Raw genomic sequence first — 143,202 nt, 5'->3', positions numbered from 1 at the left:
GTGAAACATCTGCTCATTGCCTTAAATCAGGTAGTGGGGGCCCAGATAAATTTAAGAAGAACCAGCCAGACTTGGGAAAGGATCTTTTGTTTGGTTTTAACAACTGCAGTGTCAACACTGAAGCCGATTTTAAACATTTCCCTGTACCTTCAAAAATGCACGTAAAGCTTTGAGTGGCGGAAGTTATGTCCCGTGACACAGACTATGATGTCAGTGTGCAGAATCGCCTCCTTCCCCTGGTGGAGCCAAGAAGAATGGTATGAGATTGTAGGGTTTTTCTCTCCTCTCCTCTTTTAAAACAATAGTATCTCTCTTTCTTTTACTTTGTGGGCAAAAGGACAAGGAATCTACCCTTTAATTTTGCTTAGAAAGGGGATGGGGAGACAAAAAACCAAAACCCCATCAAAGTGTTTCCTTTGCAGTTGACTTTCTAAAGCAGCAGCCCAGGTAGGCTTGGGGGAAAAAAAACACAACAATGACAGCAAACAGCTCCAGGGCTGCGGGAGATTTATCATTATCTGTCTCTCTCCTCCCGCCCCTGCTTCCCACTTTGCAGGGCGTAGCAGGTGATGCAGCTTGTGAGGAAGGAAATGGGGATTTCCCTCCTCTCACTCTTGGCTTCTCTGTCCTGGGCTCAAGTTTGAATGTGCCACGTACGATGAACCTTCTCTGCCTTTTCCTTGTCATCCTATTACTTTTTTCCAACGGGAAAAAACCATGCAATGCCTTCCACCCATATCCCTATTTCCCGTGCCTCCCTCACTACTGGTCAGAAGGGTTTTATCTGAAACATGCATCTGGGGGTGGTTTACACCTGCTTACCCATTACCCATTATGCTCCATTACCTAGAGTAGGGGTCTCACACTTAAGCGCTTAAAGGGGCAAGGCAAGTGACCCAAAAGATGAAGGAGGCCGCAGGGCCTTTGTACTCGATGTTCCTTTTTCTGGGTTGACCTTTCATCTTATATGGGCATGGTTCACTCACTACATTTAGATCTGCACAACTGTCTCGTCCTCACAGAGGCCTTCCCAGCCATCCCATCTAAAATTGCACCCTTTAGTCCTGTAACTTTCTTTTCCTTCCCAGCTCTCTGTACTGCCTGACCTTATGTCATGTTCTTGTTTATTGCCTTTCTCTCCCACCAATATGTAAGTACCATGAGGGCTATGACTATGCCTGTCTTATTCTTCATTGTATCCTCAGGAACTGGCTCATTGCCCGACACGTAGTAGTTGCTGAATAAATATTTGTGGGCAAAGGGAGTGAAATGGGCCTGGGGGACAAAGTTGAACCAGAGAGTTAGACTTTATAGGAGCCCTGGCTCAGCCCACCAGATCTTCTGATTTTTTTCTAGAGAAGCTAAAAAACCAGAGTTTGACGTGCTACCTCCCAACTTTAAAATGCTGGACACCAATTCAGACGCACTCAGAGGGGTCCAACGACACTCGCTTTGAAGCTGGAGACCTCTGATATTCAAAGCCCTCTGGGATCTGGCTGCAGTAACCTTTCTTTCCTCCTTAATTGTGCACAGACCTTGCTCTGCCCTGGACCTCTGAGCCTTTGCTCAGGCTGCTGCCTCTGCCTGGAGTGCCTCTCCCCTACCGTCTCCTTCACCCAGCAAATTATCGTTTCCTCTAGTTCCGATCTGAGACCAGGCCAAGGTGCAGCTTCCTGTTGCCCCCTCCCCCTGTCTCCCACCATGTTTTTGTCCGGCCCCTCTCCCGTTGGAGGATAACTGTGTGTTTGTTCATCTGTCTCCTCCGCTAGATTCAGAGCTCCATGGGGCAGAAACCCCATCCCATCCATCTGTGGGTCTGCAGTATCCAGCCCAGGGACGCCAACCTGGGAGCAGGCCAGCACAGGCCTGAGTGTGGAGGCGGCAGGGACCCCGCTCACGGGGAGCTGCATTTGTACGGCAGTTTATGCTTTGCAAAGCATCCTTATTTGTATTATTTAAGTAATAATTTATTCAACTGGCAGACACTTTTTGAGCACCTATTGTATGCCAGACGTGAGCACACAGTACTGAAGGTCAAGAAGGCCTCTGATCTCACAGAGCCTACAGATGTGGGGCTGAGCCCTGTGGGCTGCTGCCTCTTGCTGTGCTTCCCAAACACCAGCGGCTTGGATGTGCCCACTCTTCTTCCTTTGGCTGGTCTGCCTCAGTTTACACTCCAGGGACTCAGTCTTCTGCAGTCCTTGGCTTGAATAGCTCCTCAGAGTGCATGCCACTGAGGGCTGGGTGGTCCACGGCCTTCTCTGAAATCAGGAGATGGCAATAAAGGGCAGGCACAGGACTTTAGATAACCCCCAGGCTCCATTCCGGAAAATTAGCTAACTTTTCCATGTGCTGAGTTCAGAGCATTCTGAGGAAATATTTGTTCGTTTTTTTTTAAAAATATGGAACGCTTCACGAATTTGTGTGTCATCCTTGTGCAGGGGCCATGCTAATCTTCTCTGTATTGTTCCAATTTTAGTATACGTGCTGCCGAAGCGAACACTGTTTGTTCGTTTTTAAAGTTTATTCTTTCATTCCGCAAACTATTATTAAGTCCCTACTATGTGCTGTGTCATTCTCTTATACCGTTTTATTTTCTCTTCCCAGAAACCCAACCACGTATAGGGCTCGTTATCTCTGTCTCACAGTTGGGCGCCTGAAGCACAGAGAGGTTAAGTCACTTGCCCAAGAATGCACTGCTGGGACGTGGCAGAGCAGGAATTTCATCCCAGGAATGTCTTTCTCCCGAGCCAGGGCTCTTTCTGTGACCCCAGGTTGCTTCCTTTGGAATTCCAGTCCCAAGAGTCACGAGTGATGGGGTGCTCAAGGAAGGAGCATGGAATTTTGTCTGGGTTGGGGAATTGAAGTTGACACCTGACTTGAGTTTCAAAGAGCAGTGTTTCAAAGAGCAATGATGAGTTGTCCAGGAAGGAAAGGAGCAGGGAAGGGCATTTCAGGCCAAGAGATCAGCATGTGCAAAACAGAGTTCAAAAACACATGCTGTGTCCACAGCTGTGCAGGGTGGCTTGCATGTCAGCTGCGTGAGGTATGTGTACCTGCGGGGAGTGGGGCACAATTCGGGAACGGTGGGTTGGGGCTAGATTGTGAGGGTAGAGATGGCCACATCCAACTCGTAAATAGACCTCGCTTGACGCTGGCAGTGGCTTAAAAAAATTAGCTGCCATTAAATTTTAAGTGTGTGTGGGAGAAGGCAGGGGGAGATTTCACATAGGAAAAACAGATGTGTAGCTTTCTTCAGATGATCTGACAACCCTGGACTTGCGTTTCTGCTGTTCCTTGTGGAGCGTGGTCACCACAGCCCCCATCCAACCGATGACACGTTCACGCACTTGCCCAGTGCGTGAGACCTTGAACTCACCAGCTAAAGGAGTTTAAGCATCATTTCTTTAGGTAGCTGAAAGGTTTCAAGCAGGACAGTGATTATTTTCAAAAAGCTCCTGCTGGCTGTGAGGGGGCTGGGAGGCAGGGTGAGGCAGGGAGACCCCCCCCAAATGACTCTCCTTGTCATTTGCTCAGCATTGCTGGATGCCTTATTCACTCCTTGTATCAACCCTGCAAGGCCAGGTGAGCAGATGAGGAGATAGAAGCTCGAAAAGCAGATGCCATGAAAGGAAGAATGGAGAGATTGGACCACATAAAAATGTAAAACTTTTATATGACCAGGGAAACCATTCACAAGGTTCAAAGACAAGCCACAGACCAGGAGGAAAAGTCTTTAAAACATACACCCCTGATAAAGAATAGTATCCAGAGTGCAAGGAGGTCTGCAAATCAGTAAGAAAAGATAAGCAGTCTAGGAGGCTGTAATGGATGCAAGCAGGAAGTTACTAGATGAAGAAACACAAATGGCCAGAAAGTGAATGAAAAGATGGTCAACCTCACCATCTCAGGGGATGATTCTGTTAGCATTAGGAAAAGGCTCATAGAAACCACAGTACAATATCAATGTTGAGGGGAAATGAAAAAATGAGTAGTGTCTACTGTTGGTGGGACCATGGGGGAGCGGAGACTGACGTATGCAACAAGCGCGTAGGGTCATTTTGGGGGCCAGTTTGACAGTTACCTGTCAATATGGAAAGTGCTCATAGCCTTTGAGCCAGCCATCCCTTTTCTAAGTATTCTCGAGACAAATCAAACATAGATGCATAAAGCAAAGTGGATAAGGATGTTCACTGCAGTGTTAATGAAGAAAACCAAAGGGCATAAACCAGCTGTCCGTCAACAGGGGACTGGCGTGAGAACTCAAGGGTCCCATGGTTCAGATAAAAAGAAACCAAAAAACACCTCAAAACACCAGCCAAGAGTCATTCTCCAGCATCTGTCTTCTGTTTGCCAAGTCCCCGCCTCTCTCACAGGAGGTAACCACCATCATCTGTTTCTAGCGTATTCCTCTAGAAGTTTCTTCTATGCATAATAAGCAGCTGTACATTCCTATTCTTTCCCCTTGTTTTACACAAGTGGTGGCCTGCTACCATGGATTTCTGCACTCTGCTCTTTTATTAGGAGATATATTGGACACAAAGAAGAGTGATTCAAACATTGGTACTTTTAAAAGATCAACATAAAGTGATCACTGATACATCCGACTGGGGATGAGAAATAGATCACTCCCAGCCCCGAGGCCACGAGGCTTTCCAAAATGGCTGTTCTGACTTACACTCCCTTAGGGAATTTGTGTGATTTTACAAAAAAGATAAAGATTTGAGGTGGTTTTACTTGTTCGAGTTCCCCCAAGCTAGATAGGTAGTGGCTTTGGTTTGGCCTCAGGCCTGTCTGTCCAGCTGGGTGGAGGCTGAAGCCCCAAGCAGAGGGAAGCAGGCAGCGGAATAGGCCAGACATGGCAGAGGACCATGCCGGGGACCTGGCCGACCTGGTGACACTCAGGGTTTCCTGACAGGGATTCCTCAGGGCCTGGGGGGTTACGCCGGTATCTTTCACTGCGCTGGGGGATGTGCAGGAATGCGTTTTAGGGCGCTGAGTGAGAGGGGCCTGCCGAGAGACCCCAGTCCTGGAGGCATCTGGCTGCGTAGCCCTGGGAGCTGGCAGCCCCGTTGGGGAGCCCCACGGGGGTGCCCTTCAAACAACCATTTTTTCAACCGACTAAACAAATTCTTCACCTCTCCCCTCCAGCAAGGGTAATTTATCCTAGGGTGAAAAATGAATTCTCCCAGGAGGGTCTGCTGCCAGAGGCCCTGGAACCATGAATTTAGTCTGCCTTCTGTCCTGACGGAACTGGGTCTCGAGATTTACGTCTGGGGTTTATGGCCAGCTGGCTCTGGGTTGGCAGGAGTCCTGGAGGGCAGCTGTATTTTATAGTGAGGCTGGGCCCTAGGAGGGTGTAAATCACTGTGGCCTCCCGGCCTCCCAAGAGAGGCCACCTCCCTCAAGTGGGTGGGGAGGGGCTGGGGGAGGGGTGATGCCTGGGGACAGCAGGAAGGACCCCCCTCAGAGATTACCTGGTCCAGCTCTCTCGGGTTCTCAGTGGAGGGGTCAGATTCTGGTTTGAGTGATTTTCTTTTTGCGGTTGTTTTGTTTCTTTCAAATGTAAACCATCCTGAACCTCCCTCCAAACTGCTCCCCAGTGAGCATCAACAACTTGATGGGACGATTTGCTGCCTGAGCCCTCGGTGACCTCTGCCCTGCAGGAGCTCACAGATTCAGCTAGTGGTCCCCATAGCGGGGTGTGGCTGCCACACGCGGGACATTGCTTGAGGAGGAAGATGGAGAAAATATTAAGAGTTTTGCTTTACGTTTATGTTTTGTCACAGTTTAATTTTTTCTATGTCTGTGTGTATCGTATGATGTGATACATAGATATAGTGAAACATGGGTATTACATACATAGTATGCATATGTTACTGCAGAGGAATGTACATTTTCTGTAGATGGGAGTGCAAGATCAAAAGGGTTTGGAGACCACTCCCTGCCTACCTGATGGGAGTGTAGCAGTAGGAAGGACCCTGGCTGGGGTCTCCCTTGCTTGGAGGGCAGAGGGCACCAGCATTTACTGAGCATCTGCTAAGTGCTGGACATGGGCACACCACTTCTCTAGAGGCCTGGATCCTATAGCAACAATGGGAGGCAAAGATGGTTAAGCCCATTCTACAGACCAGGAGACTGAGGCCCAGAAGGGAGAAGGCCCCACTTGGTCCCTGAGCTGGGACTGGCCTCCTGTTGACCAGTTTCCTGGTTCTTCCTTTGTCTATATTTCCAAAAAAGAAATCTTGTAAAATGTTTTTTGGGCATTCAAACTATTTAAAATAATTAAATACAGCGATATCAATTTAAAAAAAGATATTGCAGAGCCCCCCACCCCGTGCAGCACTGGTAAGGGCACACTCCTCTGGCCTCTTGCTATCATTAAAAAAAAAATAATAAGAGTATCGTTTTAAATTAAGTTACTTTCTCCCTGATTAAGCATGCAGTTATTGTTAAATGTAGACCATTTTGAAAAGAAGGATAAAGACCAAGAAGAAAACTAAGATCATCCTCCATTAGCTCACTATCCAGGGACGCTTTGGTACATTTCCTTCCAGTCTTTTTTCCACTGTCTTATTTTTGTTTAGATCATATGACATATACCATCTTATGTTTTGCTTTTTCTTCACTTAGCTTTATAGGGTCAGCGTCTCCCTGGATTATTCTAGCTGCAGAATGCCCCGTCAAGTGGCTGTATGGGGCATAGTTTATTTACCTGCTCCTCTCCCCTGCAAGTTGGATAACAAAGTTGTTTGCAGCATTTTGCTGAGGTGCCGTGAAACTCAGCTTACTTGTGGTTGTCATCAGCCTGTAAGGCAGTTCCGCTTGGGCTTTTTCCTCTGCAGATGTTATTTCTCACGCTTGTCACTTTTAATGGCTACCTAATCTCCTGGAGTGTTGCTATTCCTCGTGTTCTAGACCATTTCTCCCTCTCTGTATCCCATGAGGTCTCCCTGCTCCCTCTGGGAAGCCACCCCCTCCCCTGAGCACCTTGGATTCAGGGAACTAACCTTGGGGGGGGGGTGGGGGCAGGGAAGGGGCTGTCGTCATCTTTCAGGACCCCAGGCATTTGCTGCCTCCCTCCTGCCTGTGTCCTGGCCCCAGCACCAGACCCCGTGTGGGCTGATTCCTTCCTTCCCTGCTTTCATTCATTTTTCAGTTGTTTAACCACAACCTGTTAGGTGCTAGTCACTGCTCTAAGTGCTGGGGCTACAGCAGCGAACGAGACAGTCTTCGTCCTTACGGAGTAGGGGCGCTGGGCCATGAATAGGTGAGCAAATAAATAAGAGTTCACAGAAGCAAAGGAAGACAAGGAAATGGGATGAGCTGATAAAGGGTGACGAGGTGGTCAAGGAGGGCCTTCTGGAGGAGATGACATTTGTGCTGGGACCAGCCAAGGGAAGACCTGGGAGAGAAGCTCTGCAGGCAGAGGGAAGAGCAGGGAGAGGCCCTGAGGCAGGAATGTGCCTGGTGTGTTGAGGAATGGAGGCCAGCGTGCAGGAGAGTGGAGCAGGGTGAGGCCGGGAGGACTCAGAAGGGCCCCGCAGGCCGAGGGGAGGAGTCTGGATTTCTTCAGAGAGTCCTGGGAAGCCTTTGCAGGGCCGGGCCCACATTATGTGCCCAGTTGAACAACTGCTGTTACTGTTGTTCCCTCCTCGTGAAGGAGTCGGAGGGCTGAGACTTGCTCAATGCACAGTGCACCAGGGTTGCCGTCTGGCCTCCTTCGAGTCTGACCTGTTTCCTTCCTGCTGCATCTCACACCTGTTCTCTCTGACAGTGGCCCTAGGACAAGCTGGCTCTGTGCGTCTGCAGCGCCCCACCCCCTAACTCCCTCGGCCCAGGAACTGGTGACCCTGTGGGCCTGTGTTTGCTCTGAACTGTCCCTCTGTGTGAACTGGGCTGATTCTGCCTCCTGGGGCTTTCAGGGGGCTGTGCTTGCACCTAGTGGGGGCTCACTAACGTCAGCTGTGAAGATACTAAATCAAACATCTTAAAAAATTATTTTTTAGGGCTTCCCTGGTGGCGCAGTGGTTGAGAGTCCGCCTGCCGATGCAGGGGACGCGGGTTCGAGCCCCGGTCCGGGAAGATCCCACATGCCGCGGAGCGGCTGGGCCCATGAGCCATGGCTGCTGAGCCTGCGCGTCCGGAGCCTGTGCTCCGCAACGGGAGAGGCCACAGCAGTGAGAGGCCCGCGTACCACAAAAAAAAAAAAAATTTTTATCTAGAAATCTCTATAGTGTCTGTGAGGGTATGTGTGAGCGCCCTGCAGCAGCCCTGGCCCTGCGGGCACCCTGGAGGGAGGTGGCAGGTGGCCGCTTGGGGAAAATAAAAAGCAATTGCATTGGATTCTGCACTTAATTTAATGAAAAGGACCTGCAGGCAGGCAGAGGCAGAGGCAGTAAGGCAGAGCTTGCGGGTTGCAGGCTGGAGTGTTTCTGGAGAGATTCATGGCGCTTCATAAAACATTCAGATCCAGGCTGAGCTTGGATGGTGCTGCGCTCAGTGCCCTGGACTGTCTCCGCAGCCTGGGAGGCAGATGGTCTGAGACTCCCCATGGCTGTGATTGCTGTGTGGCCCTGGGCAAGTCACAGCCCGTCTCTGGGCTCTGGAGCACCATCAGGCATTCTGGGTTCCCTCCTGCCCCTCTGTCCTTGGCCCCAGCCTGCTGCCTGCCTCCACCAGGCCTACGAGGCTTTCCATATCCATGAGATCCTCTTCCCCACAGCCTGTGCCCTCCCCAACCCAGTTGTTTTTCCATTTTACAGAGGAGAACACTGAGGCTCTGAGAGGTTCACTGATGTGCCCAGAGCTGTACAGCAAGTCTGGGGCAGGTGTGGGGGGTTGTCTGGCCCCTTTAAGTGTGGGAAGTCAGGAACCTCCGTGGTGTGCTTGAAGGCCACTCAGGTTTTCAACGGGGGTGGGGGGCGATTTGCCTTTCCCCCATGTGAAGTCTGTCCTATTGTGTTTCATTTTCCCATTCAACAGAGAAGGGCCAGGAGAGTTAAGGGATCAGGCTGGACCCCACAGCAACTAGCAACAGAACTAGAATATAATTGCCTCCTGGTCCAGCTTTTCTCCCCAGTACAATGCGGAAGTCCTTCAGCCTCCCCTGACTTGAGCTCAGCTCCTCCACTCATTTGCTGTGTCACCCTGGGCAAGTGACCTGACCTCTCTGAGCCTCCATGTCTTCATCTTTAAAATGAGGATTACAGTATGCCCACCTCCCAGGCTTGATGGGAGGATCAGCTATTGGCAAATGGCCTAGAATAGTACCCGATATCAATTTCTTTTCAGAAAAATTGTAATTCTAGGGCTGTTCAAACTCTGGAGAAAAATCTTACTAGAAAGGAGCCCCTTCTTTTTTTTTTTTTTTTTTTTTTTTTTTTTTGCGGTACGCGGGCCTCTCACTGTTGTGGCCTCTCCCGCTGTGGAGCGCAGGCTCAGCGGCCATGGCTCACGGGTCCAGCCGCTCCGCGGCATGTGGGATCTTCCCAGACCGGGGCACGAACCCGCGTCCCCTGCATCGGCAGGCGGACTCTCAACCACTGCGCCACCAGGGAAGCCCAGGAGCCCCTTCTTTACAGGACCTGGGCTTTGCTGGTGTGGCCCCTCCCAAGGCGGAGGAGGAGGGAGGGAACTTAATGTGGGCTGGTGGTTGCAGATGGCAAGCAGCTAATTTATTTACTTCTTCCTAATAAATATGCATGACACATACATAAAATATCTCACTTGTACCGTTCCACCCAGATCCCGGCAGACAGCGACAGTAGGCAGCGTCGCTCTGAGGCAGGCTCTGTGTGTGTGTGGAGTCTAGCAAGGGGGCTAATGAGCTGATTGTTCCTGCTTTAACCTAATTTCTTGCCATGTGTCCAGCAGCGCTTAGAATTCCCAGTTCAGGAAGTGCTGGGCATCCCCTCCAGGCTTCCCAGCTAAGCTCAGGTTAAGGAAGGCCCCAACACCTCTTGCTCCCCTCTGAACTGGGCCAGACTGCCCTGGGAGGGGGTGAGCTCCCCGTCAAGGCTGGTGGGGTTTGGGCTGGGGGACTCCCGGGGCATCTCTGGAGATGCTTTGGCCACTCTGGTGGGCCGAGTTTTTGCATACTTGACCTGTTTCTGGTTCGTGCACTGGCGTCTTGGCAGGGGCCCCAGCCTCACACTCTCCCCACTGCATTCAGTTCTTCTGTTCCCCTCACCCAGCTCATCTGGGAGCCAGGAAGTCCAGTTATAAGACAGGATAACAGTTCAGGGAACTGCCACCCCCAGAGCTGAAAGAAACATGGAGAGGGGCAGGGGGCAGGGGCAGCCTGCAGACTCAGAAGGACTGGGATTCCCCTCACTCCTTCTGAGACCTTGGACAAATTACCCGACTCCTCTGAGTCTCAGTGTCTTCACCTGTGAAATGGGCAGTGTTGGTATTTACCTGACAGGTTTGTCATGAGACTTGTTCATTTGTTTGTTCGACAAATGTTTGCTGAGCAGCTGATATGTGAAGACACTGCCTCAGGCCCTGCGGGTACAGTGTGAATAAGACAGGACCTTGGCCAATGGATCTTATGTCCTAGTGTGCGAGCCAGCCAAGCGCCTTGTCAACAAATGGATGTCCACTCTAGTGACAGGCCGTGAAATGAGAATGTAGCCAAGGCAGGGTGTTCAGGGAGTGGAGACCCCCCTCAGCTGTGGTCCTCAGGAAGGCTGCTCTGAGGAGGTGATGGTCAAGCACACAGTTGGATGATGAGAAGGAGCCCACTCTGCAGGGAATTGCACAGGCAGAGGGAATAGCCAGTGCAGTGGTCCTGAGGTGCGGACAGGTCTGCATGTTCTGGGAAGGCCAGGGCTGCACAGGCACATGAGGCGAAGCAAGTGACACCTCTGGCATAGGGCCTGGCACAGGGCAAATACTTGTTGGTCCTCTTCCTCCTTCCCCGGCCCTCCTGCTTTCTTGCTCTCCCTGGCCTGTGCTTGAGTCCTTCATGTAATCAAGGTGTGAGGGTCAGAGATTCCTAAAATATCTAAGCTTTGCAACTTGACCTCTTTTAGACTCATCCTGAATAAGCCTGAGTCTCTTGAATGGCCTGTGGTCTCTCTCTGTGCCCACCTTGCAGTCATATGTATCATGTATTGCCAGCAGACAAAGGACTCATCCAGAATATATAAAGAGCTCTTATAAATCAATAAGAAAAGGACAGACAACCTAATAGCAAATTGGCCCAGAGACCTGAACAGGCACTTCACAAAGGAGATCCAAATGCTCAGTAAATGTGTGAAAAGGTGCTCAGCAGCATCTCACAGCGGGAAATGGGGATTAAACCACAGAGAGGTACCCATCAGAGGGCCCATGCTGAAAAGGCTGAAACTGCTGAGTGTCTGTGTGGAGGTGGAGCAGTGGGACCATCATGCACTGAGGGTGGGAGTGGAAACGTCACTTTACTGCAGGCTCCCTGGAGAGAGGAAGTGCAGGTGTATCACACCCACAGCCACACGGGATAGATTCACCAACTGCTGTCTCCTGTCTCCCAGCCTGTCCCCCTGGCAGCCCGGTGCTGGGTCTCTTTGCCCACTCCTCCCTCCTCAGCCTTCCCTTGGCCGCTCTGCTCATCAGCTCTGCTTCAGGCTTGCACACACCAGGGTCCGAACCAAACCAGGCCCTGTCAGCTGAGCCATGGCCACCTGCTCACTCTCAAGCCTGTAGAGGAGGCAGTATCAGGCAGGAAACTTTGGGTTATGAGTGACAGAAACCCAACCCCAACTGGCACAAGCAAGAAAGAGAACTTACATGCTCATAACAGCTTCAGAAGGGGCTGAATCCAGGGGCTCAAAGGATGACATCAGAGCTCTGTCTCTCTACTCCCTGTCTTTCTTTCTCTGTGCTGATGGCTTCGCTCCAGACTCATACCATTCTCCAGTCCGGTGGAAAAAGAATGCACAGATGGCTCCAGCAAAAGTTCTGGGGCCGTCCCCCACTGGACAGTGTTGGGTCACATGTCTTTTCCTCAGCCAGTCACTGTGGCCTGGAGAATGAACTGCTCTGACCGGCTACACCTGGCTATGCCCGCCTTGGAGGCAAGATCAGCCCCATGAACTGCATGGACAGAGGGTGGGGGAGGGCATCTCCCCAGAGCAAAATTAGAGTGTTGTTACCAGAAGACCAGAATCTAGATGTTGGATGAACAGAAACAACTGACATCCACGGTGGAGGCCTCAGTTCATTTGGATGAGAGTGGGCTCGGAGTGTATTAGTTCCAGAGAAACAGAATGGATAAGAGATCTATCTATTTATATATTTATCAGAAAAGCAATTTATTGTAAAGAATTGGCTGACATGATGGTGGAGTTGGCATACAGAAATCCATAGGGCAGCTCAGGCAGGCTGGAGACTCGGGCAGGGTTTCTACGCTGTACTCTTTAGGGAGAATTCTTCTGGGGGGAACCTCGGTCTTTGTTTTTAAGATGTTCAATTGATGGGGTGAGGCCCACCCACATAATGGAGGGTCATCTGCTTCACTCAGAGTCAGGTGATTGTAAACGTCAATCACATCTACAAAATATCTTGACAGCAATGTCTAGACTGGGGTTTGACCAAATGGCTGGGTACCATAGCCCAGTCAAGTTGACACAAAAAGTGAACCACCACAGAGCAACAAAGGTGCTTATTTAAATAAGCACCATGTGGCAATGTGAAGATGTATTTGTCCCCTTCTCACCTGAGGCTGGGAGAAACCACTGAGGGAAGGTCAGGAGAGGCCACATGACCTCAGCAGAAGGAGAAGGGAGGAGAACCTTTTGGGACCACTGGGAACTGCGTGTGGTTTTCATTCCCTACTCATTAACAGGTGTTGGTTCACATCTGCTCTGGGTTCTGGGGTGCAGGGGTGGCCAGACCAGCTCTGTCCTGCAGGGTCCTCCAGCTGGCAGGGGACGCAGTTCACCCTATGAAGTCCCCCAGGCTGCTGGGGAAGCAGCTCCTGCATCGGCATGAAGTCCCATGGTGGGGTCAGCGGCTCTCTGAGTGCCCTGACGTGAGGTGGTTTAGCCATCAGCCGCTATGCTGGAGGAAAGGGGCATGCTGTGACACTGACAGGAGAATTACGGTAATTAGTGGCAGAGGAGACCATTATGCATGCGATGGACAGGCCTGCCTCACTGCCCAGAGGAATGGTGTGGAAGAGCTTCTGGCCACCTCTGCCACTGTGGAGCTGGGAGCCTCTGGGGAGGTGCTCCCTCTCTGTGCTGGTCTCCCGGTTTAGATGAGGGCTGACTGCATGCCTGGTGTTCAGCCCAGAGCCAGGAGCTCTGTTCACCTTGACCCAGAGGAATGTTCCAGAAACTGAGACTCAGGACGAGAAACTACTTTGCCCCAGGTGGCATAGCAGGTTGGTGAAGGCGGGAGGCTGGATTCCAGTCCATGTCAGCCTGATCCCAGAGCTGTGGCATTGTCACCTTCATGGGGGAATCCCAACGCAGCCACCACCCTGGGCTCCTTTTCTGGTACCACCCAAAGAAATGCCCCCAGTTCCTCCCACCTGTAGAGTTGATTGCAGGGTGACGAAGTGCAGCCTGTCCACTGTCACGTGATATCCGATCACAGACCGGCCCAGGAAAGTTTGCAAGAAGGTTGTCTCGGGAACCTTCTTAAAATTAACTGTATTGAGGTATAACTTACATACAGTAAAATGTACTCATTTTCAGTGTACAGTTTGAAAGTTTTGACAGTTGTATACACCTGCATAAGCACTGCCCCAGTCCATGCATAATTAGAGTGTTCTCATCACCCACCAACGCTATCTTGTGCCCCTCCTTTTCCTGCCTCTCCCTGGCAAGCACCCATTTGCTGTTCATCAGTATAAATTTGATTTGTCTTTAAAAAAAATTTATTTATTTAGGCTGCACCGGGTCTTAGTTGCAGCACATGGACTCTTCGTTGTGTATGCGGACTTCTAGTTGCGGCATGCATGCGGGCTCTAGTTCCCCAATCAGGGATTGAACCCCGGCCCCCTGCATTGGGAGCACGGAGTCTTATCCACTGGACCACCAGGGAAGTCCCGATTTGTCTTTTTTAGAGTTTCATAGAAATGGGATCATACGTGTATAGTTTTTGCACGTTCAGCATGTCTTGAGATCCCCACATGCTGCTTTGTCTCAGTATCTCGTTCTTTTTCTTGCCGAGTGTATCCAAGGACTGTCTTTATTCAGTCTCTTTTTCATGGGCATTTGGGTGGTTCCTGGTCTTGGGTTGCTGTGACTTAAGCTGCCAGGTGCCCTTATAGAAAAGGGTTTGTGTGAACACACGTTTCCGTCTCTGTTGGCTAAATACGCACGAGTGGGATTACGGGGTTGCAGGCCAAGTGTATGTTTAACTTATAAGAAGCAGACCCATTTTATGGATGAAGAAATCGAGGGTCAGAGAGAGAAAGCAGCTGACGTGGCTCACCCAATGCGAGACAATCCAGCCCAGGGCTCGCTCTCTTACCTCCTCATTGACTCACCCAATAAATAAGAAAACCCTTTCATTCATAATGTTTATTAGCACCTATGTATACACCATTTATTTCACTTAATGCTCACAACAGTTCCCATGAGACCAATCATAGTATTATGCCCATTTCCCAGATGAAGAATGGAGGCCCAGAGAGGTGACGGTGTGGCTGAGACTCAAACTCAGATCTCTAGGCCCTTGGTCTTTCATTGCACCAACTAGAGAAGCAGAGAACACAAGACCCCACTGTCCAGCCCATTGCCAGTTGATCGCTGCAGTCTTTCCTGCTGACTCAGCCTCGGAGGCTTTTTTAACACAGCTCCACGCAGCCACTCATGCTGGATCGGGAAGGCAGGCAAGACAAGAGCTACCACAACCAGCCCTGGCCCTGGCCCATCTCAGAGTCCAGGTCTGCCCGGCAGAAGGGCCCTCCCCAGCCAAAGGCTGAGCCACAAAGGACTCCAAGCTCAGAACCTCTTCGCCCCACAGCCTGGGGCGAGGAGGGGGCTGTTGCTCTGAAGCCAGAGATGTGCGGGTCTGCACCTTCCCAGCCAGGCCAACTGGTGGGAGCTGGAGAGGGCGTCCAGGCAGAGGGGCCTGTTACGTGCTTCACATGAGGCCCAGGTCTGACATGCACCCTGCAAGCTGGATGTTTATCTCCCGTTCTCAGATGAGGCAGCTGAGATCTGAGGCCTAGAAACCGAGAAGAGACAGACTCAAAGCCAGGCCTGCCTGGCCCAGCACCCAAGCTCCCTCTGCCACATCCACAGTCCTCCTTTTGCTGGGACTTCCCTGGCTCCAGGCCAAGGGCTGGACCTGGTTTTATTTATTTATTATTTATTTATTTATTTATTATTAATTAATTTTATTTTTGGCTGCGTCGGGGCTTCGCTGCTGCACGCGGGCTCTCTCCAGTTGCGGTGAGCGAGGGCTACTCTTTGTCGTCGTGCGTGGGCTTCTCATTGCGGTGGCTTCTCCCGTTGCAGAGCATGGGCTCCAGGTGCGCACGCTTCAGCAGCTGTGGCTCGCGGGCTCCAGAGCGCAGGCTCAGTAGTTGTGGTGCCCGGGCTTAGTTGCTCTGCGGCATGTGGGATCTTCCCGGACCAGGGCTCGAACCCATGTTCCCTGCGTGGCAGGCAGGTTCTTAACCACTGCGCCACCAGGGAAGCCGTGGACCTGGTTTTACTTGGACCTGGGATGTTGTTAGCTGGTCAGTATCTGCCCAGAGGTCCTACCTGCTGGGATACAATCCGAATGACCTTGATTCTTACTTTGATAAAACTTTACTGAGAAGTGGGATGAGCAGACCCTGAGCTGAGTGTCAAGAAGGGAAGGGCCTCCCAGGCAGGACCACAGCCTGGAGGTGGGGCTGTTCAGACTGGGGCTAGAGAGGAAGCAGGGCAGTGTGGGCTGCCGGTTTGGACTCTGCTGAGCTGTCAGGAGCTAAACTGTCATTTCACGGGTCTCCCTCCCCCTCTTTGTCTCTGTCTCTGTGTCTTTCTCTCTCTTCCTGTCAGCCTCTACCTGTGGTCTCTGTCTGGGTCTGGACCTCTCTCTCTGTCTTCAGAGTCCTTTTCTTTTTCTGGTTTGCGAGCATGTTTCCACTTATCACAGATTCCCTAAGAAGGAATCACGGACCATTTGTCTCCAATCCAATCTGTCATGAACATCACCAGTAGAAATAACCAACACAAAATAAAACTGACATCGGCTAAAACCATGCACAGTAAAAATAGTTATTGATCTAGAAATTAACAGAAGATTCAAGTCTCCATGCCAACATTAAGATCTGCAAAAATCTGATCCGAGAGAATTGAAATTGATAGAAATCACGGCTGGAACAGGGAATCCATGGTGGCAGAAGTTGCTGCAATTGGTGGTGTGTGTGCTGTGGGCAAAGGAACTGATTGATGAGTCAAATCTTCATTGCAAATTTTAATTAGGAAAGACTCCATTTCAGTGAAATCGACCTCAATAAAACAAAAACGGCAGCGGAAACCGTGGAAGTGGCTTAACTGCACTTTGTAGAGGATTAAACAATGGCTTAAATGGGGTCTTTGGGGCTCGTGCCAGAAAGTGCTTCCTCGCGTTCATCAAGTTGTAAAATTTGTGCATTTGTATTCAAGATGTCTTTGCCACCTAACAGGGGTCAATATAGACCATGACATCTGTAGGAAAGACCATGGTGCCTTCAAGTGCTCAGTTAATGCAGAACGAGAGAGGAGGTGTTTGTGAACGGTCCAGCGTTGCTCGACTTTGGCTGTACCCTGGCTGTACACCTTTAAAACCTTCACTTCCTCCTATCTTCAGTGACTCCTCACTGCTGCCAGGATCAAAGTCAGCATCCTCCCATGTGGCCCACCACTACCACCCTCTCCACCCTCCCTCTCACTGCTTCCCTCTGCCATCTCTGGGCTCCAGCCACACTGGCCTCCTGTCCATTCTTGCAGGAAAACAGCCAAATGAGAGGCAGCGTAACACGGGGGGTTCAAATTCATTCTCTGCTCCTTATGAGCTGTGTGACCTTGTGCAGTTTACCTAACCTCTCTGTGTTTCTTCATCTGTAAAATGGGAATAGTAGTGCCTGCCTGAGAGTGTCATCATGCAATAAGCGGCGTTAATGCAGGAAAGCCATAGAGCCACGCCTGCCTCAGGGGAGCACTCAGGGGTGTTCATTCTTACTCCCATCCCAGGACCTTGCCCACGCTGTTCTCTCTGCATCGGGGGCTGGTGGGGGCTTCTCTGGTTACTCCCCACTAATCCTGCGGACCTCAGCCCAGCATCCTCTCTGTAGGAAAGCCTCCCATTGCTCCCTGTTACACCCTCTCACGCCCTGAGCCCTACAGCTGCTGGCTGGTTCTGCCATCCTTCTATCCCCAGCATTGCCCCAGAGCCTGGCACTTAGCAGGCGATCAGCAATTCAGGGTCTGCTGGGCGGTAGCCCACTCCCTCTGGTGGTAACGGGGGTGGGTTTGAGACTCGCCAGCGCCACCCGTGGCTGATAGGATTCATAGCATCCATGCAGCTCTGTCTTCCGTGGCCTCTCACACAGAGGGTGGGCCTGAAGCTTCCCCGGTATCGTCCCCCCCACCCCACCCCTCTGCCACCTGGGCTCTGAAGAGACAGAATGAGTCTCGGCAGATGCCTGAGCAGATGCCAGCTGCCTCCCTGATGACAGCCTCTTAATTGCTTCCGCCCCATCCTTTTTGTTTTCCTTAAAGGGCTGTCGCCCAGCACGGCCCCCAGAGTGGACACAGTAGGCTGCTAGCCCCTCTGCCAGCCCCTCAGTGACTCATCAGCTGTGTCCCGCCCTCCCTTCCAGTATCACCCGCATCCAGAGTGGCACCCACCAGTAGGAATTCCTTCGTTAAGCCCACAAGGCCATTCTTTAGGGCACCGGCATGAAATGGACCTGCTGTGGGCCGGCCATGGTGCTGGCGGTCCTCTGGGTTCTTACCAGCAATGGTCCAGCTTGCCAACTGGAGGCTGGCTTTCTGGACTCCTCATCCCGACACATGCTCAGTGGCTGTTTTAGACCCTGGTGTAGCCACAGGGCCTTGGGAATCAGAATCTCTGGGGGGGTGGGGGGATGTTTAAAATGCTCATCCCCAGGCCCCAACCCAAGCCTCAGGAATCAGCATTGCTGGGAGTGGGACGGCAACACTTTAGTTTCCCTTCAACTTAAAATCGTAAAATCGGTACTTCCCGGGTGGCGCAGTGGTTAAGTATCTGCCTGCCAGTGCAGGGGATACGGGTTCGAGCCCTGGTCCGGGAAGATGCCACATGCCGTGGAGCAACTAAGCCCGTGTGTCACAACTACTGAGCCTGCACTTTAGAGCCTGTGAGCCACAACTACTGAAGCCCATGCACCTAGAGCCCATGCTCCACAACAAGAGAAGCCACCACAATGAGAAACCTGCACACCGCAACGAAGAGTAGCCCCCACTCGCCGCAACTAGAGAAAGCCCGCGCGCAGCAACTTAGACCCAACGCAGCCATAAATAAATAAATAAAATGGTAAAATAAACATCTGGTTATAACACAGAGGAGGAGTATAAAGATAAAGAAAAGTGAACACCCTTGTAACTACGCTGGTTAAGAAATAGAACACTGCCAGCCCCTTAGAAGTTCCCTGGGGTTCATCTCAAACGGCATTCCCTTACTCCTCCACCCAGGGGTTCATCTCAAACGGCATCCCCCTTACTCCTCCACCCAGAGGTACCCACGGTCCTGACTTTTTGGATGATCATTCTCTCCGTTTTCTTTATGGTGTCACCCCCTTGTATCAACATATATCACTACACGACAACGTTTGTTTTTGCCTGTTCTTGAACTTCACATAAATGGAATCTCATAGTGTGTAGTCTTCTCTGTCCAGCTCTTTCCCCTCACCACCATGTTTTTGAGCTCCATCCATTGTGTTGTGTGTAACAGCAACGTGTTCTTTTTCACCGCTCAGTAGTATTCCATTGCATGAATGCACCACCATTTCTTTTTTTAAAAATAAGTTTATTTATTTATTTTATTTTTGGCTGCGCTGGGTCTTCGTTGCTGCGCTCGGGCTTTCTCTAGTTGTGGTGAGCAGGGGCTACTCTTCGTTGTGGTGCACGGGCTCCTCATTGCGGTGGCTTCTCTTGCTGCAGAGCACAGACTCCAGGCACGCGGGCTTCAGTAGTTGTGGCACATGGGCTCAGCAGTTGTGGCTCACAGGCTCTAGAGCTCAGGCTCAGTAGTTGTGGTGCACGGGCTTAGTTGCTCTGCGGCATGTGGGATCTTCCCAGATCAGGGCTCAAACCCCTGTCCCCTGCATTGGCAGGCAGATTCTTAACCACTGCACCGCCACGGAAGTGCCTGCACCACCATTTTTATTCATCTATTCTACTATTGATGGACTTCTAGATTGTTTCCAATTTTTGACTTTTATGAAAAATGCTGCTCTGAATATTCTTGAACCTGCCTCCTGGTAGCCAGATGCACACATTTCTGTTGTGTGCATACCTTCAAGTGCAGTTGCCAGCCCGTAGGGTAAGCATTTTTTTAAAATAAATATATTTATTTTATTTTATTTATTTTTGGCTGTGTTGGGTCTTTGTTGCTGCATGCGGGCTTTCTCTAGTTGCAGCGAGCAGGGGCTACTTTTCATTGTGGTGCGAGGGCTTCTCATTGCAGTGGCTTCTTTTGTTGCAGAGCACAGGCTCTAGGCACGTGGGCTTCAGTAGTTGTGGCTCGCCGGCTCTAGAGCGCAGGCTCAGTAGTTGTGGTGCATGGGTTTACTTGCTCCGCAGTATGTGGGACCTTCCTGGACCAGGGCTCGAACCCATATCCCCTGCATTGGCAGGTGGATTCTTTTTTTTTAATTATTTTTTTTTGAAATTTTGAATTTTATTTTATTTATTTTTTATACAGCAGGTTCTTATTAGTTATCTTTTTTATACATATTAGTGAATAAATGTCAATCCCGATCTCCCAATTCATCCCACCACCACCACCATCCCCCTGCCACTTTCCCCCTTGGTGTCCATACGTTTGTTCCCTACATCTGTGTCTCTATTTCTGCCCTGCAGACCAGTTCATCTGTAGCATTTTTCTAGGTTCCACATATATGAGTTAATATACGATATTTGTTTTTCTCTTTCTGACTTACTTCACTCCGTATGACAGTCTCTAGATCCATCCACGTCTCTACAAATGACCCAATTTCGTTCCTTTTTATGGATGAGTAATATTCCATTGTATATACATACCATATCTTCTATATCCATTCGTCTAAATATCCTAAATGTCGATGGGCATTTAGGTTACTTCCATGACCTGGCTATTGTAAATAGTGCTGCAATGAACGTTGGGATGCGTGTGTCTTTTTGAGTTATGGTTTTCTCTGGGTATATGCCCAGTAGTGGGATTGCTGGGTCATATGGTAGTTCTATTTGTAGTTTTTTAAGGAACCTCCATACTGTTCCCCATAGTGGCTGTATCAATTTACATTCCCACCAACAGTGCAAGAGGGTTTCTTTTCTCCACACCCTCTCCAGCATTTGTTGTTTGTAGATTTTCTGATGATGCCCATTCTAACTGGTGTGAGGTGATACCTCATTGTAGTTTTGATTTGCATTTCTCTAATAATTAGTGATGTTGAGCAGCTTTTCATGTGCTTCTTGGCCATCTGTATGTTGTCTTTGGAGAAATGTCAATTTAGGTCTTCTGCCCATTTTTGGATTGGGTTGTTTGTGTTTCTAATATTGAGCTGCATGAGCTGTTTATATATTTTGGAGATTAATCCTTTGTCTGTTGATTTGTTTGCAAATATTCTCCCATTCTGAGGGTTGTCTTTTCACCTTGTTTATAGTTTCCTTTGCTTTGCAAAAGCTTTGAAGTTTCATTAGGTCCCATTTGTTTATTTTTGTTTTTATTTCCATTACTCTAGGAGGTGGATCAAAAAGGTCTTGCTGTGATTTATGTCAAAGAGTGTTCTTCCTATGTTTTCCTTTAAGAGTTTTATAGTATCCGGTCTTACATTTAGGTCTCTAATCCATTTTGAGTTTTATTTTTGTGTATGGTGTTAGGGAGTGTCCTAATTTCATTCTTTTACATGGAGCTGTCCAGTTTTCCCAGCACTACTTATTGAAGAGACTGTCTTTTCTCCATTATATATTTTTGCCTCCTTTGTTGTAGATTAGGTGACCATAGGTGTGTGGGTTTATCTCTGGGCTTTCTATCCTGTTCCATTGATCTGTATTTCTGTTTTTGTGCCAGTACCATGCTGTCCTGATTATTGTAGCTTTGTAGTATAGTCTGAAGTCAGGCAGCCTGATTCCTCCAGCTCCATTTTTCTTTCTCAAGATTGCTTTGCATATTCAGGGTCTTTTGTGTTTCCATACAAGTTGTAAAATTTTTTGTTCTAATTCTGTGAAAAATGAGGTTGGTGATTTGATAGGGGTTGCATTGAATCTGTAGATTGCTTTGGGTAGTATAGTCATTTTCACAATATTGATTATTCCAATCCAAGGACATGGTATATCTCTCCATCTGTTTGTGTCATCTTTGATTTCTTTCATCAGTGTCTTATAGTTTTCTGAGTACAGGTCTTTTGTCTCCTTATGTAGGTTTATTCCTAGGTATTTTATTCTTTTTGCTGCAATGGTGAGTGGGATTGTTTCCTTAGTTTCTCTTTCTGATCTTTTGTTGTTAGTGTATAGCAATGCAAGAGATTTCTGTGCATTAACTTTGTATCCTGCAACTTTACCAAATTCATTGATTAGCTCTAGTAGTTTTCTGGTGGCATCTTTAGGATTCTCTATGTATAATATCATGTCATGGCAGGTAGATTCTTAATCACTGTGCCACCAGGGAAGTCCAGGGTTAGCATATTCTTAACAGCTTTATTGAATTATGTTTTAGGATATGCATATTTGGAGATACTGCCAAACTTCTTTCTAAAGTTGTTGTACCATTTTATATTGCCCCAAGCTGTGTATGAGTTCCAGTTGCTCCACATCCTCACCAATACTTGTTGTTAGACTTTTTCTTTCTTCTCCTTCCCTCCCTCTCTACCTGCTTTTTCTTTCCCTCCTTCCTTCCTTCCCTCCTTCCTCCTTCCTTCCTTCCTTCCTTCCTTTCTTCCTTTCTTTCTTCCTTCCTCCCTCCTTTCCTCCCTTCCCTCCCTCTACCCCTCCCTTCCCTCCATCCCTCTTTCCCTCCCTTCCCTTCTTCCTTTCTTTCATTTTTATCAACCTTCCCAAGGGATTCTGATGCCCTCAGAGGGAGGTCTCAACTCTTGCTGTGCATCTAAATCACCTGGTGGGCTTTAAAAATGCAGACCCTGAGGCCCTGCCAGGTCACTGTGAATCAGAGACCCCCAGGTTAGAGCACACACACCCAGGTCACTCTGAATCAGAGACCCCAGGCTGGAGCACAGACACCTGTGGTTTGAAAGCTGTGTTCCCCGATGTATCCTTACGAGTTTCTACTCCACCAGCCCCCTTGTCAGGCTGCCATCCAGCTTCTTGTTGACCAGTGGTTCCCAAAGACCACTTCTCTCGGTCTCAATCTCTGGCTGAAGGCGATGGTTTCTGTCCAGCTGCTGATCTATTGCCCCTGGGCTCTGGGAGCTGAGGTGGTATAGGAAGCATTAAAGGCAGCTTTACTCCTGTGTGGACTGCAGCTCTGAGGTTCCCATGGCAACCTTCTCAGACTGGTCCTCAGTGGTAGCCATGCCCCATCCATGGGCCAACTTTAGGGAGGGGAGATCCGACAGGCAGCCCTTAGAGTAATGGGTGACACTAGGGGTTGCAGGCTATAGGGGCCAGGCAGGCTGGCCCTGTGAGTGAGGAAGGGGTGCCAGGGGTAAGCACACACACACACACACACACACACACACACACACACACATACATGTGTACACAGAAGCACAGCTACACATACAAACATTCACCTAGATGCGTTCATGTGCGCACACACACACACAGAATCAGAACATCTAAGCCAGCATTTCTCAACTGGGGACGATTTTGCCTCCTTGGGGACATTTGGTGATGGCTGGAGACATTTTTGGTTGTCATAACCGGGGAGGGGTGTGCTGACGTCCAGTGGGTAGAGGCCATGGATGCTGCTAAACATCCTAGGATGCATAGGACAGCCCCACCACAAAGAATTATCCAGTCCAAAACGTCAGTAGTGCCAGAGGTTGAGAAACCCTGATCTGACAAAGCTACTTCCGTTTCAGCACACATAAAAGTTTTGTGTCATTTCAAAACCTAAACTTTTATTTTGCAACTTGACTTTATGTTGAATTACACATCAGGCTAGGTGTCAGCTTCTCGTCACTGGTTAATTCCTCCAAAGCACTGCTTCTCGGACTGTCTGGTGAAGGGCCAGTATTTTATTTTTCTTTTTTATCTACTGGAGACTGATACACTTGAAAAGTACACTAGCAATGAATTCTTGAAAAACGAAGTAAAACAAAAAGACATGAAGAATACGAGCCACTGATCAGGAGCTTGGCTATTGTGGCAATGTCGAATTGCTAACTGTTTATTGTTTCTGAACTTTTCTGTTGCTGTCCAGCAGCAAGAGATAGTGCAAGGGCAGGCCTGTGTCCTCAGGCTGCACTTTGCATAGCTCCACTCTCGATCTGGCTGAGGCTGAAATTGCCTCAACGTCTCCAATCCCAGCCCCACGTGGCCCAAATACCCTCCAAGATTTCTGTGCACCCAGGGCAGCCTCCCTCCACAGCCCCTGGCTCTGTCCTCGTGCTATTGCTGCTTCAGTGTAAGAGTCACATCCCTGCCCACTTGGTTGGTCTCTGCCCACACAATGCCCATCTGGGTTCAGGCTGAGACACAGTAAGCCTTAGAGAGTGACATGGAACAGCAGACTTGACTAAGATGCTGGCCAGGAGGAAGCAATGGAGGGGGTTTCACTGCACAAACTCACATATCTTCTAATTGAATGTCAGACACCTTTGTCCTTAAAGTCTTCTCCCCACCTTCACCCCATTGCCACAGCCCCTGTTCCTCTGCTCAGCGCCCTCCCGTGGCCCACACCTCCCTCAGAGGGAAAGCCACAGTCCTCCCTGCAGCCACCCCAGCCTTCTGCAGTCTGCTGTATAACCTCTGATGTCCTGAGACATCTACTCCCTTGCTCACTCATCTTCCAGCCACATTGGCTTCCTTCCTGATCCTCAGACACACCAGGTGCAGTCCTGCCTCAGGGCCTTTGCACTGGCTGCAGCCTCTGCCTCACTCAGAGATCTGCATGGCTGGGTCCCCCACTTCCTTCATTTGTGTGAAGATTTGCTCAGAGAAGCCTCCTCCCCCACACAATCCTCTCATGCTACTCTTTTTTTCTTCAGTGTGCTTATTTCCAGCTACATTATATTGTTTCTTTGTTCTGCTTTTATTGTTTTAATAAATTTATTTTCTTTATCTTTTGGCTGTGTTGGGTCTTTGTTGCCGTGCGTGGATTTCTCTAGTTGCAAAGAGTGGGGGCTGCTCTTCATTGCGGTGCGCGGGCTTCACACTGCGGTGGCTTCTCTTGTTGTGGAGCACGGGCTCTAGGTACGTGGGCTTCAGTAGTTGTGGTGCTCAGGCTCAGTAGTTGTGGCTTGCAGGGTCTAGAGCGCAGGCTCTGTAGTTGTGGCGCACGGGCTTAGTTGCTCCGTGGCATGTGGGATCTTCCCGGAACAGGGATCGAACCCGTGTCCCCGGCATTGGCCACCACTGCGCCACCAGGGAAGCCCTGTTCTGCTTATTGTCTTTGTCTCCTAGTGGAATATAAGGGCTACAAGTTTTATTCCTTGCTGGCGCATAAGAGCTGCTCAGCATCTCTTCAGTGAGTGAATGACTGCTGGGGTATGACCGAACGCATGGGGTCTGGGCATAAATGGTACTGGGTTATCACTGTTGTTGTCCTCATTATTTTTTCTCTCGTTGCCTCTGCTGCCCAAGCCTCAGGCAGAGAAGAGGCCCCGGGCAGCTCCAGGAGTATGGTGACTTCACTCTGACTCCAGGTGTTCCTTATGTCATCCCTAACCTCTTGCTGTCTCTCCTGGTTCCCAGGACACATGTGACACCTCAGCCCAGAGGCTCGCCTGTCCCCAGGGAAGGGTCTGGCGCTTAAGAGCCTCACTGTGGCTGACTGCCTCCCAGATGGAACCCAGCTGAATCACTGAATCACGGGGAGGTGATTTTTGAATGAGGACCTAAAGGGAAGAGGGAGGGAGGGAGCTGTGCAGACAGCAGGAGTGGAAGGTAGGGATGAGGTGTGTTCCAGGCAGAGGGCACAGCAGGTGCAAAGGCCCTGTGGTTGAGAAACAGTGTTGCGGGGGGGAGGCCAGTGTGAAGGGAGTGGCAAGAGATGAGGCCAGAGGTCACGGAGGACCAATCACATGGGACCCTGTAGGGCTTTTCAGGAATCTGGGTTTTATCTAGTGTCCTGGGAGCCATGGGAGGGTATAAGCAGGGGAAAGATGAGATCTGATTTCTGACTGCCATGAGGAGTGTGGGTTAGGGAAGGTGGGGGTGGAGGCAGGGGGTGGAGGCAGGGAGATCTTTTTTTTTTTTTTTTTTTTTTTTTTGTGGTACGCAGGCCTCTCACTGTTGTGGCCTCTCCCGTTGCGGAGCACAGGCTCCGGATGCGCAGGCTCAGCGGCCATGGCTCACGGGCCCAGCCGCTCCGCGGCACGTGGGATCCTCCCGGACCGGGGCACGAACCCGTGTCCCCTGCATCAGCAGGCGGACTCTCAACCACTGCGCCACCAGGGAAGCCCCAGGGAGATCTTTGAGGAGGCTGCTGTTGCTCTCCAGGAGAGCGAAGCTGACGGCTGGACACCGGTGGGGGAGGGAGCTGTGGGGTCCCAAGGAGTGTTCAGTTGTTCCAGCAGTGCGGGTAGAGAAGTTAGCCAGGGCCAGAGGAGTCAGGGAGGGCTTCCTGGGGGAGGTGACCCATGAATAGGCCGGCAGAGTCTAGGGGATTTAGGAAGGTGGAGAGGAGGCCTTCCAAGGAGGTGGCTGTGCAGTAAATGAAGGAGAAAAGCAGAAGGATGTGGTTTATCTAGGGGACAGACAGTAGAGGCTGAGATCCAGGGGCATGGGAGGTGATCCCAGATAAGCGCAGTGGTCATACTTCAGGAGGGTGCCTTGTCCATTCATTCATTCACTCATTCATTCATTCATATGAGGTCCTTTGGGAACCACAGAAGCTTATCCAAAGGGAGAGAAGAGTGATGATCATTTCATAGATTACTGGTGGTGAACTGACCCTCAGAGAGGACCAACTCCCTAATTTTACAGTGGGGGAAATGGCCCAGAGCAGACAGGAACTTGTCCCAGGTCACACAGTGGCCATGTGGCTGCCTCTCTCACCCAAAGCCCTGGGAAGAGGAGTTTGGTGGGACTGAGGGCAAGGTTGGAGGGGTCAGGGACTGTGGAAAGGAACTTTTGGGAGATTATAGTCTGCTTGGCAAGAAACCAATAACTCATGCTGTCCCTTTGGACATGGCCTGGGGTCCCACGATGCCATCCTCTACCCTGTCCCCACCCTAAATCTGATGACTTGTAGCTTGGGTTCACTCACCTCCGTGGCTTCTGTGTCTGTAACTCTGACACTGTCTGCCGCTGTTCCAGGGGCCTGTGGTCAGGTCCCCGTGTGGTGTGGTCCCATGATAAGTGCTCTGTGGTTCTGGACCCACCATCCTGGAGCTCCGTGAGACTAACATTCTGGGGCTCCAGGGTTTCAATCTAGTGTGCCTTCATGGACGATTATCCAGTCTCCTGTGGTTGTGTGGCTTTGTGTCCCCATCCTTGGGAGCTCTGTGCCCTCGTGGACTATCACCCAGTTACCTACCGGCCTGGGCTCTGATTCCCACACTGTGGTGGCTCGTTTGAATGGCCAGCACCCCAAGACTTAGTCTAGATCACTGACACTGCTGCCCTGAGGACAAGTGGACAGATAGAGGCCATCCTGCAGCTGGGCCAGTCTCTCTGAGGAGAGCCCAGAGGGCTCCCTTGGGACACATTCTCCCTTCCTTTATCTGGGGCCCCCGGCACGGCCACCTCTGGGTGCTGAAGCGTGTGGGTGCTGCCTGCAGGGGTTGGGGCGGGGTAACAGGCATTGGTATTTCTGGCCCCACTTGTGCCGCTCTTAGTTCATTCCGACTGCTGTTAACAGAATACCCTGACTGGGTAGCTTATGAACACCAGAAATGTGTTTCTCACAGTTCTAGAGGCTGAAGGTCCAAGATCAAGGCACCACTGTGGTCAGGTTCTGGTGAGGGCCCACTTCCATAGCTGGCGCCGTCTTGCTGTGTCCTCACGCAGGGGGAGCGATAAGGGACCTCTCTGGGGTCTCTTTTATAAGAGCACTAATCCCATTCATGACAGTCGTCTCCTGAAGGCCCCACCTCCTGATAAGAATTTGGGGGGACACAAGCATTCAGTCTGTAGCTGCCACTAACGAGCTATGCAGCCTTGGGCCTCCTCCTTTTCCTGTGCTTGACGTTGGGGATTTGGGGTGAAATGCACAGCGGGACGGGGACTGTGCCGGTGATGAGGTGGATGGGTACAAGCCCCTGTGCTTGTACCCAGCAGTGTTGTGAGGGCTCCTGGTCTTCTCTGTGCCCGGCTGGGGGATACAGGCCTGCAGGCCACCCCAGGAAGGGTGATGCTCAGACATGGCTCCCTCCGGGGGCCTCCCACTGGCTCCGCCAGGCTGTGGTGTTGTCCGCCCTGCAGCCTTGTGTCCACTTAAGGAAGACGGGCAGACCCAGGCAAGCTTTCCGAACCTCCCGAAATGCCGGGTGATAGCCCCATGATGGCCGAGGGGAGGTGGAGCTGAGGGTCACATGGCTGGTCAGAGCCCTGGACGGCCCGGCCCTGGTCTGCCTCTAAGCGCAGGCCCCGGAGCTGCCCGCCTGCAGGGATGGCCACATGGTAGAAAACAAGGTGGGAAGGGCACAGAGGCTGGAAGCTCGCCCAGGCCCTGGTGTGGGCTGTGCCCCTGATCCTCATTTTCCCACATTTGCTGTATTTAATCACACGCACCCACACACTCTCACAGGGACCACAACAGAGGCATCTGTGTTTGGAAGGAACAGCGGAGTGGGTGTGAGGGTGGGCCTGGAGCCTAGCTGTGGGCTTCAGGCTCAGAGCCATGCACCCCTGGCCCTCCGCCCTGCTCCACACGCCTAGGTCTATACCAGGTACATGGGATTAATCATAGCCCCACGTCATGGGGTTATGGGGCGGGGGTTGCTGTATGCAAAAGCTGGGGAGTGTCTACCACAGAGGAAAACTCAAACTTTAGTTATTTTTATCCCAATTTTTCAGACAAGGAAACTGTAGTATGAGAGCAAATGCCTGGCATGTAATAATAAGGCAGGTCCCTTTCACAGAGCCCTGGCCAGCCCCAGACCTGCGTTATTTCGTGAAGCTGTTACAACCGTGGGATGCTCGGGCGATGTCATACCCACTTCACGGATGAGGGAAGTGCAGGATTTGAACGCAGTGCTGTTGGACTCTAAACCTCCCTGCTCCAGGCCGTCCCCTCCTGGGGACTCAGTGGGCAAGAGGCCTGGGGGTCAGAGTGGGGAAGGCGTGGGTGCAGGCGTGCCTAGTGGGGAGCCCCTGTGGCACATGGGCCCTACTATAATTGCAGCATTTCCGTCACCTCCACCCAAGGGCCCCACGACTTAATCTGCATACTCAGTGTGCCTGCCCAGGCATTTGCTCCTAATTATTGTGCCGTGAAGGCAGTGCCAGGACTATTAACAGGCATATGCCCCCTGTTTCCTGGCAGGTGGCCCTGTTGGTGCACCTGTCGGGCAGCCATCCTGGCCCACTCGGAAAATGCTTGGTGGCATTTTGTTTCTGGCTCAGGAAAGTTTCAGAACCATCAGATGGATAAGCTGCTCGCCTGGTGGCCTTTGAGCCTCCCGTGGGGCTGCTTCTGCTCAGAACAGCTCTGATGAGGGTGGACGGCAGGGGATGGGCAGAGAGGGTAGTAGGCTGGGTTGTGTTGGAAATCCCTCCTCTGCCACTTGGAAGCTGTGTGATGCTGGAGCAGTCACTTTCCCTGTCTGAAAATCCGTGCCCTGACTTTGTTACAGGGTGGCAATGAGACAGCGGCTCTCCATCCTGGCACCCGAAATGTTTCTGATTCAGCCATAGTTGTTTTAAGCTCCCCAGGTGATAACACTTGTCATAAGGTGACACTTGATGCCTTCGGAGCCCTGAACTCTGTGCCTGGCGCCTTGTAGGTGCCCAATAAAGGCTGTTTGCCTCTCGGCAACGCATGCCCAGCCCTTACCAGCTTGCAGGACATTTTCACCTCGTTTATCTCCACAGAGCAGCTTAATGTTTGTCTGAGTTCTTAATCCTCCTCCCCATTATACTGATGGGGAAACTGAGGACCAGAGTGGGGAAGCAACCACGCGAGAGTAGGGGGAGAGCTGGCCTCTGAGCCAGGCCTTTTGGACCCCAGAGCTCACACTCCTAAGACTGTTTCCCATTCTGCAAATGTTTAACCCTGGCAGACAAAGGCTTTGTGACTTTCAAAAGAAACCAGATGCCACCCATCTCTTCACTTCCTCTGTCCCCACCTGGGGCCAGGGACCCTTGACCCTCCCCCAACGTGTGCAGAGACCCCCTCCCTGGCCTCCCTACCTACCCCCTAGCCACCTGGTGTCCCTTCTCCCTCCAGCAGCTAGAGGATGCTGTTAAATCACAGGTCAGGCCACATCCCTCCTCTGCTCGGTGCACTACAGTGGCTCCTACCTTCCCCAGAGGAAAAGTCAGAGTCCTTAGGAGGCCCCGCTTTACACCCCCTCTACCCCCCGGTGCACCCCCTCCTCCTTGGTTATTCCAGGCTGTCTCTGGCCCCTCCCTGCTGGAGAACCCCCCATGATCCCCTCCTTCTTTTCAGCCTTTCTTCAAGTGCTCCCCACTAAGTGAGGCCTTTTAGGACCCCCCTATTTCTTTTTATTTTATATTTCAATGTTTCATTTACTTCTAAATGGCACATATAACCCAGGAATATCCCTGAGGCGTTTTAAGGGCAAATCGTGAACTTTTTTCTTTCATCTGTATCTCCAACAGATAAAGACTTTTTATATATATATAATTAAAATAACAGCGTCAACCCAACAGAATTCACCATATTTTTAAATCTTGCCTCCTATTCAGTTCTTGTGCAGTTTCCCCCGTTGTCTCCCAAAATGTCTTTTCACACTTGGTTTTGTCAAATCAGGATCCAGCCAAGGTCCTAGAACTGCATTTGGTTGATCGGTCTCTCAAATCTCTCTTAATCTGTAACAGTGCCTTCTCCCTCTTTTTTTCTTTTTTTCCACTCTAATTATTTGTTGGCAAAACCCGTCATTTGTCCTGTGGAATGGCCTCACGGTGTCATTAATACATTCTTCTGTCCCCTGTACTTTCTGTCCACTAGGATTTGGATCTAGAGCTGGATTTAATTCAGGTCCGATTTTGCAGGCAAGGCTATGTCACAGGTGGTGCTCTGGGCTTCCTTCCACATCCTAGCAAGACGCACATGTGCCAGAATGTTGCACTTTTGGTGATGCTAAGATCAGTCCAGGGGTTCAAGTGCGGTCTGCCTGGTCCCTGTGTCATATAGTTCTGTTCAACATTCCATTGATGTCCATTGCTGGATCCTTTATTTCATTAGGATTTCCATTCTGTTATTTCTTCTGCACCTATTTGCAGTGGTTCTTCTATAAAGGATGACTTTCCCTTATTAGGTTCCCCTAAAATACTGTTCATACAGGATGACAGGATAAATGCTTCATTCTTTACCTGCCTTTTCTGCTTATAGAATACTCACTTGGTGCCTGGACTACCTGCAAAGGAACCAAGGAGGTTTTTCTTTCAATTAGCAATAATCGCGCCTCGGATAAACCTCATTGGCTACGATACTGCCACTGCGCAAAGCTGAGGTTTTTCTTTCTTTTGAGAATTTTGAACACATGGATTTTTACAGTTTTGTAGTCATTATTCTTTCTGATGCTCAACTTGGCCCACATGTGGCCAGTGGGAGCCCTTCAAGCTGGCTTCTGTGTCCTTTCAATCCTCCCCATCAGCCTTCAAGCATGTCCTTACTTTATGGGAACACAAGTTGTGCCAGGCTCATCTTGAATGTTCCCTGCACCAGTCCTGGAATCAGCCTCTTCTCGGAGGAGCCCTGGGGACCCTTTTAGTGGGAAGAGGTATTTAGAGACCACCGCCTGGGTCCTGAGGAGACCACCCCCTTTAGAATTGGCAACATCTCCCTCTGTGCTCAGATACCCCTCACTCCGCTCCATTTATTTCTAGCATATTTCACCTTCTAACATCCTGTGACATTTACTTGATTCTTACATTGGTCATCTACTCTCTGTCTTCCCACTAGAATATCAGCACTGTGAAGGCTTGGTTGTTTGTGGCTGTACCTTCCAGCCTGGCATACAGAAGGCACTTAATAAAACATTTGTTGAGGGGCTTCCCTGGTGGTGCAGTGGTTAGGAATCCGCCTGCTAATGCAGGGGACATGGGTTCGAGCCCTGGTCCAGGAAGATCCCACATGCCGCAGAGCAACTAAGACCATGCGCCACAACTACTGAAGCCCGCGGCCCTAGAGCCTGTGCAACAAGAGAAGCCCCCACCGTGAGGCGCCTGCACACCACAACGAAGGGCAGACCCCGCTCGACACAGCTAGAGAAACCTGCACGCAGCAACGAAGACCCAACGCAGCCAAAAATAAATAAAATAATTTTTAAAAAAACCAACCAGGGCTTCCCTGGTGGCGCAGTGGTTGAGAGTCCGCCTGCCGATGCAGGGGACGCGGGTTCGTGCCCCGGTCCGGGAAGATCCCACATGCCGCGGAGCGGCTGGGCCCGTGAGCCATGGCCGCTGAGCCTGCGCGTCCGGAGCCTGTGCTCCGCAACGGGAGAGGACACAACAGTGAGAGGCCCGCGTACCGCAAAAAAAAAAAAAAAAAAAAAAAACCAACCAAACAAAAAAACCATTTGTTGAAAGAGTGAATGGATGGATGGATGGATGGATGGCCATTGTCCTCTCCCTCATGAAGCCTGGAGAAGTGGTTAAGAGAGGTCTGCCCCCACCCCCTCTACTCCACCTGTAGAGCCTGGGGGCCTCTGTCTTATTCAGATCAGCAGAGCTGGGCGGCAGAAATGTCACACCACTTGGCCCCTGGGGAAGAAAGGGCCAGGCTGAGAAGATGAAAGATATGTCTGATGAGATGTAAATTTGTTTCAGGAAGCAGGTGGGGGTGGCAACAACCCGTGGCCTCTGGGGCTTTGTGAGGCTGAGGCAGGGATGGAAAAGCAGAATCCAGGGTGGAGCCCGGCCTGGATCCCTCTGTGATTGGTTTCCTTCTCTTAGCCCATCTCCTGGGCTCTGTCACCTCATTTTGGAGGGAAGTCAGTTGGCCCTGTGTTTGAATCCTGACCTGGCTGCCTCAGTGGCTGTGTGACCTTAGGTGATGGGAGGAACATCTCCGGGCCTTGGGGCAGAGGAAGTGAGACTCACAGGGAGGGTGAACCCAGGGAAGACCATGGACTATAGCCCATGAGGCCAGAGAACAGCAGAGACTTGCTTGGGGCTACCCTGTAGCCCAGGGCTGGCTGGGACCTGGACTCAGGCCTCCTGGCTCCCTGCCTGGGCTGATCTGCTCTTTCATCCCTGGTCTCATCTCCTTGAGGGGGTCGTGTGCTCTCCCACACTCTCCCTGAAGCTACCATTTCTGCAGAAGGAGCCCTGTGAAAATCTGGGGACCATGGAGTGGAGCACCTGGCAGGTACAGCTCAGATAACAGGCAAGCTCTCGATGGCTGGAAACCAGAACCCCCAATCTCCCTTCTCAAGCCCTGCCGATCCGGACTCCTGTGCCAGCAAGGAACCCATCATCCAGCTGTGGCCTCCTTCAACTCAAGTCCAGGGTTTGGGACCACCACTAAAGGCAGAGTTTGAGGAGCATATCAATCTATGTTCTGTTTACTTGTGTTCATTCATTCATTCATTCTGCATTTGCTGAGCCCCTGTTCTGCACTGGAACCTGAGATGAGGAAGACTCTTTGGGGGTCCACATTACCAAAAACCCAGCCCAACTGGCTTAAAGCAAAGAAGGGAATTTATTGGCTCCAGTAACAGAAAAGGGATATTACTGACATCAGGCACGGTGGGCTCCAGGTGCTAAGGTGACCTCATCATCAGGATGTGATCATTCTCACCACTCCCCTTCTGTTTTGGTGTCACAGTGGCCACTAGCAGCTCCAGCATGATGCCACTTCCCTGCACCCCGCAGTGGACAGAATTCCCCTTCCCAGGCGTTTGGTTAAGTCCCGGGATCGTCTCTCACTGGGTTGACTTGGGTTGTGTGCTTGTCCCATCACCGTGGCCGGGCTGGGAGTGTGCTGGTTTGCAGGCTCTGGGTCAAGGGCCCTCCCGGAGCTGGGGGTGCTGAGCTCCACCCAGCCTGAGTGCAGGGGAGGAGCGGCTCCCCCAGGAAAGTGGGATGATGCTGCCCGAAGAAGAGGGAACAGGAGGCAGAAAGAGCAGGGGTCCACGCAGATGCCAGTTCTCGGAGAGCTCATGGTCTAGAGGAGAAGCTGGACTGCGCATGGGGAGAGGAGGTGAGCGTTGAGCACCTACTGTATACAGATGCTCCAATATGTAAAACCATCGTGCAGTGCAGATCCTTGTCCCCAGGGTGCTCAGCTGGGAGCTCTTAGAGGACAGGGACCACGTCCTCCTCGCTCCTCCTCGCTCTGCTCCTTGGGTAGCACCTGACACAGTCCCAGGGAGCGTCTTGGTAGGACCTGGGTCTTCTGGCACCCAGGGAGCCACCTCCCAAATCAGTTCCGAGTGGCTGGACTTGAGTGACTTCTGAGTGGATTCTGTGCCCCTTTAGATGGAGACAACCCACGGCACTTTGAACTTGGGAAGAGTTGGGAAACAAGTCAACTGAAGCTCAGTGGGGCACACTGAGTCAGGATTCAAACTCAGGCCTGCCCATCCTCGCAGGCTTGTGTTCTCTGATTTCTCCCCTCACTCTGCACAGCTCTCTTGGAGATTTGCTGTTCAGCGAGACGCCGGGCCTCCCTTCCCTTGGGAGGGCTTGCAGTGGAGTGGGTAGGTTTGGGATGGGGGTGGCCCATACCCTGTCTCGCGTCTCGGGAAGGAGCTGTGTGATCTCTCTCAGGTGCCCGCTTCCATCTTTCTGGGCTGCCCCCTAGTGGCCTCTGCCACCCTCGCCGTAAGGATGAAGGGACAGAATTCCCCACTGGAGTCAGTAGAAAGGACCCAGGAATGCTGGCCTCACTGAGTCGCCCCAGCAGGGCTTTCCCAAGCCCGACCTCTGCCAGCAAGAGTCTCCCGATGCATATGGCTGGAATCCACGCTGGGGAGGCCCTCTGAGCCTAGGGCCTGCTCTCTTTGTTAAAACAGGTTGATCTGCAAACTTCAGGGTGGCATTATGACGTGACAGAACCAAATGGAGACTCCTGGGTGGACTCAGAAGGACTGGGAGATCAGTGAGGAGGGAATCAGTGTCTCACTGTGTAATTCATTTCTAGTAACTGCTGGATCTGTTTACTTGAAATTGCCCTGCACTCCATCCATAGTAGGGATCCTGCACCTTGGTGAACACGGGGCCAAGGCCTGGAGGTGGGATTATTGCAGAGTGACAGGGATTGGCAGGAAGTCTGTGTGCGGGAGAAACCTCCGACTTTCTGAATGGAGGCCCAGCTGCTGGTTCAAGCACGAACTCTGATTTGTGTGGTGCTGTGATTCCCGAGAGGGTATCTGGCCCTCCCCGTGAAGGTGTTCTGTGGCCTGATCCATTGTTGGGGCCTCAGTGGTTTGGAGAAAGGACGAGGAAGCATGAGCTGCCCTGGTGGGGAGGGACCAGAGCCTAGCATCCAGTCCACCTCTGCCACGCACCTGCTCCGTGACCCTGAGCCCCCTGCCGCCCCTGCGTGTCTCTGAGTGTAATGCTTCTTGTCCTGCCCACCTCAGGGGCTAGGCGGGGGGGTGGGGGGTAGGGGGGGGAATCAGAAAGGAGGCTAGCTGTGTGTGAGACAGGAAGGGACGCCAGATACATTTATTGAGCACTTGCTGGCTGCCTGGAGCACTCATAGGTATCCATCGACTCCACCCACCCAGCCACTTGGGTGGGGATTCTCTCATTATCCTGTGTTACAAACCGGGGTAAGTGTGGCAATTGGTGTTGAAGCAGGAGGGCCTCGGACTCAGCATTCTACACTGATGGCCCCTGAGATGCCTGTGCTGACCTCCTTGTCTGCAGTGGCTTCCAGGCTTGGAGGGGGTCAATCTCAACCTCGTATGAAAAGCATTACTGAGACCCAGCAGGCGAGGACTCCAGCAGGCAGGGATGTCTGAAGGCTGAGCAAGCCTCCTTGTGCAGAGAAATTCGAGGCATCAAGCCGGAGAGGAGGAGCATTCCTGGGGGAGGGCCTGCAGTGCAAAGGCCTGGGGGCATCAAACAGCCCAGCCTAGGGAGGAGGGAGGGGGATTGGCAGATTTTTGGCAAAAGAAGGGGTGGGCGAGGCAAGCACTCCGGGAGTAAGAGGACCAGGTCGGGCGGTGGAGGCTTACCACCGGGTCTGGTACAGCCGGGAGCCGGGAACCGCACTCCCCAGGCCGGGGCTGTGGGGGAGGAAGGGCCCTACTGATGCCACCTCTGCTGGCTCCGGGGAGGATTATCTATTTTAGCAACTGGGGAGGGCGGAGCAGGGAGTGCCCAGCCTCTAGCAGTAGCGCAGGCAGCTCCGAGGAACGCGGCGCAGCGCCGGGGCGGCTCAGGCAGCCGGGCCCTGGGCCCCAAGGGCAGGCAGCGTGATGCTGGCTGTGTCGCTCAAGTGGCGGCTGGGCGTGGTGAGGCGACGGCCCAAAGGTACGGGGCCCCGGGGACTGGGGCTGGACCCGGGTCTGGATGGGGGGCGGTGGCCGAGGGGCCTTGGGGAGTCCCGGCTTCCCCTCCCCGCCCTGTTACCCCTTGCTCCGCCTCGACCCTATCTGCCTGTGTGCCGCTGGGTTCTGGGTCTCTGTCCCTGAATCTGTGCGTGTGACTCCTTTCTCTGCCCTGGCCGTTTCCCCATGTCTCCATCTCTTTGTCTGTCTGAGTCTCTCTAACTCCGTCTCTTCATCTTTCCCTCCACCTCTATCTCTTTCTGTCTCTCTTTGTCTGGTTCCCTCTCTCCTCCCTCCACCTCTCTGCCTCTGAGCCGACCTCTCTGCTACTTGTCTTCTCTCCTGCTCTGTCTTGCTCTTTTTGTCCCTGTCTCTGTCCTCTCCTGCTCTCTCTGTGACTGTCTCCCTTGCTCTCTACTTTTCTTTGCCACCGTCTCCTTCATCGCCCCCTCACATGGCATGTCCCTGGCGGCCTTTCCTTTTCTCCTGATTCAGGGCATGGGGCTGTCCGGGTGGAGCTAGTGTGTGTGTGGGGGGGGGGGGGGGCGAGGTGGGGAGCTGGGGCAGGGGGCCGTGAGCAAATGCAGGACTTGGACCTGGGTGCCTGAGCCCCAGAAGGGGGCTCCTGAAGGAGGCGAGGCTGTGGTGGGAGTCGGGGGAGGGAGGAGTGTCTAGAGCAGGGAGTCCAGGCCTCCAGGCCCTGTGACCCCAGGTCTCAGCTGTGGCCTCCCTGTGTTGCGGTCTCATCTGCATCATGGGGTGGCAGGAGATGGTGGATTCGCAGCCTCTATGCTTCAGGCCTCAGAACTAAGAATAATTGTGCTGTTCATAAGAACAAGAGTAACTGACATTAATTCAGTGCTACTGTGTGCCAGGCATTCTGCTAACTCACTATTCCTCACAACAGCCCTGCAAGGTTGGCCCTGTCCTTATCCTGAATGTACACGGGGGAAACTGAGGCACAGAGAGGTTAAGTAACTTGCCCATGGTCACACAGCTGACATCCAGAGGTTTTCTCAAGCCGATTCTTATAACTGCCATGAGCATTTTCTAGACACTGAGAGACCTACATGGGGGGAAGGGCTGCTTCAGGAGAGGTCAAGAGGTAGCAGGGTCTGTGGGATGACAGAGGGCTCTAGACCCTGCACTGGCCACGGACAACTGGTGGTCTGACATCCCAGAGGTCCCTGGAAGCCCCTTCCCTGGGGACAGAGTAGCTGGTGCCTGGAGAGCATTAGGAACAGTATTTCCCTTGGGGCTTCCCAGGAACCCCCTGTGCTGGGACTGTCCCCAAGGGAGAAGTCCCCTCCCCCATCAAGACTGTTATCCTCCTGTTCAGGTCCACAGCCCCAGAGAACCCAGTGGAATCCTCCCATGCTGGAGGGATAGACAGACACATGCAGGGATAGTCTGACCTGCTTCCGATTTGCGTGTTCCCCAGGATATGGAGAACAGCCAACTACATGCCGTGAATCAGATTCTGGGTCTTGGAGATTCAGGAAGTGCCTGTATTTTCCCCAACAGACCTGGATTCAAATCGTGCCCCTGGCTCTTTCTTCCTGTGTGGCTCACTCAGAACCTCAGTTTCCTCATTGGTAGAATGTACCCAAGACAAGCCACCCTCCCAAGATTGCAGTGACGGTTAGGAAAGATTGGGGGAGGGACTGGCACACGGTGGACTCCTGGTAATCTTGATTTTCATCTTTCCATCGGCGGCTGAGCTTCCTCTTCCCCCTCAACCCTCCGCCCCCACCCCACAAACACACGGACCCCAGGCTGCTTGTGTCTGGGACCAACAAGCCTCTAACAGGAAAGAAAGCAGAAGGGAGCACGGCCTGACTGTGAGGGCACACTGTGTGCTGATGGCTGCCAGGTACTATGGCATCTCTTCACTCCTTTAGGGGACCTCGAAGGGAAGCACAGGGACCTTGTTCGCCCGTATAGTGAGCCTGCACATCCATTTAAAACGGGATTTATCAGGACTTCCCTGCTGGTCTAGTGGTTAAGACTCTGTGCGTCCATTGCAGGGGGCACAGGTTCAGTTCCTGGTCGGGGAACTAAGATCCTGCATGCTGCACAGCGGCCAAAAAAATGAAAAAATAAATAAAATGGGAATTCTCAGGGGAGAGGGATTCAAGACGCTGGGGGAAGGGGAGGGTTTCTTCTTCTTTGCCAAAGTATTTTTTTTAACGCGTGAGGACACATCTTCCCACTTCCAGCCCATATTTTTTAATAGACAAACCTTCCTGTTTTCCATCTTTTCTGGGTAAGACCCCCAAGTTCCTCACCCTGTGACTGCTTAAGTGGGGGGTCCCTGGGCCCCATAGCTATCTGCAACCTCTCCCGTGTCCCCCAGACTGGGATTTGAGGCTTTGCTTAAATTGAGGAGCAGTGCTTCCTGCCCGGGGCTGGAACTGGAGAAAGGGGTGCAGACTGGCTGGCCTGCCAATTTCTGCCACAGCCCAAGAAGCCGAGGGAGCCCCTGCTGTGTGCACACGGCAGTGGGAGCGCTTCTACCGTGCTGGACACTCAGTGTGTACCCCTTGCCCACTTCAGTCCTGACAGTGGCCTTTTTTTCCACATCTGGACAGTAGGGAAGCAGAGGCTTGAGGAGGGGAGGGGCCTGCAGAGCTGGACCGACTCTAATGCCCAAGTGCTGCACCCCTGAGCTAGGCTTGGGCCTCTGGACACATAAAATTGTTACATTCAATTCAAAGAGTGAGAGATTTAATTTGATGCGTGCTGGTGTGCCACGGCAGGATACACAGGTCCTGGAGCCAGTGGCCAAGTGTAAGTCCCAGCTGTGCCACCAGGGCAAGTGCCTTCACCTCTCTGGGCCTCTGGTTTCCCATCTGTGAAATGGGATTAATACTGAGTGGCTGCGAGGACCACTGAGATGATACTTTCAAAGTGCTAGGTGTCAGAGCACCAGAAGGGGACCACCTGCAGTTCCTGACCCAAAGGGCTCAGGCCCGGGGAGAAAGGACTTGTAGATGATGTCAGGGCATCAGGGAGGTAGGCGGACAGAGTCCCATTGGTGCCTGGAGAAGGAAGCAATGATTTTGCTTGCAAGAGGTCAGGGGAAGCTCCCAGAGCAGGGTCTTTAAGGATGAGTAGGAGTTTTCCAGGCAGCTAAGGGAGGAAGAGAGCTTTTAGGCAAAGGGAACAGCTTATACCAATGCCTGGAGATTTAAAAGATCTGCCTTAGAGAAGCGGTCAGCTGACTTTGGCCAGCATGAAGGGTTTGGCACAGAAGGGAACCAGGGCAGAGGGTGTGGGAGACCGTGGAGCTTGGACTTTGTCCTGGGGGCAGTGGGAGCCGTGGAAGGCCCGTGAGCAGCAGGGAGTGGAGGACAGTTCTGAGTGTTAGAATGGGCTCTGGCTGCTGTGCTGACCACAGGCAGGGATACGGGGAGAGACTGGGCTGGAGTCCAGGTGAGAGGTGAGGAGCTGGGGCTCAGTCGATGTTTGTTGAGGCAGGAGAATACCCTGTGCCATCCACTCATTTAAAGGATACCTACTGAGCACCTGTTACGTGTCAGGTACTGTTCTAGACCGTGAGGGTACAACAGGGAACAAGATGGACAAAAATCCCTGCCCTCGTGGAGCTGACCTTCTAGGAGGAGTGACAGCCAAGGGACAAGACGAATAAGGGTAATATATTTCCCTTATTTGGTAGTGACACATGCTGTGAAGAAAGATGAGGCAGGGAGAGGGCATGGGGTGTGTGAGTAGTGGGGTACAGTTTCAAATGGGGTGTTGAGGGAAGGCCACACTGAGAAGGTGACATTAGCGCAAAGCCCTGACGGAGGTGGGAGAGGGAGACAGGTGGCTATCCAGGGGAAGAATGCAGCTGGCAGAGGCTACAGCCAGTGCAAAGGCCCTGGAACGGTGGACGTGTTGGGTGTCCCCAGGCTGGCAAGGCTGGAGCAGGATGGGTGAGGGGCCTCTGGTCTGGCCCCTGTGCTTCTGGAGGAGCCACGGGCAGTCTAGGGATGACGAGCTTTTTTTTTTTCTTTTTTAATTAATTAATTTATTTTTGGCTGCGTTGTGTGCTCGTTGCTGCGTGCGGGCTTTCTGTAGTTGCGGCGAGCAGGGGCTGCTCTTTGTTGCGGTGTGCGGGCTTCTCATTTTGGTGGCTTCTTTTGCTGTGGAGCACGGGCTCTAGGCGTGCAGGCTTCAGTAGTTGTGGCACACGGGCTTAGTTGCTCTGCGGCGTGCGAAATCTTCCCGGACCAGGGATCAAACCCGTGTCCCCTGCATTGGCAGACGGATTCTTAACCACTGCACCACCAGGGAAGCCCAGTGATGAGGTTATTCAGGATAGTAATCCCCCCGCCGGCTGAGTGCGGCCTCCTGCGCGGGCCCTCCCAAGCTTTCTCCTTCTGCCCCCACTCAGTGGCGCACATCTGTGATGAATTATTCACTCCTTCCTTCCCCTCCGTAATGAGACTCTCCTCTGTCTGCCTCTCTCCTCCACATCCGGCTCCCGGCATTTCTCACACTGCGGCAGCTGCGCTGGGGTCTCAGATCTGACCCTCGATGTGGAAACGAGCCTCCTCCCACCAGTGCCTAGACAGCAACCACTTCCCCGGCCTCTGCCCTCCTTGATGCTGGGAGCACCAGAATTTCAGATCACCTATGGTGTCTAGAGACCCCAGGGCTTCTCCCTTTATCAAGAAGCCAAGGGTAAACTCATCTCTGGAATAATTCCTGGAATCCCAGCAGCCTGGAGTGAACCTCTGTACCTGTTCTTTGTTTCCCAAGCATTTATTAAGCACTTGTTGTTTGCCAGGTGCTGTGCTAAGTACTTCATGTGTACTTTCTCATCCTCACAACAGTCCTGTGAGCTATGAACTAAATCGCCCCATTTCACAGGTGAGGAAACTGAGGCTTAAAGAGGAAGTGACTTTCCAACTTTCCAAGGTCACACAGCCAGGAAGGAAATGGTGGAGTCTGTGCACCGGCCCCACCCCACCCCCACCCCCCCCCACCCCCGCCCCAGGCCGTCTGACTTCCAAGTCCAAACATCTCACTATGGGCATATTTCTCAGTGGTCAGTTATCTGGCCTCCCCACCAGGAGCAGGGGACCCCTCTGTTGCGTTCCCAGCGTGTAGCTACTGGTCTGTCTTCCCCAGGCTCCCCCAAGGTTATCCGCCCTCCCTCTGCTCCCCCCGCCCCAGGACAGCCCTGCAGAAACAGCGATGGGGTCCCCCAGGGTTCCCCTCCAAGCTGAGCAGCCGTGTCATCCACCAGCACCAGTGCTGATCTTGTTAGCCAATGTTCCAGCATTGTGTCCGTTCGTTGGCTTGAATGTTCAGTCCAGCAGGACCATCTGCCTGTCTTAATTGCCCAGATAATTGTAAAGGCTGCCGGTCCTGTCTCCTCCCTGGGGAGATGGGCTGATGGAGCAGAAAGAACATCTATCAGGCAGGGCTGGCTGGATAACCGCCCTCTCCGTGGTCCTGGAGCAGTTCCCTGCTCCTCCTGGGAATTGCCCCTCAGTTTCCCTTGTGTGCCCCAACCCTGCTGTCCCGTAGCTGGAACCCTGCTCACCCTCCCCACCATCCACCCATCGCTCTCCTTAGGCTGACCTTGTCTCTCCAGCCCCTGCATTTCGCCAACTTGGCCGAGGTGATGGCAACTCATAAGCAGGTGTGTGGGCAGGTGAGCGGACAAGGGGAGCAGGCACCTACCCAGCAACCTCTTACAGCCACACAACTGGGGCAGCTGGGGTCCCTGCAGGTAACCTTAAGGACAGTCCCTGCCCCTCACTGAGTCTTGGTACCCCATTTGCAAAATAGTCTGTTGAGGAAAGTTTGTTTGAGGTTTGGGTCGTTTGGAGCCCAAGCTGGGGACGGAGGTGAGGGTGTCCCAGACTGGCAAGGTTGGAGCTGAAGCAGCCCCCAGAGACTACAGGTCCTGCTCCTGCCCCAGCCCACACATGTACCCCCATTTTATACATGAGAAGGTTGAGGCCAGTTTTGTTCAAGATCACCCAGCCGGTCAGGGGTGGAGATAGGACCTGAACCCAGGGTCCCCTCTCAGGCCCCCATGCTGCCACTGCTGGAGGGGGTGGTGCTGGCAACGTGGAATGTTCATCACCTCTTAGGAGTCAGGCTTATCCGGGGATGGAAGGGCAAGGCAGAGGGAGATGTCCGGGGAGTTGACAGTGGGACTGAGGGATGCCCGAGGGCTTTGGAAACGCAGATGGGACACCAACCAGCTGGAGTATCCCCCAGGAGGTGACAGTGGGCAACCCTGGGGGACTTGCAGGATTTGGCCAGGCAGAGGAGGAATTAGGGCCAGTGCATTCTTGGGTCACTGAGAGTGTGAAGGCTTGGAGGTGGGAATGGGCTCAGGATGCTGGGAATGGAGGGAGACGAGGCTGCACAGGCGGGTGGCCAGTTTTGGACACCGGTTGGCGACCTCCCAAGGATTCTTCCTAAATGGTGCTGAGGGGGCCGTGGAATGTGGGGTACCTCAGGTAGTAGGCGCTGGCCCAGAAATCTCAGTGTCAAGCCTTGTCCTCAGGTAAGTGGCCTCTGCCAGGGCCCACCCCAGCCCTGCAGCCCCTGCCCCCCACCTCCACCATTGGGGTCCTCCTGCCTGGATCTCATTGGTATAGTCTCAGCTGGGCTGTACGGGCTCCTTGGATGGGCCTTCCCAAATTCTCTCCCTGCTTGAGCTTCTACCACTAATGAGTTCACAACTGCAGGGTTCTCTTTCAAGTAGTCCACCAAGAGGACAAAAAGTAAGACTATCACACAAAGCCCTTTTGAGAATGTGTGTCTGTTGGGCTGGGATTAAGGCTTTGGAGCCAGACACCCGGGTTCTTGTCTCCTGCCCTTCTGGACTCCAGTTTCCTCGTCTGTAAAAAGAGGTTGATTGTGCCAACCTCATGGGCCTGAAGCAAATGCCACTGGAAGTTAAAAACACACTGACGTCCAGTGTGGATTAAAGAGCCTGACCCCAGACTTGGGGCGGGGAACGGTTTGGATGGCCACCTGCTCTTTCCAGCCACACACCCAGGAGAGGGCCTCAAGGTGGGCAGGGAGCTGACGGGACCCCACTGGAGCCACATCCAGACTCTGAACTGTGGCATCTCCCTACAGGGCTCAGAGGCCATGACCTGGGTCCAGGCACGGCCACTGGGTCTCTGCAGGCTGGTCCTGGGGCAGGGGCCTGGAGGAGCCACAGGGAGACAGGCTCCAGCTTAGGAGAATGGAGTGACTCCCATCCTCATGACTGTTCAGGAATAGGGTGGGCTGCTCAGGAGGTGGTGAGCTCCCTGTTTGTGGAGGTATGCAAGCTCTACCAGACAGCAGAAAGGATTCCTGCATCAGATTGTGGAGGGATGAATTATTGGTTTCTTTCCAGTATAGCAATCCAGAGGTGATGTATAGTCATCATTTATTTCTCATTCATTCATTCGGCAAACACTTATTTAGCGCTTACTGTGTGTGAGGCCCAGCCCTGGGCATAGGGTCAAAATAAATGAGCAAGACAGTTGAGGGTCCCCTCTTTGGTGGAAAAGAACAGGTGAGCAAATGCATTGGAGGAAAGGCTGGGAGAGGGTAAAGGGGACCCACCTGGTGTGGTCAGGGCAGGCTTCTTGGTGGAGGTGGCATTTCGGTCAGTCTCTAAGGATGGAGGGGGAAGGGCGTTCCAGGAAGAAGGAGGAGCCCAAGGAGGGAGCATCTGAGTCTGACGATCTGACCCTCAGCCCATCTTAGCTGGGGGCCTTGGCCAAATCCCTTCCCCTCTCTGGGCCTCAGTTTTCCCTCTGTAAGACAGGAGCAGCAGTGCCTACCTCAAAGGGCTCTTGAAAGTTTCCATGAGACACTGTGCTCAATAAAGTGGTAAAACCTTGTGTAAATACCCTTTTTCTAGGGCATTTACACATAGAGGGTGATGCTTTTTTAAAAGAATTTATTTATTGGGCTTCCCTGGTGGCGCAGTGGTTGAGAGTCCACCTGCCGATGCAGGGGTCACGGGTTCGTGCCCCGGTCCGGGAAGATCCCACATGCCACGGAGCGGCGGGGCCCATGAGCCATGGCTGCTGAGCCTGCGTGTCCGGAGCCTGTGCTCCACAACGGGAGAGGCCACAACAGTGAGAGGCCCGCGTACCTCAAAAAAAAAAAAAAAAAAAAAATTATTATTATTATTGTTTTGGCTGCATTGGGTCTTCGTTGCTGTGTGCGGGCTTCTCATTGTGGTGGCTTCTGTCGTTGCGGAGCACGGGCTCTAGGCGTGTGGGCTCAGTGGTTGTGGCCTGCAGGCTCTAGAGCACAGGCTCAGTAGCTGTGGAGCATGGGCTTAGTTGCTGCGCAGCATGTGGGATCTTCCCAGATCAGGGATCGAACCCTTTTCCCCTGCATCGGCAGGTGGATTGTTAACCACTGCGCCACCAGGGAAGCCCCAAAGGGTAATGCTTGATCAAGAGGGTGGGTGGTGGGAGTCCAGGGACAGTGTTGGCCACAGGCTGAACCTGAGTCCAACCTCCTGCTCCACTTGGATGCCGAGGGCACAGGATGAGGGGCTGCACCTGCCGCTCCCAAAGCCTCATCGATCACCAGCCGCGAGGGGGCGTTGCTGTCCTCAGGCTCCTGTGTGGTCCACTCCTGCCCTGTTCCCGACAGCTCAGTCGTGTGGCTGCCCAGGCCCTCCATGTGTCACCCTGCCAGCATCTTATCGAGGGGGCTCAGGAGAGCCCGCCCCTCCTTAAATGTCACCCATGAGGCGGCCATAGTGCCGGGATGCCCCATTCAGTGCATTCTCTCCCCCGAAGCAGGTCTCCATCTGTCAGGACCCGCCCCCTTGCCTGCCCAGCCCACCCCACCTGCTCCTGCGGGACCTCCGACCCCAGCCATGCGGGCTGGTGCCTCTCCCTACCATACTTCGCACCTTCCCCCTCTCACCCTTTGTCCAGGCTGCCCCTCTGCCTGGAATTCCCTCCCTGCATCATCTTGGAGGGTTTGGTTCCTATGTCCGTCAAGACTTAGCTTAGACAACGCCTCCTCCGGGCAGCTTTCCCTGATGCCTCCCTGAGTGGCCTGACTGTTTGGCCCCCTTTGTTTTGTTTGGGTTCGTAGTGAATCCTTGTTGAGTGTAGTCCTTTCCGCAAGAGACACTGATGTTCTGCATCATGTGTAATGTTCTTGGAACAGAGTTGGTCCTGTGTGGGCAGTAGCTAGGCCTTGAACCTGGGTTTCTTGACCCCCAGCCCAGGGTTCTCTCTAGGGCTGGATGTGTGTGTGGGGGGGTAGGACACTGCCATGGTGTCCTTGGCACCCTGAGATGAGGACACATGACGGGGCTGAGCCCTGACAGCCTGACCACTTATTTTCCCGTTTTGCTCAGGTACCAAGAGGGCAGGTGGGCAGAGTCTGAGTGGTCCCCGTGGGGAAGAGGGTGGCTGAGGTTGACTGAGGTCAGCCAAGGCCCCCACCCCCACCCAGGGGCTCTCTCAGCACCCAGTTCAGTTATTTTTCTAAGGAACTTAGCTTGTCCTCATTCCTCCCTCCCTCTAAACCCTTCCACGGCTCTCCAGTATCCTCAGGAGAGAGCTTCGACTTCTTAACATGCCATTCAAGGCCATTATTTATGTTTTATTTTGAATCCCAGGCTCTGGGGGGTGAGCTGAATTCCTCAGTGTGTGGCACACCTGGTCCTGAGCCAGCTGGCACCTGCTCTGGCTGTTCTATCTTACTTTGTCTCCTTCATGCCCTACCCCCACTCCCAGTTACCTCCCTCGAAACCTTCACTCTGTGAAACAGATCTTTACACATGTATGTGCCCTTACGGCACATGTAGTGCTTTATGTATGTTTTTAGTTTACATAAGTGATAGTACAGGGAAATATCATTCTCTTTCCTGCCCTCTCCCTGCCTCCTCTCTTCCCTGCCCTGTCCTCCCTCCCTTCTCCCCACCCCTTCACCTTCCTCCTCCCCCCTTCCTTTCTCCCTTTAACTCACACTGTGTCTCTAAACCTATTCACGCGGCTGTGCTTCTCAGTCGGGTTGTCCTCCATGGGGTGTGGCCATCGCGTTACCTGTCCCCTCCCCCAGGATGGAGATGCAGGTCATCTTCACCAATGACATTCCTATTCCCGTTTAGGGATCCGTCGGGGGTGGGGGGTCACCCAAGGATAACTACCAGGAGGGAGGGCGCTGGCTCTCTCATGCCTGCCTCAGTTTTCCGCCCCCTAGCAGTGCCTCTGCCTCTCCATCTCCGCGATGCTCACCAGCACCTGGTCTTGCCTGCATTTCTCATGTTTGCCACCCTGAAGAGTCCAGTGGGAGAAGCATCATTTCCCCTTCACTTCTCTGCTTACCAGTGAGTGGGGCGGCTCTGCGTGAATTTGGGGCCGTTTCCTTCACGCCTGGTGCCCTGCCTGTCCATCATCATCCCCGTTTTCCTTTTTCTTCTTGTTTTGCATCGCGATGCATCCTGACTCCATGCTTTTGACCTCTAACACTGGCAGGTCCCCAAACTCGCACTGCTGGCCCTCGTCATCAGAAGGGAAACAGGCTCAGAGCAGGAAGGGACAGGCCCGAGGCACAGAGAAAATTGGCTTCCAGGTCTCCTGCCCCTGAAGTACCTTGCCCTCCCCCCTGCCTCTGGTCCCCCCTATGCCGTCCAGACCCTTGCAGCCCATCCCCTTCTGCTGCCATTTGGAAACAAGTCAGATCGCACAGGACCCAGTTAAAAACCCTGCAGTGTCTCCCCTGGTGCTGCATCTGGAGCAGAATCCCGACTTCTCTCCTCCTCCTGCCTGCTCCCCAGGCAGCCCACGCTCGCCTGGAGACTTCTCCCTGCAGCCGCCCTAGGCTCCTTCCCATCCTGTCTCAGCCTAGAGGCACCTCCTCTGAGAGGCTCCCCGAGCCCCCACCTCATGTTGTCCTGGCCCCCCTCGCCCTCCTCACCATCTCGATGACTTACCTGTATTTGCAGGGTTTTCTCCTTTGATCTCTGTCCCTCTGCTAGACCAGCAGTCTGAGAGGCAGGCTCTACATCTGCTTTGCCCACTTGGAAACCTCGCGCCCAGCTGAGTTTCTGGCAGGTAGTGGGTGCTTTTGTGTGACTGAGTGACCAGAGAGGTAGGGCCAGGCCGTGTTCACACTGACCACCTCCACGGGCCCTGCACTCTACAGTTTTTCAGGCGTTTTGTTTATTCACAGAGTTCCTCAACAAACCCTGTGAGCACAGACATCTTCATCATTAAGAGGAGGGAGCTGAGGCTCAGAGAGGCCCCCTGCACGGTTATGGCCCCATGTTTCTCCTCCAGGAGGGAAGCCATTGCAAGTGTTAAGCGTGGAGGCCAAGAGGGAGCCCCAAGGAGCTGCCCCATCTGTGGCCAGGCCTGGGCCTGTGGCCCCTTGGCCCTCCCTAGTCAGAGGATTTAGAGAGACTCCCCAGGAGCAGCAGCGTGGGGACCCCGCCGCCCAACAGTCCCTCTCTTTCTTCCTGTATCCGTGAGTGTGCATTTCTCAGGGGGCTGTGGATGAGGTGCTTTTGTAGATGGCGTCAGCAGGGCCTGGGCTTAAATCCCTGCTCATGCCTCATACTCTGTGTGACTAAGAGCAAGTGGCTTCACCTCTCTGGGCCGCTGTTTCCTCATCTCTGAGATGGGGATGCAATGAGAAGATAGGTGTAGAGTGCTGAGAACACGGCCTGGTACAGAGGTTCTGTGTAGAGAGCCAGCTGTGGTTCCTCTCACCTCCACCCCGAGCCTGGCCCTTCCCTGGTCTCTGCACACAGCCTGTGTTCTTTGCTCTTGCAGGCCCTGCTACCCCGTGGCCCTGCCTGCCCCTGTGCCCTCCAGGGCCAGAGGAAAGCCGCGGTGAAGGGCGCTGGGAACTGGCAGGTGTGGGCCTGGGGGCCTAGCCCGCATGCAGCCCACTGGTGTGGCATTACCCCTGAAGTCAGGTGACGGGCCGTGGGGCTGGGGCTATGGGGCAGCTTGGCGGAGTGGGGCGCCACAGCCAAACAGCACCCCCTAAGGCGGGGTCACCTCGTGGCCCTCACCTGTGGCTGGTGGCATCACAGACTGGGTTTCAGTGTCCCCATCTGTAAAATGGGGGCGACAGTGCCCACCTTATGGGAATGTCTTACAACCAGGAGAGGGGAGGGATTGTCCTGGCCTGGCCCTCGGGGTGATGTGAGGAGGGAGGGAGGGAGAAAGGGACGAAGGGAGAAGCAGCAGAACAACAACAAAGGGTTTCTATCTTGTTATCGAATCGCCATCTCTGCGTCCTTCCCACCCAGACTTCATTTCCGGCTGTCACTCGGGGTCCCTGGCAGTCTGCTGTGCTTATGACTAACCAGCCCTGGGGCCTGAGAGGAAGGAAAGAGGCCAGGGTCCAGGCCCCTCTCTGCTCTGGGGGCCCTCAGACACCGTCCTTTCTGAGTCTCGGTTTTCCCATCTGTGCAGCATGGGGTCGGTTCCCACTTGTGGGGGTCACTACCCCTGGGTGGGCGGGGGCCAGGGATGCCGGTGTCCTGCAGTGTGAGGACAGCCCACTCAGCAGTGGTGCCAGTGGCTCCCCGTTAAGAGACCCTGAGAAGGCCCTGCGGGCCTGGCCACACGTGGGGAAGAGGGCAAGAGTGTGTGCTGGGCAGACCTTCCGAGGTCTCTTCGCCCTCACTCCTCACGGGTTGGGAAGCAGAGGCTCAGGCAGAAAGAAGTGAGTTGCCCGGAATGACAAGGTTCTTGGGTGGCCGGGCTGGGGTTTGAACCTGAATGCTTCCTGACCCAACATGTGGACTCCCTAACCCTAGTAGGTGGTGATTTTGTTATTCCCATTATGCAGCTAAGGAAGCTGAGGCCCAGAGGGCCTTGGACACATGTCCCAGGCCATACAGCGATCCATCTTTCAGTTGTCTCATAAAACCTGAGGACGTGGAGGTGTCAGGGCCTCTCCTGACCATGGAGGGGCTGCCTATCAGCTCAGTGGCCCCGCCACCTTCCCCAGGCGGCCCAGCCCCCGTCACTGTCATCCACAGTGTTGGAAATGTAGAACACTCACACTCTGTGACCAGGAGCTGCTGGTAGGCCGGGCCCCTAGCAAACCTGGCTTCTAGCCACAGTGCAGGCCCAGCAATCTGTCCCCCTTTCCCTCTGCTTCCCCAAGGTCTGGCCGCATTGGGAGAGAGGGGTCGTGTTTGGAGCAGGGCCCAGCAGCAGCTTCACCCACTCTCGGCTCCCAGAAGGGGCTCTTGCTGCTCATCCCAGGCCCTCCTCCCTTCTCTCTCAGAGACGCTCTGTGTCTGAGGTCCTTGCAGAGCCTCTCACACCCTTGCTCTGCAACCATCTGTGGTTCCCGTTGCCTGCAGGATGGAAGCCAAACCCATAACACAGCATTTCTTAAACTTCGTATGCATCCTCTGGGGAGCTGGTGAAAATGCAGCTTCTGGTTCAGCAGGTCCGGGTGGGGCCTGGGAGCCGGAATTGCTGACGAGCCCCCGGCAGTGCCGGTGATGCTGCTGCTGCTGCTGGTCGTCAGACCGCACCTGGAGGAGCGAGTGTGGCCAGGCCGCCTGTGGCCTGGCTCCAGCTGCACCTCCTGCCTGGTCTCTTCCTCACTTGTCACTTGGGACTGTGTTCATGGCACCTTCATTCCCATCCTTCAAAGTCAGGCTCAAAAACACCTCCTCGGTGGACCCCCGACAGAGCTGATTGCCCCTCATCTGCACTCCCAGACCCCTTTATCTTGAGAGGCACATAGCAGCGCCTTTAAGAACAGACCTCTTAGGTGTGAACCTGGCTCCACACTTACAGCTGGGTGACCTTGGGCAAATCAGTTAACCCTTCTGTGCCAAATATTTATTTAAACCCTACCTTGTTCCAGAATGGAGCAACAGTTGCTTCCAAACCCACCTTTGGATAAAATGAATGAAGTGAAAATGTGCTTGGCGGGCTGACAGGAACAGAGGACAGAGGGAAGATACTGATCCTTGCCTGTCTCCTGGTGTCTGAGTCCCCACTGCCTGGCACAGCGGGTGCTCAGAGAAATGCTACGTGGAAGCTCTCCCATAATCCATGGCATGACCTTTCCAGGAGCTTCTCGTCCACAAAAGTAAATTCCAAAGGAGCAGCGAGAGAGACAGAACCACGGCAAGGTTTTGGATCTTCCGTCTTAATCGCTCATTTAAATGCGTCTGTACAGAGAGCAAATATTTTCTACGAGAGGGGGTGGACGGAACTCCAAAGGTCTGTGCACCACACAGCCCTCCTCCCTGAAGGGGCTGTAAATGGGGGGAAAGAGAGCGAGGGTCTGTTAAGAGCCGTGTCCCTTTCTGCCTGGTATGTAGCTGGGACTGCTCCAGGATGGCTCTCAGTGCCCTGGGGATTGTCAGGGTCTTCATCAACAGCCTTGTTGTGACCGTTGCAGGGCACCGTGGACCACACTGAGAGTCTACATTCCCTTCCTGCCTGGCCCGATTCTCCCAGCAAACGCCTCCCAGTTCAGGTCCCCCCAGTCTGACCCAGTGCTCACCATCCCTCCCATGGCTGGGACCTTTGCATCTCTCTTTGACCTTTGGCCTCACTACTGGCCCAAGGGTCCCTGCCCCTGAGACATACCTAAAGTCATCCAAAGAGGATGGCACCCTTGGGAGCGGGGCAAGGAATATGACCTGTGGATGCAGGCATACAAGTGACCCCACCCCATCCTCAGAGCCTGGATTGTCTGAATGTGCCGTTAGTGGGGCTGGCAGGAGCCAGCATGGGCAGCCCAGGAACTGTGGGCTGGACTCTGCGGTGGGCATCCCCGCTGAGGAAGAAACTCAGATGCAGTCCCTGGTCCTTAACCACGGGGCTGCACCCTCCCATTTGCTGCAAGACAGAGGTGATTTTGAGCCCCCTTGTTCCCATGCATCTGAGGGCTTCCATGGGAGCCGGGACCTTATCTGTCTCGTTCTCTGCTGCGTTCAGCTGGATGCAATAAGTCGTTAGTTGTACAGGCTGTTGACACCCCGAGTCACTATCGCCCATCCTTCTCCCCAGCACCTCTGCGGTGTCTGGCTCTCAGGTGGTAGCAACACGCACTGGTGGGTGGAGAGCAGGAGCAGCTAGAGAGCTGGAGGAGGGGCCCTGGGTGTCCGTCAGGGTCATCCTGAGCTGATGCGGAGGAAGCTAGGAGTGTGCTGGGCTGAGGCCCAGCCGGGGCTGGAGTTGTGACCAGCTGCCCCTGCCCATCAACCCGGGATGCACAGCTCGCTCTGTCTTCCCACAGAGCTGGGGGATGCTCTGGATAACAGGCTGCTGGGCTGATCTTCCCCAAGTCCCATCTTACAGGAAAGGAAACCGAGGCCTGGGAGAGGTAGCTGGAACTTCAGTGGAAGGGCCCAGGGGACTGCGAGTGCAAGGATTTCTAAACTGAGACATACCCTGGCGTTGTTCCACGGCTGCGTTTTATCCGGCTTATGTCCTGGGAATTCTGTGCAAGACTCTGTTGCAATCTGCTACTTAAAAAAAGAGAAAAAAAAGTTTGGAAGGCCCTGTTCCTCTTTTCCAGGTAGAAAAACTGAGTCTGGGCTGGGAGGCAATCGTTTACCAAAGACCCAGGGCGAGTTAGGGGCAGAGCTGGCCTCAGGGGTCTGTCTGCCTGGGGACCCTGGGGGAGGCCTGCCATCTTCAAAGACCCCTGCCCAGACTCAGGCTGGAGGGGGGGGTGTTGAACCACATCCAAGGATCAGCCGTGACAAGGGCCGTGTCCCCTTTAAGCAGAGAGCCGCCCGCTGCAGTGGGTGGACTCCTGCCCAGCCAGTGGGAGCTCTGAGCTCCCCTCCCATAGCCCCTCCCTGGCTCCCAAGGGAGTCAGTGGCACCGGGGAGACAAGAGCAGACATGCTGTGTGGGCTCAGCCGGGAGACCCCTGGAGAGGCGGGTGAGTAACGGGGACCAGTAGGCAGAGTGGCGGGGCCAAACCCTCTGATCCCTCTGGAACTGCCACCCAGAGAGGGGCCTGGGATGGCGAAGCCTGGGACAGCCACTCCCAGACCCAGAGCTTGGAGGGAGGGCAGGCATGGGACACCTGGCCGGTGGGCAGGGGAAAGGGTTGTCTGTCTGACCGTGGCTGCGGGACTGAGTCCGCTGGGCTGTCCCGCATGGCACGGCCAGAGGGCAGCGCTCCTGCCTCAGGCGTGCCCCAGGGAGACGCATCCTGCCCCTGCGTGAGCTGTGGGCGCCGGCTCCCTGGTCAGGGTGCTTTGGGGGGAGCTTCTACATGGGCTCACGGCAAGAGGCAGAGGCCCCGGCGTGGTGCTGTCTGGTCGGTGAGCCTCAGGCTCTGGGAATGCAGAGGGGACAGGTGTTGCTCAGCTGCCACATTCCTGGGTGGGCCCGGGGCTGGGACCCTGGGAGGGGCTCTGGGGCTGGCTAGGTCACCCTTCACTCCGTGCCTGGGCCGTCCTGTCAATGCCTTCCCATAGTCGATGTACTGGTGTTACGTCCTTGCAGCAGCTCCAAGGGTAGGGACTGTGGTCCCAGTGGACAGACAGATGGGGAAGCTGAGGCTCGGAGGGGCCAGTGGCTGACCAAGGCCCATAGTGGCTGAGCCGGGATTGGCCCCCTGATGACTTTCATAGCAGAGCTCCCCCAACCATGCTTCCGAGGGCCCGTGAACTTAGGCTCCCACCTCCCCGCCTGTCGCAGAGGGCAGAGACAGGATTACCCCTAGGTCCCCAGATCATAATAATGTGATTAATAATAGTAGCTTACAGCTGTTGAGACCTTACTCCGTGCCAGGCTCTGTTCGGAGCTCTCTGTACATTTTCTCACTTAATCCTCACACCACTGTGTATTCAGCACTGTTATTCTCCCCATTTTACAGTTGGGGAAACTGAGGCACAGGGGTGTTAAGTGACTTGTCCAAGGCTAAAGCTAGAAGTAGCACAGCTGGGATTCGACCCCATGCGGTCTGCCCCTGCCCCCTCCTGGTGACTCCACTGCCCTCCTGGCTTGGGCACATCTGTCCTCTCAACATCAGACCCAGGAAGTGGGGTCACCTCGTCCTGCAGTGGTCAGAGCCACAAGGGCAGCAGTGCCCTGGAGACCTCATCTGGGGCACCGCCAAGGAGGTGTCTTCCTCTTCCTCATGGAGCTGCCCCCACTACCCAGGCTCAGGCCTCAGCATCGCCTGCCTAGACCTTAGCCCCAGTCTCCTCCCTGGCTTCCTGGCCCTCATCCCCCACCGCACCCCACCCCCTCCATGCTGCTGTAGGAGGGAGTTTGCTAAAACTCAGGTTTGATCGCAGCTTCTTATCCTGGCATTCAAGGCCCTTCATGATCTCCCTGGCTTTTTCTCTCTCTGATGACTTCCTTGACCCCCACCCTCACCCCTGCAGCCCCCACCCTAGTCTCCTCCCCAGGTCACAGAGCTTCATGATCACACGTGTCTCACTTGGTGTCAACACTGAGGCTTTTTTAAAGAAAAGTCTAAAGAGGGAGCTTCAGGCACAGTGGGATCCAGGTGCTCAGTTAACATGATTAGGACTCCAGGCCTCTGCTTCTTTTTAGGTGAGCTTTATTTCCACGCAGACTCCTCTCCTTGAGGCTCCCAGAGGGCCCCTAGTACCTTAAGAGCTTATGGTCAGACAGCTTGATCCTCCTCAAGGAAAGAGAAACTGTTTCCAACAGTTTCAGCAAACGTCCCCAACAGGTGGCCACTCCCTGCACCCTCCACATTTCACAGAGCAGGCTGAGACCCTGAGCAGTCAGGCCACATGCAGTGCTCCTCAGGGAGAGCCAGGCTGGGGTTTGGGGCCAGTGGGGCACAGTGCCCAGGGCCCTTTCTCCTCCCCAATGGACTCTGCCAGCACGAGTCCTTTCTCAGGCCCATGCCCTGACCATGCTGTCTTGGTCCTGGGAGGCTTGTTCACCCCACTAACCCTAAGCCCCTGCAGGAAGGGATGTGACTGGGCCTGGGGCGCACAGTAGGCTTGAAAGCAGATTCGGGCAGGAAACTCCCGTGCCCCACAGTGTCCACCCTCCTCTGACTCCTGGCCACCAAGTGGTCTTTGTTCCCAGCTCCTGGGAAGGCTCAGACAGGGTGTGTGTGTGTTGGGGTGGGTGGGAGGGTACTTCTGCCATGGCCTGAGCTGCCCACTCCTCCGGGGGGCCCTCACCAGAACCACCTGGATCTTCTGGCAGGCCGGACCTCCTCAGGGCCACGACTGTGGGAGAAACCCCAGTTCCCAGACCACGGAGGCCAAGGCCTCCAGACCCAGGGAGGCCTGGGTTTGCATCCTATCTCTGCCTCTTCCTGATTCTACGACCTTGAACAACTCATTCCACCTCTTTGATCCCCATTCTCCTAATCTGTAAGTGGGAATTGAATTTCACATGATTTACTGAGAATTTACTGTGTGCCAGACTCTCTATGCCAAAAACAGCAGTGAACAGACAGGCAAAAAACCAGCCCCCCCAGGGCTGACATCATAGTGGGAAGGGGCAGATAGGAAATAAGATCACTAAGTTAAAAGAAAAAAAAGTGAGGTCTGCCAGGTAAGGAAGGTGATGGGAAGTGCTGGAGGTGTTGGGAGTGTAGGTGTAAGTTCAAACAGGCCGCTTGGGAAAGATGAGAAGGTGAAGATTCCACAGGTTCCTGAAGGAGGTGAGGAAGGGGGTTTTGTGGGTGTCTGGGAAGGAGCATTCTTGGCAGAGGAAACAGCCAGTTCAAAGGCCCTGAGGTGAGCTTGAGTCTGGTGTGTGGAACGGCGAGGAGACCAGCGCACCGGAGTGGAGGCAGCCCAGGAGAGAGCATTAGGAGGTGAGGTCAGGGAGGCCCGAGGACTGTCAGTTGTGGGGAGAACGTTTGCTTTTATTCTCCGCCGGGTGGACTGAGTCCTCACTGCTCCGCTGGTGACCCAGTTTTGTGGGTTTGAGAGGGACGTGGGAGAGCACAGACCTAGAAGGCCACGGCCCCTCTGGAGCCTGCATCCCCGCCCCACATGACATTGGGGCCATCGTGGTCCCATGGAGGGGGGTGTCAGCCCAAGCGTGGGCTCAGGGCCCAGTGCCAGGGGCCCCGCACGCCTTGTGGAAGAGGGATTGCAGGGCTGGCAACCTCTCTGGTCCGTGTCCAGCCTGTGGGTGCCCGAGCGCTAACGTGGGCCTCCTGGGCGCCCCTCTTTTGGGGTCTGTTGCCCTTGTGTTTGGAGGGAGAGAGCAGAGCTGAGGATTAAGGATGTGGTCTGCTGGGGGCCAGACAGACCAATTCCAGTCTGTCTTCTGCAGCTCCCCAGCTGAGTGGCCTGTCTGGGCTTCAGTCTCCTTGTCTGTAAAATGGGATTGTTAGTGAGCTCGCGGAAGAGTTAAACATGTCAGTGCCGGTCAAGTGCTTGGAGTGGTCCTGGCACTGGGCGGGCCAAGCCCTGGGCTCCTTTGTCAGTCTTTTTTTTTTTTTTTCAGTCCTTGGCACCAAGTGAAGCAGGCATCTGCTTTTTAAATCTATTGATATATTTCTTTTTGTTTCCCTTAAAAACATGCATTGAACAGAGCAAGGGTCACCCCGTGGCTGAGCCGGTCTCTTCACGGCTTCTGGGGAGGCCTGTCAGCTACAGAAATCGGGGCTGTCACTCTGAGGTCAGCCTGCCACCGGCTTTGATGCTTCTCCATCCAGCTGTCTGACCTGGTCCAGCCTGCCATGGCCAGAGGGCGATCATTCAGTGAGTCAGGAGTGCCCAAAGGAGCCGGGGCTGCTGCCAGGAGGGCCACAGGCATTACCCGAGTCCCCCCAGGACTGTCATGGGGTGAGGGGAGAAGGCAGGAGGGGCCCATGGCTCTGCCGCTTAGGAGCTGTGTGACCCTAGGCAGTTCCCTTAACCACCTCTCTGTGCCTCAGTTTCCTCATCTATAATGTGGGGATGACCACGACACCCACCACATAAGATTATCATGGGATAAAGTGGTAATAATTTAAAATTTCTTAGAATGTGGCCTGGGTTCAAATCCTGACCCTGCCCCTTACAATGGGAAGTCGCCTAACCTGCCCCTGCCTCAGCTCCACCATCTGTGAAATGGAAATAACGATCATCCCACCTCAGAAGGTGATGGGGATACATGAGACAAAGCTGGTGAAGCACCTAGCACAGCACCTTGGCACTTAATCAGGAGGAGTTGTTACCATTACTAATGGGAAAATCTTTCTAACGAGGTGAGTAAAAGGGCCAGGGAGAGAACTTCCATGTGTCCTGGCTCTGTGTACCACATAACCTCGCTGATGCCTCCCACCAACCCATGAGGTGGGCACTGGCTCCTCCACTGTGCCGAGACTCAGAGAGGAGAAGCGACTTGTCCCAGATCCCTTAGCCGGTCGGCAGCAGATTTAGGATCCAAAGCCCATCCTACCCTTTCCATCGAGCCAGCGATGCCTTCGGAGGTGGGGCCGACCCATCCAGGATTGGCCGATCGCTTGTCGGAGTGCAATCAGCAATGGGCTGCTGTGTGCAGTTGTGGTTGGACTCAGGGGTGACTGGGGGCCCCCTTCTCCCCAGCGGCACTTGGGCCGGCTGGCCCTGCTGCTGGCATTCTGTCAAGCGGTTATTTTCTCTTCAGCCCAAGTTGAGCCTCCGGTCATTGGTTTTCCCAGTGACCCCTCTCTGATGGTGAACGCTCCCTCCTGGAGGCCCGCAGAGCCAGGCATCAGTCACGCCCCCATCGACAACCCTCCTCAGCCCCCGCTTCCCAAGCCCCTGTCCTGCTTAGGCGGGACCCTGACAAAGGCAGCCTGGCCAAGGGCTGACTTCCTTGTTCCCTTTCTCAAAGCTCAGTGGCTCCCTGGGGCTCCAGAGAAACGGAGATAATGAAGGCAAATTAGCAATGCTTTCAGGAGAAGTAAAATAAAAAAGAAAGCCATCCACCCGGGCTGCAGCTTGGGGGCCGGGGACCAGGTGTGCGGTCTGTGCTCAGTACGGTTGTCTCTCCCTCCTGCTCCCCCGACTTGCCCAGCCTGAGTCTGCCGGATGGGCTGGCATTGCTGCGAAATGAATTTCCCTCTGAAGCGAGTTCTTACAGGACAGATTGACTGAAGGAAAAAGCTCATAATTGCCCATTGCTGGAAGGAGGAGACAGGAAAAACACTCGGATAAAAATATCTCTGTTTTTTGTGCACTTTTCCAGCTGAAAATTGGTGGGAAAGATGTTTTTGAAAAGCCTTCATCTATAAGCATATAATTACCAGGTCCCAGAACAAAAAATAGAGAGAGAGCGGGAGAGAGCAGGCATGTTCTCCGAGGGAGGAGGACTGGGGTCCGAACCCTCCTGGGGTTTTCTATAAATAAAATAATTCCCTCAAATTCTCATGCCTGGGCTGGTTGGAGCCAGCGATAGGGGGAGACACCCCCGTTTTACAGGTAAAGAAATAGAGACTCAAGTCACACGGTTAACTGGTAATTCTGTCCTTGCCTTGATTCTTGGTTTGAATGCTGCCTGTTCCCCCCTGACCTGAGGATGTTTGTGAGACTGGGGCACTGTCCCCTCTGAACAAGCATCAGCAGACATTGTAGCATTCCTTATGGGCGCCTTTCTGAATGTGGCAGGGGTCTTAGATATCCAGAAGCCCCGTATCTGGCCATCAGCTATCCTGAGTGGCCTCCACCGCCGAGAGAGGTCATCAAGGCCACACCCCAAAATGCACGTGCGTTCTCTACAGAAGAGTCTCTCAAGTCCTCACTTATTGCCCACTGACTCTGCGCACAGTTGTATGAGTCTTGGTTTGCATCATCACACAGTCAGGCCTGTCTGACAGCTGAGCCCAAAGGCAGCAGACCCCCACATCTCAGCTGTGCCAAGTGTGCCATCACAGCCCAGTTTGGCACCGTGTCATTCACTGGATCAAAATTTGAATATTGGGATGAGGAAAGGGCAGAGAGGTAGTGTTGAAGACACACCACAGAGACACCGCAGGAAATGGGTGTTCCTCTGCTTCAGCATCAGCGTTAACCCACCACTGTTCCGCTCCATTCTTTGGGATTCTACGGCTCTGAATTTGGCAAACTTGATTCTCTGCTTTCTTGTCCGTAGGAGATAATCTTCCCCCTCCCCCACCTCCAGACTCCTAAACTTGGAGCCAGCAAGCTTATCTCTGGTCTTCCCAGGACAGCCCGGAGAGAAGGATTTTCCAGTGGCAGAGTCTAATTTGCATGGGATAAGATAGATTTTAATTCCAGAATTGCCCGCATGAAATACCAGAGACGTTCACTGTCACACAGTTGATAGAACCCAGTCTTTTTAATTTTATTAGCTCAGAAACGTCTTGTTGAATCTAAATGAAGTGCAAATTAGGGAACCGTAATAGGAGGCTTTATACTTAATGGGGTGTTGCCTGAATCCGTGGCTGTGGATGTGAACACAGGGCCTGGGGGTGGGGGAGGTGAGCAAAGCTGCTGGGGGCCAATTCCCGGGGCCCTGGAAATGATTCGTTATTTCCCACCTTCTGGCAAAGCTAAGGGAACCTATCCCTGGTCTGGAGAAGCTATATCTCAATGGTTAGAGCTGCAGGTGGTGAAGGTTCTCAGGCTTCCTTGGTCCCAGGTTGAACTACAGCCTTGACCCCAAGCTGAACCTGACCCCGACCCAGCCTGAGCCCCACCCCTGACTCTAAAGCAGTGATTCTCAGTGAGGGGCAGGGCGGGGTTGGGGGCGACAGTATTGCTCCCCTAGGGCACATGTGGGTTGTCTAGAGTCATTTTTGGTGTGGTGACTGGGGTGGGATGCTACTGTCATCTAGTGGTTAGAGGGCAGGGATGCTGCTAAACATCGTACAGCAATCCAGCAAAAAAAAATGTCAATAGTGCGGAGGTTGAGAAACCTGCTGTAGATTGTACGTTGTAGATTTCTGGTTCTGACTGAGCCCGGACCTTGGCCAGGCTGTGTCCTGATCTTGACCCAGGTTGACAACACCTCTGGCCGAACGCTAATCTGAGCCCCTCCCCACCTCGTGAAAAGGATGTGGCTGGGATGGGATAAGAGGCTTCTGCCCGCCGCTGGGGCTGATTTGCTCCCTAGCCCCCTCTCTCCCCCTCCTCTGAAGAGTGAGGAGGGGGACAGTCCTGTCAGTGAGGGCTTGCTGTGGCCAGGGGGCTGGGGAGGGAGTGGCCTGCCCACAGCTGGTGAATGGTGAATGGGGGTGGGGGCAGAGCGGGGAGGGGGGCAGGGTGTAGGCTTGGGTGAGGCCTGAGACAGCAGCAGAAGTCTGGGGGGGTGTACAGGTGCCTGGAGGGGCAGGGGTGGCCCCAGAGGCAGCATGGGAGAGCCGGCCCGCTTGACGGTTTGCCAGTTGACCTTACCCATCACAGTCCAGGGCTGAGAAGGGACTTGGAGAAGGAATGTGGCAAAAAGAACCTGGTCAAGGGAGCCTGGAGCATGGGGCAGGGTGGGCAGAGGCGCCTGGGGTCTGGTCCTGGCTATTAGCAGAGGCTGTCATGGCCAAGGGTTGTATGACCGTGGGCACGAGTTGTCCCTCTCTGAGCCTCAGCTTCTTTCTGTATACGTGGAATGATAGTTGTGGAGACGGTTAATCACTGGACCGTCACGCAGAGCCCAGTCTGTGGTGGGTGCTCCAAAGAGCGTTACTCAAGAGCACAGACAGAGTTGCCCTTGCAGGGAGAAGCCATGAGGCTCCCCCAGCGGAGACCCAGGTAGAGCTGGTGGCAGGAAGGAACCCCTCTAACAGGCCACATCCACGAAGCAGAAGATTCCCAAGGCAGGAGGGCTTTGCCTGATGGAAATGACAGCGGAACTCAGGGCCTTTCCTCTCTTTCTCTCCTGCAGACGATGGGCCTTACTCCAAAGGAGGCAAGGACGCAGGAGGGGCTGATGTGGCTCTGGCGTGCCGCAGGCAGAGCATTCCAGGTAACCAGCCTCCTCTCCTTCCCCTTCTCTGTCCTGGAGCACAGAGAGCTCCAGGTGGGGGTCAGACAGCATTGGCTCTGCAGCTAACTCACTTTGTGACCTTAGACTAGTCACTTAACCTCTCTGATCCTCCTTCATAAGAAGGACATGATTTCACCCAGTGTCATGCAGCCAAGGGTACTGAGGGGACTTACCAAGTATTGGCCTCACTTGTCCTGGAGCTGGGGGCCTAGAATTGCCCCCACGCTGCCCACTCACCCCCTATCTGTCGGCAGAGGAGTTCCGAGGGGTCACCATGGTGGAGCTGACCAAGAAGGAAGGCAGCACGCTGGGCCTGACCATCTCGGGTGGCACCGACAAGGATGGGAAGCCCAGGGTCTCCAACCTGAGGCCTGGGGGGCTCGCAGCCAGGTGAGAAGTGGGCTCAGTGGGGGCAGCAGGAAGGGGGCCAGGGGGCAGTGGAGGAGGGTACTAGGGCCTTCGGCAGAGCAATCAGACAGCTGTTTCCTGGAGCACCTAAGAGCTTGGTGTCTGTGGAGGGAAGGCCCCCAGTGGAGGCTGGGATTCTAGGCCCCGGCTGCTTCTTTCCCTTTACACCAGAGGTGACTCAGCTTGGCCACAGCATCCCATGCTCACCGCTCTCGGGCCCTCCAGGCCTTTGCATCCTGTTCATCCCCACACACTGCCTCTAGGAAGCCCCCAGCACCCCAGGCTGAGGCAGGCGTTCGGCTCTGCTGGCACAGCCCTGTGTGCCACTTCTGCGCACACTGCCTGCACCTATTATTTTACCTCTGGGGTCCCTTGGACCATGAGTTCCATGAAACCTAGGAGTTAGCCTGTCTATCACTGCCCCTCTGGGCCCAGGAAGAGCATTAAGGAATAGCAAAGGAGGTGATGATCTGGCCACTCTGTGGGCTGTCTGGGGCTGGTTAGAGCTATAACGATGAGGGTGACACCTCAGCAGGAGGGAAAGCGGGCAGACCAGCATCAGGGGAAAAGCTGGCCTGGGTGTCGGGCAGGTCTAGGTTAGAATCCCCACTCTCCTAACTCACTCCCTGTCTGACCCTGGACATGTCTGACCTCTCTGAGCCTCAGCTTGCCCATCTGTAAAATGGGGATCCAGAGACCATAAGGATTCAGTGGGAGGGGGGACATGAAATGCCAGCACCTGTTACCACGCGTGTGCTCTGGCCTCCTTTCTCCCAGGAGTGACCTGCTGAATGTGGGCGACTACATTCGGTCAGTGAACGGGATCCACCTGACCAGGCTCCGCCACGATGAGATCATCACTCTGCTCAAGAATGTGGGAGAGCGTGTGGTGCTGGAGGTGGAGTATGAGCTGCCCCCGCCCGGTGGGTGCCCTTGGACCGGGAACTTTCTCCACTGCCTTGGTCATGGGTGGACAAAGCTGCCTCCTTGCCAACACCTGGGTGGTGGGTGGGGATCATGCCAGCTGGGGTGGGCTGGTCCTGGAGACTGGCCACAAACACCCATGCTGCACCTGGGGCCTTGCCTACAACTGCGGTACGCTGTCACCAGGAGGTGGTAGGGACCTGCTTATAACCCCTTGTCATCCTGCATATTTAGTTTCCAGATGCTTCTCCTTTAGGAGGGAAGGTTTTAGGAATGTCGCTGAATAAATTGTTCCCCGCCCTCCCATGCTTCACTGAGTACAGTGGCCTAGGGTTTAGCTTAGCTCTGAATTTTCAGAGTTGGTCTGAAGTCTTGAAAATTGAGTGACTGTCTGGAATTCATCTCTGGCCTAAGACTGTGAGCCATGGACTCAAGCCTGAGTTCTGCTGTTATCTCTGTGGGAGCATGGGCCGGCCCTTTCACCTCTCTAAGTGGTGGACTGAGTGGGTTTTAGGGAAGAGGGTGCATCTAAGCTTCACTTGTCCTACCTGTAAAATGGGGCAAGGGGAATTTACCCTTCCTGTAATGTCTTTGACTGGTCACCCAACTCTCCTGGAATGAGCTTTGGGGACATCTGCCAGCTTGGTGATGCAACTGAAGGACTCAAGGAGTCCTCCATTTCTCCCCAGCCCCTGAGAACAACCCAGGGATCGTTTCAAAGACAGTGGATGTCTCCCTCTACAAGGAGGGCAATAGCTTTGGCTTTGTCCTCAGAGGTCAGTGTAAGAGTCACCTTTGGGGTCAAGGGACGGGAAGGCTAATGCCAATTCTATGTATGTTCTGTTTTGCTCTAATGAATTACCTACATGTATAATCTTCCTTCTGACTTTTAAGAACCATTAAAATCAAGTATTAAACGGAAAAATTGGCCAAGCAACCATTAAAATCAAGTATTAAATGGAAAAATTCGCCAAGCAACAAATGACTGGGGGGAGTGAGAGGGAAAAGCTGTAACAGAAAATGAAGTTTGGAGCTGCCTAGCAACCAGAGGAAAAAGGGAAATAGGATGAGGTCGCAGGAAAGGAAGCAAGCTGTTTAACAGAGAGAGAACTTTGGTCCTATTCCCTACTTTTTGTCCGAACTCTGGGTGGGATTTACAGTTGATATCTCATAGGAGGGACTATGAAAAGCAAGGACAGAGTCCTCAAGCAGATTTAATTAAGGAAGCCTGCTTAAGGTCTGGGTTGGGGCCTCCGGGCGCCAGGGAGGGAGTGGATAGGTGACTGTTGAATTCTGTCCAGGAGGTGCCCATGAAGACGGGCACAAGTCCCGGCCACTCGTCCTGACCTACGTGCGGCCCGGCGGCCCTGCCGACAGGTGAGCCTGAGCCGGGATGCAGCTTACAGCCTCACCCTGCACTGCCCTCCCCCAGCTCCCCTAGGAAGAAGGCAGAAGGGACATCATACACATTCTCCAGATGAGCAAACTGAGGTCCAGACAGGGGACACCCCTGCCCAGAGTCGCTCAGCGGATTATTGGTGGAGCCAGCACTAAACCCCAAATGAGAGCTTCCCCCAACCTTTCTTCCTCAAGGTCCCGCTGTCTCGGGGTGGGGGTGGGGGGCAGGGGGGGCGGGATGGGGATGGAGAGTGAGCTTTAGTGTCATATTACCTCTTCCCTGGCCTTCATTTTCCTGTCTGTGGAGTGGGTCCAATAGTGCAGCCCCTAAGAGCTGCTGTGAAGGAAGTGTGGGGCATGGTGATCAGCGTCACTGTGGTCCTCTGTGACGCAGCTTCCCCAGTCCTGGCCGCGCTGCCAGCCTGGCCCTGCCTGAGCCCCGCTCAGAAGCTCAGAAGCGCCAGGAGGAGAGAGTGTGGAGTAGGAACACACCCAGCTTCCAACTCCTGACCCCATGACCTCCCGGCGGGAGATTCCTGGCCATTTTAAGAAACGCCTGGAAAGGCCTTGTCAGAAATCTAAACCTGACCTTGGGACGGGTCTGTGATGAGTTATTCATAGAACCTCCCAGAATAGCTTTGGCCACCTGTTTGGGCAGGCATTCCAGAGCTGGGATGTGACCCAAACCAAGGTGAACCCCCTCAGGCCCCTCCCCTGGGGCCCAGTGGAATTCCTTCCCAGGCATGTTTCTCACCAGCCCAGAATCACTGCTGAGAACCAGGGTGGGGACCTGGGCAGGGACCGCTGTGCTGGCAGCTCGAAGCCTCCAGACTGCCCGCCCCTGATGCTGAGTGGCCCGGCAGGGCTGGGACCCTGTTGGGGCCCTGGTGGTGACCTCGAAGGGCATCCCCAGCTCAGACGCTGGAGGGCTGAGCTGGGACTGAATTTATTAAGCGCCTCTGGGAGGGGTCGGAGCTGACCCGACCCCCATCTTCAGTGCCCGCTTCAGTTATTCAGCTGTTTCCACATAACCTCCCTGGTTCTTTCACCCACATGTGCATTCCTTCCCTCATCCGCTCTGTCCCTTTCTCCTTCACCCGCTCCCTGCCCTCCCTCTGTTCTCTGGCTAGCGCTGGGCGAGGCTGACTGACCGGGCCCTTCCCCGCAGGGAGGGCTCCTTGAAGGTGGGGGACAGGCTACTCAGCGTTGATGGGATCCTGCTGCATGGGGCCAGCCACGCCACTGCTCTGGCCACCCTGCGGCAGTGCAGCCACGAGGCACTCTTCCAGGTGGAGTATGATGTGGCCATTCCAGGTGAGTTGGGGGCCTAAGGGCTAAGGTTGGAGCAGGAAGAGGCCCAGGGATAGAGGGAAGGGGGTAGCGGGTACAGATCCTCACCACTGCAAAGGCTGTGTGACCTTGGCCCAGTCACAGCCTCTCTGAGCCTCTCTGGGTAGTAATACTCTGCCAGGCGTTGTTTGTTGCACTGGGGATCCACCTGAGAACAACACAGATGAGGTCTCCATTCGCATGGGGCTGAGATTCTGGTGGGGAGAGACGGACAATAGATGGAATAAATCACATATAGAGTGTGTCAGATGATGATAAGTGTGTAAAAAAATCAGGGAGAGAGATGGGAAGGCTGCGTGATGCCCTCTAATCTGCAGCTGTCCAGGTGAGAGAAGGGTGATGGTGGCTGGACCAGGGGTTGAGCTGGGGGATAGACGGGGTCAGATTCAGGAAGTACAATGAAGGTCCACTGGCCTGGTTTGCTGATGTTTGGACGTGGGGGTGGGGGTGAGGGTAGGAGGAGCCGGGTTTTGTTTTCCAGCCACTGGGTGGGTGGATGGGATGCCGTTTTCTGAAAGGGGGAAGGCTCGTAGTGAAACCCACAGTTCCGTGTATTCAGTCGGCTCTCGAATATATGCGAGCAGATTAGTATTGTCCAGCAAAGGCCTGGGTTCAGAGCCCCTGAGACCTGAATTCCTACCCCTCATCTGCTTCTGAGTGGCTGTGTGACCTTGGACGAGGTCTTTGCCTCCATGCGCCTCAGTTTTCTTGTCTGTAATGTGGGTGCAGTGATCCCTCCCTGGCAGTGAGGGTTAAGTCGAGATGGAGAAAGGTGCTCAATATTTGCATCTCAAACTCTTCTTTCCTTCCACTTACCAGACACAGTGGCCAACGCTTCAGGGCCCTTGATAGTGGAAATAACCAAGACACCAGGGTCCACCTTGGGGATCTCGCTCACCACCGGCTCCCACCGGAACAATCCAGTCATCACCATCGACCGCATCAAGCCGGCCAGTGTGGTGGACAGGTGGGCACCCACTGCGAGCTGCCACAGCGTGGGGGCTGCAGGGGGAGAGCTGCCCAGAGCTCTGTCCGGCTGGACCAGCCTCCCCCTTTGCTCCCTGACCTGGCCAGGAGTGGGGCCCTGCATGCCGGAGACCGCATCCTGTCCATCGATGGCACCAGCACTGAACACTGCTCGCTGCTTGAAGCCACCAAGCTCCTGGCTAGCGTGTCGGAGAAAGTGCGGCTGGAGATCCTACCTGCGCCCCAGAGTCGGCGGCCCCTGAAGCCCTCAGAGGCAGGTGGGTCCCTGAGAGCTCAAACCTGAAGGCTAATGGACCAAAGCCCTGGGCAGGCTAAAATTTACTGGAACAAATGTCCATTCCCACAGGGAAGCTCGAGCTTCCCTGTGCAGCAGCTAAGGGTGGGGAGGTGGGGCGGATAAACAACTTGGGTGTTTGATTTGACAGCTTGCTGGCATGGATGGCCCAAAAGCTAGTTCCATCTCTGGTTACATTAATAGAAGTATAAGGGCTAGAACAAGGGAGGGGACAGTCTTCTGTGCCCTGTGCTACTCAGAGTTTGGACCCTGGACTCAGCTCAGGGCCCTCGGCAGGTCCAGAGGAGGCAGCCAAGCAGTCAGGGAGGGCCTAGAGCCTCCCCTGTGAGGAGTCGGGGCTCCCGGCTTGGACCAGGGACCTAGGCGCTGGGCAGTTCTAAGAGAAGAGGGAGCAGATGGTCTGGGGTCCCAGAGGGCAGAGTGGGGGCCTGGGGCAGGCTGGAGGGTAGTCAGAGGAAGGCAGCCTCCTGCTCAGGGCAGGCAAGTGCTTCGAGCAGCCTAACCCTTGGGTTTCGAGTTCACATCCCAGCTTCGTCCCTAACAGCTGGACAGGTGCTTTGCCTCTCTGAGCCTCAGCTGCCTCATCTGTAAATAGGCGTCAGGACCCCGAGTACACAGGCTTGGTCAAGGTGGTCAGGCTGTGAATTCCAGCCCTTGGGGCACAGTGCGGGAGGGGGGCGAGGATGGAGTCTGCCTGCCCCACCTTTTGCAAGCCCAATCTTCCAGAAGAGAAAAATTCTGCAGATCAGATGTGTGGGGACCGGTATCTCTGGTCTCTGCCAGGGTCGGTAAAGACCCTGACAAGCCACAGCAGGGGCTGATGGAGGAGGCTTTGGGGCTTGAAATCCCGTCCTCTGTTCCCCTACCCGCTGCTGTGGTGCCTGGGCTTCTCACGGGTCATGTGGGTTCACCCACATGACAAGTCTACAGGGTTGGTACAGAGGCGCTGAGGCGCCCAGCAGGGCAGGTCCTTCCGAGAGCACACAGCTGCTGACAGTGCCCCTGGCTCTCACTGAATAAGCCTCTGCTAAGCACCCAGCACTGCTGTAAGCACGTCACACGTGCTAACTCATTCTGATCCTCCCAGCTTCCCTAGGAAGTAGCCACTGTCTTTGTCCCATTTTACAGATGTGACAATGAGGCACAGGGGGGCTAAGTGACTTATTCCAGTCCCACAGCTGGTCAGTGATGGAGCCAGGATTGGACCCGGCTGCTGGCCCCAGAGGTGGCCCAGCCCCCGGGTGGGGTTGGTGTCACCAAACAGGGAGGCAGAGTCAGTGGGCTGAGATTACCGGGACCTCACCCATCCCTCCAAGAACATGTTGCACCAGGCTGGACATCCCCCCACAAGTCCTGCAGCAGAAGGAAGAACCAGTACAGAGCCTGGGGCAGTGGGTAGGAGGGGGATGCTGGGGATGTGAGGGGGGCAGGATCTGGTAGAGGGTCTGCGGGGTCCCCTGGGAAGCAGATGCTTAGCTGGAGTAAAGAGTTCGCTGGGGTTGATGCCTGTGGACGGTGGAGGGGAGGAAGCGGGAACAGCCTCAGACTGCGATGCAGGTCCGGGCAGGCCTGGGCCAACCCAACAGGGACCCAGGTGGCACCCGAGAGCCCCGCGCGGGGCAGAAATGCCAGGCCCTGGTGCCCTGCGTGCCCAGCCCCCGGCCCAGGCTGCAGCACTGCGGCAGACTCTGAAGGTGCTGCAGCTGGTCACCGTCTGCAAACTGCACTCCTCGGAGCTGACCGGTCAGTTCTTGAGCTCCAAAGCCAGTCAGCCTGGTTCACATCCTGCTCCTCCAGCACCTCCCAGCTGTGGGCCTTGATCTGAGCCAGCTTTCCCTCTCCTGTCCCTGCCTCTCGGGCTGAGCCCTGAGCACAGTGCCCGGCACACGGTGGGCATCCAGGACGTGTGGGCAAAATCTCGAATGCCTGGCTTGGCTTGGGAAACTCTGGATCTTCTCTTCCTGCTCTCCTCCCCTCATTGTGCGGGCAGGAGCTCATCCTTCAGGGGTGTGGTGATCCAGACCTGCTCAGCCCCCAGCGTCTGTCTCTCCTCTTTCTCCGCCACAGTGAAGGTGCAGAGGAGCGAGCAGCCACATCGCTGGGACCCCTGCGTGCCCTCCTGCCACAGCCCCCGGCCCGGCCACTGCAGGACACCCACCTGGGCCACCCCTGCCAGCCAGGACCAGAGCCGATGTAAAGTGCCCTCCCCTCTGTCACTCTCCCCTATTCCTAGGGAGGGGCTGGAGCCTGCTTTATAGGGAAGGAGGCCAAGACTCAGAGAAGTCAGGGGTCCTCACAGCATCACCTCACACATTAGTGACGAGATGGGCCCCTGTCTGGCAGCTGGGTTTCACCAGGTCTGTGAAAACCCTGCAAGCTTTGAGGCCCAGAGTGGGAGAGACTGGCTCACAGAGGTCACACAGCGAGCATGGTGGAGGGGGGAAGGCATCCCTGTGTCTCCCTGAGGCAGGGTGAAGGGCTCTGCTGGGGCTCATGGTTCTGTGCTCTCATCTCCCCCAGCCTTGTCCTCATCTCCCTTTTCCTCGCCGACCATGAACCACGCCTTTCCCTGCACCAATCCCAGCACCCTTCCTCGCGGATCCCAGCCCATGAGCCCCCGGACCACAATGGGACGGAGGAGGCAGCGAAGAAGAGAACACAAGAGCTCATGTAAGCCATGGTCTCTTCCCTCCCCTCTGGGCTGCCTCTGTGCCTGAGAGAGAGATTTGCTAAAGGGTATGGGGTATTTGGGGCAGGGCTGGGGGTGGGTGGGGGGCATTAAATAGCATGCGTGGTACACCAGGCTGCTGCGGATGGTTGGGCAGGTTGTGCACTGCACAAGGGCACACCTGAGGGGTGACAGTTACTTTGTACACTTTGTCTTGTATTTTTATTATGAAAAATTCCCAGCAGGTGGTGGCAAAGTGTCTTGAGGAAAGGATGCCTTTTCAGATTTGCACGAAGGTCTCACAGTAACTCCATTTCATTTTTCTCTCCTTCAGCCCTCTGATCCATTCCAGGGTGTGGTGTTACTTTGTCTTTACCGCCTCTCTGACATTTGTTAATTTTCCCTAAGACAGAGACACACAGGCCTGAAACTAGCCATCCAGAATACAGTAATTTTTAGTTTTATTAGATATATATTTCTACTTAACTTTTGCTTATAAACATTTCTCTTTATTTATGATCACTATATATAGTTCCTTTTGAAATGAAGGTATTTAAGGTTTGTTTTTTTTTTTGCGGTATGCGGGCCTCTCACTGTTGCGTCCTCTCCCGTTGTGGAGCACAGGCTCCGGACGCGCAGGCTCAGCAGCCATGGCTCACGTGCCCAGCCGCTCCGCGGCATGTGGGATCTTCCCGGACCGGGGCACAAACCCGTGTCCCCTGCATCGGCAGGCGGATTCTCAACCACTGTGCCACCAGCGAAGCCCGTATTTAAGTATTTTTAAAAATGAATAAATGTAAAGACAAATAGTAATGAATGATAATGCAGGAAACATGTGGAAGTAGCAAAAGTCATAAGAATGCCCAGAATTTTGAAATCTTTCCTGGGAAGAATCTTTCCTTTGTTGATGTTGAAAGTGTTCCCAGCCTCCTTCCATGTGAGTTGGGGAGGCCTCCAGAAAGAATGGAAGGTCGAACTGGGCCATTTAGGATTGAACCAGGTGAGGGAAAAGAGAAATATAAGTCATCTGGCACCTGAAAGGAGCTAAATATGGATATGAGCTTCCTGGCAGCCAAGGTGAAAAGGGAAACAGAATTCAGAGTCAGATGAGAGATACAATACACCTTTACCAGCACCTTTGTCACCCACTGAAGCAGGGGATGTGTAGGTGAAAAGATTCAGAAGTGTCATTCACAGGCAGGAGCTTATGGAGCCTGGGAACTCTTGGGACCCCTTACCTGTCTCCTTCCTTGATGATAACAATTAATTAGTTAAATAAAATTTTTTGAACACCTCCAATGTTCCAGGTACAATTCTTATCATTGAGGTGAAAAAATAATGAAATAGTGAAAAAATCAATAGTGAAAAAAATAGTGAATATAAATATAATAACACAATATACCCAACAATAAAGTGTTACATGTATTGTAATGTATATATAATAGTATAAGAAAACAATATATAAAGACACAACAGTATAATTAATAGAAAGAAATATAATAAGTTTTATTTAATAATTGATATCCTTATCGATATCCTTATCCATATTAATAATACAAATGTATTCTATATATGGAATATAAAATAAAATATATTAAATAACATATCAAATAGTTAAACAGCGTTATTATATGACCCAGAAATTCCACTCTTAAGTAAATGCCCAAGAAAAATGAAAACATATGTCTTGTTCACCCAAAAACATATTTACACGTTTATACAGTGTTATTCATAATACCCAAAAGGTGGAAACAACCCAGATGTCCATCAATGGATGGATTTTAAAAATGTGCTATCATCATACAGTTAGATATTAGCCAGCTTCAAGAAGGAAGGGAGTTTTGATATGTGCTACATGGATGAATCCTGAAAACATTATGCTAATTGAAAGAAACCAGACACAAAAGACCATGTATAGTATGATCCCATTGATATGAAATGTCCTGAATAGGCAACTCTAAAGACATTGAAAGTAGATTAGTGGGTGCTTAGGGCTGGAAGAGATGGGAGGATTTGGGTGATTAACTAAAGGCAACAGGGTTTCTTTAAGGGATTGAAAATGTCCCAAAATTGAGTGAGGGGATGGCTGTACAACTTGAACGTACTAAGTATTCAATATACTAAAAACAGAGTGTTGAATTGTACACTCTGTGGGTGTATACTGTGGTAGCCAAATTGTATCTCAATAAAGCTGTTACCAAAAATGGCATAATATATACTATCGTATCTAACAGTAATATAATGTGATATTTGGTATATGATATAATAATAAAATAAATTGAAATATAACATCACACAACATGACATGACATAGTATCACCGACCCTCAGAGCCTCTGTTTTACAACACGGCAGTCCCGAGAGCTGTCTTCCTTAATCCTTGCCACAGCTCTGCCAGGTGGGACTCATGATCTCATTGCTCAGGTGAGGAAACCAAGGCTTAGAATGGGCCTCAACTTTGCCCCGCCCCACCCCGGGCCAGTCAGGCCTCCCGCTCACTCACCTCTCTGACTTCAGGTGTCTGGGCCGAGGGAGGATGGGCTTTGGCAGGAAGGCGTCCCTGGGGCTGTGCCTTGAGCGCCGTGCCTGCCTGCCCCGCAGTGTCGCTGGCCTCCAGCACCGTGGGGCCAGGCGGCCAGATTGTGCACACAGAGACCACCGAGGTCATGCTCTGCGGAGACCCCCTCAGCGGCTTCGGTCTCCAGCTGCAGGGAGGCATCTTCGCCACCGAGACCCTGTCCTCCCCACCCCTCGTGCGTTTTATTGAGCCTGACAGCCCGGCGGAGAGGTGAGCCTACTGCCCCCAACCCACTGGGCCTACCACTCTCCAATTCGGGGGTGGGGGGCTTACGGGCAGCCAGGGAAACCAAGTCACACACCAAGCCTGGCTGCACAGTTGTATCTCATCAACTATCACGTCAACCCCGTTACCAGCCCCATTTTGTAGATGAGGAATCTGAGGCTCAGAGAAGCTGATTTCACCTGCCTAGGGTCACACAACTCGAGTGACCCAGGACGTGAACCCCTGTGTGACTGAAGTCAGAGTCCTCTATATACATCTCCTAAGGCATGGCATCATCCGCATTGGACAGACAGAGAAACTGAGGCCCAGCAAGGTCACACTTTAGCCAGAGTCCTGTGGTAAATTGCCTGAGGATCTACAGCTGGCACAGGGTGGAGCTGAGCTTTCCACCCCCGCCCAGGAGGTGGGGCCCAGGTTTGGGCCTGGCCCTGCTCCTGCACAATGTTCCTGTCTCCCAACGGGGCCTCTTCTCTCTGCCGGGCTGTCCGGTTCAGGTGTGGGCTGCTGCAGGTAGGGGACCGCATCCTGGCCATCAATGGCGTTGCCACCGAGGACGGGACGATGGAGGAAGCCAACCAGCTGCTGCGGGACGCGGCGCTGGCCCACAAGGTCCTGCTGGAGGTGGAGTTTGACGTTGCCGGTGAGTGGGTGCCCCGAGCTTCCTGCTCTCCTTCGGGACCCTGTGCTCCCTCCTCTCACTACCCTGCTCCCCACAACCTCCCGCCCTGCCCTGATCCTTCTCCCCGCATTTGCAGTGTGTCCCCCACACTAATGGTGGGAGAAAGGCGCTCGCCGGGGTGGAAGGAATTGCACATGCCAGTGTGAGGGTTGATGAGGGTTTTTGTAGTGGAACGGGAGCTGGGGGGTGGGGTGGGATGAGGGTTTATACAAAGACCCCCAAACAACTTGGTTAGAATTCTGGTTCTGTGATTTGGACACTGTGTGACTTTGGACAGGACCCTTCCTCCCCCACCCTTAGTTCCCCCCAGTGTAAAATAGTGAATAGAATCCTCTATCACAAGGGGCGTTGTTCAGACTAGATGAGATAAAGCATGTGAAACCACCAGCTGAGGCCCGGCCCGTGAGAGGCGTCCAGTAAGTCATTGCTGGATCCGAACGGACTGGGCTGGGCCATGGGGCCCCTGGAGAGGCGGCAGCCGTAAAGTTTGGGTTCTAGTACTGACTCTGCTCTGACCTGATGGGTGCTTGTCTCCAACAAGTCGGTGCACCATGTCTCAGTTTCCTCATCTGTGGGTGCAAGAAGCAGGATGGGGTTGTTTGGGGTCCCTCCCCACTGGACCAGAATGGGTGTGGGGCAGGGACTCCCTGAGGCCCTTCCCTTGAGTCTCACGTGGGTGTGTGTCTGTTTGCACCCAGAGTCCGTCATCCCGAGCAGCGGCACCTTCCACGTGAAGCTGCCCAAGAGGCGTGGCGTGGAGCTGGGCATCACCATCAGCTGTGAGTCCGCTCCCCGCACGCTCTCCGCCTGCCCCGAGAAAACGCCCAGCACCTGGCCGGGCGGGAAGGCTCTGGGTGGGAGGGAGGGCTGTCTGACGTGGCTTCCCTCCATCGCAGTGCCCGGTTGTGTGTCCTTAGGCAAGGCTTCTCAAGGCCTCGGTTTCCCATTCTGCACAACGGGAATCTCCTGGCCTTTTTAGTCTCCGGGGGTAGTGAAATGGTTTGTAAGGCGCCAGACATACAGGCCAGGTTTAGTTTTCTGTTTGCCTCTGTGTTCCCAGGGCCCAGAAAAGGCCTAGAACACAGTAGGTGCTTAATTCATGTTTGTCAAAGGAATGAAAGTGAGGGACTGCAGAATGGAAAGAGAAAAGTAGAATACATAAGCATGGTAACAGTCAGAGCCCTCCCCAGCCTGCATCTCACTCAGGAAAAGCCGAAGTCCTCTGATTTCATCTCCTGCCGTCTCCTCGTCATGCCCCGGAGGGGTAACTGTCCAGAAGGGCTGCTGCCGCAGCTCCTTCCTGCCCCAGACCCTGCAGTCAGTGGTGGTGGGAGTTTGAGCAATCAAGGGGGAGAAGCTTCTTCCAGCCCAGGAACCACTAGGCAGGGCAACCAGGTGCAGTTGCTCAGGTTGTACAGGACACAAGGTGCCCATTCAAGGTACACTTACAGTTTTCTAACATTTTCTCAACAGACTAATTAGAAGGGGCACCTTTGTCTCATTTGCAAAGGTGCTGCATGGGCTAGAAGGACCGCCTTACACCTGGTCACTCATGGAAAAACCCATTAGCCCCAATGGATTCTTTCTGCAGGAAAACTCAGCCACCCATTGTCTTAGATCGTGCTCCCTGGGAAACAGCTTTTCACGCTAGGAGTTACCTTATTGAGGAGGGCTCTCAGGGTCAACACCTGTGGGCGGACGAGGCCTCAGGACCAGGCAAAGGGAGGAGCTGTGCTGCGATGTAGTCCCGGTAGAGGGCTCGGCCAATCCCACGGGGAGCTCTTTGCTGGGGAGGCCATGGGAGTTGTCCTGAGCTGAGGCTGGGAGCCTTGCCTTGGCACCACTACGTGAACCAGTCATTGGGTATAGGCACTTTATTGGGTAAGGCTGCTCCCTCAGCCAAAAGCCATTCCCCAGTGGGATCCTGCTGTGAGCTGTGGCAGCCAGCATTCCCTGCAGCAGGGGAAGGAAGAACTCAATTGTTGAAGTCACCTAGTTCTGGGACCTGGCCCTGTGCCAGGTGCTGGGGACACAGACACCAGCCAGACACAGCCCCTCAGGGAGCTCTGTTTGCTGGGAGATGGGCTGAGCATGGGAGGTGTTGTCGCACTTTGTCTAGTTAATCTCTGATGTCCCCGTGAACTCTGTGGCCTCATCCCCATTTTACAGAGGGGAAATTGAGGCACAGAGAGAGGAGCTGATTTGCCCACAGTCAGCCAGCCAGGGAGCTGTGGGAGCAGGGCGCGTGACTCCAAGTCTACGCCCAGCTCCTGGGCCCCCCAAGGCTGAAGTGACCAAAGGTGGGCTTCATGGCTCCTTCCCTCCAGCGGCCAGCAGGAAGCGAGGGGAGCCCCTGGTCATCTCCGACATCAAGAAAGGCAGCGTGGCGCACAGGTAGGGGAGCCCCTGGCAGGGCGGGGGGCTGGCCCACAAGGATGGGCTCGGGGCCTGCGTGTGCCAGGCTCCTTCCTGTCCCCACCCTGTTCCTGCAGGACGGGCACCCTCGAGCCAGGCGACAAGCTGCTGGCCATCGACAACATCCGCCTGGACAACTGCCCCATGGAGGACGCTGTACAAATCCTGCGCCAGTGTGAGGACCTGGTGAAGCTGAAGATCCGCAAGGATGAGGACAACTCCGGTGAGGGCCCTGACCGCTCCACCACCAGCCCCCGACCCTGCCCGCGCAGTCCAGACAGTGCCCAGCTGGCAGTCTGGGGCTCCCTGCGGCCAAGGAGGGAGCGTGGTGGGTGCCACCCAGGGGCTGCTGGTGGAGACCCCTTGAATGAGGATGCAGTGGGGTGGATGGCAGATTCCTCCCTACCCCCGGGTCTGGGCTTCTCCAAGGGCCCTTGTGAGGTTGGCTGGAGTTTGACACCAGCTTGGATCCAACAAGCCCTGCGCAAAGCTGCTGTGGGCAAATGATTGGGTGGGTTGGTGAATGGGTGGGGGTGGGAGATGTACCACTCCATGGGTGGCTGTGAGTAAGCCGAGGCTGCAAACTCAGACACATCTGAGGCTGAACAGCTGATAGGAGTGAGTGAATTGGGCTGAAGGTAAGAAAAACAATACAGTTTGGGTAGACAGAAGGAAGGGGAGAGAATCTCTTGTTCAGACGGGCAGCTGCTGCCAGCTCCTACCCTGGGAAAGAGGATCACTTGTGGGCAGCTTTCAAATTTTTTTAAGAAAAACTGGAAATCTGGGGTTTTCTTACTGTCGATATTATCATCACCACCATATCCTTGTTATTTTGTGTGGTGTGTGAAATCTTTATTATAAAATGCTGCTTCCACATTTCTGTCCTTTTTAGAATAGCTGTTTGAGTGGAAGGAGACATTTCTGGAAGCAGAAGATGGCCTCAGTTGGTGCCATCTGAAGTCCTGGCATGGGGGAATGGATGTATTAATGTGGGAGGAATGGGTGAATTAATGACTGATGGAATGTTTGAACTAATGGCTGAGGAAATAGGTGTATTAATGGCATGAAAGAATGGGTGTATTAGTGGCAAAAGGAATGGATGATATAATGGCTGAGGGAAAGGGTGGAGTAAGGGCATGAGGGAATGGCTGAATTAATGGCTGAGAGAATGGGTGAATTAATGGCTGAGGTAATGAGTGAATTAATGGCAGAGGGAATAGCTATATTAATGGCTGGAGGAATAGGTGTATGAGTGGCTGAGGGAATGTGTGTATTAGTGGCTGAGAGAGTACATGAATTAGGCTGATGGAAAGGGTGTATTAATGGCATCAGGGAATGGTTGAACTAATGGTAGAGAAAATGGGTGCATTAATGGTTGAGGGAATGGGTAAATTAATGGCAGGAGGCAATGGGTGTTTTAATGGCTGAGACAATGGGTGTATTAATGGCTGAAGGAATGGATGAAATAATGGCTGAGAAGAGTGGTGAATTAATGGAGAGGGAATGGGTAAATTAATGGCTTAGGGAATGGGTGTATTAATGGCATGAAGGAATGGGTGAATTAATGGCATGAAGGCATGGGTGAGTTAATGGCTTAGGGAAAGGCTGAATTAATGGCTGAGGGAATCTATATTAGGGCTGAGGGAATGGGTGAATTGAAGGCTGAGGGAAGGGGTGAACTAAAGGTGGAGAGAATAGGTGTTTAAATGGCAGGATGGAATGGGTGTATTAATGGCTGAGGGAATGGGTGAATTAATGGCTGAGGGAATCTTTGGATTAGAGCTGAGGGAAAGGGTGAATTAATGGCATGAGGGAATGGTTGATTACCGGGCTAAGGGAATGAGTAAACTACAGGATGAGAGAATAGGTGTTTTAATGGCATGATGGAATGGGTATATTATTGGTTGAGGCATTGGGTATATTAATGAGTTCAGGTATGGATGAGCTAATGGCTGAGGGGAGTGGTGAATTAATGGAGACGGAATGGATGAATTAAAGGCTGCAGGAATCTGTGTATTATGACTCAGGGAATGGGTAAATGAATGGCATGAGGAAATAGATGAATTAATGGCTTAGGGAATGGGTGACATAATGGTCAAGGCAATGGCTCCATAATGGCATGAGGGAATGGATGAACTAATGGCTAAGAGAATGGGTTTTTTAGGCATGAGGGAATTGGTGTATTAATGGCAGAGGGAAGAGGTGAATTAATGGCTGAGTGAATGTGTAAAGTAATGACTGAGGGAATGAGTGTATTAATGGCTGAAGGAATAAGTGAGTTAATGACTCAGGGTATGGGTGAATTAATGGCTGAGGGATTGGCTGAATTAACGGTGGAGAGAATGCCTGAATTAATGTCTCAGGGATTGTCTCAATTAATGGCTGAGGAAATGGGTGAATTAATGGATGTGGGAATGTATGTATTAGTGCATGAGGGAATTGGTGTATCAAAGGCTGAGGGAATGGCTTAAATAATGGCTGAGGATTAGAGGCTAAAGGAAAGTGTGATTGAGTGCCTGAAAGACTGGGTATATTAAGGAATGAGGCAATGGATAAACTAATGGCTCAGGGACCTGTGAACTAATGATTGAGGTAACAGTGAACTAATGGTTGAGCAAATGGGTTTATAAATGAGACAGGGAATGGGTGTATTAATGGTATGAGGGCATGGGTGGACTAATTGCTAAGAGAATGGGTGTATTAGGCATTAGGGAATCGGTGTATTAATGGTTGCAGGAATAGGTGAATTATGGCTGAGGGAATGTGTGAAGTAATGACTAAAGGAATGAGTATATTAGTGGCTGAGGGAATAGGTGAGTTAATGACTTAGAGATGGGTGAATTAATGACTGAGGGAATGCCTGAATTAATGGCTGAGAGAAAAGGTGAATTAATGGATACGGGAATGGGTGAATTAATGGACATGGGAATGCCTGTACAGTATTAAGAGCTGAGGGAATTGGTGTATCAAAGGCTGAGAGAATGGCTGTATTAATGGCTGAGGGACTAGCTGAAGTAATGGCTGGAGGAATGGATGCATTAGTGACCTAGGTTGTGGGTGTATGAGTGGCTGAGGGAATGGGTGCCGGAGTGTATGATTTAAATGAAATGGAGAGGGACTTGCCTGACAGTCCAGTGTTTAAGACTTCGCCTACCAATGCAGGGGGTGTGGGTTTGAAACCTGGTCGGGGAGCTAAGATCTCACATGCCTCGTGGCCAAAAACCAAAACATAAAACAGAAGCAATATTGTAGCAGTTTAAAAAGACCTTAAAAATGGTCATCATCAAAAAAAAATTTTTAAACAATAAAATAAAAAAATGAAATGGAGAAATGTGTGTATTAATGGCTAAGGGAATGGCTGAATTAATGGCTGAGAGAATGGTTGAGTTAGTGCTGAGAGAATGGGTGCATTGAAGGCCTAGTAAATGGGTGTATTAGTGGTTGAGGGAATGAGTGAACTAATGGCAGAGGGAATGTGTGAATTAATGCCTGAAGGACTGGGTGGATTAGTGGGTTACAGTATGGGTGAACTAAGGCGGAAAGAATGGGTGAATTAATGGTAGAGGGAATGGGTAAATTAATGGCTGAGGAAATGGATGAATTAATGGCTAGGGATGGGTGAATTAACAGACGGGTATGGGTGAATTAATGGATGGAGGAGTGTGTGTATTAATGGTTAAGGGAATTGCTGTATCAAAGGTTATGGGAATGGCTGAAATAATGGCTGAGGGATTGGCTGTATTAATGACTGACACAGCGGGTAAATTAATACCTGAGAAAATGGGTGCATTAATGGCCGAAGATGTGGGTGTATTTGTGGCTGAGAGAATGGGGGAATGGCTGAAGAAATAGTTTAATTAATGGCCGAGAGAATGTCTCAGGGATTGGCTGAATTAATGGGTGAGAAAATGGGTGCATTAGTCGCCTAGATAATGGGTGTATTACTGTTTGAGGGAATGGGTGAACTAATTTCTTAAGAAATGGGCGAATGTAGCTTATGGAATGGGTGAACTAATGGCTGATGTAATAGGTGAATTAATGCTTGGAGGAACTAGGTTCATTAGTGGCTTAGAGAATGACTGAACTTATGGCAGAAAAAAATGGGTGAATGAATGACTTACGGAAATGGTGGGTTAGTGGCTGAGCGGATGGATGAATTAATAGCTGAAGGAAAGTTTGTGTTAGGCCTGAGGGTATGCATTAATTAATGCCAAGAGGAAGTGAGTGTATTAATGGCTGAGGGAATAGATGAATTAATGGCTGAAGGAATGGGTGTATTAATGGCATGATGGAATGGGTATATTATAGATAAGGGGATAGGTGTATTAATGGCTCAGGGAATGGGTGTATTAAAGGCTCAGGGAATAGGTGAATTAATGGTTGAGGGGATGGGTAAACTAATGGCTGAGAGAATGGATAAACTAATGGCTGAGGTAGTAAGTGAACTAATTCCTAAGTTAACTAGTGAATTAATGGCTGAGGGAATGAATGAATCAATGGCTGCAGGAGGTGTGTTAGTGGCTGCAAGAATGGGTGAAACTGGATGAGAATATGGCCGGCTTAATGTTGGAGAGAATGGGTGAATTAATGGTGAGGAATGGGTGATTTAGTGGGTGAAGGATTGACTGACTTAATGGCTGAGGGAAAACTGAATAAATGGCTGAAGGAATGGGTGAATTAATGGAGGTGTGAATGAGTGAATTAGTGGATGGGGGAATGTGTGTATTAATGGTTGAGGGAATTGGTGTATCAAAGGCTTTGAGAATGGCTGAAATAATGGCTGAGGGACTGGCTGAATTAATGGCGGGGATATGGGTGAACTAACTGCTGAGTGAATGGGTGTATAGGAATAAAACAATTGGTGTATTAATGGCTGATGGAATGGGTGAATTAATGGTTGAAAGAATGTGTGCATTAGTGGCCTAGAAAATGGATGTATTAGTGGTTGAGGGAATGGTTGTATTAATGACATGAGACAATGGGTATATTACAGATGAAGGAATAGGTGTATCAATGGCTCAGGGAATGGGTGTATTAAGGGCTGAGGGATAAGGTGAATTAACAGTTGAGTTAATGGGTGAATTATTGCCTGAGGGAATGGGTGAACTAATTCCTACGGTAATCAGTAAACTAATGGATGAGGGGATGGATGAATGAATAGCTGCCGGAAGAGCTGTATTAGTGGCTGAAAGAATGGGTGAAAGAATGGGTGATAAAATGGCTGACTTAATGATGGACAGAATGGATGAATTAATGGCTGACGGAATGAGTCATAACAGCTGAGGGAATGGGTGAATTAATGTGGAGGGAATGGCTGTATTAGTGGATGAGGGAATGGGTGAACTAGTGGCATGAGGGAATGGGTACATTAATGGATTGAAGAATAGGTGTATTAATGGATGAGGGAATAGCGGAGGGAAAGGGTGAGTTAGCTGAGTGAATGGGTGTATTTGAGTCTAATGGAATGGGTGAACCAATGTCTTAGGAAATGGGTGAATGTGGCTGATGAAATGGCTGAACTAATAGCTGAGGGAATAGGTGAATTAATGCCTGAGGGAATGGTTGAATTAACACCTGAGTGTATAGGTTTATTAATGGCTGAAGGAATGGGTGAATTAAAGGCTGAGGGAGTACTGAATTAATGACTGAGAGAATGGGTGTATTAGTTGGCTAGGAAATGGGTATATTAGTGGCTGAGGGAATGGGTGAATTAATGTCTTAGGAAATGGGTGAATGTAGCTGATGGAATGGGTGGACTAACGGCTGGGGAATAGGTGAATTAATGCCTGAGGGACTGGGTGCATTAGTGCCTTAGAGAATGAGTGGAAAGACAAACGGTGGGTAGAATGAGTGAAATATGGCAGAGGGAATAGGTGAATTAATGATTTACGGAAATCGTGTATTTGTGGCTGAGAGCATGAGTGAAGTTAAGGCTGAGAGAACGGATGAATTAATAGGTAGCGGAAAGCTTGCTTGAGGGCCGAGGGAATGGGTGAGTTAATGGCATGAGGAAATGGGTGAATTAATGGCTGAGAGAATGGATATATTAATGGCTGAGGGAGTGGATATATTAATGGCTGAGGGAGTGGATATATTAATGGCTGAGGAAATGGCTGAATAGCTGAGGGAGTCTATATTAGGGCTGAGGGAATGGGTGAATTAATGGCTGAGGGAATCATTATTAGGGACAAGGGAATGGTGAATAATGGCATGAAGGAAGAGGTATGTCAGTGGCTGAGGTTTATCAACAGCAGAGGGAATGGGTGAATTAATAGCCGAAGGAATGGGTGAATTATTGCTGAGGGAATGTGTGAAGTAATGGCTGAGGGATTGGCTGAATTAATAGCTGAGAGAATGGGTGAATTAATGGGTGTGGGAATGTGTGTATTAAAGGCTGATGGAATTGGTGTATCAAAGGCTGAGAGGATGGCTGAATTAATGGCTGAGGGAATAGTTCAAGTAATGGCTGAAGGAATAAGTGAATTAAGGGCTGAGGTGGTGGGTGAATTAAAGGCTGAGGAAATGCATGTATTAGTTTTTGAGGGAATAAATGAACAATGGCTGAGCGATGGGTGTATCAATGTCATGAGGGAATGGATGTATCAGTGGCATGAGGAAATGGGTGAATTAATGGCTAAGGGAATGAGTGAATTAGTGGCTATGGAATGGGTGTATTAGCGGCTAAGGGAATGAGTAATAATGACTGAAGGAAAGGGTGTATTAATGGTTGAGGGAATGGGTAAATTAATGGCAGGAAACAATGGTTGTATTAATGCTGAGGAAATAGATGAATTAATGGCTGGGAGAATGAGTGTATTAATGGCATGAAGCACGGGTATATTAATGGGTGATGGAATGGATGAATTAATGGCTGAGAGGAGTGGTGAATTAATGGAGAGGCAATGGATGAATTAAGGGCTGAGGGAATGTGTATAAGAGCTGAAGGAAGGGGTAAATGTCATGAGGGAATGAGTGACCTAATGACTAAGGGAATGGGTGTATTAGACTGAGGGAATCGGTGTATTAATGGTGGAAGGAATAGATGAATTAATGGCTTAGGGATTGGGTGAACTTTGGCTGAGGGTATAGGTAAATTAATGGCTGAAGTAATTGGTGAATTAATGGCAAGGGAATGGGTGGATGATGGCATAAGGAAATGGCTATATTAATGCCTGTGGGAATAGATAAATTAATAGCTGAGGCAATGGTTGAATTTATGGCTACGTGAATGCATGTATTCGTTTTTGAGGAAATAAATGAACAATGGCTGAGGGATGGGTGTATCAGTATCATGAGGGAAAGGTGTATTAATGGCTGAGGGAATGGATGAATTAATGGCCGTGGGAAGAGGTCAATTAATGTTGAGGGAATGGGTGAATTTTTTTCTTGGAATTTTTGAATTTAATTTTTTATACAGCAGGTTCTTATTAGTTATCTATTTTATACATGTTAGTGTATATATGTCAATCCCAATCTCCCAATTCATACCACCACCACCACCACCACCCGCCACTTTCCCCTGCTTGGTGTCCAAACGTTTGTTCCCTACATCTGTGTCTGTATTTCTGCCCTGCAAACCGGATCATCTATACCATTTTTCTAGGTTCCACATATATGAGTTAATATACGATATTTGTTTTTCCCTTTCTGACTTACTTCACTCTGTATGACAGTCTCTAGATCCACCCACATCTCTACAAATGACCCAGTTTCTTTCCGTTTTATGGCTGAGTAATATCCCATTGTATATATGTGCCACATCTTCCTTATCCATTCGTCTAAATATCCTAAATATTGATGGGCATTTATGTTGCTTCCATGACCTGGCTGTTGTAAACAGTGCTGCAGTGAACCTTGGGATGCATGTGTCTTTTTGAATTATGGTTTCCTCTGGGTGTATGCCCAGTAGTGGGTTTGCTGGGTCATAAGGTAATTCTATTTTTAGTTTTTTAAGGAACCTCCATACTGTTCTCCATAGTGGCTGTATCAATTTACATTCCCACCAACAGTGCAAGAGGGTTCCCTTTTCTCCACACCCTCTCCAGCATTTGTTGTTTGTAGATTTTCTGATGATGCCTAGTCTAACTGGTGTGAGGTGATACCTCATTGTAGTTTTGATTTGCATTTCTCTAATAATTAGTGAGGCTGAGCAGCTTTTCATTTGCTTCTTGGCCATCTATCTGTATGTCTTCTTTGGAGAAATGTCTGTTTAGGATTTCTGGCCCATTTTTGGATTTGGTTGTTTGTTTTTTTAATATTGAGCTGCATGAGCTGTTTATATATTTTGGAGATTAATCCTTTGTCTGTTGATTCATTTGCAAATATTTTCTCCCATTCTGAGGGTTGTCTTTTGGTCTTGTTTATGGTTTCCTTTGCTGTGCAAAAGCTTTGAAGTTTCATTAGGTCCCATTTGTTTATTTTTGTTTCTATTTCCATTACTCTAAGAGGTGGATCAAAAAAGTTCTTGCTGATCTTGAGAATGAAAAACGGAGCTGGAGGAATCAGGCTTCCTGACTTCAGACTATACTACAAAGCTACAGTAATCAAGACAGTATGGTACTGGCACAAAAACAGAAATATAGATCAATGGAACAGGATAGAAAGCCCAGAGATAAACCCATGCACATATGGTTACCTTATCTTTGATAAATGAGGCAGGAATGTACAGTGGAGAAAGGACAGCCTCTTCAATAAGTGGTGCTAGGAAAACTGGACAGGTACATCTAAAAATATGAGATTAGAGCACTCCCTAATACCATACACAAAAATAAGCTCAAAATGGATTAAAGACCTAAATATAAGGCCAGAAACTATCAAACTCTTAGAGGAAAACATAGGCAGAACACTCTATGACATAAATCACAGCAAGATCCTTTTTGACTCACCTTCTAGAGAAATGGAAATAAAAACAAAAATAAACAAATGGGACCTAATGAAACTTCAAAGCTTTTGCACAGCAAAGGAAACCATAAACAAGACCAAAAGACAACCCTCAGAATGGGAGAAAACATTTGCAAATGAAGAAACTGACAGAGGACTAATCTCCAAAATTTACAAGCAGCTCATGCAGCTCAGTATCAAAAAAACAAACAACTCTATCCAAAAATGGGCAGAAGAACTAAATAGACATTTCTCCTAAGAAGATATACAGATTGCCAAGAAACACATGAAAGAATGCTCAACATCATTAATCATTAGAGAAATGCAAATCAAAACTATAATGAGGTATCATCTCACACCAGTCAGAATGGCCATCATCAAAAAATCTAGAAACAATAAATGCTAGAGAGGGTTGGAGAAAAGGGAAACCTCTTGCACTACTGGTGGGAATGTGAATTGGTACAGCCACTATGGAGAACAGTATGGAGGTTCCTTAAAAAACTACAAATAGAGCTACCATATGACCCAGCAATCCCCCTACTGGGCATATACCCTGAGAAAACCATAATTCAAAAAGACTTATGCATCCCAATGTTCATTGCAGCTCTATTTACAATAGCCAGGAGATGGAAACAACCTAAGTGTCCATCGACAGATGAATGGATAAAGAAGCTGTGGCACATATATACAATGGAATATTACTCAGCCATAAAAAGAAACGAAATTGAGTTATTTGTAGTGAGGTGGATGGACCTAGAATCTGTCATACAGAGTGAAGTAAGTCAGAAAGAGAAAGACAAATACCGTATGCTAACACATATATATGGAATCTAAGGGGGAAAAATGTCATGAATAACCTAGAGGTAAGACAGGAATAAAGACACAGACCTACTAGAGAATGGACTTGAGGATATGGGGAGGGGGAAGGGTAAGCTGTGATAAAGTGAGAGAGTGGCATGGACATATATACACTACCAATCGTAAAATAGATAGCTAGTGGGAAGCAGCCACATAGCACAGGGAGATCAGCTCAGTGCTTTGTGACCACCTAGAGGGGTGGGGTAGGGAGGGTGGGAGGGAGGGAGACACGAGAGGGAAGAGATATGGGAACATATGTATATGTATAACTGACTCACTTTGTTATAAAGCAGAAACTAATACACTATTGTAAAGCAATTATACTCCAATAAAGATGTTTAAAAAAAAGCATGGAAGAATGCTAAACAATGAGTTTAAACAATTAAAGCAGCTAAAACTGGGGGTGGGGGAGATCTTGCTGTGATCTGTGTCAAAGAGTGTTCTTCCTATGTTTTCCTCTAAGAGTGTTATAGTGTCCGGTCTTACATTTAGGTCTCGAATCCATTTTGAGTTTATTTTTGTGTATGGTGTTAGGGAGTGTTCTAATTTCATTCTTTTACATGGAGCTGTCCAGTTTTCCCAGCACCACTTATTGAAGAGGCTGTCCTTTCTCCACTGTACATTCCTGCCTCCTTTGTCGTAGATTAGCTGACCCTAGGTGTGTGGGTTTATCTCTGGGCTTTCTATCCTGTTCCAATGATCTATCTTTCTGTTTTTGTGCCAGTACCATACTGTCTTGATTACTGTAGCTTTGTAGTATAGTCTGAAGTCAGGGAGCCTGATTCCTCCAGCTCCGTTTTTCGTTCTCAAGATTGCTTTGGCTATTCGGGGTCTTTTGTGTTTCCATACAAATTGTGAAATTTTTCGTTCCAGTTCTGTGAAAAATGCCAGTGGTAGTTTGATAGGGATTGCATTGAATCTGTAGATTGCTTTGGGTAGTAGAGTCATTTTCACAATGTTGATTCTTCCAATCCAAGGACATGGTATATCTCTCCATCTATTTGTATCATCTTTCATTTCTTTCATCAGTGTCTTATAATTTTCTGCATACAGGTCTTTTGTCTCCTTAGGTAGGTTTATTCCTAGATATTTTATTCTTTTTGTTGCAATGGTAAATGGGGATGTTTTCTTGATTTCACTTTCAGATTTTTCATCATTAATGTATAGGAATGCCAGAGATTTCTGTGCATTAATTTTGTATCCTGCTACTTTACCAAATTCACTGATTAGCTCTAGTAGTTTTCTTGTAGCCTCTTTAGGATTCTCTATGTAGAGTATCATGTCATCTGCAGACAGTGACAGCTTTACTTCTTCTTTTCCGATTTGAATTTCTTTTATTTCCTTTTCTTCTCTGACTGCTGTGGCTAAAACTTCCAAAACTGTGTTGAATAGGAGTGGTGAGAGTGGGCAACCTTGTCTTGTTCCTGATCTTAGTGGAAATGCTTTCAGTTTTTCACCATTGAGGATGATGTTGGCTGTGGGTTTGTCATATATGGCCTTTATTATGTTGAGGAAAGTTCCCTCTATGCCTACTTTCTGCAGGGTTTTTATCATAAATGGGTGTTGAATTTTGTCAAAAGCTTTCTCTGCATCTATTGAGATGATCATATGGTTTTTCTCCTTCAATTTGTTAATATGGTGTATCATGTTGATTGATTTGCATATATTGAAGAATCCTTGCATTCCTGGAATAAACCCCACTTGATCATGGCGTATGATCCTTTTAATGTGCTGTTGGATTCTGTTTGCTAGTATTTTGTTGAGGATTTTTGCATCTATGTTCATCAGTGATATTGGCCTGTAGTTTTCTTTCTTTGTGACATCCTTGTCTGGTTTTGGTATCAGGGTGATGGTGGCCTCGTAGAATGAGTTTGGGAGTGTTCCTCCCTCTGCTATATTTTGGAAGAGTTTGAGAAGGATAGGTGATAGCTCTTCTCTAAATGTTTGATAGAATTCGCCTGTGAAGCCATCTGGTCCTGGGCTTTTGCTTGTTGGAAGATTTTTAATCACAGTTTCAATTTCAGTGCTTGTGATTGGTCTGTTCATATTTTCTCTTTCTTCCTGGTTCAGTCTTGGCAGGTTGTGCCTTTCTAAGAATTTGTCCATTTCTTCCAGGTTGTCCATTTTATTGGCATAGAGTTGCTTGTAGTAATCTCTCATGATCTTTTGTATTTCTGCAGTGTCAGTTGTTACTTCTCCTTTTTCATTTCTAATTTTATTGATTTCAGTCTTCTCCCTTTTTTTCTTGATGAGTCTGGCTAATGGTTTATCAATTTTGTTTATCCTTTCAAGGAACCAGCTTTTAGTTTTATTGATCTTTGCTATCATTTCCTTCATTTCTTTTTCATTTATTTCTGATCTGATTTTTATGATTTCTTTCCTTCTGCTAACTTTGGGGTTTTTTTGTTCTTCTTTCTCTAATTGCTTTAGGTGCAATGTTAGGTTGTTTATTCGAGATGTTTCCTGTTTCTTAAGGTAGGATTGTATTGCTATAAACTTCCCTCTTAGAACTGCTTTTGCTGCATCCCATAGATTTTGAGTCGTTGTGTCTCCATTGTCATTTGTTTCTAGGTATTTTTTGATTTCCTCTTTGAGTTTTTCAGTGATCACTTCGTTATTAAGTAGTGTATTGTTTAGCCTCCATGTGTTTGTATTTTTTACAGATCTTTTCCTGTAATTGATATCTAGTCTCATAGCGTTGTGGTCGGAAAAGATACTTGATACAATTTCAATTTTCTTAAATTTACCAAGGCTTGATTTGTGACCCAAGATATGATCTATCCTGGAGAATGTTCCATGAGCACTTGAGAAAAATGTGTATTCTGTTGTTTTTGGATGGAATGTCCTATAAATATCAATTAAGTCCATCTTGTTTAATGTATCATTTAAAGCTTGTGTTTCCTTATTTATTTTCATTTTGGATGATCTGTCGATTGGTGAAAGTGGGGTGTTAAAGTCCCCTACTATGAATGTGTTACTGTCGATTTCCCCTTTTATGGCTGTTAGTATTTGCCTTATGTATTGAGGTGCTCCTATGTTGGGTGCATAAATATTTACAATTGTTATATCTTCTTCTTGGATCGATCCCTTGATCGTTATGTAGTGTCCTTCTTTGTCTCTTCTAATAGTCTTTATTTTAAAGTCTATTTTGTCTGATATAAGAATTGCTACTCCAGCTTTCTTTTGGCTTCCATTTGCAAGAAATACCTTTTTCTATCCCCTTTCAGTCTGTATGTGTCTCTAGGTCTGAAGTGGGCCTCTTGTAGACAGCAAATATATGCGTCTTGTTTTTGTATCCATTCAGCCAATCTGTGTCTTTTGGTGGGAGCATTTAGTCCATTTACATTTAAGGTAATTATCGATATGTATGTTCCCATTCCCATTTTCTTAATTGTTTTGGGTTCGTTATTGTAGGTCTTTTCCTTCTTTTGTGTTTCTTGCCTAGAGAAGTTCCTTTAGCCGTTGTTGTGGAGCTGGTTTGGTGGTGCTGAACTCTCTCAGCTTTTGCTTGTCTGTAAAGGTTTTAATTTCTTCATCAAATCTGAATGAGATCCTTGCTGGGTAGAGTAATCTTGGTTGCAGGTTTTTCTCCTTCAACACTTTCAATATGTCCTGCCACTCCCTTCTGGCTTGCAGAGTTTCTGCTGAAAGATCAGCTGTTAACCTTATGGGGATTCCCTTGTGTGTTATTTGTTGTTTTTCCCTTGCTGCTTTTAATATGCTTTCTTTGTATTTAATTTTTGACAGTTTGATTAATATGTGTCTTGGCGTATTTCTCCTTGGATTTATCCTGTATGGGACTCTCTGTGCTTCCTGGACTTGATTAACTATTTCCTTTCCCATATTAGGGAAGTTTTCAACTATAATCTCTTCAAATATTTTCTCAGTCCCTTTCTTTTTCTCTTCTTCTTCTGGAACCCCTATAATTCGAATGTTGGTGCGTTTAATGTTGTCCCAGAGGTCTCTGAGACTGTCCTCAGTTCTTTTCATTCTTTTTTCTTTATTCTGCTCTGCAGTAGTTATTTCCACTATTTTATCTTCCAGGTCACTTATCCATTCTTCTGCCTCAGTTATTCTGCTATTGATCCCATCTAGAGTATTTTTCATTTCATTTATTGTGTTGTTCATCATTGTTTGTTTCATCTTTAGTTCTTCTAGGTCCTTGTTAACTGTTTCTTGCATTTTGTCTCTTCTATTTCCAAGATTTTGGATCATCTTTACTATCATTATTCTGAATTCTTTTTCAGGTAGACTGCCTATTTCCTCTTCATTTGTTAGGTCTGGTGGGTTTTTATCTTGCTCCTTCATCTGCTGTATTTTTCTGTCTTTTCATTTTGCTTATCTTACTGTGTTTGGGGTCTCCTTTTTGCAGGCTGAAAGTTCGTAGTTCCTGTTGTTTTTAGTGTCTGTCCCCAGTGGCTAAGGTTGGTTCAGTGGGTTGTGTAGGCTTCCTGGTGGAGGGTACTAGTGCCTGTGTTCTGGTGGATGAGGCTGGATCTTGTCTTTCTGGTGGGCAGGTCCACATCTGGTGGTGTGTTTTGGGGTGTTTATAGACTTAGTATGATTTGGGGCAGCCTCTCTGCTAATGGGTGGGGTTGTGTTCCTGTCTTGCTAGTTGTTTGGCATAGGATGTCCAGCACTGTAGCTTGCTGGTCGTTGAGTGAAGCTGGGTGCTGGCGTTGAAATAGATCTCTGGGAGATTTTCGCCGTTTGATATTATGTGCAGCTGGGAGGCCTCTTGTGGACCAGTGTCCTGAAGTTGGCTCTCCCACCTCAGAGGCACAGCACTAACTCCTGGCTGCAGCACCAAGAGCCTTTCATCCACAGGGCTCCTTAATTTGGGATGATTCGTTGTCTATTCAGGTATTCCACAGATGCAGGGTACATCAAGTTGATTGTGGAGCTTTAATCCGCTGCTTCTGGGGCTGCTGGGAGAGATTCCCTTTCTCTTCTTTGTTCTTACAGCTCCCAGGGGCTCAGCTTTGGATTTGGCCCCGCCTGTGCGTGTAGGTCGCCGGAGGGCGTCTGTTCTTTGCTCAGACAGGACGGGGTTAAAGGAGCCGCTGATTCGGAGGCTCTGGCTCACTCAGGCCGGGGGGGTAGGGAGGGTCACGGAGTGCGGGGCAGGCCTGCGGCGGCAGAGGCCGGTGTGACGTTGCACCAGCCTGCGGCGCGCCGTGCGTTCTCCCGGGGGAGCTGTCCCTGGATCTCGGGACCCTGGCAGTGGCGGGCTGCACAGGCTTCCCGGAAGGGGGGTGTGGATAGTGACCTGTGTTCGCACACAGGCTTCTTGGTGGCGGCAGCAGCGGCCTTTAGCGTCTCATGTCTGTCTCTGGGGTCCGCGCTTTTAGCCACGGCTCGCGCCCGTCTCTGGAGCTCCTTCAAGCAGTGTTCTTAATCCCCTCTCCTCGCGCACCAGGAAATAAAGAGGGAAGAAAAAGTCTCTTGCCTCTTCGGCAGGTCCAGACTCTTCCCCGGACTCCCTCCCGGCTAGCCGCGGTGCACTAACACCCTGCAGGCTGTGTTCACGCCGCCAACCCCAGTCCTCTCCCGGTGCTCCGGCTGAAGCCGGAGCCTCAGCTCCCCGACCCGCCCGCCCCAGCGGGTGAGCAGACAAGCCTCTCGGGCTGGTGAGTGCCAGTTGGCCCTGATCCTCTGCGCTGGAATCTCTCCTCTTTGTCCTCCGCACCCCTGTTGCTCTTCTCCGCGGCTCCGAAGCTCCCCCACTCCGCCACCCGAAGTCTCCGCCCGCGAAGGGGCTTCCTAGTGTGTGGACACTTTTCTTCCTTCACAGCTCCCTCCCGCTGGTGCAGGACCCGTCCCTATCCTTTTGTCTCTGTTTATTTTTTTCTTTTGCCCTAACCAGGTACGTGGGGGGTTTCTTGCCTTTTGGGAGGTCTGAGGTCTTCTGCCAGCGTTCAGTAGGTGCTCTGTAGGAGTTGTTCCACGTATAGATGTATTTCTGGTGTATCTGTGGGGAGGAAGGTGATCTTCGCGTCTTACTCTTCCGCCATCTTCCCGCTGTCCTTCTGTAGGTCCTTTTCTTATCTTGTGTTTCCCACTTAGAGAAGTTCCTTTAGCACTTGTTGTAGAGGTGGTTTGGTGGTGCTGAATTCTCTTAGCTTTTCTTGTCTGTGAAACTTTTGATTTCTCCATCGAATCTGAAAGAAATCCTTGCCAGGTAGAGTAATCTTGGTTGTAGGTTCTTCCCTTTCATCACTTTAAATATATCATGCCACTCCCTTCTGGCTTCTAGAGTTTCTGCTGAGAAATCAGCTGTTAACTTTATGGGAGTTCCCTTGTATGTTATTTGTCATTTTTCCTTTGTTTCTTTCAGTAATTTTTCTTTGTCTTTAATTTTTGTCAATTTGATTACTATGTGTCTCAGCATGTTTCTCCTTGGGTTTATCCTGCCTGGGATTCTCTGCATTTCCTGGACTTGGGTGGCTATTTCCTTTCCCATGTTAGGGAAGTTTTCAACTATAATCTCTTCAAATGTTTTCTCGGGTCCTTTCTCTCTCTCTTCTCCTTCTGGGACACTTATAATGCGAATGTTGTTGCGTTTAATGTTGTCCCAGAGGTCTCTTAGGCTGTCTTCATTTCTTTTCATTCTTTTTTCTTTATTCTGTTCCACAGCAGTGAATTTCACCATTCTGTCTTCCAGGTCACTTATCCATTCTGCCTCAGTTATTCTGCTATTGATTCCTTCCAGTGTATTTTTCATTTCAGTCATTGTATTGTTCATCTCTGTTTGTTTGTTCTTTAATTCTTCTAGGTGTTTGTTCTTTAATTCTTCTAGGTCTTTGTTAAACATTTCTTGCATCTTCTGAATCTTTGCTCCATTCTTTTTCTGAGGTCCTGGATCATCTTCACTATCATCATTCTGAATTCTTTTCCTGGAAGGTCGCCTATCTCCACTTCATTTAGTTGTTTCTCTGCGGGTTTTATCTTGTTCCTTCATCTGGTACAAAGTCCTCTGCCTTTTCCTTATGTCTATCTTTCGGTGAATGTGGTTTTCGTTCCACAGGCTGCAGAATTGTAGTTCTTCTTGCTTCTCCTGTCTGCCCTCTGGTGGATGAGGCTATCTAAGAAGCTCGTGCAACCTTCCTGATGGGAGGGACTCGAGAATGGGTGAATTAACGGCAATAGGAAATGGCTGTATTAATGCCTGTGGGAATAGATAAATTAATGGCTGAGGCAACGTGTGAATTTATGGCTGTGTGAAGGCATGTATTATTTTTTGAGGAAATAAACAATGGCTGAGTGTTGGGTGTATCATTCTCACGAGGGAATGGTGTATTAATGGCTGAGGGAATGGATGAATTGATGGCTTAGGGAATGGGTGAATAAATGGCTGAGAGAATGGTTGCATTAGTGGCTGAAAAATTGGTGTATTAGTGGTTGAGGGATGGGTGAACTACTGTCTTAGGAAATGGGTGAATGTGGCCGTCAGAATGGGTGAACTAATGGCTGAGGGAATAGATGAATTAATGCCTGAGGAACTGGGTGCATTAGTGGTAATAAGTTTACTTATTGGACAATAAGTAAACTAATGGCAGAAAGAATGGGTGAATTAATGGCAGAAGTAATGGGTGAATTAATGACTTCGGGAAATGATGTATTGATGGCTGAGAGAATGGGAGAACTAATGGCTGAGAGAATGGATGTATTAATAGCTGACAAAAAGTTTGTATTAGGACTGATGGCTTGTGTGAATTAATGATATGAGGAAATGGGTATATTAATGGCTGAGGGAATGTGTGAAGTAATGGCTGAGGGAATGAGTGTATTAATGGCTGAGGGAATAGGTGAGTTAATGACTGAGGGAATGGGCAAATTAATGGCTGAGAGATTGGCTGGTTTAATGTCTGAGAGAATACCAGAATTAATGGCTGATGGAAAGAGTGAATTAATGGATGCAGGAATGGGCGAATAAATGGATGTGGGGGTTGTGTGTTAATGGCTGATAGAATTGGTGTATCCAAGGCTGAAGGAATGACTGAGGGAATAATTGAATAACAACTAAAGGAATGGGTGAATTATTGGCTGAGGGAATGGGTGAATTAGTGGCTGAGGGAATGAGTGAAATAATGACATAGGAAATGGGTAAACTAATGGCCAAGCTAATGACTCTATTAATGGCATGAGGGAATGGAAGAACAAATTGCTGAGGGAATAGGTGTATTAGTGGCTAAGGAATGGGTGAATTAACGTCTGAGTGCAAGGGTGTATTAATGGTTGAGGGAATGGGTGAAAGGATGGCAGGAGGCAATGTGTGTATTAATGACTGAGGGAATGGGTGAATTAATGCCTGAGAGAATGGGTGTACTAATGGATGAGGGAAGGGGTAAACTAATGGTTGAAGGAATGGGTGTATTATTGTCATAAGGGAATGGATATATAATGGCTGTGGGAATGGGTGAATTAATGGCTGAGAGGAGTGATGAATTACGGCATGAGGAAATGTGTGTATTAATGGCTGAGGCAATAGATGAATTAATGACTGAGGGAATGGGTGTATTAATGGCATGTGGGAATGGGTATATTAATGGATGAAGGAAAGGGTGTATCAATGGCTGATAGAATATGTGAACTCATCGGTGAGCGGAGGGGTGTATTAGGCATGAGAAATTGGTGTAAAAATGGCTGAGGGTGTAGATGAATTAATGGCTGAGAGAATGACTGAATTAATGATTTCAGGATTGGCTGAATTATGGGCTGAGGGAATGTCTGAATTAATGCCTGAGGATCTGGTTGCATTAATGCCTTGGACAACGAGTAAACTAATGACAGAAAGAATGGGTGAATTAATGACTTCCAGAAATGGTGTATTGGTGGCTGAGAGAATGGGTGAACTAATGGCTGAGTGAATGGATGTATTAATAGCTGACAGAAAATTTGTATTAGGGCTGACAGATTGCGTGAATTAATGGCATGAAATGGGTATATTAATGGCTGAGAAATGGGTGAATCATGGCTGAGGGAAAGGGTGTTTTAATGGCTCAGGGAATAGCTGAGATAGTAGGTGAATTTATGGTGAAGGGGTTGGGTGACTTAATGGCTGAGGGAATAGGTGAACTATGGCTGAGGGAAAGGGAGAAATAATGACTGAGGAAGTGGGTATATTAGTCCCTGGGGTAAGGGGTGTATTAATAGCTGAGGATATGGATGAATTAATGGCTGGGGGAATGCGTGTTTTAAACACTGAGGGTATCCATAAACTAATGTCTGAGGGAATCTGTGAAGTAATAATGGAGAGAATGGTGAACTAATGGCTGACAGAATGGAAGTATTGATAGCTGACAGAAAGGTTGTATTAGGACTGAAGGATTGCATGAATTAATGGCATGAGGAAATGGGTGTATTAATGGCTGAGGGAATGGGTGAAATAATGGCTGAGGGAATGGGTAAATTAATGGATGGTGGGGATGTGTGTATTAATGGTTGCGGGAACAGGTGTTTGAAAGGCTGAGGGAATGGTTGAATACTGGCTAAAGGGAAGGGAGAATCAGTGGCTAAGGGAATGAGTGACTTGACAACTGAAGGGATTGGTGATTTAAATGCAGATGGAATGGGTGTACTAATGACTGAGGGATTAGCTGAATTACTGGCTGAGGATATGGGTGAACTAATCAGTGACTGAATGGGTATATTAGGCTTAAAAGTATTGGTGTATAAATGACTGAGGGAATGGGTGAAATAATGGCTGAGGGAATAGGTGAGTTAATGACTGAGGAAATGGGTAAATTAATGGATGGGGGGATGTGTGTATTAATGGTTGCGGTAACTGGTGTTTCAAAGGCTGAGGGAATGGTTGAGTAATGGCTAAAGGAAAGGGGCAATCTGGCTGAGGCAATAAATGTAATGACAGCTGAAGGAATTGGTGATTTAAATGTGGATGGAATGGGTGTATTAATGGCTGAGGGAATGATTGAATAATAGCTGAGGCAAAGGGTGAAATAATCGCTGAATTAACAGGTGAAGTAATGGCATGAGGGAATGGATGTGTTAATGGCTGAGGGAATGGGTGAACTAATCGCTGAGGGGATGGATGTATTAGACCTGTGGGAATTGGTGTATAAATGGCTGAAGGTATAGGTGAATTAATGGCGGAAAGAGACTTGGTGAATTCATGGCTGAAGGGAAGGGTGAATGAAAAGCTAAGGGATTGCCTGAATTCATGGCTGAGGGATGGGTGAATTAACAGATGAAATAATGTGTGTTTTAATGGTTGAGGGAATTGGTGTATTGAAGGCTGGGGGGAATGGCTGAAGTAATGGCTGAGGTTGGGTGAAGTAATTGCTGAGGGAATTGGTGTATTAGGAAAGAAAGAATTGGTGTATTATTGGCTGATGGAATGGGTGAATTAATGGCTGAGGGATTGCCTGAATTAATGGCTAAGGAAATGGATAAGTAATGGATGGGGGAGTGTGGTATTAATGGTTGAGGGAATTGGTATATCAAATGCTTTGTGAATGACCGAAATAATGCCGAGGGATTGGCTGAATTAATGGCTGAAAGAATGCCTGAAGGAATGGTTGAAATAATAACTGAAGGAATGGGTGAACTCATTGCATTAGGTTGGGGTAAAATAATGGCTGAGCTAATGAGTGAACTAATCACTGAAGGGATGGGTGTATTAATGGCTGAGAGAATGGGGGAAAGGCTGAAGAAATAGTATAATTAATGGCCGAGAGAATGTCTCAGACATTGGCTGAATTAGTGGGTGACAGAATGGGTGAATTAATAATTGAGAGAATGGGTGCACTAGTCGCCTAGAAAATGGGTATATTACAATTTGAGGGGATGGGTGAACTAATTTTTTAGGAAGTGGGTGAATGTGGCTGATGGACTGGGTGAACTAATGGCTGAGGTAATAGGTGAATTAATGCCGGAAGGACTGGGTGCATTAGTGGCTTAGAGAATGACTGAACTAACGGCAGAAAGAATGGGTGAATTAGGACTTCGCTGGTGGCGCAGTGGTTAAGAATCCGCCTGCCAGTGTGGGACACGTGGGTTCGAGCCCTGGTCCGGGAAGATCCCACATGCCGCGGAGCTACAATGCCCATGCACCACAGCTGCTGAGCCTGCACTCTAGAGCCCGAACGCCACAACTACTGAGGTCTAAGCGCCACACCTACTGAGGCCCGTGCGCCTGGAGCCCGAGCTCCCCAACAAGAGGAACCACGGCGATGAGAAGCCCACTCACCGCAACGAAGAGTGGCCCCCACTTGCCGCAACTACAGAAAGCCTGTGCGCAGCAACAAAGACCCAAAGCAGCCAAAAATAAAACTAATTAATTAATTAGTTTTTAAAAATAGCTGATAGAAAGTTGGTATTAGGGCTGAGGGTATTTGTTAATTAATTCCATGAGGAAATGGGTGTATTAATGGCTGAGGGAATTGATGAAAAATGACTGAAGGAATGGGTGTATTATAGGTAAGGCAATAGGTGTATTAATGGCTGAGGGATAAGGTGAATTAATAGTTGAGTTAATGGGTGAATTATTGCCTGAGGGTATGGGTGAATTAATGGCTGAGGAAATGGATGAACTAAAGGCTGAGGGAATGGGTGAATTTTGGCTGAGGGAGTGGGTGAACTACTCCTAACAGAATTAGTGAATTAATGGCTGAAGGAATGGATAAATGAATAGCTGCAGAATAAGTGTATTAGTGGCTGAAAGAATGGGTGAAATAATGGAAGAGAAAATGGCTTACTTAATGGTGATGAGTATGGCTGAATTAATGGCTGAGGGAATGGCTTAGTTAAATAGCTGAGGGAAACCGGTGAGTTAATGACTGAATGAATGGGAGTATTAGAGTTTAAGGGAACAGGGGAACTAGTGGGTGAACTAAGTCGTAGGAAATTGGTGAATGTGGCTGATGGAATGGGTGGTGTAAGGGCTGAGGGAATAAGTGAATTAATGCGTGGGGGATGGGTGAATTAATGGCTGAGGGAATAGGTGAATTAACGCCTGGGGGAGTGGGTGAATTAATGGCTGAGCTAATGACTATTAATGAGGGAATGGGTGAACAAATCACTGAGGGAATAGGTGAATTAAGGTATAGGTGAAATAAGGGCTGAGGGAATAGCTGAATTAATGCCTGGGGGAATGGGTGAATTAATGGCTGAAGGTATAGGTGAATTAATAGGTGACGGTATAGGTAGGTGAATTAATGGCTGAGGGAATGGGGAATTAAAGGCTGAGGGATGGGATGAATTAATGAATGAGGGATTGACTTAATTAATGGTTTAGGGAATGCCTGAATTAATGGCTAAGGGAATAGGTCAATTATGGAGGCCTGAATAGGTAATAAAAGAATCAGGGAATCTGTATTAATGGTTGAGGGAATTGGTGTATCAAAGGCTAAGTAAATGGCTGAATTAATGGCTGAGGGACTGGCTGAATTAATGGATTAGGGATTGGCTGAATTATTGGCTGAGGGAATGTCTGAATTAATGTCTGAAGGAACGAGTAAAATAATGGATGGGGGATATATGTATTAATGGCTAAAGGAATAGGTGATTTAATGACTCAGGTAATGGGTGAATTAATGGCTGAGGGGTGGGCTGAATTAATGGCTACGGGAAAGGGTGAATTAAAGGCAGAGGGAATGTGTATAGGGCTGAGGGAATGGGTAAATTAATAGCATGCGGAAATGGGTGTATTAATGGCTGAGGAAATGGGTGAATTAATGGCCGAGCTAATGACTATTAATGAGGGAATGGGTGTATTAATGACTAAGGAATGGGTGAATTAATGGCTGAGAGGAGTGGTGAATTAGGGCATGAGGAAATGTGTGTATTAATGGCCGAGGCAATAGATGCATTAATGACAGAGGGAATTGCTGTATTAATGGTATGAGGGGATGGGTATATTAATGGATGAAGAAATGGGTGTATCAATGGTTGAGAAAATGTGTGAATCAATTCCTGAGGGGATGGGTGTATTAGGCATAAGGAAATTGGTGTAAAAATGTCTGAGGTTCTAAGTGAATTAATGGCTGAGAGAATGGCTGAATTAATGAATTCGGGATTGGATAAATTATTGGCTGAGGGAATGTCTGAATTAATGTCTGAGGGAATGGGTAAATTAAGGGATGGAGGATGTGTGTATTAGTGGTTGTGGGAACTGGTGTTTCAAAGGCTGAGGGAGTGGTTGAGTAATGGTTAAAGGGAAGGGAGAATCAGTGGCTGATGGAATGAGTGAATTAACAGCTGAAGGAATTGGTGATTTAAATGCAGATGGAATGGGTGTATTAATGGCTGAGGGATTAGCTGAATTAATAGCTGAGGATATGGGTGAACTAATCAGTGACCGAATGGGTAGGTATATGAGGCATAAAAGTATTGGTGTATTAATGACTGAGGGAATGGGTGTAATAATGGCAGAGGGATTGGCTGAATTAATGACTGAGGGAATGGGTGAATAAGTGACTGAGAGAACGGTTGCAATAGTGGCTGAAAAATTGGTATATTAGTGGTTGAGGGAATGGGTGAACTAATGTCAGGAAATGGGTGAATATGGCTGTCAGAATGGGTGCACTAATGGCTGAGAAAATGGGTGAATCAATCCCTGAGGAACTAGGTGCATTAGTGGCTTAGAGAGTGAGTGAACTAATGGCAGAAAGAATGTGTGAATTAATGGCAGGGGTAATGGGTGAATTAATGACTTCCTCAAATGGTATATTGGTGGCTGAGAGAACCGGGTAAACTAATGGCTGAGAGAATGTATGTATTAATAGCTGACGAAAAGGTATTAGGACTGATGGATTGCATGAATTAATGGCATGAGGAAATGGGTATATTAATGGCTGAGAAATGGGTGATTTCATGACTGAGGGGATGTGTGAAGTAATGGCTGAGGAAATGAATGTATTAGTGGCTTAAGGAATGGATGAATTGATGGCTGAGGGAATGGGTGAATAAATGGCTGAGAGAATGGTTGCATTAGTGGCTGAAAATTGGTGTATTAGTGGTTAATACCTTAGGAAATGGTAATTAGTGGTAATGCCTTAGGAAATGGGTGAATATGGCTGTCAGAATGGGTGAACTAATGGCTGAGGGAATAGATGAATTAATGCCTGAGGAACTGGGTGCATTAGTGGTTTGGACAATAAGTAAACTAATGGCAGAAAGGATGGGTGAATTAATGGCACAAGTAATGGGTGAATTAATGACTTCGGGAAATGGTGTACTGATGGCTGAGAGAATGGGAGAACTAATGGCTGGGGGAATAGGTGTATTAATAGCTGACGAAAAGTTTGTATTAGGATTGACAGCTTGTGTGAATTAATGACATGAGGAAATGGGTATATTAATGGCTGAGAGAATGGGTGAATTCATGGCTGAGGGAATGTGTGAAGTAATGGCTGAGGGAATGAGTGTATTAATGACTGAGGGAATAGGTGAGTTAATGACTGAGGGAATGGGTGAATTAATGGCTTAAGCATTGGCTGAATAAATGGCTGAGAGAATACCACAATTAATGGCTGAGGGTAAGAGTGAATTAATGGATGTGGGCATTGTGTGTATTAATGCCTGAAGGTACTGGTGTATCAAAGTCTGAAGGAATGGTTGAATAAGTGGCTGAGGAAATGGTTGAATAACAGCTGAAAATGGGTAAATTAATGACTTATGGAATGGGTGAATTAGTGGCTTAGGGAATGGGTGAATTAATGGCTGAGGGAATGAGTGAAATAAGGACTGAATGGATGAATTAAAGGCTAAGGGAATGTGGGTATTATGGCTGAAGAAATGGGTAAATTAATGGCCTGAAGAAATGGGTGTATTTGTAGGTGAGGGAATGGATGAATTAATGGTGAAGGAATGTGTGTAGTAAGGGCTGAGGGAATGGATAAACTAATGGCTCAGGGAATCTGTGAATTAATGATCGAGGGAATGGTGAACCAATGGCTTAAGGATTGGGTTTATTAATGACATGAGGGAATGGGAGTATTAATGTCATGAGGGAATGGGTGAACTAATCACTAAAGGAATGGGTTTATTAGGCCTGAGGGAATTGGTGTATTAATGGCTGATGGAATAGGTGAATTAATGGCTAAGGGAATGAGTGTATTAATGGCTGAGGTAATAGGTGAGTTAATGATGCAGGGAAAGAGTGAATCAGTGGCTGAGGGACTGACTGAATTAATGGCTAAGGGAAAGGGTGAATTAATGGCTGAGAGGATGGGTGTATTAATGGCATGAGGCAATGGGTGTATTAATGGCATGAGGCAATGGGTATATTAATGTGTGATGGAATGGATGAATTAATGGAGAGGGAATGAGTGAATTAAAGGGTGAGGGAATGTGTGTATAGGGCTGAGGGAATAGGTAAATTAATGGCATGAGGAAATGTGTGTATTAATGACTGAGGGAATAGATGATTTAATGCCTGAGGGTATGGGTGTATTAATGGCATGAGGGATAGGTGTATTAATTGATGAAGGAATGGGTGTATCTATGGCTGATGGAATGGGGGAATTGCTGAGGGAATAGGTGTATTAGTGGCTGAGGGAATGGGTGAATTAATGGCTGAGAGGACTGGCGAATTAATGGCATGAGGAAATGTGTAATGGCTGAGGGAATAGATGAATTAATGACTGAGGGAATGGGTGTATTAATGGATGAAGGAAAGGGTGTATCAATGGCTGAATGTGTGAAATAATCATGAGGGGATGTGTGTATTAAGCATGAGAAATTGATGTAAAAATTGCTGAGGGTATAGGTGAATTAATGGTTGAGAGTATAAGTGGATTAGTGGCTGTGGGAATGGCTGAATTAATGGATTCAGGACTGGCTGAATTATTGGCTTCTGGGAGTGTCTGAATTAATATCTGAGGGAATGGGTAAATTAATGGTTGGAGGGGATATGTGTATTAACAGTTGTGGGAACTGGTGTTTCAAAGGCTGAGGGAATGGTTGAGTAATGGTTAAAGGGAAGGGAGAATCAGTGGCTGAGGGAATGAGTATAATGATAGCTAAAGGAATTGTTGATTTAAATTCAGATGGAATGGGTGTATTAATGGCTGAGGGAATGGTTGAATAAATAGCTGAAGAAATGGGTGAAATAATCACTGAATTAACAAGTGAAGTAATGGCATGAGGGAATGGGTGTATTAATGGCTGTGGGAAGGGGTGAATTAATGGCTGAGGGAATAGATGTATTAGACCTGTGGGAATTGGTTTATTAATGGCTGAAGGTATAGGTGAGTTAATGGCTTAGGAAGTGGGTGAATTATTGGCTGAGGGAATATGTGAAGTAATGGATGAAGGAATGTATTAACTAATGGCGGAGGGAATGAGTATATAATGGCTGAGGGAATAGGTGAGGGAATGGTGAATTAATGGCTGAGGGGTTGGCTGAATTAATGGCTGAGTGAAAGGGTGAATTAGTGAATCCAGGCATGGGTGAATTAATGGATGTGGGAATGTGTGTATTAATAGCTGAGGGAATTGGTGTATCAAAGGCTGAGGGAAAGCTGAATTAGGGGCTGAGGGAATAGTTGAAGTAATGGCTGAAGGCATGGGTGAGTTAGTGGATGAGGGAATGGGTGAATTAGTGGTCGACTGAATAGTTGAATTAATTACTGAGGAAATGCATGTATCAGTGGTTGAGGGATTAAGTGATCAATGGCTGATTGATCAATGATACACCCATACCATTGATCATCACTGATCAATGGCATGTGTGTATCAATGTCATGAGGGAATGGGTGTATTAATGGCTGAGGGAATGGCTGAATTAATGGCTGTGGGAAGGGATCAATTAATGTTGAGGGAATGGGTGATTTAATGGCTATGGGAATGGAGGTATTAGTGGCTGAGAAAGTGCTTGAATTAATGGCTGAGGGAATGGGTGAACTAATCACTAACGGGATGGGTGTATTAGGCACGGGCAAATTAGTGTATTAATGGTTGTGGGTTTAGGTGAATTAATGACTCAAGAAATGGGTGAATTAATGGCGGAGGGACTGGATGAATTCGTGTGTGAGAGAATGCCTGAATTAACAGCTGAGGGAATGGGTGAATTAATGGATACGGGAGTGCGCGAATTAAACCAGATGGAGAAATGTGTGTATTAATGGCTGAGGGAATTGGTGTATGGCAGGCTGAAGGAATGACTGAGTTAATGGCTGAGAATATGGTTGAATTAATGGCTGAGAGATGGGTGCATTAGAGGCCTAGTAAATGGTTCTATGGTGGTTGAGGGAATGGGTGACTAATGGCTGAGGGAATGGATGAATTAATACCTGAAGGACTAGGTGAATTAGTAGATTAGAGAATGAGTGAACTAATGGTGGAAAGAATGGGTTAATTAATGGGGGAGGGAATAGGTGTACTAATGAGAGAGGGAATGGGTGTGTAATGGCTGAGGGAATGTGTAAACTGATGATGAGGGAATGGGTGAATTAATGGCTGAGAGGAGTGGTGAATTAGTGGTTGAGGGAGTGGGTGAACAAATCGCTCAGGAGGTGGGTGTATTAGGCGTGAGGAAATTAGTGTAAAAATGGCTGAAGGTATAGGTGTATCAATGTTTGAGGGTATAAGTGAATTATGGCTGAGGGAATGGGTAAATTAATGCAAGGGGGAATGTATGTATTAATGGTTGCAGCAACTGGTGTTTCAAAGGCTCAGGGAGGGCTTCCCTGGTGGCGCAGTGGTTGAGAGTGGGCCTGCCGATGCAGGGGACACGGGTTCGTGCCCCAGTCCGGGAAGATCCCACATGCCGCGGAGCGGCTGGGCCCGTGAGCCATGGCCACTGAGCCTGCGCGTCTGGAGCCTGTGCAGCGGGAGAGGCCACAACAGTGAGAGGCCCGCGAACCGCAAAAAAAAAAAAAAAAAAAAAAGCCTCAGGGAATGGCAGAATTAATGGCTGAGGGAATGGTTGAGTAATGGCTAAAAGAATGGGACAGTCAGTGGCTGAGGGAATTGGTGATTTAAATGCGTAAGGAATGGGTGTATTAATGGATGAGGGAATGGCTGAATTAATGGCTGAGGGAATGGTTGAAGTAATAGCTGAGGGAATGTGTGAAAAAATCGCTGAATGAATGGGTGAACTATAATGGCATGAGGGAATGGGTGTTTTAATGGCCGTGGGAATGCATGAGTTAATGGCAGAGGAGTGGGTGAATTCATGGCTGAGGGATTGCCTGAATTAATGGCTTTGGGATGGGTGAATTAATGGATGGCAGAATGGGTGTATTAATGGGTGAGGGAATAGATGAATTAATGGCTGAGGAAATGGGTATTTCAGTGGCATGAGGCAATGCATATATTAATGGGTGAAGGAATGGATGAATTAATGGCTTCGAGGTGTGGTGAATTAATGGACAGGGAATGGGTGATTTTAAAGGCTGAGGGAATGTGTGTATTAGGGCTGAGGGAATGGGTAAATTAGTGACATGAAGAAATGGGTGCATTAGTCACCGAGGGAATGGGTGTATTAGCTGAAGGAAAGGATGAATTAATGGCTGAAGAATGGGTGTATTAAGGGCTGAGGGAATGTGTGGTTTAACGGCTGAGGCAATGGGTGAATTAATGGCTGAGGAAATGCATGTATTAGTTTTTGAGGGAATAAATGAACGATGGCCGAGCAATAGGTGTATCAATGTCATGAGGGAATGGGTGAATTAATGGCTGATGGAATGGGTGAATTAATGGCATAATGGCTGAAGGAATGGGTGAATTAATGCCTGACTGAATGGATGAATTAAAGGTTGATGATGTGGGTGTATTAATGGCATGAAGGAAAGGGTGAACTAATGGATGAAGGAATGGGTGTATTAATGGCTGAGGGGATGGGTTTTTCCTGGCTGAGGGGATGGGTTTTTCATGGCTAAGGGAATGGATGAACTATGGCTGAGGGAATGGGGTTTTCATGGCTGAGGGGATGGGTTTTTCATGGCTAAGGGAATGGGTGAACTAATGGCAAAGGGAATGGGTGAACTATGGCTGAGGGAATGGGTTTAATTTCCTGAATGAATGGGTGAACTAATGACTGAGGGAATAGGTGTGTTAGTACTTGAGGGAATGGCTGAATTAATGCCTGAGGGAATGTTTGAGATAATGACTGAGGGAATGGCTCAATCAGTAGCTTAGGGAAAAGGTGAATCAATGGCTGTTGGAATGGCTGGATTAATGGCTGAGGGAACGGGTGTTTTAATAACAGATGAAAGGTTAACCAATGGCTGATGGAATAGGTGAATTAATGACTAAGGGAATGGGTGAATTAATGGCTTAGGGATATAGTGAATCAATGTTGGTGACATGGGTGAATTAATGGCTGAGGGAATGTGTGTAATAATGGGTGAATTAATGGCATGAGGAAATGGATATATTAATGGCATGAACTAATGGATATATTAAAGGAAGAGGGAATGGCTATATTAATGCCTGAGACAATGTTTTAAATATGGCTGAGGGAATGGGTGAATTAATGCCTAAGGGAATGGGTGCATTAATGGCAGAGGGAATGGGTATCTTAATGGCATGAATGAATGGGTGAACTAATGGCTGACAGTTGGATATAACAATTTCATGAGGGAATAGGTGAGTTAATGGCTGAGGGAATAGGTGAGTTAATGGCTGAGGGAATGGCTGAATTAATGGCTGGCGGAATGGCTGAATTAATGGCTGAGGTAATGGTGTTTTAGTGGTGGAGTAAATGGAATCATTAATGGCTGGGGGAATGGGTATATTGGTGGCTGTGGGAATGAGTGAATTAATGGCTGAGGGAAGGGGTGAATTAATGGGTATATTAATGGCTGAGGGAATAGATGAATTGATGGCTTAGGGAATCATATTAATAGCATGGGGGAATTGGTGACCCATTAGGGAATGGTTCATTAATGGCATGAGAGAATGGGTGAACTAATGGCTGAGGCAGTGGATGTATTGGGATGAGGAACTTGGTGTATTAATGGCTGAGGGAATAGGTGAATTAATCGTTTAGGGAACAGGATAAAAAGCTCAGAAATAAACCCACGCACCTATGGTCAATTATCTACAACAAAAGAGGCAAGACTATAAAATGGAGGAAAGACAATCTCTTCAATAAATGGTGCTGGAAACACTGGACTGCTACATGTGCAAAAATGGAATTAGAACATTCTTTAACACCACACACAAGAATAACTCAAAATGGACTAGAGACCTAAATGTAAGACCAGATACCATAAAACTCTTAGAGGAAAACATAGGTGGAACACTGACATAAATTGCAGCAATATCCTTTTCGATCCATCTCCCAGAGTAATGGAAGTAAAAACAAAAACAAATGGGACCTACTTAAACTGAAAAGCTTTTGCACAGCAAAGGAAACCATAAACAGAACAAAAAGACAACCCAGAGAATGGGAGAAAATATTTGCTAAGGATGCGACTGACAAAGGATTAATCTCTAAAATTTACAAACAGCTCATGTAGCTCAATATCAGAAAAACAAGCAACCCAATCAAAAAATGGGCAGAAGACCTAAAGAGACATTTCTCCAAAGAAGACATACAGATGGCCAACAGGCACATGAAAAGATGCTCGAGGTCGCTAATTATTAGAGAAATGCAAATCAAAACTACAATGAGGTATCACCTCACACCAGTCAGAATGGCCATCACCAAAATATCTGCAAACAGTAAATGCTGGAGAGGGTGAGGAGAAAAGGGAACACTGCTACACTGTTGGTGGGAATGTAAATTGGTGCAGCCACTATGGAGAACAGTATGGAGGTTCCTTAAAAAAACTAAAAATAGGGCTTCCCTGGTGGCGCAGTGGTTGAGAGTCCTCCTGCCAGTGCAGGGGGACATGTGTTCGTGCCCCAGTCTGGGAAGATCCCACATGCCGCGGAGCGGCTAGGCCCGTGAGCCATGGCCACTGAGCCTGCGCGTCCGGAGCCTGTGCTCCGCAACGGGAGAGGCCACAACAGTGAGAGGCCCGCATACCGCCAAAAAAAAAAAAAAAACCCTAAAAATAGAGCTACCATATGATCCAGCAATTCCACTCCTTGGCATACATCCAGTGAAAAACATGGTTCAAAAGGATACATACACCCCAATGTTCATTGTAGCACTGTTTACAATAGCCAAGACATGGAAGCAACCTAAATGTCCATCAGCAGAAGAATGGATAAAGAAGATGTACATATATACAATGGAATATTTCTCAGCTATTAAAAAGAATGACATAAACACTTGCAGCAACATGGATGGACCTGGAGAATATTATACTAAGTGAGGTAAGGCAGAGAAAAACAAATATCATATGATATTGCTTATATGCAGAATACAAAAAAAGATACAAATAAACTTATTTACAAAACAGAAACGGACTGACAGACTTAAGAGAACGAAATTATGGTTACCAAGGGGGATGGTGGGCAGGAAGGGATAGATTGGGAGTTTGGGATTGACATGTACACACTGCTATATTTAAAATAAAGTGCCTTTCCGGGCTTCCCTGGTGGCACAGTGGCTAAGAATCCGCCTGCCAATTCAGGGGACATGGGTTTGAGCCCTGGTCTGGGAAGATCCCACATGCTGCAGAGCAACTAAGCCTGTGTGCCACAACTACTGAGCCTGAGCTCTAGAGCCCACGAGCCACAAGTACTGAGTCTGCGTGCCACAACTACTGAGGCCCACACGCCTAGAGTCTGTGCTCCGCAACAAGAGAAGCCGCTGCAGTGAGAAGCCCGTGCACTGCAACAAAGAGTAGCCCCCGCTCACCACAACTAGAAAAAGCCCACACGCAGCAGTGAAGACCCAACGCAGCCAAAAGTAAATTAAATAAATTTTTTTAAAAGTGCCTTTCCATGAAAAAAATAGAAGTGAATATTAGATTATTTCTATTTGACAAGGGAATATTACTGTTGAGATTTTCAAACATGATGTGTTTGGAAATGTTCTTGTTTCTCCCAGTATATATAATTGATAGATATACCTATTTACTGCTCTGAAAGGCAAGCCACTCTGTCTGACCAGATATTTTCTAAGTTATTAGTGAAAATAAGACATATTTAAGTAGGGGCACTAATGAGGCTGTTAGGCAGGGCTGGACCCAGCAGTTTTCTTATGTTACTCTGCTGATTTGTGTTTGTTTGGTTAGGTGTCTTCTCACTGCTGTTCCTGGCTCTGTATCCCAGGGGACAGTTGCTTTTTTGTCTCTGTAAGGGCAGGAACAATGGATATCAGTAGATATTCAATGCAGCTTTGATAAATCTGATCCTTAGAAACTTAAAAAAACTCAATTTTACCCCAATAATGACATAACTTGACATTTTCACCTAATGTAAGAGCTCCCAGATTACATATATTCTAGAAAGGCAAGAGTCTTCTATTTCAGAGCACAGAATCTAGAGCCAGATTGCTTATAACTGCACCATTTACTAAGTTGTGACTGTGAACAACTTACCTCAGTGTTTCAGTTTCTTCATCTGCAAAATGAAGGTTAAAATAACACCTGTATCTAAAGTTGTTATGAGAGTTATGTGAGTTTAATAAAAGTAAAGTGCTTTGGAAAAAAATCATTGAGGGAATGGGTGAAGTAATGGCTGAGAGAATGGGTGTTTTAGTGGCTGAGGGAATATGACTTAATGGCTGAGGGAAAGCCTGAAATAATGGCTGACAGAATGTTTGAAATACTGGCTGAGGGAATGAGTGAATTAGTGGCTGGGGGAAAGGGTGAATTAATAGCTGAGGGAATCGATGAATTAAAAATGCTGAGTGAATGGGTGTATTAATGGCATGAAGGAAAGGGTGAACTAAAGGCTGAGGGAATGGTGAATTAATGGCTGAGGAAATAGGTGAATTGATGGCTGGGGGAATGGCTGAATGAATGGCCTAGGGAATGGGTGAAATGATAGCATGAGGCAATGTGTGTATTAATGACTGAGGGAATGGGTGAATTAATGGCTGGGGAATGGGTGAATTAATGGCTGAGGGAAGAGGTGAATTAATGGCTAGGAGAGGTGTGAATTAATGGCATGAGGAAATGGATGTATTAATGGCATGAGGGAATGGATATATTAAAGGAAAAGGGAATGGGTGTGTTAATGGCTGCAGGAGTAGGTGAATTAATGCCTGATTAAATGGGTGAATTAATGGCTGAAGTAACTGGTGAAATAATGGAGTGGATTAATTATGGCTGAGGGAATGGGTATGTTAATGGCAGAGGGAATGGTCTGTTAATGGCATGAATGAATGAATGGGTCAACTAATTGGTGAGGGAATGGGTGTTAACGTCATGAGGGAGTTGTATTAATGGCTGAGGGAATTAGTGGCTGAGGGAAGAGGTGAATTAATTGCAGAGGGAATGACTGAATGAATGGCTGAGGGAATGGATGAACTATGACTGAGGGAATGGGACTATTAATGGCATGAATGAATGTGTGAACTAATCCGCTGAGGGAATGGGTGTATTAATGCCATGAGGGAATTAGTGTATTATGCCTGGTTGATGGGTGAATTAATGGCTGACGAAATGAGTAAATCAATGGCTGGAGGAATGGGGGAATTAATAGGTGATGGAATGGGTGAATTGACGGCTGAGAGAATGGAGAATCAATAGCTGAGGGAATGGATGAATTAATGGCTGTGGTAATGGGTATGATAGTGCCTTTGGGATTGGATGCGTTATTACCATGAGTGAATGGGTGAACTAATGATTGAGGGAATGAGTGAATTAATGGCTTAGGGAACAGGTGTATTAGTTGCCGAGGGAATGGTTGTATTAATGGCCTGATGGAATGGGTGTATTGATGCCTGTAGGAATGGATGAATTAATGGCTGAGGGAAGGGGTGAATTAATGGCTATGCAATATGTGTATTAGAGCTGAGGGAAATGGGTGAATTAACAGTATGAGGAATTGGGTGTATTAATGGCTGAGGAAATAGGTGAATTAATGGGAGAGAGTGTGTGAAGTAATGGATGTGGAAATGTGTGTATTAATAGGTGAGTGAATGAGTGAATCAATGGCATGAGGGAATGAGTATGTTAATAGCTGAGGGATTAGGTGACTTAATGGCTGAGGGAGTGCATGTATTAATGGCATGCGGGAATGGGTCAATTACTGGATGAGGGAATGGGTAAATTAATGCCTGAGGGAATGGGTGTATTAATGGCTAATAAAATGGGTGAATTATTGGCTGAGGGAATGGGTGAATTAATGTTAAGGGAATGGGTGAATTCATGGCATGAGGGAATGGGTATATTAATGGCTGAGGGAATGTGGGTATCCAACACATATTTTTGGATGAGGGAATCAGTGATTTAATGTAAGAGGAAATGGAGGCTTAATGGTGAAGAAACAGGTGAAGTAACGGCTGAGAGAATGTGTGTATTAAGGCTAAGGGAATGGGTGTATTAATGGCATGAAGGAAAGAGTGAACTATTGGCTGAGGGAATGGATTTGTTAGTGGCTTAGGAAATGAATGAATGAATGGGTGACAGAATGGGTGTATTATTGGCATAAGGGAATGGGTGAACTAATAGCTCAGGCAATGGGTGTATTACTGACAGAGGGATATAGGTGAATTAATGGCTGAGGGAATGGCTGAATTAAATCTGAGAGAATGGTTGAACTAATGGCTGAGGGAATGGCTGTATTAGTGGCCTAGGGAATCGGTGTATTAGTGGCTGCGTAAATCAGTGAATTAATGTCTGAGGGAGTGGGTGAATTAATGGATGAGTATGATGAGTGGAAGTGCATTAAAGCTTGGCAGGGCTCTGGGAGTGCCCATTCCTACGGCCTACCCCTGATGGGTGTCCCCCAGCCCTGATGCTTACCCCCCCTGCAGATGAACAGACCACAGGTGCCGTCAGCTACACGGTGGAATTGAAACGCTACGGGGGCCCCCTGGGCATCACCATCTCAGGCACAGAGGAGCCTTTCGATCCCATTGTCATCTCAGGACTCACCAAGCGTGGCTTGGCTGAGAGGTGAGCCGGGGCTCTGTGGGGACACACAGGTGAGCCCAGGGACCCCATGGGGCAGGAGCTGGGCTTTGGGATCAGCCAAACTGGATCTTACCTTTGTTCCAACATCGATGGCCTGGGTGACCTGGGGCCTGTCCCATCCCTCTCTGCACCTCAGTTCCTCAGATGCGGGCCAGCCCCTGGCAGACCTCCTACTTCAGGTAACTGCTGGATAAATGTATGCTCATCCCTCTGCTCCCCCAAACCTGGAGATCACCCCATTTCTGGAAAGTCAGCATGTGAGTCTTTTTGGAGCACCTGCTATGTGCCTTCATAATACAGGGGCCATGTCCCTGGTACCTGGGTCCCAGCACAGCCTGGCACCTCTCTTGAGGCATTGGGGCAGGGGTCCCTGCTATCCTCTCCCCTAGAAAGTTTCCCTGAAATTGTGGCAGAAGGGAGAGATGTGAGAAGAGGGGTGTCCAGGCTGTCCAGTTTGGAGGGGGAAGCAGGTGGATCTGGGCCCAGAAGTGGAACTGGTCCCCACGAGGGTCACAGGGAGGCAACCCCAGTGTGGGTGAGACAGCCTTTCTCTGGACAGCTTTGCAGTGAGCTCCAGGTACTGAGAAGAGCTTTCTGTAAAAAGGAAGCCTTGCCCAGCCTGGCGGGCAGAATGGCCCCTTGGAGGAGGACACAGCACAAGAGGCGAAACCATGGTGGGGTGGTGCAGGAGGATGGGAAGGATTCTGGGGCTGAGGCGTCAACCTGTTGGAGTCTGTGCTCCTGGATCGCCCCCTGCTGGGTGTCCAGCAGACTGCAGAGGCCAGTGGGACCAGTCCTGACCTCAAATGTATTCATCCACTCTGGCATTTTCTGAGTACCTACTGTGCGCCAGCCCTACAGGGCACAGTAGACAACCTGTCTGCCTTTGCCTGGCCGATCCAGGTCAGCGCTGTCTAACTGAAGTATAATGTGAGCCACAAATTTATTTATAAACTTTTTAGCAGCCACATTAGAAAAGTAAAAAGAAATTTTTTAGATCTTAAATATGTACTTATTTCAACATGTAATCAATATAAAAATAATTAACAAAGTATTTTACATTCTTCTTCCATATTATGTCTTCAGAATCTGGTGTGTATTTTACACCTGCAGCATGTCTCCGTTCAGGCCAGCCACAATTCAGGAGCCCAGTAGCCACATGTGGCTGGTGGCCATCATACTGGACGGCACAGCTCTGGCCTTCCCCCCAAATCCACCATATTCTGACTCAGTCACTCCCCTAGGCCCTCGGGGAGCTTGCTGGGCAATGCTGGGCATGGAGAGCAAAATCTACATTTAGAGTTTAAGACCCCCCACTCCAGTCCACTGCTTCCTTCTCCCCCACCCAGGTCAGGTGCATCTCAGCACCTGCTGCAACCCCCCTCCCCACCCTCAGCCCTGGCTGCTTCTCAGAATTATCTTCCCTGGCCCTGCTCCCAGGGTTACGATTTCATTGGTCAGGGGGAGGGGCCAGGCATCTGCCCTTTTTAAAAAGCTCCTTAGGTAATTCTAATAGTATCTAGGTAGAAAACCATTGGGCTAGTACACTGCTACTGCTTGGCCTTTTCATCCCCCCCCCCCACCACCACCACCATAGCCCTCTCTGAAGTCAGCTGGACCCTGGGGCTTAGGCTTATTCTCTAGGTGGGGAAACTGAGACCCAAGGAGAGGGAAAGGCTACACATGGATTTCAGCTGGAGGGAAACGTGAATTCATTCCACCCATCCATCCTTCAATTATAATTTGATAAAATACGTATTATCACCCTTACTTTACAGATGAAAGAACTGAGACTCAGGGAAGTTAAAGAACTGGCCTAAGACCACATAGCAGTTGTCAGCTAGTATGTGGCATTCAAACCACCCTGAAAACTCACGCTGGACACTGGTTCCAGAACCTAACTTTTACACTTGAGCAGGATAAGCCCCTCCCAGATGCTAGACTTCATACTTCTGTTAATACAATCACACTTGCTTTCCCCCCCACCCAGGGTGGGCTTAACTGGGGTCAGCCAGGCTTGTGCTTCGGGGTTCCTGAGTTCCCCCAGGGCAGACCCCCACTTCAAGGCCCTGTCTAACTCCCATCCCCTACCCTGTGCCCCCTCTCCAGGACTGGCGCTATCCACGTTGGGGACCGTATCCTGGCCATCAACAGCGTTAGCCTCAAGGGCCGGCCATTGAGTGAGGCCATCCACCTCTTGCAGGTGGCTGGTGAGACCGTCACCCTGAAGATCAAGAAGCAGCTAGACCGTGAGCCTCACCCCACACCTGGGCGCCGTCCAGCCCATTTAGGAAGAGAGCTCCCTCAGCCTCTGTGCCAAGCTTTGTGAGGCCCAACCTCACTGAATTGTTGCTCACCCCGTGGAGGTGGGAGGGTACCTGGGACAGTGGAGACAGAGGAGACAAGGCTCAGAGTGATGGGAGCGATGGGCCTGAGGTCATACAGCCAGTGTGGGGCCCTCTGGGCCTGAACCATGCTCTTCATCACCTCCTGCCTCTTGAGGTGCCTGCTTGTTTTGCCTTGTAGCCGTCATTCATACATTCCTCAGTTTCCCCTGAATCTGTCCCCCATGCTTTGGTAGGGAGTGGATGGAGCCTGAGCTTTAAAGCCTTCCTTCTTATCTGGGCTCCACTGTTGCTCACCGTGTGACCTTGGGCATGCTGTGCAGCCTTTCTGAGCCTCAGTTTTCACATCTCTGAAACGGGTTTGCCTATTGGCGTGCCTCCCATCTCACCTGTCAGCTTGCCCAGCAGGAGGCTCAGGGAGCCCAGGGCCTGTGAGTTCCCAAACCAGGGCGAAGTGGGGAAACTGAGGCTGGTTGAGCACCTTTGTCTCCAAGGTCAGAAGCCAGTGGCAGTGACACCCGCTTTTTCTCCCAGGCCCCCTCCTACCCCGCAAATCGGGCAGCCTCAGTGAAGCCAGCGATGCAGATGAGGACCCGCCAGAGGCACTGAAAGGCGGCCTGCTGGCAGCCCGATCCTCGTCCACTGTGCCCAGTGTGGACAGCGCAGTGGAGTCCTGGGGCAGCTTGGCCACTGAGGGTGGCTTTGGGGGCCCAGGTAACACCTCGGGCCCCTGGACAAGCACCGTGTTCTCCGTGGGCCCTTGTAGGGGCTGTTCCCTCCGCCTAACCCTTCTTGCTCCCCTTCTGCTGGCCCCATCCTTTAGGGACACTTCCTGAAGGCAGACCTGATTGGGCCCCATTAGCCATTCTGAGGGCCGCTCACTCCTGAGAGTGTGGACTGCAGGCCTTCCTGGGCTTTGATCGGCATCCACAGCACTGCAGCTGCCCATTCAGATCCCCCCCACGAGGCCTGGGACCAAGTGGTCTTACTTCTGCCTCCTTCGTTCCCAGCCCGACAGCCAGCACACAGCAAGTGCTCGGTGTTGATTGCATCCCATTGAAGGCGGGAAGGTAGAAAGCCCCCTCCCACCCCATCCTATGAGACCCTCTTGGGTGGACACCCGCAGGGCGCCCCCAAGGACACAAGCTCCCCTGCCCATGCGTGTTGAGACCCATGGGTGCCCTTGGGGGGTATCTGAATCTGGTGGCTGGCCTTCTGGCCTCTGGGACCCAGAACCACAGGGACTCCCCAAGGCCCAGCTCAGGGAGTAGTGGAGTGAGGCCTCTAGGTAGCCTCAGGTGGCCCTCGGCCCTGGTCCTCACTCACTGGATATCTGCCCGATCTCAGTCTCAGCTTCTCCATCTCCAGAGGTGGGTCAGCATCTCTCAGCATCACCCCCTGGGGTAAGACCTTCAGAGCTGGCAGGGAGAAGAGGATGGTTAACACAGTGGACCTCCCTCTCAGGCAGGGATCGGCCAAGCCGAGCCCCGTGGAGCTGGGACAGGATCCTGGAGCCCCAGCATTAAGTCTGCTGTTGATCAGGAGATCAAGGGGGTTCTGGGGTAGGGGTCCGGGTGGCAGGGGTCCTCAGGGGACTCTGGGTAGTCAGGCAGGCCCAGAGAGGGCAAAGACCTCTCCCGGGCCACCCAGCACAGCTAGAGATGGGGCAGGAAGGAGGGCAAGCTAAGGGCACAGAGAGGATATAGGCGCCCGCTCTGTCCACCTGCCAGGTTCCTACACTCCACAGGCGGCAGCCCGGGGCGTGACCCCCCAGGAGTGGCGGTGCAGCCGGCTGAGAAGCAGTCCCCCACCCACCGAGCCCCGGAGGACGAGCTACACCCCAGCCCCTGCCGACGAGAGCTTCCCCGAGGAGGAAGAGGAAGACGACTGGGGGCCACCAGCTAGGTCTGTGGTGGGGACTCCACGGGGGACACCGGCTCGCCCTCTTGGCCAGGATGGGTGCGGGGAGCCAGTCCCTGTGCCAAGGCGATGGGGGCGATGGGCAAGTCTTGTCTGGCCTCAGGAGGGCACCTCCTGGGAGAGGAGAGGAAGTGTGGAGCAGAGCCATCTCAGAAGGCTGAGGCGGGGGAAGGGCACGCTGGCCGGAGGGCACAGCAGGGGCAAAGGTGTGAGGCTGGAGAGGCAGCCTGGCCGGCCCTCCCCACACCTGGTGTTCAGCTGTTCCCAGACACTGAGGGCTCGGACCCACACCCTCCCGACTTGGCCCAGATGGTCATGGCCTCCTGCAGTGGCCCTCGGGTCATGGTTACAAGCACCAGCCCTGGGCTGGGGACGTGGTGGTTTCTGTGGTGAATTCAGATGCTCCTGCGGGAAGCACACCCGGTGGAGAAATGCTGGTCCTCGTGCGGCCCCAGCCACCAGCTTCCCACGGCTCTGCTTTGGCCGGGCAGTTCCTTCTGCCTAGAATGCTGTCCCCTCCCCTCTCCTGGCCGATGCCTACTCATCCTTTAGACCTGCCTCTGGGAGGCTTCCCTGATCCTCCCTCCCTCTGCTGGTACCCACAGCTGCTCACCCTCCTGGTGGCACTGGTGGTCTACCTGTTAATCATCTGGCTGTCGTGTCTTCTACTTGGCATCCCGAGCTCAGCCAGGCATCCAGTAGCTGCTCACACGCGCTCCATGAGGGACCCTCAGATCCTTAAGAACAGGGCCTTCACCTTATTCCCCTCCATAGCCCTGTGCCCAGGAGAGGGCCTGGCTCAGAACGTTTGTAGAACTGACTTGAATGGAGCAGATGGCCTTCAGTCTAAGTCTTCTCATCTCTGAAACGGGAAGGGAAGGAGGCACCTAATTTGCATCACTGTCCTGGCCACTCCCTTTGAGAGGAAAGCCTGCATGCCTTCGTGAGAGTGCTTTGCACACCACAGCACACTTGATAACATCCAGGGCTTTGTAGATGGCAAAGGGCTTTGTAAACGGTGAAGCGTGAAAACGTGGCTTGTTACCATTCTGATGAGACCCGATTTTAGAGCTGATAACGGGCCATACCTCCCGTGATGGAAGTTATAGGGTGGCACAGCCCTTTCCCCAGCCCTAATACTCCATCGTCTCCATCCATCTGTGTCCTTGCCAGCTCCAGCTCTGTCCCTGTCACTGTCCTGCAATGCCTTGTGTCTGGGTGGGACCTGGGGTTTTCCTCTGGGGCTGCACCATGGATCTCCTGTCTGTCTGTCTGTCTGTCTGTCCGTCCGTCCGTCCGTCTGTCCGTCTGTCTCTCTTCTCAGGCGTCCTGTGTCACCGCTCTCCACCCCGTCTCATCTGCCCCTGTTCTAGCTGGCCATCGACAGTCCTGGTTGCCCCTAACTGCGTCTTCCCCCCATTCCGTGTCACCAACCACCACCCCGGGCCCCCAGCACTGCCACCGAGGACGCCTGCCTTCCTGCCCGCCCGCCCACCCACCCAATGGCCCCTTGAGCCCAACGCAGGGCCCCAGGGCCCGGAAGACTCCTCAGGCCCCAGCCCACCCGCCAGGAGCTGACGCTCTCTGGTTCCTACGTTACAGCCCCGCCCCCGGCCCCACCTGCGAGGAGGGCTTCTGGCGCATGTTCGGGGAAGCCCTTGAAGACCTGGAGTCATGTGGTCAGTCGGAGCTGCTGAGGGAGCTGGAGGTACGCCCTGCCCCCCCCAGGCCCCCGTGGGAGGTGGCACGTTGATGGCATTGTGCTCTTGTGTAACACGTACAAGGGTACTCACCTGGCACCCTCTGTGTAAAGGTGCCTTCACGTGCATACAGACTGTGGATGGACCCGTGTGCAAGTGTGACTGAGCACCGTGGTGTGGCACGTTAATCGGGGTGTGTGCACATGTGAGCATGTTCGGCATAAAACGTGTGTGTGTGCACGGGGGGCGTGTGTGTGTGCGTGCAGGTGAGCACGCTCATGCATGCACAGTGCTGAGTATTGTCAGAACACGTGTGTCAGTGTGCACATTGGGATGCATAAGGGCAGTTGTGGTGTCTGTGTGTGCGTGTCGTTAGCATGCCCAGTGGAAGCTTGTGGATGTCAACATCAGTAACAGCATGGGACATGAGAGGCCGAGAGGTGAATGCGGCTTTCTGTGAGGTCAGCCTTGCCCACGATGGGAAAGGCTGCCTGGGGAGACCTAGGGAGGATCTCATTGGGTCAATTCTGAAGCTCCTTCATATTCTGAGAGCAGTAATTTACACTCTTGTTTATCTGTGCTTTTGCCCTATTTTTGTTCCTAAAATTATTGATTGAGCCTTTTTTTTTCTCTATCAGCCTTGCCAATTACTAGGCTCATCAAAGAACCAAGTTTTGTTTTTGTTAACTATGTCTCATATTTCATTGTCTCCTACCTTACTCTTTTGTATGTCTAGCTTCGATATTCCCTTCCTTCGACTTTGTCTTTAAATCTTGATACTTTTCCTGGTTTCTTAACTCCTTAGTCTTCAGTCTTTCTTGCTCCCTAACATCGTGCATTTAAAGATAGGAATTTACCTGTAAGCACTTACCTGCCTCCCACAGGGTTTAAGTTGTACTTTTATGGTCTATTCAATTCCTAACACTGTCCTCTGGCGCTGCACCATGGATCGCCCCCCCCCCCCCCCCCCCCCCCCCCCCCCGCCGCCTGTCTCTCCGTCTGTCTCTCTTCCCAGGCGTCCTGTGTCACCACTCTCCACCCCATGTCATCTGCCCCTGTTCTAGCTGGCCACTGACAGTCCCGCTTGCCCCTAACTGCGTCTTCCCCCCATTCCGTGGCACCAGCCACTGCCCTGGGGCCCCAGCACTGCCACTGAGGACGCGCTGCAGGGTTAAGCCTCTGCCCTCCCAGCCCCATCCTTGCACTCTCTCGAATGCAGGGCCTCCGTCCGCATCTGTCCATTGCTGGGGTTGTGCACATGCTGTTTCCGCTTCCTGCCAGGGACTCTCCTTCCTCCCCATTTCTTGCTCATCTTTCAGATCTCGGCTCTGGAAGCTTTCCCGATCCCTCATACTGACAGTTTCACTGTTCCAGCCTCTCACATTCTGTGTACCTTGGCCTCTGTGACATTTACTGCCCTGTGTAATTTCATCTTCTTTATTTTTGTGACTAGCAAGTTAGCAGAGTGGTTAAGACCCTCGACCCTGGAGCCAGACTCTGAGTTCAAATCTTAATCTTTCTAAGCCTCAGTTTCCTCTTCTGTAAAATGGGCGGCGGTGGGGGGATGTTATTTGCCTGGCTCATAATATTGTAGAGCATAAAATGAGTTCTGTGTGTCAAGTGCTTGGAACTGAGTCCAACGCAGTATAAGTGCTAATAATTCAGTGCCAATGATTATTATTCTGATTGCTCATCATTGGGCTGAGAGCCCTAGGAGGGCAGGGACCTCATCTATTCTGTTCACCATTGTGACCTTGAAGGCTGGCACACAGTAGGTGTCCATAGATGTTGACCGCACACAGAGCAGGAAGCATCTGAGTGAAGAGCTGTGTCCCTACAGGCATCCATCATGACAGGCACCGTGCAGAACGTGGCCCTCGAGGGCAGGCCTGGCCACCGGCCCTGGAGGAGGAACCAGGAGATACGAGCTTCCCCAGAAGAAATACAGGAGGTGCTGCTGCCGACACCCTTGGAGATGCACAAGGTGGGTGCTGGGGGAGCACAGGAGGCCTGGATGCATGTCCTGATGCCGTGGGTATTCGCCATAGCTCCAGATGGCCCCCGCCCCTCTCTGGGCTTCATTCTCCTCCACCAATAAAACACAGATTTTATAGAAGGCAGAGTTTTCCAAAACTCCTGCCATTTGGGCGATACACACACACACACACACACACACACACACACACACACACTCGTGATACTTTTCTTTAAGTAGACTCACTTTTTCCCTACTTATCGTGTGCGTGTATAATATAAAGGCTTCTATATGTGTGTGTATATATATATGTGTGCGTGCATATCAGTACCTTAAATGAGAGGCCAGCGTTTTTGCCATCTATAGGCTACTGTCTAGGAAAACAAAACACAGAAGAGAAAAAAGACCTCTCGGCCCATAATAACCTTCAGAAGGCTCTGAGCCTGAAGCCAGCTCTTTGGTGGACGGGGAGATGGGAAGTGTCAAAGGGTGGTGAAAACACATGTCCACCCCACTGAGACTTTCTCCTGGAACGGAAGCAGGAAGATTGAAAAAGAACTGAAAGGAACTCCTTTTCCTACAGCTTCCACTGTGACTGAGTGCTGTAGATGGAGGGTCAGCGGAGGTGGAGGGGAGGGGGTGCTCCAGAAGCCAAGGCTTGGGCACGATGCCGAGGCAGTAACACACGTGGAAGAACAGCCAGGTGGGCTAGGGCTGGGTCCCGGAGGCATCAGATGCCAGACCAAGGGGCTTAGGCAGCTGTGGGAGGCTAGGGGGAAAGATCGGGGCTCCAGAGGTCTCCTCCTCCTGTTCCCAGGTGACACTGCACAAGGACCCTGTACGGAGTGACTTTGGTTTTAGTGTCTCAGATGGCCTCCTGGAGAAGGGCGTCTATGTCCACACTGTGCGCCCTGATGGGCCGGCTCAACGTGGGGGTCTCCGGCCCTTTGACAGGGTCCTCCAGGTAATGCTGGGTGGTGGCACTATTGATGGAGTGGCCGTTCCTAGCCCCATAGTGGGGAGAAAGCCTGACTTCTACGTTGGCTGAGTGGCCTTGAGCAGGTTGCCTCCTCTCTCTGAGCCCCAGGTTTCTTTTTTTTTTTTTTAAATAATCCTTTATTTTTTATAGATTTAATTAATTAATTAGTTTGTTTGTTTTTGGCTGTGTTGAGTCTTCGTTGCTGTGCACGGGCCTTCTCTCGTTGTGGTGAGCTGGGGCTACTCTTCGTTGTGGTGCGTGGGCTTCAGCAGTTGTGGCTCACGGGCTCTAGAGTGCAGGCTCAGTAGTTGTGGCGCACAGGCTTAGCTGCTCCATGGCATGTGGGATCTTCCCGGACCAGGGCTCAAACCCGTGTCCCCTGCATTGGCAGGCAGATTCTTAACCACTGCACCACCAGGGAAGCCCTGAGCCCCAGGTTTCTCATCTGAAAGAAGGGAATGACAACACAGTTGTATTGGTGAGGTTAGGCTAAATTATGCTGCAGGAACAAACAATCCCAAATCTCAGTGGTTTAATACACATGAACATTTATTTATCACTTATATGATTATGTCCACTGTGGGCCAGTGTGGGCCTTGCTCCACCTGGATTGGTGGAGGCTCCACCCTCTAGTAAATGCCTTGGACTCCATGGCAACTAAGTCATGTGATCTCACAGCAAGGGAGCCTGGGAAATGTGAGTGGGCAGATAGAAGCTGTGGGGCATCTCCGGCACACCCTTTCCCATGCCCCACATTCTAGGCAGGAGGCTCAGCGTGTGGTCTGCTTGTGATGTTAAAAAATGGAGACAGTCTCTAGGTCCATCCACGTCTCTGCAAATGGCACAATTTTGTTCCTTTTTATGGCTGAGTAATATTCCATTGTATATATGTACTACATCTTCTTTATCCATTCCTCTGTTGGTGGACATTTAGGTTGCTTCCATGACCTGCCTATTGTAAATAGTGCTGCAGTGAACATTGGGGGTGCATGTGTCTTTCGGAATCATGGTCTTCTCTGGGTATATGTGCAAGAGTGGGATTGCTGGATCATATGGTAGTTCTATTTGTAGTTTTTTAAGGAACCTCCATACTGTTCTCCATAGTGGCTGTACCAATTTACATTCCCATCAACAGGGCAAGAGGGTTCCCTTTTCTCCACACCCTCTCCAGCGTTTGTTGTTTGTAGATTTTCTGATGATGCCCATTCCGACTGGTGTGAGGTGGTACCTCATTGTAGTTTTTTTTTTATATATACAGCAGGTTCTTATTAGTCATGAATTTTACACACATCACTGAATACATGTCAATCCCAATCACACAATTCATCCCACCACAACCCCCACCCTCCTGCTGCTTTCCCCTGCTTGGTGTCCATACGTTTGTTCTCTACATCTTTGTCTCAATTTCTGCAAACCGGTTCATCTGTACCATTTTTCTAGATTCCACATATATGTGTTAATATAAGATATTTATTTTTCTCTTTCTGACTTACTTCACTCTGTATGACAGTCTCTAGGTTCATCCATGTCTCAACAAATGACCCAATTTCGTTCCTTTTTTGGCTAATATTCCATTGTATATATGTACCACATCTTCTTTATCCATTCGTCTGTCAATGGATAGCCTATTGTAAATAGTGCTGCAGTGAACATTGGGGTGCATGTGTCTTTCGGAATCAGGGTCTTCGCTGGGTATATGCGCAAGAGTGGGACTGCTGGATCGTATGGTAGTTCTATTTGTAGTTTTTTAAGGAACCTCCATACTGTTCTCCATAGTGGCTGTACCAATTTACATTCCCACCAACAGTGCAAGAGGGTTCCCTTTTCTCCACACCCTCTCCAGCGTTTGTTGTTTGTAGATTTTCTGATGATGCCCATTCCGACTGGTGTGAGGTGATACCTCATTGTAGTTTTTTTTTTTTCCATGACCTGCCTATTGTAAATAGTGCTGCAGTGAACATTGGGGTGCATATGTCTTTTTGAATTATGGTTTTCTCTGGGTATATGCCCAGTAGTGGGATTGCTGGATCGTATGGTAGTTCTATTTGTAGTTTTTTAAGGAACCTCCATACTGTTCTCCATAGTGGCTGTATCAACTTACATTCCCACCAACAGTGCAAGAGGGTTCCCTTTTCTCCACACCCTCTCCAGCATTTGTTGTTTGTAGATTTTCCGATGATGCCCATTCTAACTGGTGTGAGGTGATACCTCATTGTAGTTTTGATTTGCATTTCTCTAATAATTAGTGATGTTGAGCAGCCTTTCATGTGCTTCTTGGCCATCTGTATGTTGTCTTTGGAGAAATGTCAATTTAGGTCTTATGCCCATTTTTGGATAGAGTTGTTTGTTTTTCTAATATTGAGCTGCATGAGCTGTTTATATATTTTGGAGATTAATCCTTTGTCCATTGATTCGTTTGAAAATATTTTCTCCCAATCTGAGGGTTGTCTTTTCGTCTTGTTTATGGTTTCCTTTGCTGTGCAAAAGCTTTGAAGTTTCATTAGGTCCCATTTGTTTATTTTTGTTTTATTTTCCATTACTCTAGGAGGTGGATCAAAAAAGATCTTGCTGTGATTTATGTCAGAGTGTTCTTCCAGTGTTTTCCTCTAAGAGTTTTATAGTGTCCGGTCTTACATTTAGGTCTCTAATCCATTTTGAGTTTATTTTTGTGTATGGTGTTAGGGAGTGTTCTAATTTCATTCCTTTACATGTAGCTGTCCAGTTTTCCCAGCACCACTTATTGGAGAGGCTGTCTTTTCTCCATTGTATATTCTTGCCCCCTTTGTCATAGATTAGTTGACCATAGGTGCATGGGTTTATCTCTGGGCTTTCTATCCTGTTCCATTGATCTATATTTCTGTTTTGGTGCCAATACTAGACTGTCTTGATTACTGTTGCTTTGTAGTATAATCTGAAGTCAGGGAGCCTGATTCCTTCAGCTCCATTTTCTTTCTCAAGATTGCTTTGGCTATTTGTGGTCTTTTGTGTTTCCATACACGTTGTAAAATATTTTGTTCTAATTCTGTGAAAAACACTATTGGTAATTTGACAGGAATTGCATTGAGTCTGTAGATTGCTTTGGGTAGTATAGTCATTTTCACAATATTCTTTCAACCCAAGAACATGTATATCTCTCCATCTTTTTGTGTTGTCTTTGATTTCTTTCATCAGTGTCTTATAGTTTTCTGAGTACAGGTCTTTTGCCTCCTTAGTAGGTTTATTCCTAGAGACTGTCATATAGAGTGAAGTAAGTCAGAAAGGAAAAAACAAATATCGTATATTAACACATATATGTGGAATTTAGAAAAAAGGTAGAGATGAACCTATTTGCAAAACAGAAATAGAGACACCGATGTATAAAACATATGGACACCAAGTGGGGAGGGGGGTGGGATGGATTGGGAGATTGGGATTGATGTATGTACACTACTATATATGAAGTAGATGGCTAGTGAGGGCCTACTGTATAGCATGGGGGGAAAAAAAGGTCCAGTCTGTTTGCAGGACATATATTAAGTTAACCTTAAAAATGCATTCCAATATACATGATGTGCAGACAAATACTGTTTGACTCCACTTATATGAGGTACCTAGAATGGCCAAATTCATAGTCAGAAAGTACACTGGTAGATGCCAGGGGCCAGTGGTTGGGGGTGGATTTCAGAGTTAGTGTTTAATGGGGACAGAGTTTCAGTTTAGGAGGGTGAAAAATTCAGGAGACGGATGATGGTGAGAGCTGTACAACAATGTGAATGCACTTAGTGCCACTAAACTCTACAGTTAAATAAGGTTAAAATAGAATGTTTTATATTATGTGACTTTTACCACAATAAAGAAACATTTAAAAAATAAATAACTAAGGGTCTTCCCTAGCGGTGCAGTGGTTGAGAGTCCGCCTGCCGATGCAGGGGACACAGGTTCGTGCCTCGGTCCGGGAAGATCCCACATGCCGTGGAACGGCTGGGCCCGTGAGCCATGGCCACTGAGCCTGCACGTCCAGAGCCTGTGCTCCGCAGCGGGAGAGGCCACAACAGCGAGAGGCCCGTGTACCGCGAAAAATAAATAAGATTTTTCAGATGAGAAAAAAAAGGGAGACATGCAGGTGCTGGAGGCTGAAGGATGCATGGAAGGGTTGAAAGACTGAAATGAGAGTGCCTTCCTCTGTGTGAGTGCTCAGATTCACCCTGTGTCTGGGCTGGGCAGGGTCTGTATTTGAGGAAATTCTCACCTACTTCAGTGCAGGCTGAGCTGACGCCTTCTGCCCCATGGCTGTGCACGTGCAGGTCAACCACGTTCACACGCGGGACCTTGACTGCTGCCTGACGGTGCCGGTCCTGGCTGAGGCGGGCGATGTCGTGGAGCTGGTCATCAGCCGCAACCCGCTGGCCCAGAGCAGCCGGGCCCCACGAGCACCGGGCCCCAGAGGCCCACGGATGCTGTGATGTCAGCACGTGGTCTGGACACCTTGGAAGATCCTGGCGCCCACACATGCAGCCAGGCTGAAGAAGTGGCCACCCACTCGTCCATCTGTCATCTGGCAGGCTCTGACCAGACTCTTCTCCACGTCTGCGGCAACAGGGGGCTGGGCCCAGTTGCGGTGATATCGAGGTCTTTCTCCAGTTGGACCTCCAAGATGCCCAGTGTGGGGCCTGCCCAGTAGAGGTCAAGGCAGGCTGCTCAGCTGGGAGTACAGGGGCTGCCCCAGGTACCTCCAGAACCCCTGGGAATAGCGTCTAGTGCGGGGACAGCTCAGCTCCACGTAAGGAGTCTTCTCCCAGAAGAGCTATGCAGCCTGAGTGGCTGTGAGGGAGGAGTGAGTGCCGTGTCTCAGGAGGTGAGCAGGGCGGGACCTGATCCCACGTGTGCGGTCGCAGGCAGGTGGGTGCAGCTTCCCGGCGATGCGTCATGCTGGCTCAGGTGGTTAGCGTCCCCCGGGGGAGCATTGAGGGGGAAGGTGGGGGCTACTTCATCTGGACAGCCTCCCACCAGGAAGGAGGCTGCTCAGCGGAAGAGGCCAGCCGCTTCCCTTCTCCAGACTCTGGTGTTCAGGGCTCACCAGCATCCTCACTTAGGAGACTCTGAACTGGGGTGTCTGGATTCCCAGGAAGCACTGCCCTTTGAGGGGTTCTTTCATTTCTGAGACTCTGGTCGAAGCCTCTGTAGTTTGAGACCGCAGTTCTGGGCCCATTGGGCGAGCTTGGTGTCAGGCTTTGCGCTGTCAGCCCCTCCTGCTGCTTCAGTAGGACGTGTGGCCACTGGACCATGAGTACACCCGTCTTAGCCCAGGCCTCTCAGGGTGGGTGGGAGTCATTTCAGGACAAAAGACCCAGGGGGTTCCATTCAGCTGCTATTACTGTGAAGATGGGAAAACCATGGAAATAAGTAGGATATGTAAGATGATAGAGTTCCTAGCCAAATAAGTAGGATATGTAAGATGATAGAGTTCCTAGCCAAATAAATCAGTGAAGGAGGAGAGAGAAGCAGAGCCGGACAGACAGGCAGGGGAGACAGGCCATTCTTTCTCACACCCAGCAGCGACAGTGTCCAAAGTGGTCATTCAAGGAAGTTGCTTCTCACTTGAAATCTGGAAGCACCGGTATCCCTTAAAACCGCTTTCCTCATTTTCTGCAGCCCAGAAACCCTTTTGGTTTTGAGAAGGGCCCGGGGTCTCCACCTGGTGGCCTGGGCTGTGGCCCCTGAGATGGAGGTGGGCAGAAAGGATTCAGCCAGGTCTTGGGACCTGTTCTGCCCCTTCCCAGCTCTTAACAGGGTCTCAGGAAAACAGGGGGTGCCCACTCCCACCTTCCTCCTCCTCTACCCCTGAATCCCTGGAAGCCTGAAAAAGGCTCTTCCACTCAAGGGACTCGATAGGGAGTCAAGACGTCTCTTCCTTCCACCCTGGGTCCCTGCTCGTGCTGTGTGAACTCCTCTGGTCTGCCCCCCCTGGACAATTAAGGGGTTGACAGTCTCTGAGCAGGTACTGGCCTGCCTGTCAGGGCGGAACCATGTCTGCCCGCTGGGCTTGGGAAAGCTACGCTCCACAGCAGCCGAGGAAGATGCAGCAACCCTGAACAGTTTTCTGCCCTCCTCGGGCTGAGGCCTCTGCGATTCCCCCAGACGTATGCAACCAGGCCAGGCAGGTGGATCTCCTGGCCACGCCGGCCTTCTCATATGCAATATTCCTCTGTCTTCTCATGGGGATTGTTCACCCCAGAATTGACACCTCCTGACACCTGTCCCCCAGTGAGCATCCTGCCTGCCTATGCATTTTGGGTACAGCCCCTGGGACATGCCCCTTCCACCCCCTAAAAGCTGTATTTTTCTCTGGCTGAGATTGGAGCATATTCCTTGTATTTTTCTACATGGGGTTTTCTTAGGGCTCTCGGGAAGCACACATGCCAAGGGGTGGCACTGTAAAGGCCACTTGGGGTCTCCTTGGGGCCCACGTGTACATTTGCCCTACCGACTTGCAGTGACGTGGGAGTGGGGGGAGGGGGGTGCTGTTGAGATGATCTTTTTTAAAAAAATTATTTAAAAGCACTTGGATTAGTGTGTCTTTTTAAAACAAAAAAACATAGGTTGGTGATACCTATCTAATTACCCATGACAGTTTTCACAAAACTAGGACAAATAATCCTAAAATTTCTGTCGAACCACAAAAGACCCAGAATTGCCAAAGTAATTCTGAGGAAAAAGAACAAACCTGGAGGAATAATCCTCCCAAACTTTACACAATACTACAAAGTTACAGTAATCAAAGCAGCACGGTATTGGCACAAAATGGACATATGGATCAATGGAACAGAATAGAAAGCCCAGAAAAAAACCCACACACTTATGGTCAATTAATTTTCGACAGAGGAGGTAAGAATATACGATGGAGAAAGACAGTCTATTCAGCAAGTGGTGCTGGGAAAGTCGGACAGCTGCATGTAAATCGATCGATCAATGACATCAGAACACTCCCTTATGCCATGCACATAAATAAACCCAGATTGGCTTAAATAGGAGACATGACACTACAAAACTCCTAGAAGAGAACATAGGCAAAATATTCTCTGACACACAACATAATGTTTTCATAAGCCAGTCTCCCAAAGCAATAGAAATAAAAGAGCAAAGAAATAGGACCTAAACAAAACTTGAAAGCGTTTATGCAGCAAAGGAAAACATACACAAAACGAAAAGACAACCTGAGACGGGGAGAAAATATTTGGAAATGATCTCATGACAAAGGCTTAATTTCCAAAATACACAAACAGCTTATAAAAATCAACAACAAAAAAACCAATAAAAATAGGAAGAATAAACATTTCATAAAGAATACGTGCAGATGGTCAACAGACACGAGAAAAGATGCTCAACATCACTAGTTATTAGAGAAATGCAAGTCAAAACTACAAGGAACTACCACTTCACTGCAGTCACAATGGCCATCATCAAAGAGTCCACAAATACTAAATGCTGCAGACGGTGTGGAGAAATAAGAATCCTCCTAAACTGTTCGTGGGGATGTACATTGGTAACAGCCACTATAAAGGGCAGTATCGAAATCCCCATAAAACTAAAAAGAGAGCTACCCTACGTTCCAGCAGTCCCACATGGGGGTGTATTTCTGGAGAAATCCATGATTGAAGAAGATACATGTACCCCACTGTTGATTGCAGCACTATTTACAATAGCCAAGACACAAAAACACCCAAATTACCCAAATTACATATAGATGAATGCATAAAGAAGATATGGTACCTGTGTACAATGGACTCTTAGCCATAAACAACAACTAAATAATGCCAAAGGAAGAAACATGGATGGAACAGGGATGATCATAGACTAAGTGAAGTCAGTCAGAGAAAGACAAATAGCATATGATATCACTTATAGCTGGAACCTAAAAAAATGATACAAATGAACTTATTTACACAACAGACTCACAGATTTAGGAAACAAACTTAGGATTCCCAAACAGGAAAGCTCAGGGGAAGAAATAAATAAGGACATTTAGATTAATGTATACACAATAATATACAAAAAATAATGAACAAGGACTTACTGTACAGCAAAAGGAAGTCTACTCAACGTTCTGCAAAAACCTATATGGAAAACAAAACAAAAAAGGACATAACTATACATATAAATGAATCAGGTTACTGTACACCTTCAAAAAACACCACATTGTAAATCAACTATATACCAACATACCATAAATGTTAAATTAAAAAAGAAAAGAAGAGAAATGCCTACTACATTCCCCTCCGGCCAGGGTGCTCTAGGCTGGTATCATATACCCTAAGCATGAGGAGGCTTCGGACCCAAAGCTGGACTGAAGTGGAGGTGGGAGAGCAGGAGAGGATGTGCCCACAAAGGAGAATCCCAAAGAGCTGCACTTTCTGTCACTTCTCCATGGAACCACAATCACCAGCTGCAGGTGGGCCCTCCGACAGCTAAACGAAGCTGAGTGAAGCCAAACCATGGGGGACTGTCGGGGATGCAGGAGCTTCAAAAAGCGACCGAGCCTCCACGGCTGCTGGTGGTGGGGTTCCCACATCCAGCCTCCTTGCCAGGAGTCACCACACCTACACACCTCAGGACCCCCAGCAGGGTGGTTTAGCCAGGGTTCGGAATTTTCGGGGGCGTGAAGCTTAACGGGGAAGAGGTAGTAACACACAAGTCCTTGGGTGTTGCCTCTGGCACCTTCCCCTGTAATTCGCAGCCCAGTAAGATGACTCTTCCTAAAGCTTTTGGTTGCCAACGAACTAGAGTTGGGCACGAAGAAATGCTGCCGCCTTGTGGACGTTTCCCGGAACAACAACTTTCCAACCGGTGCTTCAGAGCACCTCATATTCACGAAGCCTGTGAGGCTTTTAATGACGCGTGTCCTCAAAAATAACCTGGGTTAGGTAACCGAAAAAGGATTCGAAACACACAGACTTCCACGAACCCAAATTTCAAGAGGGAAACTTTACACACACTTTAAAAAAAATACACACCACAACAAGATGTAGAACATCGCTCATTATTGGAGAAATAAAAATCCAAAGTGTAACGACGCATCGCCTCCCAACAGGTAAAATTGCCAGTATCAAAAAGTCTACAAACAATCGATGGGGCTGTGAGTGTGGAGAAGAGGGAACCTTCCCACTCGGTGAGTGGGAATGTACATTGGTGACCGCCACTAGAAAGCACTGTATCCCAGTGGCTAGAAAACTACGGAGAATGCAACCCTATATTTCTCCTGTCCCACTCCTGTGTTACCCAAGAAAATCCATAATTCAACAAGACACATGCACCCCAACGTTCATTGCGCCACTATTTACAATCGCCAAGACATAAAAACAAATAGTCCAGCGAGTAATGAATACATAAAGAAGTGCTACGTGTATACAAGGGACTGTTACTCAGCCAGGAAAAAGAATGAAATAATGCCATTAGAAGCAACATGGGTGGACCTGGGATGCCCAAACACTGAGTGAAGTCAGCCAGAGAGAGGAGGACCCATAGTATATAATATCACTTATAGGAGGAATGGAAACATACATACAACTGAACTAGTTTACAAAACAGAAACAGACTCACTGACTATCAAAATAAACGTAGGGTTACCAAAAAGTAAGTGGGGTAGGAGATGTAAGTTAGGCGGTTCATATGAACGCATACACAGTAAAATACCTATAAACATAAATATAAAACACGCACTCAACAAGGACTACTGTATAACACCAGGACCTCTACTAAATGTTCTGCAATAACCTATAAGGAAAAACGAATCCGAAAAACAGCAGCTATATTACATGTGTAACTGAATCAGCTTGCTTTACACCTACACCAAACAGCACACTGTAAATTACCCCTAATGCAACATACCATAAGAATTAAACTAAAAATGAATGCAAAAGGACAGAAATGGGTACACTTTTCGACTCCTGCCTCGGTGATATGCGCTGGTGTCACATCCCCGCAGCCTCAGCAGCCTGGGGTCCCAAGGGTGCACTGAGGTGGAGCGGAGAGACCTGAGGAGGATGTGCCTGCAAATGCAGCCCCTTAAAGCTGTCGTGTCTCTTCCTTTCTGGGTGGAACCAAAACTTCAGAATCTAGGTGGGCCTTCCTAGAGCTAAAAGGAAGCCAAGTGCACCCCAACCATGGGGGACCATCTAGGCTGCAGGAGATTCAAAAAGTGACCGAGCCTCCACGTCTGCTGCTGGTGGGCTTCCCACATCTAGCCTCCCTGCCAGGAGTCACCCCACCTACACACCATAGCACCACCAGCAGGTTGGTTTGGCCAGGGTTAGGAATTTTCGGGAGCCTGAATCTGAACGGGGGAAGAAGTAGTGACACACAAGCCCTTGGGTGTTGCCTCTGGCACCTTGCCCTCTAATTCACAGCCCAGGAAGATGACTCTTTCTAAAGCTTTTTTTTCCCTAGGAACCAGAGATGGGCACGAAGAACTGCTGCCGCCTTGTGGACTCTTCCCGTAACAACAACCTTACAACCGGTGCTGCAGGCCACCTAATATTCACAAAGCCTGTGGGGCTTTTAAAAACACGTGTCCTCAGAAATGACCTGGGTTAGGTAACCGAAAAATATTCGGAACACTCAGACATTCAAGAAGCCAAATTTCAAAAGGGAAAGCTTACTCACATTGTTTATATAAAAAAAAACCCGACCACGACAGGAAACAGAAAATCGCTGATTATTCTAGAAATGCAAATCAAAAGTATAAAGACGCATCACCCCGCAGCAGACAGTATGGCCAGCATCAAAAAGTCTACAAACAATCTATGGGGAATGAGTGTGGATAAACGGGAACTTTCCCATTCGGTGAGTGGAACAGTACATTAGTAACCACCACTAGAAAAGAGCACTGTATCACAGTTCTTCGAAAACTAAACAGAGAGTGAACCTATACTTCTGCAGTCCCACTTCTAAGCGTGATTCGGGAAAATCCATAATTCAAAAAGACACAAACCCCAACATTCACAGCTGCAATATTTACAATCGCCAAGACACAGAACCTACAAAATAGTCCAGGAAGTGATGAATACATAAAGAGGAGGTTCTATGTGTATAGAAGGGACTGTTCCTCAGCCAGGAAAAAGAATGAAAGTATGCCATTAGAAGCAACATGGATGGACCTGGGATGCTCAAACACTGAGTGAAGTGAGTCAGACAGAGGAGGAACCATAGTATATAATACCACTTAAAGGAGGAATGGAAACATACATACAACTGAACTAGTTTACAAAACAGAAACAGACTCACTGACTTTCAAAATAAACCTAGGGTTACTAAAAACCATAGGTGGTGAGGAGGTATAAGTTAGGCGGTTCCCATGAAAACATACACAGTAAAATACCTATAAACATATATATAAAACACGCACTCGACAAGGACTGGTGTAAAACATGAGGACCTCTAGTCAACGTTCTGCAATAACCTATACGGAAAAGGAATCCGAAAAACAGTAGCTATATTACATGTGTAAGTGAATCAGCTTGCTGTTCACCTACACCAAACACCACACTGTAAATTACCCCTAATGCAACATACCATATGAATTAATCTAAAAAAGAACGCAAAAGGAAAGACATGGGTACACTTTTCGCCTCTGGCCTCGGTGATATGCGCTGGTGTCACATCCCCCCAGCCTGAGCAGCCTGCGGTCCCAAGGGTGCACTCTGGTGGAGCAGAGAGACCTGAGGAGGATGTGCCTGCAAATGGAGCCCCTTAAAGCTGTCGTGTCCCTTGCTTTTAGGGTGCAAAAAATTTTCAGAATCTAGGTGCACCTTCCTACAGATAAAAAGAAGCTAAGTGCACCCAAATCGTGTGGGATCATCTGGGATGCAAGAGATTCACAGAGTGACCCAGTCTCCACGGCTGCTGGTGGTGAGGTTCCCGCATCAGGCCTCCTTCCCAGGAGTCACCCCACCTACACACCGCAGCACCCGAAACAGGGTGCTTTAGCCAGGGTTCGGAATTTTCCGGGGCGAGAAGCTTAACGGGGAAGAGGTAGTGACACACAAGCCCTTGGGTGTTCCCTCTGGCACCTTCTCCTCTAATTCACATCCAGTAAGATGACTCTACCTAAAGGTTTTGGTTACCCAGGACAAAGATATGGGCACTTAGAAATGCTGCCGCCTTGTGGACGTTTTCCGTAACAACAACGTTACAACCGGTGCTTCGGGGCGCCTCATATTCACAAAGCATGGGGGCTTTTAATGACACGTGTTCTCAAAAGTGATCTCAGTTAGGTAACCGAAAAATAATTCCAAAAACACAGACTATCAAGAAGCTAAATTTCAAGAGGGAAAGTTTACTAGCACCGTTTAAAAAAAAAAATTCACACCACAACACGATGCAGAACATCGCTCAATATTGGAGAAAGGCAAACCCAACGTATAGCGAGGCATCGCCTCGCGGCATGCAAAATGGCCAGCACGAAACAGTCTCCAAACAGTCGATGGGGGAGTGAGTGTGGAGAAAAGGGTACCTTCCCATTCGGTGAGCGGAAACGTACATTGAGAACCGCCCCTAGAAAGCACTGTATCCGAGTTCCTAGAAAACGAAAGGGAGAGTGAACCTATACTTCTGCAGTCCCACTTCCGGGCGTCACTCGGCAAAATCCATAACTCAACAAGACACATGCACCCCAACGTTCATTGTTGAAAATGTACACTCGCCAAGACACAGAAACCAATAGTCCAGCAACTGATGAATACATAAAGAGGAGGTCCGACGTGTATACAAGGGACTGTTACTCAGCCAGGAAAAAGAATGAAACAATGCCATTAGAAGCAACATGGATGGACCTGGGATGCCCAAATACTGAGTGAAGTCAGCCAGATAGAGGAGGACCCATAGTATATAATATCACTTATAGGAGGAATGGAAACACACAACTGAACTAGTTTACAAAAGAGAAACAGACTCACCGACTTTCAAAATAAACCTAGAGTTACCAAAAAGTAAGTGGGGTAGGAGATATAAGTTAGGCGGTTCCCATGAACACATACACAGTAAAATACCTATAAACATATATATAAAACACGCACTCGACAAGGACTAGTGTAAAACACGAGGACCTCTAGACAACGTTCTGCAATAACCTATATATAAAAGGAATCCAAAAAACAGTAGCTATATTACATGTGTAACTGAATCAGCTTGCTGTTCACCTACACCAAACACCACACTGTAAATTACCCCTAATGCAACATACCATAAGAATTCAACTAAAAATGAATGCAAAAGGACAGAAATGGGTACACTTTTCGCCTCCTGCCTCGGTGATATGCGCTGGTGTCACATCCCCACAGCCTCAGCAGCCTGCGGTCCCAAGGGTGCACTGAGGTGGAGCGGAGAAACCTGAGGAGGATGTGCCTGCAAATGCAGCCCCTTAAAGCTGTCGTGTCTCTTCCTTTCTGGGTGGAACCAAAACTTCAGAATCTAGGTGCGCCTTCATACAGGTCAAAAGAAGCCAAGTGCACCCAAACCGTGGGGGATCATCTGGGCTGCAGGGGATTCAAAAAGTGACCGAGCCCCAAAGGCTGCTGGTGTTGGGGTTACCACATCCAGCCTCCTTGCCAGGAGTCACCCCACCTACACACCGCAGCACCCGCCACAGGGTGGTTTAGCCAGGGTTCGGAATTTTCCGGGGCGAGAAGCTTAACGGGGAAGAGGTAGTGACACACAAGCCCTTGGGTGTTCCCTCTGGCACCTTCTCCTCTAATCCACATCCAGTAAGATGACTCTACCTAAAGGTTTTGGTTACCCAGGACAAAGATATGGGCACTTAGAAATGCTGCCGCCTTGTGGACGTTTTCCGTAACAACAACGTTACAACCGGTGCTTCGGGGCACCTCATATTCATAAAGCCTGTGGGGCTTTTAATGACACGTGTTCTCAAAAGTGATCTGAGTTAGGTAACCGAAAAATAATTCCAAAAACACAGACTATCAAGAAGCCAAATTTCAAGAGGGAAAGTTTACTAGCACTGTTTAAAAAAAAAAATTCACACCACGACACGATGCAGAACATCGCTCAATATTGGAGAAATGCAAATGCAACGTATAGCGAGGCATCGCCTCGCGGCATGCAAAATGGCCAGCACGAAAAAGTCTCCAAACAGTCGATGGGGGAGTGAGTGTGGAGAAAAGGGTACCTTCCCATTCGGTGAGCGGAAACGTACATTGAGAACCGCCACTAGAAAGCACTGTATCCGAGTTCCTAGAAAACGAAAGGGAGAGTGAACCTATACTTCTGCAGTCCCACTTCCGGGCGTCACTCGGCAAAATCCATAACTCAACAAGACACATGCACCCCAACGTTCATTGCTGAAAATGTACACTCGCCAAGACACAGAAACCAATAGTCCAGCAACTGATGAATACATAAAGAGGAGGTCCTACGTGTATACAAGGGACTGTTACTCAGCCAGGAAAAAGAATGAAACAATGCCATTAGAAGCAACATGGATGGACCTGGGATGCCCAAATACTGAGTGAAGTCAGCCAGATAGAGGAGGACCCATAGTATATAATATCACTTATAGGAGGAATGGAAACACACAACTGAACTAGTTTACAAAAGAGAAACAGACTCACCGACTTTCAAAATAAACCTAGAGTTACCAAAAAGTAAGTGGGGTAGGAGATATAAGTTAGGCGGTTCCCATGAACACATACACAGTAAAATACCTATAAACATATGTATAAAACACGCACTCGACAAGGACTAGTGTAAAACACGAGGACCTCTAGACAACGTTCTGCAATAACCTATATATAAAAGGAATCCAAAAAACAGTAGCTATATTACATGTGTAACTGAATCAGCTTGCTGTTCACCTACACCAAACACCACACTGTAAATTACCCCTAATGCAACATACCATAAGAATTCAACTAAAAATGAATGCAAAAGGACAGAAATGGGTACACTTTTCGCCTCCTGCCTCGGTGATATGCGCTGGTGTCACATCCCCACAGCCTCAGCAGCCTGCGGTCCCAAGGGTGCACTGAGGTGGAGCGGAGAGACCTGAGGAGGATGTGCCTGCAAATGCAGCCCCTTAAAGCTGTCGTGTCTCTTCCTTTCTGGGTGGAACCAAAACTTCAGAATCTAGGTGCGCCTTCATACAGGTAAAATGAAGCCAAGTGCACCCAAACCGTGGGGGATCATCTGGGCTGCAGGGGATTCAAAAAGTGACCGAGCCCGAAAGGCTGCTGGTGTTGGGGTTACCACATCCAGCCTCCTTGCCAGGAGTCACCCCACCTAACCACCGCAGCACCCGCCACAGGGTGGTTTAGCCAGGGTTCGGAATTTTCCGGGGCGAGAAGCTTAACGGGGAAGAGGTAGTGACACACAAGCCCTTGGGTGTTCCCTCTGGCACCTTCTCCTCTAAGTCACATCCAGTAAGATGACTCTACCTAAAGCTTTTGTTTGCAGAGGGAAAAGAGTTGGGCACGAAGAAATGCCGCCGCCTTGTGGACGCTTTCCGTAACAACAACGTTACAACCGGTGCTTCAGGGCACCTCACATTCACAAACCCTGTGGGGCTTTCAAGGACACGTGTTTTCAAAAGTGATCCGAGATAGGTAACCGAAAAAAAATTCCAGAAACACAGACTTTCAAGAAGCCAAATTTCAAGAGGGAAAGTTTACTCACACTGTTTAAAAAAAAAATTCACACCACGACACGATGCAGAACATCGCTCAATATTGGAGAAAGGCAAACGCAACGTATAGCGAGGCATCGCCTCGCGGCATGCAAAATGGCCAGCACGAAACAGTCTCCAAACAGTCGATGGGGGAGTGAGTGTGGAGAAAAGGGTACCTTCCCATTCGGTGAGCGGAAACGTACATTTAGATCCGCCCCTAGAAAGCACTGTATCCGAGTTCCTAGAAAACGAAAGGGAGAGTGAACCTATACTTCTGCAGTCCCACTTCCGGGCGTCACTCGGCAAAATCCATAACTCAACAAGACACATGCACCCCAACGTTCATTGCTGAAAATGTACACTCGCCAAGACACAGAAACCAATAGTCCAGCAACTGATGAATACATAAAGAGGAGGTCCTACGTGTATACAAGGGACTGTTACTCAGCCAGGAAAAAGAATGAAACAATGCCATTAGAAGCAACATGGATGGACCTGGGATGCCCAAATACTGAGTGAAGTCAGCCAGATAGAGGAGGACCCATAGTATATAATATCACTTATAGGAGGAATGGAAACACACAACTGAACTAGTTTACAAAAGAGAAACAGACTCACCGACTTTCAAAATAAACCTAGAGTTACCAAAAAGTAAGTGGGGTAGGAGATATAAGTTAGGCGGTTCCCATGAACACATACACAGTAAAATACCTATAAACATATATATAAAACACGCACTCGACAAGGACTAGTGTAAAACACGAGGACCTCTAGACAACGTTCTGCAATAACCTATATATAAAAGGAATCCAAAAAACAGTAGCTATATTACATGTGTAACTGAATCAGCTTGCTGTTCACCTACACCAAACACCACACTGTAAATTACCCCTAATGCAACATACCATAAGAATTCAACTAAAAATGAATGCAAAAGGACAGAAATGGGTACACTTTTCGCCTCCTGCCTCGGTGATATGCGCTGGTGTCACATCCCCACAGCCTCAGCAGCCTGCGGTCCCAAGGGTGCACTGAGGTGGAGCGGAGAGACCTGAGGAGGATGTGCCTGCAAATGCAGCCCCTTAAAGCTGTCGTGTCTCTTCCTTTCTGGGTGGAACCAAAACTTCAAAACCTAGGTGGGCCTTCCTAGAGCTAAAAGGAAGCCAAGTGCACCCAAACCCTGGTGGCCCGTCTGGGCCTCAGGAGGTTCAAAAAGTGACTGAGACTCCACGGCTGCTGGTGTTGGGGTTCCCACACCCAGCTTCCTTGCCAGGAGTCACCCCACCTACACAGTGCAGCACCCCCAGCAGGGTGGTTTAGCCAGGGTTCGGAATTTTCCGGGCGGGGTGAGAAGCATAACCTGGGAAGAGGTAGTGACACACAAGCCCTTGGGTGTTCCCTCTGGCACCTTCCCCTTTAATTCACACCCAGTAAGATGACTCTACCTAAAGCTTTTGTTTGCAGAGGGAAAAGAGTTGGGCACGAAGAAATGCTGCCGCCTTGTGGACGTTTTCCGTAACAACAACGTTACAACTGGTGCTTCAGGGCACCTCACATTCACAAACCCTGTGGGGCTTTCAAGGACACGTGTTTTCAAAAGTGATCCGAGATAGGTAACCGAAAAAAAATTCCAGAAACACAGACTTTCAAGAAGCCAAATTTCAAGAGGGAAAGTTTACTCACACTGTTTAAAAAAAAAATTCACACCACGACACGATGCAGAACATCACTCAATATTGGAGAAATGCAAACGCAACGTATAGCGAGGCATCGCCTCGCGGCATGCAAAATGGCCAGCACGAAACAGTCTCCAAACAGTCGATGGGGGAGTGAGTGTGGAGAAAAGGGTACCTTCCCATTCGGTGAGCGGAAACGTACATTGAGAACCGCCCCTAGAAAGCACTGTATCCGAGTTCCTAGAAAACGAAAGGGAGAGTGAACCTATACTTCTGCAGTCCCACTTCCGGGCGTCACTCGGTAAAATCCATAACTCAACAAGACACATGCACCCCAACGTTCACTGTTGAAAATGTACACTCGCCAAGACACAGAAACCAATAGTCCAGCAACTGATGAATACATAAAGAGGAGGTCCGACGTGTATACAAGGGACTGTTACTCAGCCAGGAAAAAGAATGAAACAATGCCATTAGAAGCAACATGGATGGACCTGGGATGCCCAAATACTGAGTGAAGTCAGCCAGATAGAGGAGGACCCATAGTATATAATATCACTTATAGGAGGAATGGAAACACACAACTGAACTAGTTTACAAAAGAGAAACAGACTCACCGACTTTCAAATTAAACCTAGAGTTACCAAAAAGTAAGTGGGGTAGGAGATATAAGTTAGGCGGTTCCCATGAACACATACACAGTAAAATACCTATAAACATATATATAAAACACGCACTGGACAAGGACTAGTGTAAAACACGAGGACCTCTAGACTACGTTCTGCAATAACCTATATATAAAAGGAATGCAAAAAACAGTAGCTATATTACATGTGTAACTGAATCAGCTTGCTGTTCACCTACACCAAACACCACACTGTAAATTACCCCTAATGCAACATACCATAAGAATTCAACTAAAAATGAATGCAAAAGGACAGAAATGGGTACACTTTTCGCCTCCTGCCTCGGTGATATGCGCTGGTGTCACATCCCCACAGCCTCAGCAGCCTGCGGTCCCAAGGGTGCACTGAGGTGGAGCCGAGAGACCTGAGGAGGATGTGCCTGCAAATGCAGCCCCTTAAAGCTGTCGTGTCTCTTCCTTTCTGGGTGGAACCAAAACTTCAAAACCTAGGTGGGCCTTCCTAGAGCTAAAAGGAAGCCAAGTGCACCCAAACCGTGGGGGATCATCTGGGCTGCAGGGGATTCAAAAAGTGACCGAGCCCGAAAGGCTGCTGGTGTTGGGGTTACCACATCCAGCCTCCTTGCCAGGAGTCACCCCACCTAACCACCGCAGCACCCGCCACAGGGTGGTTTAGCCAGGGTTCGGAATTTTCCGGGGCGAGAAGCTTAACGGGGAATAGGTAGTGACACACAAGCCCTTGGGTGTTCCCTCTGGCACCTTCTCCTCTAATTCACATCCAGTAAGATGACTCTACCTAAAGCTTTTGTTTGCAGAGGGAAAAGAGTTGGGCACGAAGAAATGCCGCCGCCTTGTGGACGCTTTCCGTAACAACAACGTTACAACTGGTGCTTCAGGGCACCTCACATTCACAAACCCTGTGGGGCTTTCAAGGACACGTGTTTTCAAAAGTGATCCGAGATAGGTAACCGAAAAAAAATTCCAGAAACACAGACTTTCAAGAAGCCAAATTTCAAGAGGGAAAGTTTACTCACACTGTTTAAAAAAAAAATTCACACCACGACACGATGCAGAACATCGCTCAATATTGGAGAAAGGCAAACGCAACGTATAGCGAGGCATCGCCTCGCGGCATGCAAAATGGCCAGCACGAAACAGTCTCCAAACAGTCGATGGGGGAGTGAGTGTGGACAAAAGGGTACCTTCCCATTCGGTGAGCGGAAACGTACATTGAGATCCGCCCCTAGAAAGCACTGTATCCGAGTTCCTAGAAAACGAAAGGGAGAGTGAACCTATACTTCTGCAGTCCCACTTCCGGGCGTCACTCGGCAAAATCCGTAATTCAACCAGACACATGCACCCCAACGTTCATTGCTGAAAATGTACACTCGCCAAGACACAGAAACCAATAGTCCAGCAACTGATGAATACATAAAGAGGAGGTCCTACGTGTATACAAGGGACTGTTACTCAGCCAGGAAAAAGAATGAAACAATGCCATTAGAAGCAACATGGATGGACCTGGGATGCCCAAATACTGAGTGAAGTCAGCCAGATAGAGGAGGACCCATAGTATATAATATCACTTATAGGAGGAATGGAAACACACAACTGAACTAGTTTACAAAAGAGAAACAGACTCACCGACTTTCAAAATAAACCTAGAGTTACCAAAAAGTAAGTGGGGTAGGAGATATAATTTAGGCGGTTCCCATGATCACATACACAGTAAAATACCTATAAACATATGTATAAAACACGCACTCGACAAGGACTAGTGTAAAACACGAGGACCTCTAGACAACGTTCTGCAATAACCTATATATAAAAGGAATGCAAAAAACAGTAGCTATATTACATGTGTAACTGAATCAGCTTGCTGTTCACCTACACCAAACACCACACTGTAAATTACCCCTAATGCAACATACCATAAGAATTCAACTAAAAATGAATGCAAAAGGACAGAAATGGGTACACTTTTCGCCTCCTGCCTCGGTGATATGCGCTGGTGTCACATCCCCACAGCCTCAGCAGCCTGCGGTCCCAAGGGTGCACTGAGGTGGAGCGGAGAGACCTGAGGAGGATGTGCCTGCAAATGCAGCCCCTTAAAGCTGTCCTGTCTCTTCCTTTCTGGGTGGAACCAAAACTTCAAAACCTAGGTGGGCCTTCCTAGAGCTAAAGCGAAGCCAAGTGCACCCAAACCCTGGTGGCCCGTCTGGGCCTCAGGAGGTTCAAAAAGTGACTGAGACTCCACGGCTGCTGGTGTTGGGGTTCCCACACCCAGCTTCCTTGCCAGGAGTCACCCCACCTACACAGTGCAGCACCCCCAGCAGGGTGGTTTAGCCAGGGTTCGGAATTTTCCGGGCGGGGTGAGAAGCATAACCTGGGAAGAGGTAGTGACCCACAAGCCCTTGGGTGTTCCCTCTGGCACCTTCCCCTTTAATTCACACCCAGTAAGATGACTCTACCTAAAGCTTTTGTTTGCAGAGGGAAAAGAGTTGGGCACGAAGAAATGCTGCCGCCTTGTGGACGTTTTCCGTAACAACAACGTTACAACTGGTGCTTCAGGGCACCTCACATTCACAAACCCTGTGGGGCTTTCAAGGACACGTGTTTTCAAAAGTGATCCGAGATAGGTAACCGAAAAAAAATTCCAGAAACACAGACTTTCAAGAAGCCAAATTTCAAGAGGGAAAGTTTACTCACACTGTTTAAAAAAAAAATTCACACCACGACACGATGCAGAACATCACTCAATATTGGAGAAAGGCAAACGCAACGTATAGCGAGGCATCGCCTCGCGGCATGCTAAATGGCCAGCACGAAACAGTCTCCAAACAGTCGATGGGGAAGTGAGTGTGGAGAAAAGGGTACCTTCCCATTCGGTGAGCGGAAACGTACATTGAGAACCGCCCCTAGAAAGCACTGTATCCGAGTTCCTAGAAAACGAAAGGGAGAGTGAACCTATACTTCTGCAGTCCCACTTCCGGGCGTCACTCGGCAAAATCCATAACTCAACAAGACACATGCACCCCAACGTTCATTGTTGAAAATGTACACTCGCCAAGACACAGAAACCAATAGTCCAGCAACTGATGAATACATAAAGAGGAGGTCCTACGTGTATACAAGGGACTGTTACTCAGCCAGGAAAAAGAATGAAACAATGCCATTAGAAGCAACATGGATGGACCTGGGATGCCCAAATACTGAGTGAAGTCAGCCAGATAGAGGACGACCCATAGTATATAATATCACTTATAGGAGGAATGGAAACACACAACTGAACTAGTTTACAAAAGAGAAACAGACTCACCGACTTTCAAAATAAACCTAGAGTTACCAAAAAGTAAGCGGGGTAGGAGATATAAGTTAGGCGGTTCCCATGAACACATACACAGTAAAATACCTATAAACATATGTATAAAACACGCACTCGACAAGGACTAGTGTAAAACACGAGGACCTCTAGACAACGTTCTGCAATAACCTATATATAAAAGGAATCCAAAAAACAGTAGCTATATTACATGTGTAACTGAATCAGCTTGCTGTTCACCTACACCAAACACCACACTGTAAATTACCCCTAATGCAACATACCATAAGAATTCAACTAAAAATGAATGCAAAAGGACAGAAATGGGTACACTTTTCGCTTCCTGCCTCGGTGATATGCGCTGGTGTCACATCCCCACAGCCTCAGCAGCCTGCGGTCCCAAGGGTGCACTGAGGTGGAGCGGAGAGACCTGAGGAGGATGTGCCTGCAAATGCAGCCCCTTAAAGCTGTCGTGTCTCTTCCTTTCTGGGTGGAACCAAAACTTCAAAACCTAGGTGGGCCTTCCTAGAGCTAAAAGGAAGCCAAGTGCACCCAAACCCTGGTGGCCCGTCTGGGCCTCAGGAGGTTCAAAAAGTGACTGAGACTCCACGGCTGCTGGTGTTGGGGTTCCCACACCCAGCTTCCTTGCCAGGAGTCACCCCACCTACACAGTGCAGCACCCCCAGCAGGGTGGTTTAGCCAGGGTTCGGAATTTTCCGGGCGGGGTGAGAAGCATAACCTGGGAAGAGGTAGTGACACACAAGCCCTTGGGTGTTCCCTCTGGCACCTTCCCCTTTAATTCACACCCAGTAAGATGACTCTACCTAAAGCTTTTGTTTGCAGAGGGAAAAGAGTTGGGCACGAAGAAATGCTGCCGCCTTGTGGACGTTTTCCGTAACAACAACGTTACAACTGGTGCTTCAGGGCACCTCACATTCACAAACCCTGTGGGGCTTTCAAGGACACGTGTTTTCAAAAGTGATCCGAGATAGGTAACCGAAAAAAAATTCCAGAAACACAGACTTTCAAGAAGCCAAATTTCAAGAGGGAAAGTTTACTCACACTGTTTAAAAAAAAAATTCACACCACGACACGATGCAGAACATCACTCAATATTGGAGAAATGCAAACGCAACGTATAGCGAGGCATCGCCTCGCGGCATGCAAAATGGCCAGCACGAAACAGTCTCCAAACAGTCGATGGGGGAGTGAGTGTGGAGAAAAGGGTACCTTCCCATTCGGTGAGCGGAAACGTACATTGAGAACCGCCCCTAGAAAGCACTGTATCCGAGTTCCTAGAAAACGAAAGGGAGAGTGAACCTATACTTCTGCAGTCCCACTTCCGGGCGTCACTCGGCAAAATCCATAACTCAACAAGACACATGCACCCCAACGTTCATTGTTGAAAATGTACACTCGCCAAGACACAGAAACCAATAGTCCAGCAACTGATGAATACATAAAGAGGAGGTCCGACGTGTATACAAGGGACTGTTACTCAGCCAGGAAAAAGAATGAAACAATGCCATTAGAAGCAACATGGATGGACCTGGGATGCCCAAATACTGAGTGAAGTCAGCCAGATAGAGGAGGACCCATAGTATATAATATCACTTATAGGAGGAATGGAAACACACAACTGAACTAGTTTACAAAAGAGAAACAGACTCACCGACTTTCAAATTAAACCTAGAGTTACCAAAAAGTAAGTGGGGTAGGAGATATAAGTTAGGCGGTTCCCATGAACACATACACAGTAAAATACCTATAAACATATATATAAAACACGCACTGGACAAGGACTAGTGTAAAACACGAGGACCTCTAGACTACGTTCTGCAATAACCTATATATAAAAGGAATGCAAAAAACAGTAGCTATATTACATGTGTAACTGAATCAGCTTGCTGTTCACCTACACCAAACACCACACTGTAAATTACCCCTAATGCAACATACCATAAGAATTCAACTAAAAATGAATGCAAAAGGACAGAAATGGGTACACTTTTCGCCTCCTGCCTCGGTGATATGCGCTGGTGTCACATCCCCACAGCCTCAGCAGCCTGCGGTCCCAAGGGTGCACTGAGGTGGAGCCGAGAGACCTGAGGAGGATGTGCCTGCAAATGCAGCCCCTTAAAGCTGTCGTGTCTCTTCCTTTCTGGGTGGAACCAAAACTTCAAAACCTAGGTGGGCCTTCCTAGAGCTAAAAGGAAGCCAAGTGCACCCAAACCGTGGGGGATCATCTGGGCTGCAGGGGATTCAAAAAGTGACCGAGCCCGAAAGGCTGCTGGTGTTGGGGTTACCACATCCAGCCTCCTTGCCAGGAGTCACCCCACCTAACCACCGCAGCACCCGCCACAGGGTGGTTTAGCCAGGGTTCGGAATTTTCCGGGGCGAGAAGCTTAACGGGGAATAGGTAGTGACACACAAGCCCTTGGGTGTTCCCTCTGGCACCTTCTCCTCTAATTCACATCCAGTAAGATGACTCTACCTAAAGCTTTTGTTTGCAGAGGGAAAAGAGTTGGGCACGAAGAAATGCCGCCGCCTTGTGGACGCTTTCCGTAACAACAACGTTACAACTGGTGCTTCAGGGCACCTCACATTCACAAACCCTGTGGGGCTTTCAAGGACACGTGTTTTCAAAAGTGATCCGAGATAGGCAACCGAAAAAAAATTCCAGAAACACAGACTTTCAAGAAGCCAAATTTCAAGAGGGAAAGTTTACTCACACTGTTTAAAAAAAAAATTCACACCACGACACGATGCAGAACATCACTCAATATTGGAGAAAGGCAAACGCAACGTATAGCGAGGCATCGCCTCGCGGCATGCTAAATGGCCAGCACGAAACAGTCTCCAAACAGTCGATGGGGAAGTGAGTGTGGAGAAAAGGGTACCTTCCCATTCGGTGAGCGGAAACGTACATTGAGAACCGCCCCTAGAAAGCACTGTATCCGAGTTCCTAGAAAACGAAAGGGAGAGTGAACCTATACTTCTGCAGTCCCACTTCCGGGCGTCACTCGGCAAAATCCATAACTCAACAAGACACATGCACCCCAACGTTCATTGCTGAAAATGTACACTCGCCAAGACACAGAAACCAATAGTCCAGCAACTGATGAATACATAAAGAGGAGGTCCGACGTGTATACAAGGGACTGTTACTCAGCCAGGAAAAAGAATGAAACAATGCCATTAGAAGCAACATGGATGGACCTGGGATGCCCAAATACTGAGTGAAGTCAGCCAGATAGAGGAGGACCCATAGTATATAATATCACTTATAGGAGGAATGGAAACATACAACTGAACTAGTTTACAAAAGAGAAACAGACTCACCGACTTTCAAAATAAACCTAGAGTTACCAAAAAGTAAGTGGGGTAGGAGATATAAGTTAGGCGGTTCCCATGAACACATACACAGTAAAATACCTATAAACATATATATAAAACACGCACTCGACAAGGACTAGTGTAAAACACGAGGACCTCTAGACAACGTTCTGCAATAACCTATATATAAAAGGAATGCAAAAAACAGTAGCTATATTACATGTGTAACTGAATCAGCTTGCTGTTCACCTACACCAAACACCACACTGTAAATTACCCCTAATGCAACATACCATAAGAATTCAACTAAAAATGAATGCAAAAGGACAGAAATGGGTACACTTTTCGCCTCCTGCCTCGGTGATATGCGCTGGTGTCACATCCCCACAGCCTCAGCAGCCTGCGGTCCCAAGGGTGCACTGAGGTGGAGCCGAGAGACCTGAGGAGGATGTGCCTGCAAATGCAGCCCCTTAAAGCTGTCGTGTCTCTTCCTTTCTGGGTGGAACCAAAACTTCAAAACCTAGGTGGGCCTTCCTAGAGCTAAAAGGAAGCCAAGTGCACCCAAACCGTGGGGGATCATCTGGGCTGCAGGGGATTCAAAAAGTGACCGAGCCCGAAAGGCTGCTGGTGTTGGGGTTACCACATCCAGCCTCCTTGCCAGGAGTCACCCCACCTAACCACCGCAGCACCCGCCACAGGGTGGTTTAGCCAGGGTTCGGAATTTTCCGGGGCGAGAAGCTTAACGGGGAATAGGTAGTGACACACAAGCCCTTGGGTGTTCCCTCTGGCACCTTCTCCTCTAATTCACATCCAGTAAGATGACTCTACCTAAAGCTTTTGTTTGCAGAGGGAAAAGAGTTGGGCACGAAGAAATGCTGCCGCCTTGTGGACGCTTTCCGTAACAACAACGTTACAACTGGTGCTTCAGGGCACCTCACATTCACAAACCCTGTGGGGCTTTCAAGGACACGTGTTTTCAAAAGTGATCCGAGATAGGTAACCGAAAAAAAATTCCAGAAACACAGACTTTCAAGAAGCCAAATTTCAAGAGGGAAAGTTTACTCACACTGTTTAAAAAAAAAATTCACACCACGACACGATGCAGAACATCGCTCAATATTGGAGAAATGCAAACGCAACGTATAGCGAGGCATCGCCTCGCGGCATGCAAAATGGCCAGCACGAAACAGTCTCCAAACAGTCGATGGGGGAGTGAGTGTGGAGAAAAGGGTACCTTCCCATTCGGTGAGC

At 49.7% G+C, this 143,202-nt stretch overlaps 1 protein-coding gene, 1 non-coding gene and 1 pseudogene across 2 annotated transcripts; 1 reads left to right on the top strand and 2 right to left on the bottom strand.

Moving 5' to 3' along the window:
* Window positions 1-2,396: 2,396 nt before the first annotated feature.
* On the bottom strand, window positions 2,397-2,503 carry LOC136130121 (U6 spliceosomal RNA). Its single transcript, XR_010656313.1, has one exon. It is a non-coding gene; the product is annotated as a U6 spliceosomal RNA (small nuclear RNA).
* A 28,281-nt stretch (window positions 2,504-30,784) lies between these two features.
* Window positions 30,785-30,913, bottom strand: LOC136130113 (U4 spliceosomal RNA; annotated as a pseudogene).
* A 20,848-nt stretch (window positions 30,914-51,761) lies between these two features.
* On the top strand, window positions 51,762-121,764 carry GRIP2 (glutamate receptor interacting protein 2). Its single transcript, XM_065884813.1, has 24 exons — window positions 51,762-51,801; window positions 59,688-59,768; window positions 60,044-60,179; window positions 60,975-61,120; window positions 61,811-61,897; window positions 62,423-62,498; window positions 63,688-63,833; window positions 64,689-64,836; window positions 64,944-65,113; window positions 67,219-67,344; window positions 67,672-67,821; window positions 70,420-70,606; window positions 71,116-71,261; window positions 71,999-72,079; window positions 73,628-73,694; window positions 73,793-73,938; window positions 108,244-108,385; window positions 110,513-110,652; window positions 111,283-111,462; window positions 112,479-112,653; window positions 114,271-114,376; window positions 116,209-116,352; window positions 117,161-117,307; window positions 121,606-121,764. The coding sequence occupies exons 1-24, from the start codon at window positions 51,762-51,764 to the stop codon at window positions 121,762-121,764; spliced, it is 3,126 nt and encodes a 1,041-aa protein (XP_065740885.1).
* The last annotated feature ends 21,438 nt before the right edge of the window (window positions 121,765-143,202 follow it).

The sequence above is a fragment of the Phocoena phocoena genome, chromosome 10 (genome assembly GCF_963924675.1).
Source record: "Phocoena phocoena chromosome 10, mPhoPho1.1, whole genome shotgun sequence".
NCBI lineage: Eukaryota > Metazoa > Chordata > Mammalia > Artiodactyla > Phocoenidae > Phocoena > Phocoena phocoena.
Note: the sequence above shows the minus strand (reverse complement) of the source record. Positions and strands in the feature narration are given on the sequence as shown.

What these genes read in the sequence shown, in the direction of transcription:
- GRIP2 (XM_065884813.1), top strand. Translation starts at nt 51,762, where the DNA reads ATGCTGTGTGGGCTCAGCCGGGAGACCCCTGGAGAGGCGG. An exon ending in GGAGACCCCTGGAGAGGCGG is followed by an intron (nt 51,802 to 59,687) that starts GTGAGTAACGGG and finishes TCTCTCCTGCAG; the next exon opens with ACGATGGGCCTTACTCCAAA. An exon ending in CCGGCCAGTGTGGTGGACAG is followed by an intron (nt 64,837 to 64,943) that starts GTGGGCACCCAC and finishes TGACCTGGCCAG; the next exon opens with GAGTGGGGCCCTGCATGCCG.